At 39.2% G+C, this 121,896-nt stretch overlaps 3 protein-coding genes across 7 annotated transcripts; 2 read left to right on the forward strand and 1 right to left on the reverse strand.

Annotated features, from left to right (window-relative positions):
• The first annotated feature begins 67,840 nt into the window (after nucleotides 1–67,840).
• E2F8 (E2F transcription factor 8) lies at nucleotides 67,841–80,147 on the forward strand. The gene is made up of 13 exons (XM_067296251.1): nucleotides 67,841–68,006; nucleotides 68,645–68,920; nucleotides 69,212–69,368; nucleotides 70,612–70,917; nucleotides 71,606–71,767; nucleotides 73,281–73,418; nucleotides 73,752–73,961; nucleotides 74,859–74,943; nucleotides 75,234–75,744; nucleotides 77,092–77,310; nucleotides 78,182–78,314; nucleotides 78,459–78,775; nucleotides 79,506–80,147. The coding sequence occupies exons 1-13, from the start codon at nucleotides 67,938–67,940 to the stop codon at nucleotides 79,677–79,679; spliced, it is 2,757 nt and encodes a 918-aa protein (XP_067152352.1). The 5' UTR covers nucleotides 67,841–67,937; the 3' UTR covers nucleotides 79,680–80,147.
• A 72-nt stretch (nucleotides 80,148–80,219) lies between these two features.
• Nucleotides 80,220–119,386, reverse strand: ZDHHC13 (zinc finger DHHC-type palmitoyltransferase 13). Of its 5 annotated transcripts, none has more exons than XR_010884119.1 (18): nucleotides 119,325–119,386; nucleotides 118,197–118,339; nucleotides 117,656–117,778; nucleotides 117,078–117,155; nucleotides 115,730–115,874; nucleotides 114,832–114,896; nucleotides 114,095–114,257; nucleotides 112,933–113,058; nucleotides 112,502–112,635; nucleotides 111,594–111,694; nucleotides 108,768–108,895; nucleotides 107,618–107,680; nucleotides 107,050–107,143; nucleotides 105,558–105,641; nucleotides 104,058–104,215; nucleotides 102,516–102,613; nucleotides 101,594–101,784; nucleotides 80,220–80,337 (listed from the first exon to the last, which is right to left on the reverse strand). XR_010884119.1 is itself a non-coding variant. In XM_067296252.1 (17 exons), exons 1-17 carry the CDS (start codon nucleotides 119,349–119,351, stop codon nucleotides 101,649–101,651), a joined length of 1,866 nt encoding a protein of 621 aa, XP_067152353.1. In that variant the 5' UTR covers nucleotides 119,352–119,386; the 3' UTR covers nucleotides 101,148–101,648. The 5 variants fall into 5 exon arrangements, 2 of the variants coding, with proteins under 2 accessions (XP_067152353.1, XP_067152354.1); XR_010884118.1 differs by lacking the exon at nucleotides 80,220–80,337 and adding an exon at nucleotides 97,543–97,718; XR_010884117.1 differs by lacking the exon at nucleotides 80,220–80,337 and adding an exon at nucleotides 100,211–101,146.
• CSRP3 (cysteine and glycine rich protein 3) lies at nucleotides 84,563–100,111 on the forward strand. The gene is made up of 6 exons (XM_013959393.2): nucleotides 84,563–84,657; nucleotides 91,048–91,179; nucleotides 96,033–96,201; nucleotides 97,612–97,747; nucleotides 98,756–98,849; nucleotides 99,950–100,111. Exons 2-6 carry the CDS (start codon nucleotides 91,068–91,070, stop codon nucleotides 100,027–100,029), a joined length of 591 nt encoding a protein of 196 aa, XP_013814847.1. The 5' UTR covers nucleotides 84,563–84,657; nucleotides 91,048–91,067; the 3' UTR covers nucleotides 100,030–100,111.
• Nucleotides 119,387–121,896: the final 2,510 nt, after the last annotated feature.

A 121,896-nucleotide genomic window follows, 5' to 3' on the forward strand; every position in this document is an offset into this window, starting at 1 on the left:
CGTGCTTTAACCTGGGAAGTGTTTAGTCCTACAAATCACTATTAAAAGGAATTCTTTTCCATGGCCAAAGCTAAGTGGCTTAGAGACTGGCGGGGAGGTTCACAGGGAAGTTTTTTTTTGGAGTTGTGTTGTTTTTAATAGCACCCAAAACAGCAAGAACACCTGCAGGTGCAAACCAAGTCCCACTGAAAGGAACAGGAAATTTGCTGCCTGCCTTATTGGGAGCCACATGATGTTACCAGCATTTACTTCCCTCTAGCTTCTAGCCTCCAGTGAAGTTGGGCATCTTAGCAAATATTATGCCTTTGAAAGCCTTCCCTTATTTCTCCTTAGAGCACATTAAGGTAGGTTTATTTTATCTGAGGTGCTAGATTTTATCTAGATGCAGCTTTTTTTTCTTATGCAGAGAAGGCTGTATATTGTACATGGATTTAAATCAAGAGGATGTATTTTCCCAAAACGATCTTTTGAAGGCAAAACAAAAAAAACCCTGAGTGTTAGAATACATGGATTTAAAATAAGAACTTTCTTCTGAAGAATAGCCATTATCCTGTAGATAAAGGACTACTGCAAAGTAATTGGGGAAGAAAAAAATCCACACTGCTTTGCTCAGTACAGTCTATATGCCTTTTTTTTTTTTTTTTTTTTTTGCCAAATAGCAGATTCTCTTTAGTAGTAACCAGGAATCAATTAGCTGTGGATCAGGTATCTCACACTTTTACCAACATGGAAAACAGGAATAAGTGATTTCCCTACAAAAAGGAGCTTGAAAAGTCAATAACAACAGTAGACTAGAATTGGAGGAAAAAGAAAACTATGAAAAAAATACACTAGAAATACTTTTATCTGAAAAAATCTCATCTACAGTTGCTCACTTTACCTCCCTGAAAAGCAAGGGGAGCCCCCCCCTTTAAAAAATAAAAAAATTAAAAAAGACCATGAAATTCAGGGAAAGGAAGCTAAGCTCACAAAATTATAGAAAAATGAAATGGGCAAATTAATTTGCCTGCTCCAAATTACTGACATCTGGTTTATCTAGAAGATTTTATGCAATATACTGTTTATTATCCTAGAGCATTATATATCTTGATAAAAATAGTATCCAAGAAATACTGACACAAGATGCTCTAAATTCATAATCACTCCTTATCACAACAAAAGCAAGAGAAAGCTGTATATTATTATCGTAAAATAAGCATAACATGAGCAATGTCTGTGTGCAAGTGTGCGTTTATTTCCAAACTGGTTATTTTGCCTAATTCCATTACAATAGAAACCAGGTTACAAAGTGCTTTGATCTGTCCCTCCAAGTTGAGAATCATTTATCACAGCACAATATATACTCCAAACACATTTAGAAGGTGATTGATGATATGAATGTCAAAACCTTACATCCAAGAAGCAGGTAACATGTTTACTCTCTAAAAAGACTACAGGCCTAAAGATTGTCTTCATAAAGGAGTGCTTGCTTTTTTATTTCTTTTCATTGCCCAGCTTACAGCTGCCTCAGGTTCTACTGAGGACTATCAACACAAAACTACTTACAGCTGTTGTATCTGTAAACACAAAAGAAAATAACTCAATTTTTGCTTCAAAATTACCTTTCAGAACAACTGTTTGCTTATGTCCTGGTCACAGCTGATTAACATCAATGATCATGCTTGCTGTGTCTGACAATGACTCAATATCTCCTTTCACTCATGTCTTACCATTAAAAGCCAAGTTATCTAATGCAAGACAACAACCACAAAGCCCCAGGAAAAATATAATTTATAAGATTAAAAATAAACAACTAGGCTTCATACTCGGAAGTTTTTGCCAGCTTCAAGGCTGAATAAACATTGCCAGTTGACACCAAACACATTCAATAAAATTTTAGGCATACAATCTACATCTTAACCGCAGCTGCTTAACACAGAAGAATGCTGTATTTAATGCTCTCCCATGATATACAATCATTTGTGTAAGTCCCTAGAAGGCATTTTGGCTTCAACTCCTAGCGCTTATCTTTTTCAGGGTCCTGCCTAGTAAGATAATCTTCACCCCACTCTAGATAAATGGCAGCCCTGGAGTTCCAGCACTGCATTGGCATAGCTTTCCACTCAGAAAGCTTAAACAGGACTGGCTGTCTCAGACAAGGCAAGCCCATGAGTTCCAAGTCATCTGTTTCAATATAGTTCAGGTCTAAAGTCAACAAGAGATATTACTATTCCCGTAACTGTTTGGTGGTCTTTGTTCCTGCGCTGAACTTCATTCCTCTCACTGAAAGTCACCATCATAAAAAGCAAGAGAATCAGCTAACAGTCACACTGCCTCAGTGGAGAGCAGAGTCTGGTAGTAGAGACTGAACAAGACACTTGCCTCTGTGAAAGACTCTCGCAGAGGATGAAAGAAGCTTGGGCTGCCACTAGATACACTGATCTGCTAAAGAACCCCAACTGTGCTCCTTAGAGGAGACCTGTCAGTCTTGCAATCTTAATGAAGATCACATTTAGCAGAAAAACCAGACAAAACAATTTGAGATACTAGCCCATATAAAAATGTGAAAAATGTCATCTTGAGAAATTACTTCATAATAGTCAAAAAGTAATCCCAATTGCATTTAACGCATTCAGAATTTAGAAAGATGGAATCATGCCTAGTATTGAGAAAGATCAAAATTTTTTTCTTAATAACTGCTAATAAGATGTTACCTAGACTTTCATATTGTTGACACCACTCTTTGCGACTGCCAAAAGTCATTCTTGATCTTTATGGGAAGGACAAATATTAAGCAAGAAATTGAGTCTATTTACAAAAGCACAGAGGATGAGGCTTATCATGAAACAAAAAAATTCACAAGTCAATCTCAAAGTGTCCCCTCTTTTGAGATCTCTAACCAGAAAAATAGTCTATTCAGGAAGTTAAGTTCACACTTAACTTTAAGCAGGTGGTATATTTCATTAAAGTGACATACATAAGAAATGCAATTTTGATTCAACACTGCAAATAATCAACAACTAGTCTGGAGATTTTCTTTACACTGTCTTTGGTGACTGCTGTAGCTTGCTTTAACAGTAGATCTAAAAGTAGTAATGAGTTAGAAAGACTGAACACATCACAATCACATTACCAAGATCCACTGTCTGCCTGCTTTACTTTTTCATTAAATATAGATTTTCCGCATAGTCAGATAATGTTAATTTTGAAAGACCACGAACTACTGCACAAAGCACTGAAGCCAGGGACTTAAAGACAATTATACAAATTGCCTTATATGCGAATTTTCAAACTTTTTAGAAGTTAGGATTGCATTTATGTTGAGTTACAATAAAAAAAAAAATCTTTGTCCAGGTGGACAGGTTTGGTCTTTGACTCAATTTTGGTTTTATTGTACTGTTCAGGCATCCTGATGGACAGGTTTTTTCCAGGCTTATGTAAAGTTGAATTATTTCGCTTGCTATTGCTTCTTCTCTTTTGACTACCCTATAGAAAACATATAGTGAACATATAATATACAGGTAAGCATTATGGTTCCTAGGAGAAGGAAACCTCCCCTCCCAAAAAGCCAGATAAACTACTACAACATGTTGTAGGACTGGATTTCAGCTTCAGCAGTGCCAAGGGTTAAAAGTGACAGGTCTGTTGTTGCAACCTTTACAACTCAAAACAAGAGGTTTTTGTGTCCTCCTGAGGAGCATATGGAATTAACCAAGCTGGCAGTATAATACAAGGAGTAGAAAGTCAGTTGCTCTAACACCACTGCAGGGCTGCTCACATGGGGTTTTTCCTTCAGAGGGAGTGCAGGGTTAAGAGGAGAGATTGCATGTAACACAAGGAAAGGTCAGGTACAGAAAGTTTTGTCTCTACTAAGATAAGTAGGCTTTAGACCCTCTTTCTTTAGAGAGAAATAAGTCAGAAAGAACTATTTGAGAGAAAGACACAGGTGTGGGTTTTAATTTTTAAAAGCATGTTAACTTGCTTGTTACAAGTTAAGCTTGTTAGCTATAAATGAGAATAAAACAAATACATAAACAGAGATTTAATTAAGCACTCAAAGCCCGCAAACCAGAGACAAATTCATCCCTAGTCTAACCTCTATTCCAATGTAACCTCTGATAGAATTAGTACCTCTTCAACCCATTGGACTTAGACAGCTCTTTATTCATTCCTTCTTCAAAAGGACAAGATGCTGGTTTGCACTACTGTACACCAGGGAAGCCCAAGATATCTGAAGTCTTAAGTGAAATGCTGAAGGTGCAAGTTTGAAGTGCCCAAGAGCACAAAGCTTTATTTTTAATAAGATAAGTAAGAAAAAAGTAGGAAGTACTTGTTTAAAAGATTTATTCAGAAGACCCACACACTTTCCAACAGGTCAGTGAGCATCTACAGAGAAATAAGATAAATGGAGAAGGAAATCATTTCTTGTACAGAGTCAGAATTAGCTGTTTTGCTTGACCCACAGGAAGTAGGTAGTGGAGAAAGTACTTAGGAAGCCTATAAGAGGAAATTTTTCTTTGAAGCCAGGTAATCTTTCTATTTCCATTTCTATTAATATAATAGACATAAATTTGAGACATTTAGTGAATCACTCTAAACATGAGGAAGGAGGCAGTCCACTGCTACAAGCAGCAGTGCTTCCCCAGAGCTTGTGCCAAGCTGTTAGGGAGCAGCCAATTTAAGTGCTTTATAAACATTTCCGCGGGACTGTAAATACCCAGTTCTGTAGGGAGTGTCTGCATCTGGAATACAGAAGCTAACACAGCAGTAAGTAGGAGGAGAAAAACTACCCATGTCTGTGTCTCAAATTCTAGCAAATGTCCAAAATACATCCACTTTGGACAATTAGCCTAGATACTACTAGGCAGTAGCACCAACTTAACTCAAAGAGAGAATCCCTAATGCCAAGTTCTGCTTCTGGTCCTATATGCCCATTAACAGTTAGTTTTTGTTTTATGTTGGGATGTTTTAGGATTCTTTCTTTGTAAACTGTCAGTCAAGAAATAGGGGGTCAAGAGAGGGAGGACTGCAGTAAAGGCCAAGGAAGAGTACAGACATTTGGAGAACCTACACATACATTTATTTGCATCACCACTAACAAGACAGAACTAGAAAGCATAAAATGGCTTGGGGAAAAAAAAAAAGCCTCCCAAACCCATGTTTATTTACACTGACTAAAAAGCATGTGCTTTAAGGTTGTATGCAGAGGGAATAGGGGTAAGGTTGAGGAAAAAGGAAAGATTAGAAAAAAGATAGGAAAAAGCTGTCCCGGGGGAAGAGGTCTCTCCATTCAGATTTTTGAACTTTTGAGGCCACACCCCCTTGCACTTTTTCCCCTAGCAATGGCTACCTACACCCTAGCATTAGCAGCAGCAGCCATGCCTGTGCCTCTCTATCTTAAGGTGAACATGCAGAGGCATTTGGCTATTTAGGCAACATTCACAGTTCCACAACATGCTGTCTTTTCCCTAAGGAATTACACCTTCCACAGCCTGCCAACTGAATCATATTGATCCAAGGCTACAGTGTGATCCATCATACCCCTCCCCCTTCCCCCCTCTTTGTACCCACAGGCAGGATCTTCTAATGGTGGTGGAACAGCTGTAGCTTGATGTAAAGCATACTGACCACTTCATGGTGGAAGGCATCATAGAACTTCCCTCTTAAAAAGTATGTAACAACTCCCCAGGTGAATAACGAGTCAGACATGGAGACCACATCTTAAAGCTGTGTGATAGGTTCAAACTCCATGGAAAGGACATCAAGAACAATAATTTCATGAAACGTTTGTTAAACATGGAAACTGCGACTCCCAGTGTCCTACCACATACAAAAGCAAAGAACAAGGCAGGAAATAGTCCCATAAATACAGTAACAGAATGCAGCAGGACTCCATGCTTCCTGCAGTATTGTTGGCTCCCTTGTTTCCATTTTCTTTTTATCTTAATCTTTAGCCCTGAATACTCTGATTAGTTACGGCCCTTGACTATTACAGCATTCTGGTACAGTATTTACAGTATTCTTTTACTCCTAAGCTATTGCTGACATCTTCAACTTTATCTCCTGCTTAATCAGCCATTCCAGATTTCAGATGCAACTTACTACATGGAAAAAAGCTCTAGTAAGTGATAAAAAAAATTATTTGTGTTTACACAAAAGATTATTCATTACACAGTAAGGATATAACATACAGATAAGTGTTACTGCACAGGCATAACTGGGAAAGTTAGCTAAAGACCTCAGGGTGCCAAACCAATTATACTGCTCTTGTTCATAGTTTTTCCACCAGCAAAGCTATTTTAAAATAGCTATTTCTCTTCCCAGGAGTTAACTTGACAGTTGAAGTAACTACTGTTACAGAGTTTAAGAGCAGATATAGAGGTTTCTTGAATTTATAAATTTGATCTTCAAGTCCACAGTTATGCCAAACAGAAGCACAATTTATCATAAATAAGCATAAAAAGACAAAAGTAGGGCACTCACCCTACTTTACATCACTGTTGTGCAAACATGTGGATATTGCAAGCATTTCAGATTCATAATTCAGCCCATATTAGAAAAGGAAGAAAAAAAGCGCACCAAAAAAACGCCAGTCCAGTTCTGACTTAAAAGTTCTTCTCACAGAAGGAATATAGTAGATAAAACTCGGATCCTTCCTTCTCCTCAAGGCCAGTCCAGGTTCCACAATTAGATTGATAGGGTTAGTCAGAGTGAGTTTCGTCTAAAGGAAGGAAGGAAGGAAGGAAGGAATCCAGGAAGGAATACACAAAGGGAAGCATTATTTCCTTAAGAACAGGCAATTTCATAGAAAGGGCAAAAAAAAGTCTTGCTCCTTGCAGAGGGATGAAGTAAATATAAACTATTACAGGTTGTTATGACATAAATCAAAAAAGAACTACAGGTCAATAAAGTCGCATCACCGAAAACATCCAATACAGAAGTATGAATTGCTGTTATTTCTACTTGAGCTGACAGGATGGATGCACATTCAGTTATGCTTGACATGACTCCTTATACACAATAAAAATATCTGACAATAATTAATAAATAGGACAAAACAACATACTGTAGTTGAAGATACGTTTTCCCTGACAATTATGTCTACGCCCCTTTGCTGAGCCTGTTACAGTGTAAAGTACCATAGGGCTTTAGTTTCTAGCGAACCTTCTAAAAAACACTATCTCAATACATTATTCTGTACACAAATATATAATACTGCACACCTACACTGCACAAGGAAAGCCTGCCCAGCTTGCAGATACATGCTAGCTCTGCAACCAGAGATATCACAGTTGGATCAGAATGACTCAGGCCTTACGGAACAGACTCTTGAGACACAGGCCATATTAGCTCAAGACATTATCAGTCTGCACCCACAGCTTTTGCAATAGCCCTATGTTTTCTAGGCACAGCTGCAATGAGCCAGAAAGACGCACCAGTACTACCTCACCTCTGTGTGTCGCTATTAAGCATGGAAGGTCTGGGCACATCTAGCTAATTCTCTCTCCTTGGTTAAAAAAAAAAAAGGAATTATGGGACAAGATGTGCATTTAGTGTGTGGTGTCATATGATGACATGATGGTATGGGTATCATGATAAAAGGGAGAGCTGCAAGAACGAACAGCTTGGAAGAGCTTAGTCTGAGAAGGGCTCCTCCTGAGAAGGAGTCAGAAGTTCTCTGACTCCATTCAGACATAGCTGTTCATCTACAGTACTACACTGCAAATACACGCAACTGAAAAGCAGGCATCATAGGACCCAAATGAATGACTTGTGCACACTAGCAAAAATCCAAACACTCTCTGGACCTCCTTGCAATGTCTTCAGACACACCCATGTCTTAGGTCACGTATAAACAGTTAAAAAGGCACAAGGGACTCCACAAGAAAGCCAAGAAAATGCACGTGTGTAGCAGGGGGGAAAATCACCCACATCGGTTTACTTTCTAGACTGTTAACTACTGATTGTTGACATTATCTTTCAGTTCTCCCATAGCTTCAAATGCACATCTACATATTTTTCTAATCACAGGAAAACATATACATCCCATTAGTGAAACTATGTCAAACTCAGTAACATCATAGGTAAGATGCTTGCAAACGCACATTATGTGAAATTTGTTCCTGAAAACAGCTACGACTAACTATACAATTGTGACACATTACATGAGCATCAGGAATAAAGGAGAAATAGTTGTTGGCACTATTTGTTTCTGCAGCTATAATTTTGTGGGCAAGAGTTCACAGGCTAACATTGAAAACAGGAGACCAGCAATCCAGCCAGCTTTACACTTGTGTTAATTGAAGCAAAGACAATACTAGGGAAAAGAACAACCCAGCAAACTGAATAATATCAATAAAAGACAGTATCAGCAGAAACAGAGAGACCTAATTGCTTGAAAATAAGATGACAGACCTACCCTACAGAAACTTCTCCAAGTTAGAGTGCAAGCACGTTTACATGACTAAACATCAAAATTTGATCATATATCTAGGACCACTTTAATAATCAGACTTTATTTTAACTTTTTAAACTTTGGTTTACTCTTGATCACTGAGAACATGACTGAGCTTAATCAGAACCTTACAAAAGTGAACATTAACACAGTTCTAAGCTTCCAATTAAGCTCAGTTACATTCCCAGTGAACACTAACAGCTGATGCTAATATTTAAAATAAAGGGTTAATTTAGTATGAAAGGAAGTGTCAAGAAGCCGCAAACTTTCAGGAAACTATGACCAAAACACCCCCACCATAGTCTAAGTTACAAATACAAACCAGGGAGAGATCATATCACACCATCACTGCGTTCCAGCACAAAAGTGAGCTCTCCTGCACTCATTCTTTTAGGATTGATCCTTATATCTCAAATGAAATTAATAGAAACATACACACAGCCTCAAGAAATGGACTGGAGAACACAAACTTATGAAAACTATCCTAAGGATACTAGAGTTTCTGATTGGGGGGGGGGGGGGAATGGAGGGGTGAAGGGAGGCATTTGAGCTTTTTTGCCTTTTTTTCCTAGTTTTAAGAAATATTTCTCTCTGAAGTATATACAGGGTTTCCATGACTGGAGAAAACAGTCTTTCCTCAAGAGAGAGATGATGGATTTTGAAGAACAAACTTAAATGATGTAAATGCTTCATTTTCACTGCAATTATAACCTTTAAAGTAAGAAGGCAGCTAATTACAGGGTAACTGTCTAAATCTTCCAAATCTTGAGTGAGGAAGTAGCAAGATATGTTTGGGTTTTTTGTGGGGGTTTTTTGTTTGTTTTTGGGGGGGTTGTTTTGTTTTTAATATTTAAGGTTCACTATTTCTTCCTGTATTGGGAACAGCTGGTAAAAGCAATTATTTAGCAAGGTCTGCCAAGGTCTAAAAATGTATTTGCTATGGTAGATTACATAATTTAATCCAAAATGATAGGATGAAACATACAAATATTTATTTTTAAAAGTAGGGCATTTCTTACTTCCAAATTGTGCACACATACACACATGCATCCTTGTTTAATATGCCATAAATAATGAAGTATGAAATTAAGAGGATATGTTTAACTTTTTTCCACAGATCCACCTTCCTGAATCATGCATGTTTCTGCCATGGCGTACAGAAATAGATGCATTTCAGTGAACAGATTGCCAGTCACGCCTGCAAGTAACTGCGCCTATCACACAATACTACATTCATTCTGAACTCGGAATTCCCACTCAGCATATCAGGAAGCCAAATTTAGAGGAGTATTGCCAAAACAGTAACGAGACACACTGAATATCCATATTAGTTGCTTGTTATTTTTCCATGCCAGCAAACCACACATTTTTCAATCTAGAAGACAAAGTAACATATTGATCTTACACATTTGCATGAGAAAGCCCTCATGTATACATCACATACATCACCTGTTTAGATGAAGTTATGCTCATGTATCTATGTAAATATGGATAGCCTTCAAGAGTTTTTATTTGAAATGCTTTACAGATGCATATAAAGCAAGTGAAAATTCAGAATTTTTCTTCTGGAAAGCCAGAATTTTAGTGGTGCCTCAGAAAACAATTTATGTAGACCAAACGACTTACGGTGCATAGGTCTATTATATTGCTGTATAATAAGAGGAAAGAGATCGCAGAAATTTTTTTTACCAGTAGTCATTAACCATTTTGGAAGAAACAGTTTAAGCCACATACAGAAGAAATTGCTGCAAGCCCAGGAAGCGCTCATCATTCCACTGCACTAGCAGACACAAACGAAATGGGATGTCGGGATGCTCGGAGGCAGGCATCATTCATATTGTGACACAGCAATTCGCACTCCTTAGTTTTCCTCAGCTTCCTCATGCTTTCACTGAGCAATAGAGAACCTTGCAGAACCCAACCTAAAAAGCACATCCAATAAGCATAACAGCAAGACCCCCTGAGCATTCAGGCAGGAAGAAACTCCATCACTTGGGCACCATGCCATTTTGCCTCAGGCCATAGCCATGACAGTCATTCTCTCAGGTTCTGAATCGCACCTGGCAGCACAACACACTGAAAGGGGCCTGGGAAACTTGAAGCCTTAAGTTACTGGCAGAATTGTTTTAGCACAGCCTTTTCAATCACTTTCCACCAGGATGGAAAAGGAACCAAATCACTGAGAATAAGAGGTTCCAGCTCAAAGAAAATTTTCTGTTTGGACATCTGTTAATAAGTACTCTAAAAATGAGTACAATTAAAACCCTAATACCATAATGCATCAGAATTAACTCAAGCCTCCCTTCATCTTATTCTTCAGATGAGACTAAATGGCACATCATTAAAACTGAGCTCTCTAGAACTCATGTTCTACCAGCTACATGCTACTACTGTTTGGGATTGAACAACCTTGCCATGAAAGACCTGAAATCTGAGATCTTGAAGCCTGGATCACACGTATGCTAATTTAGCTCTGGATTCACACCATTAAAAAGGTATGATTGTACAATGAGCTCTTATTCAGTTCAGGAAGTTCATTCAGCCCCAGTTCTACTATGACATTTATATTTAGGGATTTCTTTTTTCCTGAGCTATTGCCGATTTATCCAACCTGTCAAAAAAACATTTTTAGGCTTCTACTTGTACTTAAATGAATACCATTAGACAAATTTTGAGTCAACTCATCCTTCAATGGAAGGTTACAAAGGACAAAATAGAAGTTTTCCTGGTCTTAAAAGTCCATGAAAAAATTTTCTTTGGCAATATTCTCTCCATGAGTACATACTTGTCACACTAGTCAAAGAAAACACAAATTTCTAATGATGCTAACCTAGTTTTGTCTCATCAGTTCAGTTGAGTATTATGAAGTTTGACTGATTTGGATGCACTAATAAACCAATTTTTCAGCCTGTTTCTTATAAAACTAAGACTTCTTAGTAAGCATGTACTCTGCCTAGCTTGTCATCCTCCCTTCCCCTTTGCAAGTTCCCAGTCCTTCGGTTCAACTGCAATTGGGAAGCAGAATACAGGTCTCAAAGGTAAGAGGCTCAAATTTCATTACAAAAAAAACAAAACAAGAAAAACCCTGCAATGGAATGCCTAGCTTTCTGTGCTGCTTGGCCAATTAGCCCAAAGATTGTCCGAAACAGAGTACGTGTATTAGGAACCTAGAAAAGAGCTAGGGAACTGTAGGATAGAGAGGCAATAAAAAGCACACAGCCTCTCTAAGTCCTGCTGCTCACAGGACAGGAGGATTTGTTGTTGTTTTTTTTTTTAAACAAAAGCTTAGCACTGGTGTTTCTGATGAAACTGGGCAGGCTGACAGTTTAAAGTACATTCCCATCGGCCGAAAAGCGAACTGTTGCAATTTTTCCCAGTTCCATTCTGTTTTCAACTCCAGACACTGCAAAGCAGTTCTTCAGAAAAAATTAGAGAAGTTCTTGACTGCTCCTGCAGAATTAAACATGGCCTTTGGGATCCTGAAAAGGAGCCACAGCATAAAAATCACACAAGGCAAAATAATACTCATGTAACTCAGGAGCATGGAAAGGGAATCAAAGTATAAATGAAGGAACTGCTATTCCTTGAGAACTATCACATTACAGATTCTTGCCTGTGCCTGACAGATATACTAGTTACAGCTATGTCATAGCCTCAGCTAGGGAGAGTTGGTTTTTGAGCAAAGTTGCAGTAGCTTGTTGTTAGCCCTGTAGGTCCAGGCTTAGCCCTCAGCGAGAGAGCCAGGTAGCTCTAATAACGTGGCACTTGTTGTTGTGCATCATGTCGAGGCTAAAACAGACCCCTCTGCACAGATCAGGTGCAGAGCCGTAGCTGTTACATATACTTGCCACTTGTTGCAGTCAAACAAGAGAATTCCTTAAAATTGACTTCCAAAGAAAACTATTGGAGAGAGAGAATTAGAGTCCCAGAGAACCCACATAATTTTGTTCGTTTGTTCAGGCAAAAACTGCAGCATGATGGAACATTATGGCCTTCCAGTATAATATACAAAAATAATAATGAACCCACATGTAATTTGCACATTCCAAACTAGTCAATGAACAGTTCTAATATATAGAAGATGCAAGGGAACAGTAAGCTCAGTCACATGCAAAACAGAAATGTTAGACAAGAATAATTACTAGATGGGAAAAAGTAAACTGAATTGGAAAGCAGTTGCAGTGACTTCTGCTACAACAGAAAAAAAGGAGTATGTGTTAAAAACAAAGCATTAGTTTAAAACAGTACAGTCTTTGCGTTAACAAAACAAGGTTATTTCCCCCTTGATTTTCCTTCACGTTACTTTCCAGCTTCTCAAAGAAGATGGGACATAGGTTTGCCACAGGTATATTCATATTTCTGATTATAACCGAGTGAATAATCGGAGGGGGGTTTTTTTAATCCCATGCAGAACATCACTGTAAATTGTGACTAGGATTCAACGAGCCACAGAAATGTTTAAAACATGGCAGTATTCAATATTAAAAGAGGAACAAGTTTTTCATGGAAGTTGCGTCCCATTTTTCAACCAGCTTTATGAATAACAAGCCAAAGAACAGAACAAAGCAAAGCTCCTTATCCAAGGCCTCAAATGAGAGATCCATTTTTCTTTATATTATATTAACATAATCACAAAGGCTTACTTTTGTTAGAGAGAAAATTCTTCTATAGATCACATACTGAAAATCACTGCAGAAAAGGAGTTGGGCATATGAATTCAAAGTGTTCAGAGAACTAACACAGGCCTTTATAGCACTGCTGAGGACTGACAAGCTCTAGAAAAATGCAGACTAAGTAGTCAAAGAGACTACAGATCCCTTCCCTCCACCAAGAACCAGCTAAACAGCTTTTCCCCATTTCTTCCACTAGTTACTGTGCTTCATCTCCCAGTCTTGAATGGAGTATTGTGGTAATGCAATATAACACAGCTAATCTACCTCAGCCAAAAATATGGAAGAGTACCCAGAAAGAGAAGAAATCATCCAGAAGCTGTTCCATGCTGAGTTTCCTGCTTCTCCATTTCCATAGCCTCAAGGGGGGCAGGGAGGGGAAGGATCTCATTAGGACAATTACAGTCACAAAAATGTTAGTGCATCTTTATGGTCAGAAAGACCCATGCAAAAAAAAAAAAAAAAAAGGCTATTATGTATGGTATGAATTTGCTACATACCTTTTCACAAAGAAACAATGGAGTCCCTCTCACAGAGGGTCTACAATCTGTTTAGACAAATGTAGGGATGAAGGTTGTGGGATATAACAAAATGGAAAGAGACAAGTTGTTAGGCTGACTAGGTTTTACGGCTCAACAATTTAAATACAGGTTTTCATTCTCCTTGTGTGTATACATTTGAAATACGGATCAGAGCCCAATCGTCAGTGGAAGATTAAACAATTTATTTCATTTTTAATGAGATCCCTATATTGTTTCCTCTATTACTGTACACATGTGAAATACATTTGTTCTGACTGCATTTTATATCTGTGTAACACAATATTTGTTATTTAACAACTTTTTTTTTTTCTAAGGCTGCAGTAAGAGAAGGGAGCAGATTTGTATCATTCTTCTTCCCATTTGCATTTCTCTCCAAAGATATTTATCATGGTGGGAATTTTGTTTGAATGTGTTTCCAAAAAAAGTTTCCTCTTATGTTTAACTTATTCCTGTAGCTCTGCTTGAGCATATATCCTAGCACACAGCAGCTCTAGAGCAAACTTTTAGAATACATCAACTTCAGTACAATTTTCATAATAGGCTCAAAACACTCAAGACGAAGGAGCAAAGAAAGGTCACAGCTGCCTTTTACTCAACCACAATCCTGCTTCATTGCACTTACATGCCTCCCATCTCCATTCCACAATGTTTAGTTTTACTGAAAAGATTCCTGCATTTTCTCAGCTGGTCCCTGCTTTTATCCAAAGGTTTTCTAGATAAAACACTCTACTGTTCCAAAGTGAACATGTAGCCTCCCCTATCTAACCAGTTAGGTCACTGAAGCAATCATCTCCTTGATTGCCCTAAGATATAGATACATACACACACATCTCTTTTCTACCATTTAATCTTGCCTGCCTGAAATACCAGATGATGTCCACTCAAACAGCTTTTCTACACGGATATCTTATCTGTATTCTTTTGGGAGTCTGGAATGACTGATTTTTCTTCTGTAAGATAATAGTACACTGAAATTACCCATTGCAGATCAATTTTCACAGTACAATTTAATGTCACCTTTTGTTGCAAATTAAAATTAGTGATCTAGAATGCTTTTTACATTATTATTGTGATTAAATTCTATCATCATATACACTCTTACTAAAATGGAATGTGGGTTTCAACTTGGGGTAGCTTGTGGCATCTAAATAATGAAAACAATGAATTTTGATTTTTATTTAATGATTGGATGAAGCCTGATTTATCTTTTTTGCTTGTAATATTGCAGATAACATAAAATAACCTAGTGACTGCATTTAATAGGTTAGTTTCATCCTTATCAGTTGAGAGGAAAACATATCTGTGTACTTTAGAAAGTTGTTCAAAATTAAGTCTTAGAATGTCTACCTTAAGTACTGTGTTTCTACAGTCTAAGCACGTGGCCAATTGTGCTCCATTGCAATGTATGCTATGGTAACTGAGAACGTCTTACAATTATGAACCCTTTTGAAATCAAGGCTTTCATGTGGCAGACCTAGGCAGTATGTCAGATGTTTGGGCATTGAACTTTGGAAGCCAAAAACTATTCATAACCATTGATGATAACTTAATATTCATGTTTATTTTCTTGCTGGCCACCTGCCCAGATTCTGAAATGATGAGTAGTTATCTTTGCAACCTTTCACTTTATTGGCTGTGATTAATAATGTGTTGTGCACATTTCCAGTTGCATCGAATACCTTTTTTGGTAATGAGAAAAAATATCTAATTAAAGAACTAGTGTAATTAGTTTCACACATGATAATTTGGGTATTACTTGTGGAATAAGCAATGATATGAGTAGTAGTATACAGTATGATTTTTATGTAGTTATTATATATATTATATAATATATTGCTTATATTAATGTAATATTATTACATTAATATACCATATACCACATACCCACATAGTATTAGGTTTTTTGTTTCATTGATATCTGCTTCAGTGTATAGTGATTGAAACATGATCACATGAATATAGAAGCGTATTTTAAACAATTTTTTGCTTTGAGGTAGAAAATATCTTCTTGATGCCTTATACATCCTTTTTAATGTTAAATCATGAAGTGATAAAGATAGCAAATGCTTGTAAAAATAGGAGATGGCTATAGTTCAGAAATCTTGCTCTCATAAGCAAAACTGCTCAAAATTGCTGGTGTGTGCCATGATAAGCAGACAATGCTAGATGCTTATCTTCTAGGCATCATGCAGAAAATATGAAACTGATACTGGAAGTTAAGAGCTGTGTGCCACTCGTATTTGGGTACCTTTCATGTTATTACACCTTCTGTAGTGTAATTCTGTAGTGTAAAGCTATACCCTTTTTTGTTTTTTTGTTTTTTTATGGCATTGATCAAAGTCTGCCCTTAACTTGAAGCTTAATCACCATCCCCCTCCCTCCCAAGGCATTGAAGAAGATTGCTTATCTTGAGGAAATAGCCTGAGGCACAGTACCTAGGATGCGGAAGAAATGAGCTGTGAGTTAGGCCACCTATGACTTTGATACCAGCTTTTTCCTGAAATTAGGTTAATGTTAGCTTTTCTGCTGTTTTTGTAATTGTCTCTTAAACCTCTTTACCTTTTAGGATACAAAGGGTCTTTAGTGGTGTTGCATCTGCACCATTTACTAATGCAGAACCTGTTGTCATTTTGTGGTTTAGATCTATGAGTACATTTTAATTTCTATTCATATGTCTAATGCCTGACACTTAACTGGTATTCTTTCTGGTTTATGTCATGGCTACTTCATTAAATCATATTGAATTATACTATAAATGTTTACAGGAGCCTGGTCCTCATAGTCCTTCTCTGTAGGGAATTAGCATTGAAATTGAGAGGGGGCATCCGTCACATTTGCTAGAAACACATGCAAGCTTTTTAAGGAAACATAACTGCATCCTGTTGCGGCCTCCAAGGACCACACTAACCATCTTTGTACTACCTCTCTTCAAGAGGCACCTCCTCAACTGGCCAGCTAGAGCAGCAGTTACAATACACTCTGGAGCACTTTACAAAGCATGAGGTCATTAGTAGTACATATTGAGGTTCATCAGAAAAGAGGGGAGGGGTTGTCTTCCTGAATTAGGCATGCACATTGGCATGGAAAAAGGGACTGTATTTTCTTTACCCTTTGAGGAAATCGTCAAATCTCGACAGATTCCCCAGAACTTTCCTAGAAGCAGATGCAAGACTTATAAACTACTATGTAAATGAAGTAAAATAACCAGTGTTAACTGTACAGCACACACTACTTGCAAGGGCTAAGAAAGAAATGACTGTCTCCTCCTTTAACCTTTCAGCTAGCTCAGACTCTCCCATCTGGACAAAGCTTAGCTGCCATAAAGAAAATTCTCTCTACTTTGAATATTTGAAAAAACACCTTCCAAAAAGGGCTTACTATAGAAATTTGAATTCACTGCTACTGTAATTTATAGATGCAGAATGCACAAAATCATTATACTGTTTTTCCCCATCCAGAGTAATGAAGTCTACAAAATAAATCAGGTGTTTACATTGAAGGCATCTATTGAAACTAGCATTTTTAATTGGTTTATACATGCATCTCTTCAGAAACCTTCAAAACACCTAGAACTGAAGCCTAGATTATAAAGAAGTCATTTTGCACTGTACAGTCACCACTTTACTACAGAGCAAACATTAACAGCCAGGATACATCACCTTAAGGCAGAAGAAATGAAAGGGTTGAGGAAGAGTGGGAGAGAGAGCAGTTAGCGTTTCATCATCTTTGACAACATGTACAACTGATGCAGATTAGAGAAGCTATCAGGCTGCCCGTACACCCCCTCGCAAGAGCATCAAGGCACAAAGCAACCTTAGAGTGAGGGCAGCACAGAAGCCAGCTCAGCTTCATTTCTGCACACGTCTGATTCAATGAGACATTTCCCTAAACACATCCGTCTTCCAGGCACTATTTTCAGAACACCACATCAAAACTTTGTACAGAGAAGAAATGGAAATAAATGCAGAAATAGGAATTGTCTGTACTTTAATCCACAAGCAAGAAGTCACCTACGGAATAGTCAGTCATTTACAGAGTATATACAGAGTATTTTTGTTAGTTTGTTTAGAAATAAGGACAAGCAAACACTTTTTAATTTAAGCTGACCATCTCCTCACGTGGGATGAATGCTTGGGTTATTCTTGCCTTGGTGTTGCTTATCTTGTGTTCTAGTCTTGACAGGCAGAATGAGCTGCCAGGTATTTCTAATCATTCATGAAGACCACCCACTCCAACTCTGTTTTACCTGCAAGAACGGGGGGAGGGCTTGGAAAAAAAGAGGAAAAGCAAGAACCAGCCACTCGTTCACCACCACATTCTCATTCTCTCCGATTCTGAAACAAAACAAAGGAACTTGGAGCCACACCACCTAAAAGGCGCAAGGGGCTAGGCTACCAGCCAGGATCATTTGAAAATATCCTCTTCCTCTGAAGAAAAAAAAAAATCTCAATCCCAGGGGAAAACAATACTTGCAAACTATGCCCTGGGTATTCTTACCTTGGGGATTCTTGCCTTGGGGACAAGACCGAAGCAGTCATTCAAAGCACGTGTTAGTCCTTGAAATATTAAGCTGTAGCAGAGAGGCAGCAGCAGAACTAGCAGTCCAACCCATGTTACACACACTGATTTGTAAAGATTTTAATATTTTAGTAATGCTCCAGAGATTGGAACATGGTTTGGCCAGCTACCACAACCTGACTGCAGCACTTGCAACTCAGATTCTGCAATAATATTGTGGTGAGTGAGAGAGCGAGGTTTTGCTTTTTAAAGTCTCAGCACTTTTCATACTGCTCCTGAACCAAAGAAGTACATCTTCCCTTCTATTATTTCCGATTGCCAAAAGAACTAATATTCTACACTAAGAGACATGCTCATATGCACAGAAAATCTAATACCTAAAACTATGAGTTGAAAATATATTAATCTTCAGCTTCTGGGTGGACAGAGAGAGGATAGTTGCAGAAGACTATCAACAAGTGGTGGTGTTTATGCCATGGCTGATTAAGACACATGTAAAGAAACTTAAATCTTTTACTAACATCACTCAACCCTCTCATTTGCTTCATCAAGCAAAGCCCCCAAATGCTCCATGAAGTAAATATCACATGTTATAGACAGCAAAAACCAACAGGCAGAAGTAAATCTTTTTTTTTGTTTACCTTACACTCTTTCCCACGAAACCATGTTGTGGGCTAGGAGAGCCAGGAGGACTATGCAGAGTTGTATTGGATACCTTATGCATCAGCAATATTGCCTCCCTAATCACATGATCAAGAGTTCTGACACTACCATTATGCAGTATCCATATTCTGGCTCAGTTTGATACTGTCAAAGCATCAAACAGCTTCACTTCAGATTCAACCACTGTAAATACAATGAATGATATTTGGCCACCCACCATCTAGATTTAAAGTTCTAAAGGCTCTTATCAAAGCAATCATATGTATATCTACATAGACTGAAAAATATAGAGACAAGGATCCATTCTAGCACTTCAGCATGCTGTACTGCACCCACAGTTCATATCTAGTCTATTTAACATGAAAAATATATTTGTCTCCTATACCTAATTTCCCCCCTCCACCAGCTGATGTATTATGTCATATCACTTGACTTTAAAAAGGATGCATCTACGCATTTATTTTTCCCAGCTGATAAATATTTATGAAGATTCTATTCCAGTCCTAGCACACACATATTGAAACTAATCCTCCTTTTATTTACTCAAGCAGGTTAAAGGAAAAGGAGCTTGAATACAGGCTACTCCTACTGCTGAGCTGGAGCTCCAGAAGTCAGCATATTAAGTGAAATGATGCTTAGCAGGTTTAAAAGGCAAATTCCAAAAAAATACAAATTTTAATCCCACAAACCAGAAACTTCAGGATCCAAGTGCCTAGGCCATGCCAGAGTATTATGGCAGCCAGACAGCACACACAAGATAAGCGAGAGTTTTGCAACAAGGGAGCATAATAACATTTAAAACCCACAAAAATGAAATATTTTTCCAGCATACCATTAGAGGTTGTTCTAAAAATAAATAATCTCTTCTGATGTTCAGTTCCGTTTTTTCCATTCACTGGCATGTGAGCTGGCAGCCAAAATAACATTAAAGCACCATTTTATGCAATTAACATAATTCATGAAACTTTCACTCATTTTTAATATTTTTAATTGATTTTGATGGAATCTTCAACACTGGCTGACATTAGAAAAAACAGTGCTAGTCTAGTTCGCAAAAGAAGCTTCTTTCCAACATTCATGTTGTGGACCAATGAAAGAAAAGTGGAATTGAAGTCCTGTTCGTGCCAGTCTCACAGCAAATCTAACAGCTTTTCTTATTCAAAGGCTGGCAGTTCTGTGACATCTCCAGTTGCTGAACTCTGATTTATACTCAGATTTGTTTAGAAATTATGATTATCATAGTACTAAATGAGATTTGAAAAAAAAAAATGCAATACCTTGTTTGACAGGATACACCAAAACCAATGAAGAAACAAGAGACATTTGAATTGGGGGGGAGGAGGGGGTGGTAAGATACACCCAAATAACAGAGGCGATTCCATCTGCCTAGTTATATTTTTGGAGCAGTCGTATCAGACGCATGTTGTTTATCCAAAACAAATCATCCTAGTTACTGAAGATCTGATAGCCACTGCTGTCATCACAACGAAGAACTGAAAGACTGCAGAAGATAAACAAATACAGTGCGAGCTGAATGCTTGCAGCATGTAGATTTCTAGTTTTCCACTGATAAGTGAATTTTTTCATAAGAATTTTATCTTGTCTCTATTGATTTCTCAGTTGACTGTATCGTCAAGTCTTGGAAGCAACTCCCCTGCCCCTCAGCTCCCTTGAATGCAACTCCTTTCTTTAGTGGAAAGCAATAGGGAAAAAATAGCTACTCAGATCTGAGCACATATTTATTACCACCAATGTGTGATAACCTCAAGAGACACCCATGCACCATATTCTCTTAGCAAGAAAAGGAATCACAAACTTTAGTACCATGCTATTTTTTCCTAATGCTATAAGGATAGGCTAATTTGTAAGCCAGTACATACCCTTCCAAAGAAAGGATGACAGTCTTCTCCAAAGGAAAGAAAATGGACTATTCTCTCATCTAGTTATACGGCAATAGGAGCATTTTGAGTGCCTCATCCCATCATAGTCAATAGGCTCCCAAAGATAGGTCTGGTTGCTATCAGAAGCTCAGGTAAGCTCCTGAGGAAAGGAAGAAAGGCCTACATCTACACTGGCTCAACCTTTTATACAATACTATACATATGCCCTTTTCACCAAAGACTGTGGTTCTCTAACCCTTTGGGTTACTTGGGGGGGGGGGGGGGGCCAGAAAAAAGCAGAGGTATAGAATGAACTGTTAGAGGGGAAAACAGACAGCTGGAAGTAGCCTCACAATCCCAGGCCCTGGTTCTCATGGGGGACTTCAACCACCCCGATATCTGCTGGAAAGACAACACAGCTAGGCACAAACAGTCCTGGAGATTCCTGCAGAGCATTGGTGACAACTTCTTGACCCAGGTGGTGGAGGAGCCAACAAGGAGAGGTGTGCTGCTGGACCTCGTACTAACAAACAAAGAAGGACTGGTGGAAGATGTGAAGGTTGGGGGCTGCCTTGGCTGCAGCGACCATGAGATGGTGGAGTTCAGGATCCTGCGAGGAGGCAGCAGGGCACCAAGTAGGATCGCAACCCTGGACTTCAGGAGAGCAAACTTTGTCCTCTTCAGGGACCTACTTGGAGGAATCCCATGGGTGAGGGCCCTGGAAGGAAGGAGTGTTCAAGAGAGTTGGTTAATATTCAAACATCACTTCCTCCAGGCTCAAGAGCGGTGCATCCCTATGAGTAGGAAGTCAAACAAAGGAGGCAGGAGACCTGCATGGATGAGCAAGGAGCTCCTGGCAAAACTCAACCAGAAGAAGGAAGTCTACAGAAAGTGGAAAGGGGGACAGGCCACTTGGGAGGAATATAGGAATGTTGTCAGAGTATGCAGGGATGCGACGAGGAAGGCTAAGGCCCGTTTGGAATTAAATCTGGCTAGAGATGTCAAGGACAACAAGAAGGGCTTCTTCAAATACATCAGCAGCAAGAGGAAGACTAGGGAAAACGTGGGCCCTTTGCTGAATGGGGTGGGTGCCCTGGTGACGAAGGATGCAGAGAAGGCAGAGTTACTGAATGCCTTCTTTGCTTCAGTCTTTACTGCTCAGGCCAGCCCTCAGGAGCCCCAGACCCTGGAGGCAAGAGAGAAAGTCTGGAGAGAGGAAGACTTTCCCTTGGTGGAGGAGGAGTGGGTTAGAGATCATTTAAGCAAACTTGACACCCACAAATCCATGGGCCCTGATGGGATGCACCCACGAGTGCTGAGGGAGCTGGCGGACATTATTGCTAAGCCACTCTCCATCATCTTTGAAAGGTCATGGAGAACAGGAGAGGTGCCCGAGGACTGGAAGAAAGCCAATGTCACCCCAGTCTTCAAAAAGGGCAAGAAGGAGGACCCAGGGAACTACAGGCCAGTCAGCCTCACCTCCATCCCTGGAAAGGTGATGGAGCAGCTCATCCTGGAAGCCATCTCCACGCATGTGGAGGAAAAGAAGGTGATCAGGAGTAGTCAGCATGGCTTCACCAAGGGGAAATCATGCCTAACCAATCTGATAGCCTTCTATGATGGAATGACTGGCTGGGTAGATGAGGGGAGAGCAGTGGATGTTGTCTACCTAGACTTCAGCAAGGCTTTTGACACTGTCTCCCATAGCATCCTCATAGACAAGCTCAGGAAGTGTGGGTTAGATGAGTGGACAGTGAGGTGGATTGAGAACTGGCTGAATGGCAGAGCTCAGAGAGTTGTGATCAGTGGTACAGAGTCTAGTTGGAGGCCTGTAGCTAGCGGTGTCCCCCAGGGGTCAGTACTGGGTCCAGTCTTGTTCAACTTCTTCATCAATGACCTGGATGAAGGCACAGAGTGCACACTCAGCAAGTTTGCTGATGATACAAAACTGGGAGGAGTGGCCGATACGCCAGAGGGCTGTGCTGCCATTCAAAGAGACTTGGACAGGCTGGAGAGGTGGGCAGAGAGGAACCTCATGAAATTCAACAAAGGAAGTGCAGGGTCCTGCACCTGGGGAGGAATAACCCCATGCAGCAGTACAGGTTGGGGGTTGACCTGCTGGAAAGCAGCTCTGCTGAGAAGGACCTGGGAGTGCTGGTGGACACCAAGTTAAGTATGAGGCAGCAATGTGCCCTTGTGGCCAAGAAGGCCAATGGTATCCTGGGCTGCATCAGAAAGAGTGTTGCCAGCAGGTCGAGGGAGGTGATTCTCCCCCTCTACTCAGCCCTGGTGAGGCCCCATCTGGAGTACTGCGTCCAGTTCTGGGCTCCCCAGTACAAGAGGGATGTGGCACTACTGGAGCAAGTCCAGCGAAGGGCCACAAAGATGATTAGGGGACTGGAGCATCTCTCTTATGAGGAAAGGCTGAGAGAGCTTGGCCTGTTTAGCTTGGAGAAGAGAAGGCTGAGAGGAGATCTTATCAATGTGTATAAGTATCTGAAGGGAGGGTGTCGAGAGGATGGGGCCAGACTCTTTTCAGTGGTGCCGAGCGACAGGACGCGAGGCAATGGGCACAAACTGAAACACAGACACTTCCATCTTAACATGAGGAAAAACTTTTTCACTGTGAGGGTGACAGAGCACTGGAACAGGTTGCCCCGAGAGGTGGTGGAGTCTCCTTCTCTGGAGATATTCAAAACGCGCCTGGATGCAATCCTGTGCAATGTGCTCTAGGTGACCCTGCTTGAGCAGGGGGGTTGGACTAGATGATCTCCAGAGGTCCCTTCCAACCTCAGTGATTCTGTGATTCTGTGATTCTGTGAAAAGTGCTTCAGAGAAAAGAAAAAGGCATCTGTGCACTATCCCTTCTGAATAAGTTCTGCTGAGAAAAGGTAAAGGATGATCAGATCTAGAAAACATGGAGAGTAATAAGAAACATAACACTCTGCAAGTGGATTTCAGGTTGGAAGAATAAGTTAGAATTACTTAGTTTAACATCCCCTCCCAGTTACTTCAGACTAATATAACCTTGAACACTGGAAAAGAAAAAGAAGTATCAGCATTTGTAAAACAGCTATTTTACTACTAGATTCTGTTGCATTCTAAATATTCCTTTTAGCAATATTTTGAAGGAATATATGAATTTAAGTTCATACACAGACATATGGGGCTTTTCAAAGAGAATCACACTTACTAAAAGCTCCTTCATCTACACTGAAACCCATTATAGTACCACAAACTATATCAGTAAGTATGTTCAAAGTTATCTATAGTACTGGATCTCTCAACATAGAATTCTAATTTCTTTATTAGATTTAAGAATGCTTTACTGCTACTGGAAGTTGTTGTTGATCTTTGTTCCATAAAGTTGTTATAAACTACTGTAATATGCAACCAAGTAAATCTATACCACGTTTGTCAAACTAGACTATAAAACACCAGAAATAGAGCCTAATTAGTCAGTTTCTAAAAATAAACAAGTACCAACAAATGTATACATCTCTGTGATGCCGCCCTTTCTGAAAGGCCTCCGAGGTAAGCTCAGCTTTGCAATGTGCCCTAAAATTATTAAATAAGTCAGTATTATCAGAGAGACTTTCCTTTACACTCCTTCCACTTTCTTCCCATTCCTTTCACTCTTTCCCCACTCACTCCCTTCGCCAGGAATTCCAAAATAGATAGTGGACCTCAGAGATATCAATTCTGCTTCCAGGCACAGACATCATGACAGGCAATATCTGACTGTTGAATATGAATTTCTCAGTCATGTAAATTTTGAAGAATTTAATATCGCTACCCACATGTTATTGCATATGACAATTACTTCAAAGCCAGAGGCTATCCATTTGCATAATTATGAACATTTTTCAAAGAGGTGGGCAGGAAACTAACATGCTAATGACTTCTAGTGTATTATCTGAAAGTCGCACTTGCTGGATAAAAAAAATCTTAATTAAAAACAACCTCTAATGTTTACCTTCTTGCACCCTTTAAGTAACAGGCTATAAAGGTCACCTATTAAATGAACAATAATATAGGACACATTTTTGCAATACTGACTCACTTGAGGAGAGCTGGTAGTTTATGTTGGACTGTTCACATGTCTAAGAATTGCAGGAGCAGGCTGGTTTCTTAAGCTGTGCAGCATGGGAAATGCATTCTACCCACAGAACACATTGTTTTGCTACATCTCAAATGTAGCGAGAACATGGCAAACATAGCTATTTCTAATAAATCTCAACAGCAGCTTCATCAGCACTGTAAGAGAAGAGGAATGGAGGCATTTTTCACTTCTGGAAAAACATTTCCAAGAACAACCTGGGATCTGACAAGTCAGAAGCAGATTTTGACAATCTTTACCTAAAAAGCATGAAGAAAGTTTATTAGGCACACAGTTCTACAGACCATCCTATAACCCATTTGATATAAATGTAGCAGTCTTTTCCATTTCATTATTAGATAAAATAAATAAATAGTGTTCTTTAGACTGCCGTTCCCATCTGTATTTACTACCTTAGCCTTTTGTTTTCATTATCTTGGAAAGCAGATTGATGAAGCTGTTATGACCTCAGCCAGCAAATCCTCATTTATACCACAGGATGTGCAAAACCAGGGTAACAGGGTCACTCATGCTTAGCACCTCAGAGAGAAGCAAACTAGGATGTCACTCCAAAGGACCGTGAAGCAAGAGCTGTGTAGCAGGTTTGAGCACCCAATTACAGAGGAATTGAAGTACTGTGTGTGCATGATGAGGACACCATCTGCAGTCAGAGAGGCCACAAAGCGACTGAACAAGATAAGCAGTGTCAGGCTTGGTTAGGCAAAACCTAGCTCTTTGCAGAAAGCAGAATCAAGATTCAAAGCTTTAAACATATATAACTACATTAAAAAAAAAAAAAAAGTCTTTCGAGAAACAGGCACTGTCCTGAAATGCTTTCTTTAGCTTCATTGTAATGCAATGTCTGAGAGAATTCTAATTAAAAGAGAATTAAAACAAAACAAACAAAAAAATCAAAAACCTGGGGAGAGCTGCACCGAGAGACAGCTGCATCACCGATTCCAACCTCAGAGCTCTCACTTGTCAACTGACACTCACTTTTACCAGGCCCCAAAAAGGACTCTGAAGACAGAGAGGACAGCATTCAACACAGAATATTACCTATCCATACAATTCACTGCTGACTGGAGATTTTCCACAGAATCAAGTTGCTTGGCTGAATTTTAAAACATCCTTGAGAATTTATGACCATTGATAGTTGTAGCCATGCAACATAAAAAGGATAATTGTATTTAATCCCTCAGGATTAAGCCCATTCTCAGCTGCAGCTTGCAAAAGGACTGGAATTCCCCCCCACACACAAGGCATCCAGCTGATGCATCATATTGTTTGGTTTCTCTCCACCTCTGAAGCATCAGATATTGATCAGTGCCACAGGCAGTATAACACACACACCAGACACTATTGTGGGATTTGTCCTAGTAGATCACACCAGTGTATTCTTAATCTATCAAGAGATAAGAGAGGCCAGTTTAAAACCAGATGCTACATAAACACATACACATGTAAACAGGAAAGTTCTTAGGCAAAAGAAGCATTAGAGGTGTCTTATACAAAGTGCTCATCAGCATTAACTCTCGCTCCTTTGGGGAAGGGAACGATCAACACTTTCCATACTGTTCAGCACTGAGCTTCACCAAACAAAAATCATTTCTGCTTCATTTTATACTGTTCCATTTAAAATGGCATTTGCATTTATCTACTGTGTAAGCACTCTTCCATACAAACACGTTTTCAGAGTCATGCTCACCAGGATTCTGGAACGAGACCACAAGGATGATTTTTTTTATTTTGTTGGGGGAGAGGGAGAGAAAGGGAAAATCAGACTCCTCTGTAAACATACTGTAGTTTATTCCCCAAGCTCTACTTTGGTTAACATAAAGATCCAGAATTGGTCATTTTGCTAAAACTGTGCTGACGGTGGGTTTGTAAGAGGTGTTACACATGCTTTAACATAAACTTTGAGTGCTATCCTTCATAGGGTAGTTTCACACTTAAGTATTCCATTAATACTTAGCCACAACAGGTACCAGTTTAAGAATCCTCAACTCTTACTTTTTTGTATCTCCTCAACAACTTTATTCTCTCCCTCTAACAGAGGCATACAGTTGCTATTAATATGGAAAGCTAATATTATCCTTTATCACTTAACTCATCCATAGGATGTTCAAAATGCACCCAAATGATTTAGGCATGTATGCTACATTGTCTTGCAATGCAACTGTGCTTACACATGAATATTTTTCATTTTTCACATAGTTAGAATTTCAGATAAACTCTTCAGTCAAGGCAAAGTTATCTTAAGATAACAAATCTCATTTGAGGTGAGGATCAGAAACAGGGTCTCAGTGACTATAGGTGTTTTTTTTTTTCTCCTCTCTCTCGTTATTTTATTCTTATTCAATGAGCAAAAGTGTAGTTCTGGATCAACCAAAGTGATTTACAGAGTTAAATTAAGCATTCTGCATCAAGAGGGGAGAAGCACGCCAATACTCCTAACTCTGGAATATTCCAAATTAAGAATGTTCAGCTTCATCTTTTTTTTTTAAAAGCTAGGTTTACTCTGATATACATGACATCCAACAAATTGTAAACCTAACAATATGAACAAAAAGACAGACATGAGATAATCAAGTTCAAATCCTGACTTTGCCTGATTTGGAGTGGCTATCTACACTGAGGTCTTCCTGTCACATGATGTCATATAATTAACATCTTAATGAGTATCCTGGGATGGACCTCTTCAGAGGTAATTGTTTGGAAGGAGGTTCCAAAATGTTAACAACCAAAAATTATACCCAACAGAAAAGACTGAAAACATTCTAACATGGTCAGAAGAACAGCCTCCCTCATTGAGAAAAACTAACTTGATAGCAAGTATTTACAGACAGAAAAAAAATATAATTTAAAAGAGTGAAAGAGGTTCACAAGTAGAAACTACAGTAAAATACATTTTCAAGTACATATAGATCAATCTGGATACTCTTCTGTGAGATGGGAGAATGCAGATCAAAGCATTATTTAAATCAAGGTTGTAGCTCACATATCCCATACATATGCCTACATCGGTAGGCTACAAATGGAAATCACTCATGTCCGCTCCAGTTTTGTGGTGCTGTTGCAAACTTAGCTCTTCATTTCCAGACTTTGTATATGCCATCACTTACAATTACTGAACATGAACACATTCCTTTCAGTTCAACTTGAAACAATGTTGTACTTTGATTTTTCACTTGAGTCACTGTGAGAAGCGTTCAGCTTCTCTAAAGCCTTAATATTAAAGCTGACCACCAACAGGAACACACATAAATAACCCAGCACAGCCCCCTCACAATATCCATCTATACATATTCTGTCTGTTTGTTTTGGGAGCCATATACCCGGATAACAAGTTATAGCATATGTAAATATGTTGTATGGCTTGCTCACTGTCATGCAACAAAAACAGAGGTAAATAGCCAATATATTGCCCAAGCATGAATGAGAGCTGGAGAAACCAAACACACAAGCTCTTTTTATTTTACAGCAACTGAGACAAATGGGGAAAAAACAGGGCAGGGAGAGGACAGGGTAAAAGAAAAGTAAAAACTGACAGCATTCCATTTTAACTCAGTTCTAGATACAACTGTACCTTGGACATCTCACATGCATGAAGTTCATCACACACAGCCTAGTCTGACTGGTATACATCAGCACAGACCATTTGTATCACATATCCTAATACAAGTTTACAGAAGTTGAAAAAGTAATCCCCTAATTTTAAAAAGCTAGCAAAAGCACAATTCCTTTAACAGGTCAGATACTACAAACAAACAACATCGGCTCAACAGGCAAGAAAGACTCGGTGTTTACCTGATATTCATAGTTCTGACAACTGCAACTAGCACTGTTTCCTCACCCAAGAAATCTCCGTAAGGGGCTAGCCTGATCGGGAAGGGGGTGGAAATAATGAAAGCACATTTTCTTGTGCAACTTTTCTCATTAAGATTATTAGAATAAGGTCTTTTCACAGAAAATAAAAGAAAAATAACAAGAGAATATCTTGTAATAATCAATAGGGTTCAATCTTACTGATTGAACAGGACTGAAATTGAACAGGACAACCTGTTTCTTTGAGCCAGTCTGTTAACAAAGAGCGGTTTATAACAATCACAGACAGCACACCCGCTAAAACTTGTTTTAGGAGCATCTTAAAAGCAGAAAACATATGATCTGAAAGCAGAAGCTGAGCATCAGACATATCACCAAGACCCATTCATGTAAATCAAGTCTGCCAAATCTAATTCTGTGAATATTAAGTTTAAGTAGAGTTATTAACAGTCTTAATTACAAGAAAAAACAACTCCTCTCCCCCCTCACCCCCCCCCCCCAAGTAACCAGGAAGTAAAAATCTCAGAGACACTCTTTAATTCATAGGTTTTAAATATTTGTAAAATGAAGGCATAGCTACGATGTGCGTTTTTTTCAATTCTCTTGCACAGTGCATTTTTATCGCATTTCTTCAGTAAAAGCCCAATTAGTTACATTACCAAAACACCATGTAGCAGCTTGTTGTCATTTCTTGACATAAGTCTTGTTGCAGGCTTGAAGTAGTTATTCTGGAATACTTTCACTCTGGCACAACAGCACAGCACCCATCAACTGATTAAGGTCTCAGCACAAAAATTCACTAATAAATATGGTACCCAGCCCACGTTACCACACCTTAAACAATACAAGTTCTCCACAGGAGAAGATTAATACAAGTGAGACCACTTATGCTCTTTAAACTAACTTCAATAAAAAGGTAGTGGTAAACTATCCCCAGGAGAATCTAAGGTATATGAGAATAATGTAGGGAAAGCATAACAAACAAAAGAGAAAACCATAGCATGTGGCTTCAGTTATGCCTATCATGAAAAGGGCTACTAATCTGAATGAGAAATCAAGGAAAGTGGGAAGGAAGGAATGAGAGAAATCAATTTACAAAATACTCCCCTTCCCTCCTCAATAGAAAACACACTTAACCAGAACAGAGAGGAGAAGTAAGTCTTTCCTGACACAAGACTACTAAACTAAACTTTACTTGCCTAGATTATTTCAGTAGGAGTTTTCACCCACTTTACAGTGATTGCCCCAAGTTTCCTCTCCAAACAAGAAAAAAAAAACCCTATGAATTTACCAGCCATGAGTGATCATTCACATACAGTATCAAAACCATAATCTGTACCCAAACTCAAGTCTATAGCATTGCCTTTATCATTTCCTGTGTTTAAAGACTTTGTTGCCAAGGTCATTTATTGGAATAAAGACTGCTTACTTTATTCACTTTAATATCCACATTAGTAATCCTGCTATCTTCAGTTGGGCCATTTACACAGTTATTAAAGCAGGTGAGGTTTTTTACTCTTATATTACATGTCCTATGAAATTAAGCTATGCAGTTCTCACTACAGACAACATAAGTTGTGCAATTAAATCCCATGCAACTCTGAACACAGCCCTTTTAAGTTCTGAGAAGCTAATATAATATTAAGTGTGGGGGGGGGGAGCCTATTTCTACTGACTTCAGCAAGGTTGGGCACAACCCAATTTCTAATTCTTGAAGATCAGCCAAAACACAAAAACCAGATCCTCATACCACTAAACAATATACACAAATACTGTATCTTGTCTTTCTTTAATCAATATAGGTATTAAATAGATATCCCAAAATATGCTTACAAAAGTCAAATTAAGCATTTTATTTCTATAATACAAATGCAACCTAGCTTTCTGTTACTTTACTTGTGCAAGATATGCCAGGTGCACCATTGATTAATAAATGTACAACTGATTTCTTATTGCTTCTAAAATACTAAATGAAGGGGAACTCTAGGTCCACAAAATAAATTTTTACAAAATAAAGGAGACTACATTTGTCTGGTTTAAAACAAGATCAGTCTTTTTTCTTCCAGTTCAAGTCTCATTTTTTCCAATAAAATATCTACCAACTGTTAATTCTAATGGCCCTTGATCACATACCTACTTTTCCCAACCAGGAATCTAAGAATTCTGAACTTCAGAAAGAACATCAGAGTTTGCGCTATTTCTCAACTCCACAACAACAAATACATTGTATCAACATTTTTAAAACTGATTTTTCCTCAGTGAACTTAAACCTAAGTAAAGTTCTCATCAGCAACCTTTCCCTGGAAAATTCAATAGGAAATGAAATGTAATACTCTATTAAGACTTGTTTTGCAAACAGAAGTGAGAGAGATCACCCAAGCATGAAGACTCATTAAAATGGATCTTACATATATCATCATAAATTTAATAAGCTCCATGACAGCTAGAGTTCAAGTTAAAATGAGTGTCAGCAAAGCATGACCAATTGATGTTATCCCAGCTGCCACTGAGCCTCACTTGGGGTTACATTACACTTTCAGAGGCCCCATACTACATGTGCACCAAATACCCAGAGCCAGGAGCAGATGGGAGATGTAGGTTTCTATACCTATCAGCAAGGAAAGACAGACATAATTGCATATTAATTTTGGTGCATCAGAACAATTAGAGTATATTTTGGTGTCACACTTCCCAAATGTTTTCCCTATCATACCCTGTATACAGTACACTGTTTTATACTTATGGAAAAAAAAAAAAGTACTAACAGACTCTAGAGATGAAGTCAATAGAAGGATTTTATTTCAACCCTTATTGATTTAGTTCAGCCCCAAAATGCCTCCTTGAAAAAGTAGAAGGAAGCACTTATCATTTTATCAGTTAATATACCAAGCTGAGTGCAATTAAAATCCATTTAGGGCTCTTACTTGTTTCCCTAAATAAATGTTCCCTAGATGTCATTTCTCTAAGAAAACAGCTGCATTTTATCTAATTTCTGAAAGTTTTCCAGGCTAGTTTGATTTCTAGTGGGGTGACAAAGAAACCACTTTTATTCTTTGGTAGACTTGATGAAAATTGTGATACAAATCTCCTTCTCTCCAAAATTAGCTAGCATTGTTGAATGCTAGTTGATCATCAATTTTTAATTCTCATATTTCAACTGAAATTTAAAAAAAAAAATCACATAATCATAAAAAAGCAGCAGTGAAAGGAAACTCTCCACACAAAGCAAAATATACATTATTTTCCATGCAGATTTGATCAGTGATAGAAAACAATACAAGTTATTTATACAGTAGAGGCATGTCCAGTCTTACAGTTTGCTTGACTGTTACCAAGAAAACAACTTTAAAGCCCTGACTGTTCACAAGCTACAGTTTGTCAGAGAAAGCAACTTCAGTTAGGTCAACTTAATAATAATTGATTGGCTAAGTATGTTAAATAATACAATACTACCTTGACACACAAAGCTTTCACAAAACACTCATGCAAAAAAGTCTGTCAGCTGACATTAAGTATGTTCTGCTGCACATTTGGTTTTGTTTCAAGTCAGAAGGATGTCTGGAAGCTACAGTAAGTGCCAAGGTTCTCCTGAGGACGGTTACAAAACTGACAAGTGCACGCCAAACACTTGCACTGAATTCACTGGCCAAGTCCCAAGAAAACTTTTTTTTTTTAGCCTATCTAATGATATCAGTAGAAGTTCAAATAAATCAGTAATCTAGCCTCACTTAATAAGTCAGCATCTTATTTACACCATAAACCTCTTTGTCAGCAACTATCCAATACTTTGTGGATTTTGCCCCTTGTTTCATTCATATTCCAGTCTTCCCTCGTTCATTACATCCTTTTCTCTTAACAACTTGCTCCCTATATTGCCACAAGTCTGAAGAGACAGAGAAAGATTTTTTTTCAACATATAATCAGGAGAAGAGATCTACAGTTGGCTAAATAGAGAGTAGCAATTATAATTGATAAAAGAAATGCAAGTAGCACAAAAGCTCCCTATATATCATTTAGCAGTTTAGGCAGAAAGTGCTTATGCCTTTTGTCACTTACCCTTTTTTGATCTTCCAGTCCATGTGTCACAGGCTTTCTCTTCTGATGTTGGCTGGATTCAGAGCCAGGTTCCATTTCCCAGCTACAAATATTCCTTGTCTCTTAAGCTTGCCCTAAAAATCCATAGTATGAACAACAACAGAACTAAAAAATAAAAATTTTAAAAAAAGCAAGAGAATTCCTTCACACTTTGCCCACGTTTTTTATCATCCTTCTAAATTCTTGTTTGCCATCACTGCTTATTATTTTAACAAGCAGCCATTCTGTGAGCCTTTATATCCTATTTTAGCTCAGATGTAGAATTCCATTTACGTGCCTTACAGAAGGAAGACAGAGCTGAATCCATACCCAGTAGTTTGTGCCACATTATTGTTCCATCAGCAGCCTTTTCAGTGCATTCCTGGCATGGATAATTTATATGTCAATAAAGGTGTAAACGTGCATTTAATCCACTGCGTTGGTATTATCAGCATCCCTCTCTTGGGCCACCTTCCTCCCATAAATCAATGTAAACACTTCACAGCGATAATTGCCTTTTGCAAATCTAGCAGGTGTTAATTACGTAAAATCATCCATGCACACTTGTCATCATCTTCTTCTATGTATTCAAACAAATACCTAAAAGGGGTGGAGGGAAACAAAGAAAAAAGGCATTTTACCAGCTTGAAAAAAACCACATAGCTACAGCTATACTTTGCCCACCACCAGGAGCCGCAAGTCAGAACAGATACAATGATTATGCATTTTGTACTATTATGCTCTTCATTCAAGCCTCTCAAAGTGCTTTGATGCCTATTTAATGTCTTACACTGTCTTTGGGGCTTCTTGTATAAAGACACCTTAGATTCCACTTTGATAGGGAATTCTGCCATTCTAAGTGCTGACTGAAGCCTGGAAGAATTAACTCGGAGCTCAGTCTTGCCGCCTTTTAGTTCTGGACCTAAGGCCAAATTCATATTGTTATGCGGTCTCTTACACAGGGCTCCTTCTCCACAGCTGGAAAGCCAACTGCGTACTCTCTCCCAAAACCCTCAGTGCGAGAAAACGTGAATGAACACGTTATTTGAGAAATGATGTACTTGATATCTGAAATCACAGTTTATCACCTCAATCACCTTAAAATACTTTTCTTTCTGTACTGAGAAACATGAGTTTATTACAACCCAGATAAATAATTTCCCAAGTTAATTTGTAAGATCAGCAAGCTTCCATATGCAGGCACCAGGAAAAAGCACATTTATTAAACTGGGCTCCCTATCTAAAAAATGCTAAGCATTACATCAATTTTTAAGTGGCTTTAGCTGAGCTTAGCATATGACCACATACTTAGCTGCATATTGCTGATATAAGTGCTGGTCTTCGGGCAAGCGCCAAAAAATCCAAACCCAAATTCCCCATGTTAACAGAAAACAATAAAATAATAATAATAATAATAATAAAACACCCTAACAATCAGACATTCTCCCGTCACTGAAGGATAAGCAACACAGAAAATAAGTTTTCCTTAAACACAGTAGAAGCTGGACATTTGTATCTCCCATCTTCCTGCAAAGCTTCAGCACCAATTGACCTGAATCATAAATAGCTGAATTTAGATAAAAGTTGGATTTTTGGTCAAGTGTTCTCTCCAGCTCAGATTAGTACCTATAAAACATGAACAAGTTTGTTCTAGGTGGCAAGGTCCCCTGTTTTTCCAAAGAAAAAAAATCACAACACTACAGGTAGAAGTACTGCCTTCACACATCACTTTTATGTTCCTTTACTGCTCACCATGAAGCGGGAGGTCATTAATCCAGCTCTTTTTCTTCTGCTGGGTGCAGGAATGAATATGACTTGATTGCTGTGATGCTATTATGTTTTGCCATTTGAAAATAATCAAACACACCCCTGATCTATTTCACTGAGAAACAAGAGGTTTCAGCTTTCACTCTGAACCACAGTCTCCTTCTGATCAGTGGTTTCACATCTACTGGTATCAGTGGAAATCATACAGGTAGCTTGAGGGCAGTACATGGCCTTTAATCCTAGCAACAAATCTCACACATAAAAATACTTTTATAAATATCCCCAAGTCCCACCGAAGAAAACGTTTTCCCCTCCAGTGATTTTGCTGTGACGTGACACATGAGACTGCAGCAGTCACATCGTGTAACGCCATGCTGCAACAGTATGACATAACAGTGCAAATAAGGACAACGTCTCTCTGCAGGAAAGGTCCCCTGAACTGTGCCGGGGGCGGGAGGGTACAATCTCTCTAAAAGTTCCTTTGTATTAAATTTTAAAAGTTTTAACCATCCTGGAACGAGACAGACTCTGTGGGGCCACATGCAAGTCTCTATTTGTACTTTCTCAGAGTACTGACTCAGTACGTGCCTGCAACCTTAGAGCACATATCACTGGATGTTTAGTATCACTGGATAAGGTAGTTGCATTAATCTTCATATCAACAACAATAAAAAAAGAGATATTACTGATGTAAGAGAGGGGTCTTGATGCTCGAAGAATCATTTAATTAAAATCTGCCACTAAACAAAGCATCTTAAGTATCTAGTTTGGCTTCATTCTTTCTCCCCTCCAACAAAAAGTTTCACTTTTTATCCTTACACATACCTAGTTGTAGAGATGGACCTGTTAACAGTAAGTTTGCATCAAAAACAAATCAGAAAGTATTATAAGACAAATTAGGGTTTTCTGGAGAATCACCATAGAGTCAGAGTTGCTAAAACCAAGAGAATGTCAAGTGACCAAAAGTCTCTATCATCTCATCTTTGTATCACTACACCTGCCAGAGGCCCCAGGCAGGTTCTAGGCACCATTGTGTTACATACTGCAAAATCAGTATGAAAAAGACCCAGCTACTTAGCCTTCAAGAGCTCAGAGACTAAACCTGACCATGGTTTAAGCATATAAATAATCTCAGTGAAACTCAATCAAATTAAAAATCTTAAGTCTAAGGCTGAAGCGCTGTAACTGCACGTGTCCTACCAGGGCCCGTCCTCACACAGCCCCATTAATTCCAGAAGGATCCACACCTACACAGAGTGTCATTCACAGACACCTTGCTACACAGCCAGAGCCCAACAACGCCTGCTGGCAATTCTTTCATTTAAAGCAAAGCATGCAAACACAGCGCTGGGTAACCTCGCGGGGTCCAAAATTTCTCATTCTTGCAATCGACTAGGCTTCAAACAATAATTATTAGCTAAACAAAATATACGCGCAGGTCTTTCTTCGGAAGTTGCTTACAAGGAAAATAAAGAGAGTGGCAGCTCTGCCCCGTCACCGATACACAAGGAGGGCGAAGGCAAAACGCTGCGGGGCCCCGGGGCAGCCCCTCCGGCCGGCGGGCTCCCGAGGAGCAAGCACCGCTCTGCGGCGGCGCGCACTCAGGAAAGAAACAAAACCCCCAAGAAAGGAAAAAAAAAAAAAAAGGCAAAACGCAGCACTACCGGCAGCCGCTCACTGTTCTCGGGCAAAGGGAGGCCCCCACCCCTCGCTAGGGGCTCAGGCTGCCCAAAGCGGCCCGGGGGGGGGGGAGGGGGTAGCTCCGCACGCGCCCCCGCGACCGTTAAACGGCCGCGGCGCGCGGGGCAGCGCCCGGCACCCGCGCCCGCCCCCCGCAGAAGTTGCGGCCCCGCCGCGCCGCCAACGGCCGCGCCCGCTGCCCGCGGCCGGGAGGCAGCGCCGGGCAGCCGCTCCCCGCCCCGGCACCGCGGGCAGCCAGCGAGCGCCGGCCCCGCCGAGCCGGGACGCCGGCCCCGCCGCCGCCGCCCGCGCCGGGACCCGGGGCAGCGCGGCGGCTTCCCCCGGCGGGGCACGGCCGGCCTCCGCCGCCGCGGGGCAGCCCCTCTCCGGCGGAGCGGAGCGGCGCGGGACCCCCCGCGCGGCCGCCGCGGCTGCCCCGGTGCCGCCGCCGCCGGAGCAGTCCGCCGGGAGAAACTTTAGCATCCCTCCGCCGAGCCAGCGCGGCGGCAGCGGCGCAAGTCCCCGCCAGTACCTGGTGCTCCGCAGGGGCGGCGGGCTCGGCGCGCTGCTGCTCGCGGAGGCAGCGGGTCCATGCGCCCGGGTCAGGGCGACGGGCCGCCCTGCGCGCCCGGCTCCGCAGCTCCTCGCTGCCGCCGCGGCTGCTACTCACTCGCGCGTTGCCCAGGCAACCGCCTCCCGCCCCCTCAGCTTTCCTCCCTCCGCCGCCGCGCCGCCCGCCAACCAGAGCGGCCCCTGCGGCGCCCACGTGGGCCGCGGCGGCCAATGGGAGGCGGCGGCGGCCGCCACCCAAGTCAATGGGAAGCCACTTCGGAGCCGGGACCGGTGTGTGAGGGGCGGGCGGCGGCGCAGGGGCGGGGTGCGGCCGTCCCGGGGCGCCCCGGTGCCCACGGTTTCGTCGCGGGGATCGGCCCTTCCCCGGGGAGCGGGCCGGACCGGTTCGGGGCGGGGCAGCTCCCCGCGCAGCGCGGGGCTCCTCGGGGCCGCTGCCCGCGCCGCCCCCCGCGCCGGCCCCGCCGCCTCACGGCGCCGCGGTGCCGCCCGGCGCGGCGGCAAATGGCGCTGGGGGCCGGGGCCGCGCGGCTGCGCCGCCGGCTTTTGCCCCTGGTTTATTCTCGCCGTTTAAACCCTCGCCCCGTTCCCGTTCCCGTGGCGGCCGCGACGCTCGCAGCCCCCCGGCGCCGCCGCGGAGTGGTGCGGAGCGACACGCTGCGGCGCTCAGAAACGAGAGGGAAACGGGAAGCGTGCGAGGGGAGGCGTCCCGCTCGCGGGGCTCCCCTCGCCTTCGTGCGCTCGCCCCTGCGCGCCGCCAGAGGGATGGAGCGGACGTGCCTCCCCGCCTGGGAAGCCCAGGCCCCGCCAAGGCCGGGCCCGACAAAAGCCAAACTTTTGGGTGGAGCGTGCTTGGGGGACTTCTGCCTGTCCACTACGTTCATTTTCCTCCAGCAATACCCCCTCCCCAAATTTCACAAGTCTCAGCTAATCCTACCTAAGCGGCAGCCTTGCTGTGCTGTGGCTGAGGACTAACTGCAGAACAGGACGGGGAGCACAGCCTGGCACACCTCTACCCCTTTTCCTTCGTTGCTGCTAGGTCTGTAAAAACATCGTGCCAGCTCTAGGACCAGTGAAAGCAAATGGGCAGGAAAACCCAGGAAGGCTACTGCCGCATAGCTCCGGGCTCTAGCACTCAGGAAACTACACAAGACAGTGTTGCTAATATAACAATATCATTGCAGTATCGTTGCCACCTAACACATTTTGGTATCGTATATGTTTAGAAAAACAAATGTAAATATGATATCAGTCTCTCATTGGTGCAGACGTTGAGTAACTTGGAGCAGAGCCACTCCACTCTGCAGTCTCACCAGCTTTAACACGGCAGAGCTAATAAGCCATACTGGGTGCAAGTTTGCTCCGTGCAGCACTACTTAAGCATCTCAACACCAGTTCTGAGATTTAAGTGTAGATACACTCGAGATGGCTTGAGAGATGCCAGCTCAGCTCCAACGTGACTTACTGGCCTGTGCGCCATACTACCATGCTTCTGGATCCAGGGCACCCCTAAACAGTCATGTATTTCCTTGGTTACACCACATCTGAGCTAGTATGCCCTGCCTGACTCACACTAGCTCTGTGGAGAAAGAAAAAGAAAGCTCTATCAGATATCACCACAGCAGTCAATGGATGCAAAATATGTGTTTTACATTGAATGATTTTGTCTCAAACTAAAATATACTTCTTAGAATGAGAGAGAATACCCTAACACACAGCTTTTAGAGAAGAACGTTATAGTCAGTCGAGGCTGGCTCAAGGCATGGACAAAGCAGGCAGTGCCAGGGACTGTGGATTTCTGAAGGTTACTGCCTGCTTTCTCCACAGCCCAAGAAACCCAGGATGGCTACTGCCACTCTGAGAGAGGCCAATACGAAGAGTAATGGTCTCCATTGCTTGGGAGGATGTACCTTCTCCAGGCAGCATCAGTCCACTGCCTTTACCCTTCCTATTCCAAAAACAGCCCCAGATTTCAAGGCTCTTTCCTCATCTTCTGTCTGAGCTTTAATGAGTCCTGTAGCTCTGTGGCACCTTACGCCTGGGGAAAGAAAATTCAGTTTTGCCTCCCTCCCGTTATTTATGACTACACTCTAACCTTGTTTTCAGCTTTATCTTCAAGACTCTTGGTTAAGTAGAGTTATGGTTTCCAGCCCAATTTTCAAGTCGTCTACTAACACGGAACACCAGTAAATAAAATTTACATCTAATTTAGACCATTTCTATCATTTAAATATTAGAGTATCTAGCCTCTATCAAAAGAAGTCTATGAACAATATATAGGCTGCAGGGTGCTTGAGGTTTTGTTTAAACTTACCTGGAAAAAAAAATGCCAGAAAAACCTGTGCTCCTATGACTCTTGGAACCTCTAAGAAATATATGGCTTTCAGAAGGCTTTTCAACAACATGCAGTCCAATATCTGCTGTGAAGCTGTATTTGATGACCTTAGCAAGCATTCACTGGGCTTGCTGAATGCTGAATCCCATGGGAAATGATATTTCTGTCACTTTATAACTCAGATACAATTTTTAATATCTGGTCAATGTTCAAGAAAGACGATAGGAATGAGAATTTAAGCTGAAGTGGTTCCTGTTGAATTCAGGTACGTTTTAGTGCAGAAAGAGATGCTTTGTAATACATACAATACTTAATTATTTAAATACAATAATTAAGAAATAACTTCCCTGCAAGATTTTCATTTTCAGAAAATCTTCTTTTAAAATACATGGATAGGGAAAGAATGCAGATTATAACAGTCTGAACATGATAAAGAAAAAATTCAATTCAACAGGACTGTTCTAAAGACCCTTATTTATTTTTCTTAGCAGTTGCGTTTTGCCTTTCACTTGCTTGCCTGGAGCTTTGGTTGCTGTGGAGGTTTTCTTCTGTAAATTCTTCAAAGTGATGGGTTTTCGCTTTGAAAGAATGCTTGACTGTAGAGAACTACAGAAGTGTAACCTTTTTATTTTCCTGTGCATATGGGTGATGGTTTGAGCTTTGAAAAGACAGATGTACTGCCACCTCTTTTGTTAATTTGCATGCCAGGAGCCTGCAAATTTGCATTACTGGATTCATACTCCTCATTTGAAAGGAATGCTACGGTGATCTTTTACTCTTTCCAGTTAAAGGTCATCCACAAATATATGTTCCTCTCTAGCTCAGATAAGTGACACATTCAGCATTTTATGAATCAAAGAGGCATAAGGCTTTTTTTTTTTTTGAATAAATGTTACAGCTATACCAAGAAGCACTAACAGGTGCTGCATGTATGTACCCTTACAAAGCTTACAATCTAGATAGATAAAAGACAAGGGAAAAAAGCATTTTAATCTCTCTTTTGTGAACAGGAAGGCATGGCACAGAGCTGATGAGAAGCATTTGCCAAAATAGGTCTCCAAACTAACATCAGCGTCTTAACCACAGGATATTCCCCTTCTTGTTGGTTCTTCTTTTGATGTGTCCCAGCCTGCTGGATAGGTAAAAGTAATCAGGTATTAAGTTAAAGGCTTGGATTCTAAAAAGATAATGATCAAAGGCCAGGTTATCATCTTGGTGATGAGAACTGAAACCTAGAGCAATCTGATGACTTCATTGGACATTAACACAGTAATTTCCTTGTTTAAAGAATTGTTACAGAATAACAAGTAACATCCATTGTCCTATAAAAATCAGGAACAAAACATTTTATATGCACACCCTTAGTCTAGGGCATAATGTCATTCAAATCCCAATGCAATTTGTGTTAAAAAGCCATTTGGAATGTTCTCAGAAACAAAAGGAGGACACTGGGGTAGGAGCACCCACCCGGGACTCAGGACAATTGATTCTGCTCCTGCATTTGTCAGATTTCTGTGATCTAAGCCCACACCAGTTACCGTGAAAGCACGCTGGGTCTTCACAGGATAAAAGCCAAATGCCTGTCATGTGTATTTGGATCACAAATGCTTAGAATCAGAAATGATCTTTTATCACAAATTCTGTATAAATTCTAGCAAAATGGGCCCCTGCTCTTAGCTAGAACGTCTAGGTACCAAATCCACAATAATCAAGCACACACTAATACTGAACACATTTTGGAGTTATGGTGTCAGCAAGGACAGCAGGATCTGGCCCGATGCATTTTAGTTACCACTGCAGTACAACCCTGTTTAAACACCATGAAAACTGCGATGCTGAAATTGCACTGATCACCATAAGCATTTGAAAATATTGGGCTTCTTTGCAAATGTCCTATTTTCTGATACTACAAAATCTCACAGAACGTTCAGTTATAAAACAGAGAGAGACACCCCTGAAAAAAATCTGAATCTACTCATTATTAATAAAGTGCTAGCATTTTAAAGTGAAAAATAAGTTTCATAATTAGAAAACAATTTCATAAACAGCTCCCTGCAATCCATCATCTGAAGAACATTAAATCATTTAACTTTAGATAGCTCAGCTTTGATCGTTAGACTGTAAGAGTCAGCATTTCCGGAGGTATTTCAGACTTTACAGGACAATCTTGAGTTCATTTGTCTGCGTGTCTCCTTCAGGGTCTGGTAAAACATTCTGTTATGAAACTGAGGGCTGCAATGGTAGGGATGTTAAACTAAAGTACCAAGGCTTTAATTTTTCAGGTTCTGCTACATACCTTTCAGCTTTTGGCTATAACCAGTCGAGTGTTCATATAAGGTCTTACTTAAGGCCATGAATTCTTATAAGTGTCTTATTTATTCATTTTAATATATTGTTGTGTAACAGGTACACAATGCAAAGTTGTCTTCTGGGATAGAATGCGTCTTCAGAATCTCTTTATCTCTTTGAAATCAAATAATATTAGGATCAGTCTTTGCAAGATTAACTTGATAGGTTAACTCAGTAGCTGTCATTCTTTGTCATATTCTTTGTGGGTGGGTGGGGGTGTTTTGTTTTTTAATAAAGATTTCTTTAATTAACATTTAGCCCTGGAAAATGAGATGAACTGCTCATTTAAAGAATGGAACAAGGCAAGTATCTAAAGTCTTAGAAGCAGCTTCCCCAATTTATGTCTCCTGTAACCTGAAAACCGTTAGACTAAAGAGAAAGTTCAAATGCTAAATTTAAATAGCAGTTTTAAAAAAGATGAGACAGCTCTTCTCTAAGAGTTTGGGTCACCCAGCATTCATTAAAAGGTGGCAACCCCTATCTCTTTGGTGAAAAATACTTACATAGAGTCCTCACTCAAGCTCCTCAGGACAGTTGCTTGTCTCTGTAGCAGTTTACCTGAGCTGAGAATTTGCTTCACAGGGCCTTATGCTTACAGTATAAATACTTTAAGGCAACTTTCTTGATCAACTACTGTTATTGCTGGCTAGCATTTTTTTTCTTCCTCAGAGTTGTCACTCTAAATTTCCATAGCTAGAATGCAGGTCTCCTCAAAGTAGCTACCTTCATCCATGGCCTGTATCCATGGATAGCCAGTATTTTTCATGGACACTCATTATTACAATTAAAAAAAAAAAAAAAACTTGTGAGAGTTTACTGGGATTATAGTGAACCTTTGCCTCAAGACTTTACCAAGATGCCCATGCTGCTGAGGTAAGCTGCTCTCTCCTTTAAGCAGTATATACGTTCTCTCAGGATATCAGAATTTCTTAATAAGTAGCCTCTTGCTAGACTACAATTCCATCAAAATCAATGGCATTATTCTCACAACAAGAGTGTGCTTCATGTGCATAATGGCATCAAAATCTTGCTATTAGCCTGTGTGCTTTAAGATAAATAGGAGTGGGAAGAAGCGGTTTGATCACACTTGCTTGATCCTTGCTCTGGTAGGTGAGGTTAAAAACAGACATCAGTCGTTTGTCTGCATTCTCAAGGACTTCGCTGAACACCTGCCAGGTGCGGTAGCATCCTGAAATTTCTCTCTGCTGTTAGTATCTCATTGACCTCTGAAGGTGGCTTAGCCACCGAATTGAGAACAGACTCTTTCACAGACTGTCAGAGGAAGGGGGATATACCAGCGCCTCAGCCAGAGCCTGGCTGGTAACCAGGGGATTTGCACTTGGCAGTCAGGGCACCGTTGCCCATGGATGACTTCCCACTGCAAAATGATTGTTATTGGGTATTCTGTGGAAAGATAAATCTGTCTGAGAGAAGCCAGCCTGACCTATTATGCACCTCATGATTTTCATGATTCTGAAACCTTCATTTTGCTGAACAGGACACCCTGAGAGTGTCTAGAGACACCTACATTCAAACAAGTTCTCCAAAATACATTTTACATGTCTCCTTTTATCCAAACTAAATCTCTCTTGCAAGCTGGTCATTCAGCCTGTAACATTGTAAAAGGTTACAGACTGCATACAAACATGTTTAATGAAGCTGAAAATACTGCAAGCATAAGCAGCAAAGATATTTTGTTTATGGAACCTTTATACACAGTCAAGTAAAAGCTTGCTAAGTTTGCTTGGTTGCCTAAGCTTGTTTTCCAAAGGGACGTAGAAGGCTGAAAAAATTAAATAAATCAACATATGCAATTATGCTTAACACCACAATCATTCATATTAACATTCTAGTTAAGTCAGTGATTAATTCTCCTTTGAGAAAGAAGTGGTGTTAAAATAACTTTAGATTAATATCTAGTAGCAATATTACAATCAACTCAAAATTCCAGATGATATCAACACATGCATATTTAATCTTGAAGAAACTTTCACAGCCTAAACTTTAATGAGAAATCTGAACAAACATATGCTTATTTGAGTATTTAAATACAGATTCAAACTAGCTACTTTCCACAATTGGCTTGTAGATAGCTGCTCTGTCTGCATAATGAAGAGGTCACTAAAGTTTTCTATAGACTTTCAATGGATGATCTGGAAGAGCAGGATAATGGCACAACAGCAGCAGCAAAGACTAATTCTAAAATAATTTGGCTGTAGGTTCATGTAAACCTCCAGTAGGATGAAAAGAGACACTGCAATGATATCTTTTTAAAAACACAACCAGCTGGTCTGTCTCGGACGATCAGGAGCCTGGCCATCATTAATGCTTTACCTGAGCTTTGAATACATTTTTTCCCCACAGAGAGAGTTCTCCATCCTACCTGTCAGTAAAAACTGCTATAACACAAAGCATTACCCAAACAGCAGCTGTAAGAGGAGCACTGGATTTGCTCTTTCTGCAGAGGGTCAGTCTCCACGCTGGCTCAGAAGACGTGAAATTGCTCTTTTCCTTCTGTGGACAGTAAAAGCCAGTATGGGAATGCCCAGTGGGGGACAAGCGGGAGATCGGGAGTGCCCAAGAAGGGCAACTCTCTACAGATCTTAATTATCAGGTACAGCAGAGAGGGAAGTTCTTACCTGGAGGAGGAGAGGACTTTCAGTACCCAAAACAAGCAGCCCTTAATTTCCCTAACTTTAACTCTGTCCTTACATATGCAATACTCCAATGGCTTGAAAAAGGTTGTTGGCTTATTTCCTGCAGGGTCCTTAACAGTTCTTACCCTCTCTCTGATTTTCTTTACAGGGAGAAAAAAAGGTATTGGGAAGGTCCAAGGATGATCTTGTGAATACAGAGAGAAATTGATATTTAAGAAAAAAAAAAAATCCTTCTGTCTTAACACTAACATCTGCATCAGCAGTACAGGATATTGTGGGGTATTGAATACAGTGAGCTATTAATTTCACTAATATTTCTAGAGGCTTCTATAGGTTTTAGATTTTAATGGAAACAGAAGCAATTGAGTTCATGGGTGATCTAGGGGCTCCAGATAAAAATTAGTAGTATAAGAATATCTCTGACTGGATAAAGCCCCAGGAAACCTGTTCTGATCTCATAGCCAACCTTGCTTTGAGCAGAAGGCTGGATGAGCTCTCCTGAGGTCCCTTGCAACCTGAACTATCCTATGATTCTATGAAAATGGAGAATAGGCTTTATAAAAGCTAATGGAGATGTTAGTATTAGGATACAAAGGATGTTTTCCATCCAGAAAACACATGATATTTTGAAAAGACTGTTATGCCAGACTGTTATTTTACAGCCTGAAACGACATAAAACTAATTGGAGGAACTGCTTTTTTCCTTATATAAGCCTGTGAAGAGAGTAGTACGAATCTTTCAACACTGATGCAGTCCTAGAAGTCTCAGATGGATTTAACCAGGGCCACATTTTAATTGGGGAACCAGAGAGACTCTGAAAAGAAGATTAAAAACAGCACTAAGAAGTTTTTACATTAACTATGTTAATATGAAAAAGACTCTTTAAAAACAGGCAATTGCAACCTCTGTTATCTGTACATCAAAGGAAAAAGTATTTGCCTTGATTCTAAGATGAGTTTATATCATTACAAAGATCTTTGTGGAACAGGTGAGTTAAGAGAGAGAAGGAGAGAGGTTGTGGGTTAACATTTTTGCTTTAATATTAATATTTTGCAATTCTATAATCCCTTTCATCTAAGGATTTCAAAGCACTCTATGGACATTAATGAATTAAGTCTCACAGCAGTCCTGAGTGAAAAGGTAATGATTTAGAGATTGAAATTCAGAGAGATGAATGGATAAAAGTGGGAAATAGCATTCCTAAAATTTCATATAACACTTGGAACATATGGAAAATCTGCTATTCTCTTCATTTATATCCTACGTGCCTTCAGTGCAACATACAGTATTGGAAAAATGTACAGACAGGGTCTGTCTGGATACAATGGCAACGATAGCAGAAATACACAGAGAATAGATCAGACTGCAGAAAAACAGGGGTTGTTTTGAACGTGGTTAAGCTTAATTTCAGCTCATAGAGGTATGAGATTTTACAGAGTGCTTTGTATTGAAAAGAATTTGCTTTACAAACTACAAATTTAGAACCGTACCTTCATCTGAAATTGTTACCTATTTTGAAGTTATTAATACACATTTTGATTTGCAAACTGGAATGCTTGACATCCTCCCCAAGCTAGCAATGAATTCAAACAAGTGAATGAAAAATGAAATGGCTCCTGACTTAAGAAGTTTCCCACTATGTATTACAATACCATAATAATATGGCAAAAATCACTGTGTGTTCAAGTCCTCTTCACAGTGGCTGAAAGCTATCAACTACTTTGGCCCAACAAGCTAATAAGAGGTAGGTGAGCCTGATAAGACCGTCCTTTGAAGAGAGTCCGCAGTAACTGAGATCAATGGAGCTAGAGAAATGCTCACCTGCTCAGAATCAAAACCACAGGCTCTGAACACAAAGGCCACAGCAAAAGGAAGGAGCCTTGGCACTCACCAGTATGCAGCTGGATAACAGCAGCAGACAAGGAAAACCCATAGTACATAATATATTAAAATGCACTTACATCTTGAATGACTGGCCGAATGCCTGTGACTTCGCTAACCTGACAGATTTCATATATAAATAATTCTATTAATAACAAACAGAATTTGCCCCAAAGGATGCAAAATCATGTGCAATGATAAAAACAGTATCTTTCAGAAAGCCTGCAAAGCCTTTGATGCATGGAGACATGGAATTTCAGGAGGTGAGAGGCTATTCTATGAAGTCTTGCAACTTTTCTTCTCCTTTTATGTTTCCATTGGTCACAGATGCACTTTCCTCTCAAGTAAATTTGCAGTTCTCCAAGCTGTAAAAATTCATAAGCAGGATCCACAGAGAAAGTGCCTTGTATCTTCCAAGAAGAATATGCACTGTAATCGTGTAATGAGAGATCTCTTGATGTACAGCTTTCATTCAATGGAAGAGTCAACAGTCGTGTTAAGGGCATGCAATTTCCTGGCTCAGAAGTTCTTGCTGTCCTGGGGCATTAGGAAATGAACCTCTTTGCAATTTGATTTTTTTTCCAAGTTTTTGTAATTGATTATTCATACTCTGAACAGAGCTATAAACTCAGAAGTATCTGCTTACAGATAAAATAGGTTCACATCAATCACAAAAACCTGCACTTACAAGTGAAAGCTCATTTCACACTCTCTATAAAGAGCAAACAAAAACTGAATTACAATACATGCATTTTACTCCTTATTTACAATTACGATAATCAAGCTTCAAGATAAACATCTAGAGCATTTTTTTTCCTGTGGGAAGGCACTGTTCCAAGCATTCAACTATAAGAGCTTCTCAGCTGGTTTGAGCAACAACCGTCCAGTTCAAATGAAGGTATTTATTTAAAGGCCCTCTTCTCCTTTGCTTATGCTGCTACTTATCTCCCCCTCTTCAGGGTATGGCAAGCTGAGAAAATATCCAACTCCCGAATCAATATCTTCTCTAGCCCAAATTCATATACTCTGTATGAATGACTGTTTGTTACTGTGCCAGTCATGTGCACTTGATCACTCTCCGTAGCTTGATGCTTAAGACATTCCCTCAATATATGGATAATACAATTATACAGTATGTTTAACTATTGCTGTCTTATATGAGCAAGCTCTCATACAAGTCAACAGCAGAAGCGCCATTAACTTTAAAATGAGGACTGTCCCAGAAAAGTAGGGTTTTTTTGTTTTTTTAACTTTTGAGTCACATGTGCTTATGCACTAACAGATTATCATCAACAGAATCTGAACTTTTCATCTCCAAAGTAAAAGTAAAAACTTGAGCTAACTCACTTTTAATGAGCAGTAAAAAAATAAGATCGAAACAACCCCTCCGGTGCAGTACTACATAGATTATAAGAATGTATTTCACCAAGGGGTCATGCATCCCTTAGAGAAGGAAACACATCTGAAGCATTTGAGAGGTCTAAAAAATTCAAGCTCCCAGTCTGGGCAACACCTTGAAAATCTTAACACACATCATTAACAAACACGGAGCTTAAACCTTCGGTTTCTCAGCACCGGCCTCCTTCATTTGAGTCGAAGAATGTATCTATTATGAGTAGCAACAGCCCCATCTTCTGTATGGCCTACCTATTAAGATGTAGCATTTAAGCTCCTATTAATGCATTTGGCTGAACAGTGAAAATTTTACTTCCTAATCCAGAACTCAATAATGATGTGTATCATCAAGATATATGCATTTCTTCCATTTTGAAAAGCAGAGGCAATAGATTTTCAGACTCCTGTAGAAGTGAAATTGTCACGACTCTCTCAATGGTATTTTGTACAGCCTACATACAGCACTGCTTTTTACCTTTCAGTACCCAGAGTTTCTGGTCAAAACACTGCTTATCCCAAGGTAACAGATAGAGCTAAGACGACTCTGTGAATCAGCTCAGAGAGGCTCTTTAATCCAGAGTTGAAAAACATGAAAGGTAGAAGATTTTGTATCTCAACTTGCTTGCTCTGAAATGTGGAAATGGCTTTGGAGCGTTTAGGTGCCAAGTTCAAGCTATGCACTTAGCTGGCTTTTTGACTTTTAAAATCTCTCCATTGGAGCACTAAAGCAAGAGTATCTAAACTATGAAATCAAACTGAATAATCTCTATTCAAAAATAAGTGTGTAAGGAAGCCTAATATTTGCTGGTTCTGTCTTTCTTGACAGAAGCTACTTATGCCCAAGAAATCAGTGTTTCCTTTGATAGAGAATGACATGTTCTTGTTCTTATTGTATTATTTGTTGTTTATTAGAAAAGAGTTTAAACCAAATTCCTAAATCCAAACATTCAGACACCGGGAAGATCAGATTTTAACCCTGCCTCTAGACTAAAATCAGCAACTAACACCTTTCCTTGTTTTGTGCCACACATTCAAAATAAAATAAAATAAAGCTGTAATTCCGGTTTATTCTTCTGTTCATTTACTGCTACGTTTAGCTTAGCTGTTATTCTACGCTTTTAGGGAAACAGTGAACATGAATTGGCTTTGCTGGTGTTACTCCCTCACAGAACTAATGTTCTATCATAATTTAATTTTTTCCATAACACAGACACTACCAAGTACTAATTCAAATACTAGTTCTAAAATGTTCCTAAATTTGATTTCTAAAAGACCAGCTTTTCAATGAACAAATACCACCGACAGTCTGCATTGAAAGTTCCTCGTGTGTCACGGGTCCCCAAAACCAGCCAGGCAAACTCAGCAAAATATGAATAAGACTGAGATTGGGATTCAGTTTTCAGTCCAAACCTACGCAGTCAGAGTCCCAGAGAGGCCTGCAGCTCAGCAGTAACATGCACAGATAACAACAATGTTAGATGCACGGGGAAGAGGTGTTTGATCAGATTTACAAATATGCCCTGAGAAATAAAGGAAAAGTGTTTATTCTCAAGACAGGTTTACACAATACTGAGTTGTCTTTTTGTTCACTTCTGCCTTTGACAAATCAACCTCTATAGTTCTCTCCCCATTTGGAAAACTGCAAAACTACTAACGACAGTTAGATACCATATATTGTCCTATCTAAACACCACACAAATATATTCTCACTGCAGTTAGTAGGAACTGCCTTTACCTTTGCTTGCTAACATCTGCACGCTAACATCTGCACACATGCTGACCTAATCAGATCAAGCAGGTCCAGTAAATTGAAACTCATCCTAATATTACCCCACACTTACTGGAACGCAAACCAAACCTGATAAATTTCTTTCATATTGACATTTCTAATCTGACACCTTTCAATACAGAAAATATCCTCAGCCAGCAGAAGGACCATTGCTGATGAAGCGCAGGCGTCAAGCCTGCACCTGCCGACTTTAAGAGACCCATCACTGGGCCCACGAGCGCCGAGCGCAGCGGGCAGGAGCTAGCCCAGGCAGCCCCGGCCCGCAGCGCTGGCCTCCCCTCTCGCGTGAGCCGGGAGAGGCACCAGCTCGGGGAAACACGCACCTCAACCGCCCATCTTTCTGCCTTTTGGCAAACGGTTAAAGTAAAGCTAACGGAGTGTAGAAACTAGATCTAAAGCTTAAAGAGCAGCTAACCCAGTTAGCCACCACTGGGTCTTGTTTATTTTAACTACTTTCTTCTTTACATTTAATACTTCCTAGACTTCTTGAAGCAAGTAATTTTTTTGAAGACTGCAGTAAAATCAATATCAATTTAAAAAACTATATTTTTTCTGTAATTTCATCTGACACCTAGCTACTACTGCTCATGTCTTGTGAAAGGAACTTCTGTACAGGAACAGAACAGAAAAAAGGTTAATTACCAAAAATAGTCTGGATCAATCATCTAAACAAAAACAAAAAACAAAAAAACACATTTCCCTCTCTCACTTACCCCCCCCCCTTTTTTTTTTGTCTGGGTGGAGGAAAGAGAGAATTGAGTAAAGAATGTAATGACTATTGACCTGAGACAGTCTCCTGGAAATAATCTAACAGCAGGGAACAGCAAGTCCTTTTCAAAACCAATGAAGCAAGAAAATGCTGTTGACCAAACTATTATGAGAGATTTGAGAGAGGGGAAAGGACAAGAAAAGAGAGAGAAGGAAGAGAAAGGATGAAACTATGCTTTAAACTCACACCTAATATTTCCTCTAAAAGGAAAAACATATTTTTGAGGGCATCACTTTTACACCATCTCTGCATCTCTTGTTCCAAAGCCAACATTTGTTTTCAGTGGCAGTCGGTGTTGTTAGGCTTATGACTACAGCTTAGGCTCACTGTGCACAGTGCGACACAGCCTTGGATTTTCCCTGATCTGTGTCCTTATAATGCCCTGTGGTAGCTTAGGAAAACAAAACAGTAATTTCTGTGAACTTAGTATCAGTGTATGTCCTCCACCTTCTCAGTAAAAGGCCGGTGTCTGAGTTGGAGAAATTCTGAGTTGGGGGACACTTTAAAATCTTCACTTGTTCTTTAAATAAATAAACCTAGAAGAAAAATACATTCCCAGCCCTGATGCGATCATCGTGAGCCATCATTTCCAGGACCACTTTCACTGTGAAACGATGGCCTCATACAGACCCTGAGGGTGAGGAGGACCTTCCTTGGGTACATGTTTTGCATGCATCAAAACGCTACTACCAGTACCATTCTGGTCAAGGACTGTGGCAAAGTTAGCCCTAAGAACACAGATAATGCACATATAAACTAATTGCTTTATACAGATGCTTTTTTTCTCTACAAAAGACTTTTTGTTTCAGAGTTACAATGGACAGTACTGGTACGTTGCTGGATCTGTACCCAATGGTGCTTAACAACGTAATAAAGTCCCTCTGCGATCTCTCAAATGAGTGATGCTCAGTCATTCAAGTAACTTAAGAACGAGCACAGATCAGTCATGGTGGTGTCAGAGAAACTTCCCACTCGAGGTTTGGGTTTTGTTTGTTTCTAATGATCTTTGAGTTCTTTTTGCTGATTGCACATGCACACAGAGTAGTTTCTCTGTAAAATACAAACCCCTCAGTGTTAATATAGCTTTTGAGTTAATCCATTTACACTGAAAGCCAAGAGACCGAAATTATTATTATTATTGCAGAACGAGTTACATGCTGCATCTGGAAGCTATAGCAGTGGATGCGAATTTCCCAGTTCCTCATCATTTTCCCACATCAAGTCTGCTAATCTAAACTGTACGTAAACAAAGGGGATTTTATTGTATACGTGTAGTAGGAAAGCCAAAACTGAAGCTGTGTGTGAACTCTGGCTTTTAATTATGGTAGCTGTAGGAGAAATGGATGCTTTTTTCACCCCATATCATAATGCAGAGTGGAGTCAATTGACACATGTTCTAAAGCATCAAAAATCGTCCGTTTTTTACTACTCAGATATGTGTGGCCACTATTCACACTGGGTAATTTCATGAATAAATTAGGAGATATTTGCATTTTTAACCATGATGTCACAGTATGGGATTCTTTTTTTAAGTGTGGTTGTTTTTTTGATTATTTCAAAAAGTAAAAACCAAAACAGAGCAAGCAAGTTTTAAGGACTTTGAATGGTTATCTACAAAAGAAGTTTTCTCTAGCATATCCAAGCCACATGTTCTGCAGAAGCACCAATACCAAAGTACAGAAAACAAAATCTAAACTGTTGGTGAAATAACAATGATACTTTTCCACATATTCAAGTATCAAAGAAATAGCCAAGAAAAACGTAATGAAAGAATAAACAAAAAGCCTAAACAAAAAAAGCCACAAACAGCCTTTGGGTTGAAAGCGAGCATGCCTAATGGGAGCCTAAATGGTAATATATTCAGAAAGCTGAAAGTGCCCAAAAATGAAGGCTTTGAGTGAAAGTGCCCCTTCAGCCATAACTCTAGTGTCACTAATGTAAAGCTATAATCTTTTTCCAGTGTTCTGACTATTATGCAAGCACTAAGTGCCAGTAAAGGTGTAAGAGAGCAGGAATTTTCAGTGGGCTGGAAATCTGCTTTTGTCACCGGTTTTCTTAAACATAGGCATGTTAAGAACAAAATTACAACTTTGTCCTTGGTTTTAACTAATCCTCAGTTTACTGCTGCTGCGACAACCTTTTAAGGAGATGCATTGTGAAATGAAATGATACCTCAGCACTCTAATACACCAAAAGTGTCCTTTTGCTCCTAGAAATAGCAGTTTCAATGTTAACACAAGAAAGGTTAAAGCCCGATCTATGATAAAAGTGGGAAAGGAGCAGATTAGTGAGCAAGCAGGAAGGAATAGCAGCTCAATTTCTGGTACTTTTTTTGTATTTTAAGGGCTCGTAGATAAAAACGTAACTGCCTGGACCAAAGAGTTCCTTTGCTTTACAAGTTTTATTACCAGAATTATAATACTTTTTATCTAACTATTTTACACAGGAGAAAATTAAAGTGTTGCAAAAGGAAATGATTTATGCAAAAAGTCCTCCTCATCCAAAATTTGGCATTCTTTCATTACATAGGCCCTGTAAGAATATTCGCACTGTTGTTTTCGGCACTGTTTAAAGGATAAGATACTAATCAGAGCAAGCAAGAGAGCAGACTGTATCCGTATGTTAGCAGTCAGGCTAAAACTACAGGTTGCATTACTTCATAACCAGATACTTACAAGGCTTCAGCCATGAGGTGCAGTATAGATTTGAGTGGAATACCTGAATTTTGAACTAACTCATTCTCCAGAGAAGGCGCATGAAGAAAGTTGGATTTGCTGCAGTCTAGACAGTGAATTCCTCAGTTCAATTCCTCTTAAAGTTAAAATATTCTTTTGTTACAATTCCTACTATAGGTACAACATCTTGTTCTCTTAAAACAGTAATTGATATAAGTGATGAATATATATTTGGTGGTACTTATATTTAAATAACATTTGTTCACTGCTTCTGTGAGACATAAATGTAGCTGACCTGGCAGGATAAAAAATAAAATATATATTATATATATATATAAGAATACAAAATCAGGTTTACACGAAGATTTGTGGATCAAAATATACTATAGCCTACTTGTTCAAATAGGTAAGCTATATATTAAGTTGTGTTTTGGGGAAACTTCTTACCAAGTTGCTATATGTGGGGTCCTCTACAGCCTGGGATAACTGGAATATCATGTGCAACTCAGCTCTGCTACACCTCGTACACCTTGTCTTCATTGCCTCCCTCTTCTGACGTGTTAACACATGAACTGCCGACCTGGTTTTCCTGGTCAGAAAGGACACTGCACATTCAGTCATTTTCAGAAAACAGTTTTTATTCTTCAAGCTATAGTATAAGCACATTAATAATTCAAAACAATCTATTACCTTTTACCCCATTACTCAAATTTCTATCCAGTGTTCAAGAGCTTGGTGCACAAGAAGCGATAGTTCATTTACAGAAAGTCTCTTTATTGAGCTAATTTATTTACTGCTGTTTCACATGGCTTTCAAAGGGACAAGTCACCCCACTCTCTCTTCTCCGTCCCTCTCGCTATAACTGTAGAGATGATTAATACAGGAGACAACTTTATTATGAAGTACTGTGTCAAAAAAGGAGTTCCTCTGTGTGGAAAGAACTGTTCAGTCACTGTTTAGTGTGAGCTGGAAAACAAAACAGCCCAGTCCTCATTTAGCTACAATCATTTTCTTAGGGAACAGTCCAGATCACTGTATTTAACTTTTTGATCTGCATACACCACTTGGGTAAGAAAAGTTACACTATGTATCTTCCAGAGAAAGTCATCTACAAACATCATCAGTATGTTTCAACTATACTAAAGATAAGACCTGACTGCTGCTTAGACCATTAATCAGTCTTACATGGGGCTTTGGGGTTTTTTGCTCACAGTAAAACAAAGAAGTAAAGCTTAGCACCCAAACCGTTCTTAACCCAAAATATTTCTGTATTCTCTACTCTGAGAGTGAACTAGACAATAAAATGCTTCAGTCACCCAGAAGGAAAGCACTCAAATGGCAGTCATGCGTCCATGCATTCGGGTAGCGTCTTCTGGTTCCTCAATTTCACACTTTGCTAGAAGCACACAGTAGCTGCAGGTTTCAATTACTCACCTCAAAATTACTTACCAATATTGATGAGCCTGGATCCCAGTTTCTGGTATAGAGACAATATCCTTCTGAATTTTCTACTGCTGTGTGATTTTGCCTTGCCAACCACCTAAGCATCACCAAAATACACAGACAACATTATCACGGTTTCGAACATAGCTTTCTACATCCTAAAGAGACATATTAAAGCCGGAATATGGCAACTGACACATTATTTCTTACAAATCATGTAAGTGTGGTAGCATTTCCCAACAAATAAAAAAAATGCTCTTCCTTTAAACTTAGAAGCAATGAAGTGCATGCCCTGCTGCTATGAATAACGACATAAAGCAACCTTTTAAAATACTAAGGGGGAGCTGTATTTATTCACACCCCCTGAAATAAGACATTGGTACGAATGGATTCACACCTGCAGATCACAAGTAACGCTGTGAAGTTCAGTGCAGTACGTCACTCATTTTTTGGCTTGTGGGTTCTGTGAGCAGTACCCCCGTTCCCCGAGAAGGGGGAGGGAAGGAGCACCTGGGCAAGCATGGCTTGTGAGGTACCACTAGCACAACCCTTCCGCTGCGAGGGCAGCGGTGCTGCTGCGGCCGGCCTCAGCCCCAGAGCCACCGCTACGGGAAGACACGCAGATGCAGTCAGGGTTCAGCCGGCTCTCCTATTTCCCACAGAAATAGCTGGTGACCAAGAAGTCTAAGATCCAGGGCTGGCTTTTCTCCCATTTTACGTTCAATGAAAAGAATAATCATATTCGGTATGTAATGGTCATCTATTTTTCCATTTACCCTCTTAATCCAGGAAAACAAAGAAATGTTGAAACATGTCTGCCACTGGAGTTCACTCAACGTTTTCTATAATTATCCCTGCTGAGAAACTCATTTTAGAGAGGATTTTTTTTCCACAGAGAAGGGAAAACAGATTAATTCCTTGGCAACAAAATTCTAATTAATCAAAAATGTGGTTCTATTCATTCTTAGCTCTTCATTACAATAAAATATCAGATGTTTACTGCTGAAATTATAGTCTTGATTCAATGTAAAAATCAGGTGGCTCTTAAGATTTAATTATAAAAATAGGAATTAGATTCATTGACTCTGCACAAGTGTTTATCTTGATCTGTGATCACTGATTACAAAGATAAATGGTTTAAGTAGAGGCAGGACTTTCTGCAAACAATTGCAGAAACCTGCTTATCTCTAACCCGACAGACTGTCAATCACCCCCGCAAACAGTCCCCATTTCAACAGCAGAGAACTGGCTTTGTACCTCTGCAGCCTCACTGAAGCAATTATGCGAAGGAAAACAAAAATTTCAAGAACAACCTGACCTATATATAAAGGCCATTTGGGGCCCTGCTCTTGCTGCCACTGAGGTCACTGCAGAGGCCTCCTTTTCAGTAGGTACAAGCTTTCATCGAGCCTATTCCAGTATAAACAGGAGCTTTCTGTGCTAATACGCCAGCTACCACATGGCTCCATTTTCCCTGCGAGCTGCATCCCCCTCTATTAAAGCCAATGCCAATATCCCCAGGACTGGGAGCTTTTTGTCTTTTTAAAACCAAACGAACTTGACCTTGCGTTCCTAGACTATCCAAATCTCCCATTCAAATCAAAACATAACTCTGGTTTTGATTAATGTATTTCAATTACTTAAAACACATCTATCACGGTTAGTTGCTACATACTGCAATTCTTTAAGGAAAAATATTGAGTCTTACTTACCTGATAGTGTCTCTCTTTAATTACAGTTTGCATATAAAACCCATCTGTTAAGAAGTGAAATCAAAAGCAGCAGTACTGCTTGCTCTTTCACTTATTCACTAGATTTTTTGAATCTGGTGGATTGGAAATGAGAGATTTGTCTGAAACTTACCTTTTTTAAATCCAGAATAAAAACCACCCCAGATTTTGCCTATCCGTAAGGTAAAGATAGTAACTTGAATAAACTAAGAAAGCAATGGGTGTGCTGACTAACCACATAACAGGGGCATATTCTTGTACCTAAGAGCTCAAGAGACAGTGACAAGCTAAGCAATTAAGATATTATTTCGAGTCACTCATGCTCGTGCAACTTTTGGAGCAGTTTCTGTAAACACCTGTGGAGATGGGCTAGAGTTAAAGTGTTTGCTTCTAGCGCCTTGTGACATCAAGGAAGCCTGGATCTGGATCTAGATGTGATCTTTGCATGGGACCACCTTGTTCCTCTAAGAAAGCCTAAATCTTGCAACCAAAGGCTTAAAATCAATTCCTACCCTTAATTTTAGGATGCTTAGATCCAAATTCAGGTCTAAAACTCAAGTGATTTAAGATTATTTGGGTCAGTGCCCTGCTGACACGTCTAGTATTGAGGAACCACAACTTGAATCAACATTGCAGCAAGTCAAAGTGGCCTGATACTTCCACAACTCATCAGTACTAAGGATCAGGCCTAGACCAGACTTGGCTGACCCCAGTGCAAGAACTTTTCTTCAAAATAAAAGTACCATTTTCCATTGAGAAAAACATACAAAAACACTACCATGAAAGGAAAGGACAGCATAACTTAATATCCTTATACAGACAGCTGGAAGAGCAGCTTAAAACTGAATTTTTTTTTTTCCTAGTTCTTTCACTCTCTCGAGTATTACCATATGAAAAATGCATTTCAGTGACATGTATATTTTCAACAAAGACCAAAAAATTGTGGATATGATCATTTTGATTTACAGCATTATTAATCACAAAAAGAGAACCAAACTATTTACTTGCAATAGCATATATTGTTGTGCGAGTATTTTTCACTAGGTTAGCTGCTAATTGCAATTGGTATTCTTCCATTGAGTGATAGAAAACAAATGATTGTCTCTATTTATTAGCTTGTGGCACTTTACCAGAATACGTAAGCTCATTTTTAACCTTTTCACACTGTGAAAACTGTGCTGTGTTTTTTTTCCCCCCTCATTTTTTTTAAACATGCATTATATTTGCCAGTAGAAAAAACATACATTGTTATTCATGGATAATACTTTCATTAAATAAAATATTTAATGGCTATAAATTATTTCTAAACATGCAAGTTCAAGTTTCTACACCATTTAGTGAGGTATGCCTTGAGATTAAAAATAACAATATATATATGGTATAAAGAAAACCGTAATGTTTATAGCTTTTTTTTCCTGTGACTTGAACAGAAGCCGTTATATTTTCTGTCAACATAAAATCTAATATTCATGTCCTACTAGCAATCAACTGAAAGGAAGCCATTTCTGTACCAGCACTCTTCATTGTACTTTTGTACATTGTACAGCTGCACCATACTTTTAAAGGTAGATGTGCAGATTTAGGCTGTAATGAGGTTGGTTTAAGTTTGTTTTGGTACTCCTATCTCCTTATCTCAGAGATAAGCTTGATGAAAAGCAGTGAGGACATATACACTCAAACTTCTGTTATTGCTAGCCTCAGGGTGAGCACCAACAGCATAAAATGGCTCTATTTCCAAATCTGACATGCTACTTTATATAGGTACGGACACAGAAAAGTAAAGTAACCATTTCCCTTTCTTCTCTGCATCTACTTTTTCTATTTAAATTATAAGTTCATCAGGTCAGAAGCTATCTTTTTTTTTTTATCTAAGAACATATTTGGCCCACATTACCATTGTAGCTGAGCAACATGCAGCCTTTAACATGTTAATTCTCATGACACACCTATGAATTGCTCTTATTTTCATTTCACAGATGGGGAATAGGGACACAGACTTATTAACAGTTAAACTGACAATAGGAGCAAGGCATACCAAGGCAACACCCAACTTTTAATCATCTCATACCTACCAAAATCCCAGGTCGCAAGTTACGGGCCTCTTCAGTACAGGGTCAGCTGTGGGCAGCTGGTTCCACATCTAACATTGGTGAAGAAAAGGGGAAGTGGGCAGCTTAAGCCTCACCTCTCTCAGACCTCTGTAGTTTTAGGCTGATAAGCTGCACCTTCTTCTCATCAAGATTTTTCAGTCTAAGCCATTCTCTAGAATTTAGCTACACCTGCTCTTTCCCACAAAATTCAGCTGGAAATCCTTCCTAATAAGATGCTTGAAATTCTTCTCTACACAGAGGGATTGAATTCCTCTCTCTGGAGAGCAAGGTCTTAACCACTCGGAGAATATTCTCGGCTCTTTCTGTGGAAGCTCTTTCACTTGAACAGCATAACTGAATTTTCATTAGGTCAGAGAAAGAAAGACATTATAGTTGAAAAGCGATGGCACACACCTGCCATTCATGCCCTACACCAATTAATATATAAGTATTTTGTGTTAAATATTCACTGGAGTTAAATCAGAAACACCTTCTCACAGATGAAGGTGCTGGGATATAGTCTCGGTCTGTCTCTCTCTCTGGGAGGGATGTTCCTTATCCTTAATATTCAGCGTGTAGATTTAAAATAATCTCAGGCATAACCAGAAGCAGTTATCCGGGCATCTAGGGAAGCTGGGGCAGTGTTGGGAAGGGACTCAGTATCTAAAGTCCACAGTCAACTGTGAGCTGAGCTAAACGCAGCTTCCAAATAAGCACCCCAACTACTGGCCAGTCCTTCCAGAGGTATTTTGTGGTTGTGAACAGAGCATCAAAACAGAGTTTTTATTTCAGCTGATGCTTCTGGGTGTTACTGTAATTCAGAGGAGAAATAACAGAAGCAAACAGGTGTAAAAACAACAGGTTTCTATCCCTCCCTACTGACGAGCCCTTAGCCACGGTGGTTACGCCCAGGCTGGTGCTGGGACCCGTCAGGCGCGCGCTGGGCACCCGACAGCATTGCACATTACGCAGCAGCTCGCCAGGAAGGTTTTCCCCTTGGCAGCCGACAGCGACAAGGCGCCTCTTGCTTGGGAGGATGCGCAGCGAGCTGTCTTCGGGATAAATGGTCCTTGAAAAAGGTGCCTGCATGACTGCTGACAGTCTGTTACGCTTCATCTCAGGAGCGCGGCGCGCCGAGTGTCTTCCCAGGCCCTGTCGTCTTAACGGACAACTCTCCCTTGTGCCTAAATACTGTATCCGTCCTTTCGGGGCGAAAAGGGGCAAACGCTGCAGAATCACGGGTACCTGACTGACAGGCAGGGTCTGGACAACGGCCAGGAGGAAATTCACAGCAAAAACCTGAGTTAATCATAATCTTCGCAGGATGCAAAATTCTCCTGGGTCAGATTATTTGGAAGAAAAAAGGCTTTGTTAAAACACCACACATTTGCCTGCATTCTCCGGGGGCGGGAGGGGGGTGGGGGGGTGGGAAGGAACGACAAAACAAAATAGCTGAGAAATGTGAATATTCAAATGCCTTTAAGTTTCTTTTTTTCTCCTCTGTATCTTAGCAAGAAAACATCCTCAGAGAATTATCATTTCTGTGAAGAATTGATGAGGCTGCCAAAGAAAGCACATAGGATTTTATTTTTTATGAGCACGCAGCAATGGGTCTATTTATCATTCTCTGTGCCTTCTTGGAGCATGAGCATTACTGCATTGTACTGTCTACGCCAAGGACCTCATCTGCAATATTATAATGCACAGAGAGCACCCGAAATGTATTTTTCTAATTATTAGCCGTAATTGCTGGCCTTTTAGCAGGAATACAATGAAAAAGTAATAAACTATTTTTTTTTCAATAATAGAGGACTAAATCATTTTCTCATACATTTCGAGGTTTATTTCTATTTGACTAATTTTTTTCAGTGAAAATGTTCCAAAAAAGTGAAAAAGGGACTTAATCTTTTTGGGGAAAAAAATTGAAAACTTGACATTAGCAATATTTTTCATTTCTCTTGACTTCTGTGATATTTTAGTTAAAACCTTCATTGTAGGGCTTTGGTAAATGACATTCTACAATCTTTGCAGTAACAAATAAAATCGTGATTAATAGCAACATGAAATTAAACCTATTTTTAACAATAAAAATTTAAAAAGTTTGGAAAAACGTTGCTTCAAATATTGTCTGCAAAATAATATTCAGTTATTTCATAAACTGAAACATTCAGGGGTGAGGAACCCATTGCTAGAGGGTGGTATATCTTTGAAAAGACTGTAAGACTTGAGAAGATTTAGTCATTCCTCTTCCTTGCTCTCTTTTTTCTTCTTCCCTCACCTCCATCAACTGTGCTGTTTCAAAGTGCAGCTTGACTTTCATTAGGGTTCAAAAGCACTAAGTATTTTCTACTAATAACTCAAAACTCTGCAGAAAATCTCAGTCCTTTCATAGGTTAGAATCACTTTCTAAGAGTAGCCTAACACGCTTCCAAACAGAACATGAGCTTAGCTGGGATTCAACTAGAACAGTGTGGACAAGAATTTATGAATAAACTCCCCCGACTACCTTCTGTTTGCAAGAGTGGACACATTTGTCTGCATTTGCTATGCCAGCAAATGATACCTTGATAGATTTATGCAGCAAGAGATTTAGTGAGAAAGTTAAAATGAACCTCTGAGCATATTTAAAGAAAACCAACTGTCAAAAATAAGGCAAAGATAATTACTGTTGACATGTTTAATCCCTTCGTGGCGGATGAAATAATTCAGCTTGCTTAAGATGCTATATACAGAATAAAGAAAAGTGTTGCAATAGAGATGGCATTTGGAACAGAAGATGGCAGGTGCAAGTGAAGTTTATCTCAGATCTTGTGGGCTTTGTGTGGATTTACTACACTCGAGCAGCATTCTCTTAGGGGAAAAAGAAAAAGGTTATCTGTGTAGCACTGAATAATTCCCTCCGCACACAAAAGACATAGGAAGACTAGCTAACGGAAAGAAAAATCTGGTTTCAACTCGTAGCAGAATTTTGCTTTTAATTGTACACTGAAAAAAAATCAAAATCCTTTATTCCCTTTATGCCATTAAAATACATGCCATTTCCAAGAAGTATGGAATTTTTATTACTCTTTTTACAATGTGGAATCCACATCATAGACAAACTAATAGCTAAAAGTCAAGCTTACTGTGAGAAAAATTTAATGCAGGGCAAATGGTGCTGAATACCTCTGGAAAAAACAGACTTCTCAAATTGCACAAGGTCATTCAGTAACTAATCTTTTAAACTAGAAAAATGGCAGAAGATGTCCAATACATTCATCAGTATATCACAAACTTAAAGGTAATTGTAATGCCTATATGTGTTGCAACCCAGGCACCTATCATACGCCTATCGCTGTGGTACCCAAGAGCCTGCAAGAATATGCCTCGCACGGATGGGATTATCTAAGAGCAGGTTTAACAGAGAAGCAGTGCAGAACAAATGAGTTGTCCAAAGTTAGAGCAAAAAATCCTTAAGATGAAGAGGCAGCTGTAGTTCAAAGGCAGAGCTGACCAGAATGTTTAAAGCAAGACATGCGAAGAACAAATTCAAAGGAGCAGCCTTCAAATATAGTATGATGGGACAGTTCATGGAAAGAAAAAGGAAGAATTTCATTGAAGTGGAGAAAAATTTCAAATAGAAAATACAATTAACATTCTTGAACCAAATTCATTCCTGATGTAAACCCCCTAAAACTAGTTAGTTTACAGTAGAGGGAAATATATTCTTTGGTGTGAATGCAACAAAGCAACATTCTTCCAACTAGATGAGTCAAGCCAAAGCATTCTACGCAAAAATATTCACTGTGACTATATTCAGTTGAACCAAAGAAGTAAGCATGTCTGTACAATTTTAGCACAGTCTGTTTTGTTAATCCTACAGTACAAAGTATTCTGCAGTGCCATTTAATGTTCAGTGTGTCATTCCTCAGCTAAAGCACTGAAGGGTCATGGAATTTATGAAATAGTTTGTTTTGAATGAACATTAACTTTTGGGTGTGCTTGTGCAGTAGGAATCTTTTTGAAGGAAGGCTTAGGTACTGCTTGTTGGCTTGCTGGTAAGACACTTATAAAATTAGAAGAAAAAGTGATTCATAGACTGCTTTGAGAATCCATGCTAGATTCCACTATAAATACATGACAGAAGACATACAAAAATGTGTAAATGGCTTCAGTAGCACAATCACAGAGGAAAATAAGATCTTCCAAAGATCTTATCGTGTAAATAATATAATAGAAGGAACAGCTTTTTATTACTCCAGCACATAAATCATTTTGTCAGGGAAATAACTCCTTTTATTGTATAGTCATTTCAAAATTTTGGGAGGTGGGAACAGTAATATCAGATACCATTTAATATCATCATGTGGGCTTGACCCATATGCAACAATAGCTCTGTAGTATCACAACAGAGCTTGTGATATTATCTGTAGCAACTCTGCCTGGTCACTCCAAGTAGCACTAAAAGACCACCTTTTTACAAGAAATCACCACCGAGAACTAACACCACAGCACACCTCATAACTTCTTGGTCAATACACAAGCAGTATTGACACTTCTTACCTCCTAGACATTTCTCCACCCCTCTTTTTTATTGCTCCTCACTGTCTTCCCCTCTCTCTGAGCCTTCCTCTTTTTCTGCCTTTCCAACATCAGCAGAAGGCGGTGCTGGGAGAATATACAATATGAAGCAGCTTGGGCTGATGGCCGCTGAAGCTTGCAGTATAGATGCCTGCATGACCAAGGTCCGCAATGCACAGCGAGTCTGCGGGATCTGCGGAAATGCCATGGTGTGGCCTGCGTCACAGCTAGAATAATCTCTTTTCAGGAAGAGCTGGTCCTTGAACTTCTGATTTTGGCTGGTTGGGCGTGAACTGCACAAAGTAGCTTTTCCCCCGAAGATAATACAAATCTGACCATAACCTTGAGCTCAAGGACATGAAGTAAATAGGCATTTGCTCCAAATTACACTTTAGATTCGGATCGAAAAAATAACACTTACAAGGAAAGACTTGTCTGTGTTTCTTTGGCAAGTAGAATCTCTCATTTCTCAGAAAAGCTTGTAATTTAAATGGCTGCAAGCCTCACCTCTTAGTAAAGAGATAGTTCATCTCTCAAATGCTCAGATAATTGCATTAAATACACAGAAGTAATTTAGATACTAGTCCCTGTAAAATATTTGGCTACAAAGAGTAAAGCGCACCTGAAGTAAAAACACACTCTATGCTCTGAGCTCTATACACTGAGCAACAGTGCTAAGAAAGTGCTCTGTTGAACCTCAAATGCATTTGATCCTGGATATACACATATATATCTGTGCCGTTATCTCCCTTTGCTGTTAATTCAACTTAACAGAAAGATATACCTGCAGAAGTGAAGCAGCTAAACACTACATCTCTATTTTAATTTGTGCCATGTTATTAATATTCTTCCAGTGTCGTTTCTGGTGCATGCATTAAGTTTTAATTAGTATTCCCTGAAAGAGGCATGGGATCTATTATTAACCATTGGAGGCATTTGTTTGTTTAGGAATCCAGGTTTACATAATGTTTTTCCTTTCCAGCCTTCACCTCAGATTTTGAGCAACTGACTTGATTAATTTCAGAAGATCACGTAACAACTGAAAGCAAATAAACTAAAGTAAAATTGAATCCGCTCTTTCAACAATACGACTTAATATGATTTAATTTTACCCAGACTAATGAATACAAGATTAGGTAAGGCTTGAGTAAAACATGTCGCAGCTCCTTGTGGGTCAGGCACTGCCACCTACTGACCCCCGGGTGCTGCAGCCCGCCCCGAGCTGCCCCGGCACCCTGCGGCTGCTGCACCGCCTCTCCCCGCCGCTCCCGCCCGCCCCGGCCCGGGACCCGCCGCTGGGTCGCCGCCGCCGCCGCCTCTCCCCGCCGCTCCCGCCCGGGACCCGCCGCTGGGTCGCCGCCGCCGCCGCCTCTCCCCGCCGCGACCACCTCCTGCGCGGCCGACCATCTTCCGCAGAGCCGGGGCGGGTCGGTAGACCACCCGCTCCTGCCTGCCGAGATACAGGATGGCTAAAAATATGCGACAGCACTTCTGGACACTGTGGTTTTCAGTCTGCCGTATATTGCATTTGGTTTGTCGTCATTCCTCTATTGCATATATTTCAGCTTAAAGTTTTTTAAAAAGATATTTTAAAAGCCACTTGGTGCTGTTATACAATATTCAAAAGTATGCATGTCATTTTGCTGGGTAAATAACATGACGTTGAATACAGCCAGTAAGCACATCTACATGACCTAATGGCAAGTCTTTTCTTGTAGATACAAAGCAGTAAAGAAAACTGACCTCTAATGAGCCCAAGTACTTAAACCATTTTTGAAAGAATCAGTCCTAAGTTATCTTCTTGTTCTGGACAACTTCATTTGTAGTTCTGAAATTCAGGCATTTTTTCATGGCCTCTTACAAGCAGTCTGCAGTCTCCCTTTGCCATGCCCAGAACCAAAGACCGAATCAGACTGAAAGTGGTGATCCCACGTAACGGCTAGAGCAGGGTAAGTTATATTTGCACCCCGAATCCAGCTCAGTTCCCGAGCAGACAGTCAAGTCAGTCACATCACACAGCATAACCCATTTCATTGATTCACCACACAGCTATTCCCTACAGGACACAAGCACATGAGCTCCCCAGCGACTAGCCCATCCCCCAGGATTCGCAGTATGTGAAGATCTGTCCCTGTAGCCATTCCCACAGCACAAACGAGGCACAAGCTTCCATGTATATATACGGGAGAGGAAAGATGCTATGAAACAAACTTATTTTTTCTCCTGCATCAGTTCAAACTCTTACCTTTTATTTTCCTTGAGGATTATATTGAAACTGTTGTTTTTAAAGAGAATGAAGAGATAGCGTGCATTAATTGACTGCTTCTTCATGCAGTGATGGGCTTGCAGGAAGTGATCTTATACATGTAATTACCTGATAAGAATGATCTTCGCACAAGTCTTTGTGCATTTGGTTTTATGTGAGCCATTGCTTACAATCAACTTTGACAGATGTACAGCAGCACATCCATAGAGCATGCAAGCACAAACTAAGTTTGGTGCCTTGTAACCACACTAAAACAAATCCTCTATTGACAACATATGTTCATACAAAAAGTACAGCTATAAGCTGAGCATGCAAAGCAAACCAGATTCATGCTTTCTTTAGTAAAGTACATAGCTAATGCTGTTACAGGAAGAGGAAAATATCTATGGACAAGATAAGGAGGCATGCTTAACTTCATTCAGTGCAGGTAGAAGAAGCATTTCAATTTACATATTCCTCACTTATTTACCGCATTTCATATGATGCTCATTTATCATTTATTGAATTTGGCTAAACCATTAAAATATATCATACATAATCCCTAATCCACATGACAGTGCTTCAAGTAACTTTAGTTTACTTAACATAGATAAAGTTACACATTGCTCTTCAACACTGATGCCCGATTTCTTGATTCGGCACATTATTTGGAACTAGCAAGTCTCTCACATGAGAATCATCATGCAAAAGTTTCAAACCTATACATCAAAAAACTATTCATAAATAGATACTGGTGCCTTCGGTTTCTGTGTTGAGGGCTATACATCCTTTACTTCCTACACACTTCCCTTTAAAAGGCATCTCGCAGAGAAAGTCAGCGCTGCTTCTTATGCCTAGGGCTACAGAGATCAAGTCAAGCAAGAGCAGAAGGAAACACAGTTTAAACTGACAACTGCAGCTGAGCAGACTGACAGGCTGCTCGCTTGCCTGCACCATATGCTATATCATCTCAAAAAGGCAAAGACAGTAGTTGAGTAAGGAATATGTAAGGAAATATGTAAGGAAAACCACAAAAGAGGCACACAAGTCACTGAAGCAGAATAATTATTTCAATAGCTGTTCTGTTAGGAATTTTTCTTTTAACCTTTACCTAAAAATACCTCATACAGTCCAAATGCACAGATCATAATGCCAGCTTTGAGACTACTGTATAGATCTCCTCTGAACAAAGGGCATGAGAGATACTACCATATGTTTGAAAAGAGATCATGGAGTCTTGATTAGGGGATAAGGATAATTTTCAAAGCTCAGCATAAATGAAAAGCAAAATCAAGCGACAGCTTTAGTGTCAACACCTGCTTTTTTTCCCTTTTTTTTTGATTTCTGAAACATGACAATGTGTTTATTATTCATTTAAGTAGCTCCAGTTCCAGCAAAGATGGCATTGCGTGTCCTCATTGTCGCAATAAGCTCACCATTTTTTAAATATTTATAATTGCACTTCTTGTGAAGCATACACCTATTTTGGGTTACCAAAACACATAATAAATTTACCTTCTAGTGCACCTTTAACAAAGGCAAACGAATATACCAAAAATGGATTTCTATATACAATGGCTAAAGTTAAATTATGCTAATTGTATCAAGGCATGAATGAGAAATAAAGAGCATCAGATGTCCCCCCAGCCGCAACTCATACTTTTTAAAGTGAGGAAGGTACGTATTGTAAAATTTTGGCTGTGACATGGCTGGCAATACCAAAGGTGGGCCATTACTTGGATAATTTTTCAAGTTGAATTTATGCAATTTCAAAACTTGAGAAAATTACACGGTTACATCAAAAAGCTTTTATCTTTATAGAATATTGACCATCCTAGCTCTAGTATAAAAAGGTACCCACGCAGAGCCTCTCATAAAGCTCAGATACCTACTTGCAAAATAAAAATGTTGCAATATCCACGTGATAAGTGGCATAACCCATCTTAATACCAGACAGCTGCAGAATCTTATCTGCGGGAGCATTAAGAACACCCTTTTCCTAGAAAGTAAATAGCCAGCGATCCCATCCCAGAATCTGTCATGCAATGAGTGAGCTATTAAGCGCCGCTTTTTTTTTTTTTTTTTTTGCGCCAAGTGCTTTTCCGCACGGTTAAGAAACCAGCCGCATACGAGTTATTTAAGCGTATTTTCAAAACCGGGCTCTGCGCAGGCTATTTGAAGGCGCCTGCCGGGCAGGGCAGCAGCTTCGCTGGGCGAGGGCCACCACAGGGTGACGGAGCCACCCGGAGGGGCTGCGGAAACCTGTGCCCACGGCGGCAGGAGGGCGGAGGAGGCGGCGGGCGGCTGGCTTTTAAGCGAGCGCCGTGCACGGGCGCCCCAAGCGCCGCCACGGCAGGAGCGGGGGGGGGGGGGGAAGCGGGGCGTGCCAGGGGGCTTCTCCTCTTTCCGGGGGGGGGGGGGTCGTCGCCGCCCCGTCCGTGAGGAATAGGCACGAGCGGCGGTACCCGGGCCGCCGCGGTGCCCGAGTGTCACTAACGCTCGTTAGCGGGGGGAGACAGGAGATAATCGGCTTCCCTAAACCAGTTATTAGCCTCTTCCCCGGCTTATCGCGCTAATCCTCTTCTGCGGCGTTTTAATCTTCATAACGCACGGCGACCCCCCGCCGCTCTCCCGCCGCGGGGGGGAGCACGGGGGCCACGAGCGCGGCGAGGCCCTTCCCGGCGGCGGCCGTTGGCGCAGGAAGGCGCGCGCGGCGCGGCGTTCCCTCCTCCCGCCCCCCGCGCGCGCCCCGGTTCCCGCGCCGCGAACCCGCCAAACCCCCGTCCGGCGGCCGCGGGAGGGAGCGGCGTGGGGGTGCCGCGCGCCGATTGGCCGGGCGGCGGCGGGCGCCGCGCGCCGATTGGCCGGGCGGCCCCGCCCTGCCGCGGCGGGGCAGCGGGTTAAATTCAAATCGGCGCCGAGAGCGGGCGGGCGGCGGCGCGCGCCGGCGGAGCCGCTCCCAGTCGGTGCCAGCCCCTCACGCGTACCGGTGGGGCGGCGGGCGGGCGGGCGGCGCTCCCGCGGCAGGGCGGCTGGCCAGGCGCTGCGCGGCGCTGGCGCCAAATGTTTAAACCGGATGCCGGAAGGGCCCCGCCCGGGGCCGGCGGCCAATGGGCGGCGCGGGGCGGGGCGGGGCCGTTGGGCGCGGGGCGCGCGGGCTGGGCCGGCCGGGCCGGGCCCAGAGGCGGGAGGCGCCGCCACGTCCTGGCGGCAGCGCGGGCGGCGGGAGGCGGCCGAGAGGGCGCCGCTAACGCGCCTCTCCGCGTCCCCGCGCAGGGCCGGCGCGACCTGCGATGCGGAGCGCCGCCCGGGCCCCCGCCGGCGGCGGGATGCAGCGGGCGGAGATGGGCGCCGGCGACAAGGTAGTTCTGCGTCTCGCCTCGCCTCGCCTCGTCTCGCGGGGGCCGGGCCGGGGCCTCCCGGGGCCGCGGTGACAGCGGGGCAGGGGCACGGGCGGCCCCCGCTGCGCCTCGCTGACCGCGGCCCGGGCAAAAGCGTTTGAAACGCCGCGTTTCGCTAATCCACCGCAGCTCACGGTCGCTTTATTTCGCACCCCCGACGAAAGTACCCAAAACTTTACCTGATGGCTTTTATCCAAAATTTCCGTAACGTGCGGTACTGCCTTTTCCCCCGATTTCCCCCCGCTTTTTTTTTTTTTTTAATAAAAACTGTTTAACTCACGCTTTGTAGCTTTTTGGTGCGGCTTAGCGTTCATTCTGACTTATTTTTTCCCTAGAGGGAAATAAAAGGAAAAGTACCTGCAAATACCATGGACTTCATGTAATAAGATAAAGGCGCAGTCTGCTAACTGGTTTACAGGGAAGGCTTCACCGTTTTAACAAAAGACTTAAATTCAGTAAAGGCTGTAACCTTTGGCTTTGAGCTATTCAAAACATTAAATTGATCTTTATTCTGCTTTGACTATTATCGACCGATGGATTATGTACAGTGTTACTGTTTTCGATTTTCAGCATCACAGTTTCCCTTTTTCTTGGTGCAGGAAAATCGTTCTTCTGAGCCATACAGAAGCATATTGAAAACCCCTCTGAAACAATCAGCTACCTCTCATTCAGCCTTGACAGAGATACAGCCTGACTGTCAGCCCCTAACAACACCCCCAAAACCCAAGGAAATCCCCCCTGCAGATCCTTGGACACCCACTTCTAACCTTAAAATGCTGATTAGTGCAGCTAGTCCTGAGATTAGGAGCAGAGAACAGAGACGGGGACTCTCAGACAACACAAGTGAGGACCTACAGGCCAAACACTGTTTGCAGGTATGTTGTAAAGGTATTGTCTTTCTTTACTTTTTACTTAGGGGAAGGCTGTGTATTCAGTATAAGTAGTTCACCTTAACGTACTGCAGCATTTTCTTTCGGCTATGATTTTGAAGTATTTACCATAAAAATAAGGATGTTGTCTTGTTACATAAAGCAGGCAATGATTTGCTGGTTTTATTCACAACTGTTGAGGACAAAGGCAGAGGGTTGGGCTGACAGTAAAGCTGTCAAATATATATAGTTATATATTTATTGTGTTAAAAAAATCTTTTTCTTGTTTCTGTATAGGAGCAGTTGTCTGGAGATGAATATGAAAAATCTCAACCAAGCCGCAAAGAGAAAAGTCTAGGATTACTGTGTCATAAATTCTTAGCTCGATATCCTAATTATCCCAGCACTGCTGAGAATAATTACATTTGCCTTGACGAAGTGGCAGAAGAGCTTAGTAAGTCTGTGTATATACTTCTATATACTTATTCATACGAATATGCCAGTAAGCCTGCTATTGGTGTTTAGGACATTTTTGCTCAGTAAAATTTTGAATGCTTACTGCATACTCCCAAACTTTCATTTAAACCTAGCTTTAAGCTGTCCATTCTTACAGCAATTGTTTTAAAAAGCTGAAGTTTCTTCAGTGAATGAGTTGAGAAGCTCTGGATTATGTTTAATATTAAACATTAAATTATTAGATATACCACAAATAACCCATTGCAGTTTTTTGGATCTAGGAGTGATGGCTAAGATTAGGGGTTGAATTTTGTGGCAGGAGCTAGCGTTTCTCAAGCTGAACCCACGACTTCCGGTTCAATCATGACATCAAAGCAAGAAAACACTTTCTGCTGTCTATGATAATTTAACCAACTTTCTCATTTTATATCACTGTTTAATTACACCAATGATCTAATGAGAGTCTAAGCTGCCAGCTTTAAGCTCAAGCTATGAAGTTACAGTAGTACACAGATTATGAAACTGTTAACAGTTATAAATTTTGCTATCAAATTTTTGCTGTCAGTATATCTTCAGATATGTCAAGGGACACAGAAGAGGGGTGAACTACAAACCAAAATGTCTATTACATTTCATTGTCCATACAAAATAACATACCTTGTTTAGAAAATGACTAGTCAAAAATGATAATTTAACAGAAAAAAAAGAAAAGCCCATTGTGTGTTTATAGAATAACATATTAAAAACAGATTTTTACAAAACAATTGTCTGCCTTGAGTTTCTAAAATATTCACTGAAGCAATCTAGAATTGATGCAATGAATAACTAAAATTAATATAAATAACAAAATAATTAAAAATACAGTTTTGTTTTGTTTTTCAAGTTGTATTGCCATTTGAAACCCTTCTATTGGCTCTACTGGCAGCAGTAAGTTTTCATTCTTAAGATGCACTGTAAACAAGTATATCTTTGGAAAAGCAAGTCCTTGCCATATCTAAAGCAAGGATCGTTTACTTTTTCGTGCTGGCAAGTTCTATAAGAGCAATTTTCAGGAAAATTTTGTAACGAGGAATTGGTTAAAATGACCTAGAAGTATATTAGTTGGGGAAATACAGAAAACTGATCCCTTTTATGTGAAACCATTATTTCAGCTAATGAAAGGTATAACAAAAGCTATTTTGTGTAGTAGAGATATCATGGTGATGTCATTTTTTTTCCTCTCTGTTTTTTTTCTTTTTCAGATGTTGAACGTAGACGCATATATGATATTGTGAACGTGCTAGAGAGCCTACACATGGTGAGCCGCCTCGCCAAAAACAGATATGCTTGGCATGGGCGACATAATCTCACCAAAACCCTGCAGACCTTGAAAAAAGTTGGAGAAGAGAACAAATATACCCAACAAATACAGATGATCAAGAACAGAGAGTATGAACATGAATTTGATACAGATGGTGAAAGAAATGAAGAAATGGCAAGATCTTTCAGCTCAAATGAGCATTCAGAAATGTGTTTTGTTGAGCTCCCAGGGATGGAATTTCGTGCTGGTAATATTTCTTTATAATGTCAGGAATAATATGTGCCTGTAGTTATAAGTATCTATGCACTTGGAAAGAACATTTATTGGACTTTTTTCTTAAATGCTACTGCCTGAAAAGCACTGCAACTATTGCTGGTGGGAGGGAGTTCCCTACTCTTTTTCATTTGTCTTAATCATTTAATTCTTACACAAGTTTTTTGTTTGTTTGTTTTGTTTTGTTTTTTAACAGTGCAAGAACAAGGGCGTTCAGGTGAAACTATCAAACAATAGCATTTTTTTATATAACATACAATCAAATTGTGGCATTTGTTACCATTGGATGTCAAAAGTAGAAACTACTCCATGAATTTTTAAAATTCAGGGTTGATTCATGGAAGAAATGTTCATTAAGGATTGTTAAATATATTGTACAGTCTGCAGTTAAGTCTTTAAGATTACAAGTTGTCAGATGATAGGAAAGGTTTACAAGGGGAAACACCACTCTCTCTTCTTCATTCTTCGATTTGGTATCTACCCAAGTATCTGATTCTAGAGACTTGATCCTGGAGTCCATGTTGGCCGTGACTAGCTGCTGCGTTGTTTGTTCTTATAATAATTGTTACTGTCAAATATTTATTTAATTTCTTCAGTGTTTTAAGTCTGTTTGTAGCTTGCACATCACCTAATGCTTTAATCCGTTCCACTGTCTGCTGCAGCATCAGTAAACAGCAGGAAAGACAAGTCTTTACGAGTGATGAGTCAGAAATTTGTGATGCTATTTCTTGTATCAACTCCTCAAATAGTAAGCCTTGAAGTTGCTGCTAAAATCTTGATTGGAGAAGACCAGTTAGAAGACTTGGATAAAAGCAAGTTTAAAAGTAAGTAAAATGCTGCTGTTGCTGTCTGCTTGTTGACGTTCTAAATAGAAATATCAGCTGTAAATTAAGTGAACTATTCTGATACACAATTACAGATTGTAAACTACAGTGATCCCTTTCCTCCCATAAATATTTGAGTCTCCAGAAACTCACTAAACTCCTGACATAGTTTTTAATCAGGACCGACTTGTGCATAGTCATTCATACATACCATATAAGAGAAAGGAAAAGTCCTTTAAATCCTTTCATCATGAAGTAATGTCATGAGGGTACTTATTGGTAACAATTTCTTTCTTTTTTTCCTCAAGTGATCTATCTGTCAAAGATTTCAGCATCATTTCAGCAAAGATGTCCCAGCATCATGCAAATCTGTGTTCTGGTCATATAACTTATTGTTTGGAAATCTAAAGACATTTTGTAGAAGTCCTGTTAATAGCTTACCCCTGAGAGGAAGTGAAACCTAATGTAACTGCCAATTATTTCTTCATTCTTTTACCCTGCTTTCAGTTCCCAGCACACTTCCTCCTCTCCATTCAAATGAAAAGGTATTTCTAGGTCTAGGCCTGCATACCCATAATAATTAAAAATGTGCCTGCTCTTGAAGGACTAAGAACAATTTTTGGGTTTCATTGCAGATTTCATCCTTCCTTGATTCTCAGACAGACTCTTTTTTTTTTTTTTTTGGTGAAACTATCTGTGGAATAAGAAAACTGATCCTCAGTGCTTTTGGTTCATAGTTTCCTTTCCACTGCATCATGACGACAGAGTGGGTGGGTGGCTAGTCACTGAGGTTTTTATATTCTTGTTCTTTCTTCTTCCCCTGTTAATGTCCATGTCTCACAATAAAAGCATTTTCAGGGCATTCCTTCCCTGTGTTTGTATTTCAGATATTATGTGTTTTTACCATGTTCTTGCTTAACAAGCATAGTCCCAAGTTCCCTGACTTGCTAGACATTAAATTTGCAGTAGCAGAAACATTGGGTTAAGCACATTCACTTTGCAGTCAAAGAATTCAGTTGCAATTTGACTGCTGCCTAAAACTTGCCCCTAATAGCTTCGCCTGAACAGTTAAGAACATGCAGGATGATTATCCTGTTGGGTGTTAGTGTGTTTCTTTCCCGCACCTCCATATTCACCCTTGCATGTGTATACCTGCTTCTTAAGCTACTTATTTTCACTATGGAACTTGTATAGGTTTGGTCATTGCACAGAGCCTAATTACCCAGAGACTTGTTTTGAAATGTTTTCTACATCTAGAGTAACACCTTATCTTTTCTTATTGGTATATTCTTTTTAGATGTTTTCTGTGCAATTCCATTTTAAATAGCAAATTTACATTGTGATATATTTTTTCATAGCATAAATATCTGTTCCCCAAAATTGTTTTCTTAAAGAAACTTTACAGGTTTTTGCACTGCTGCTAAAAGAATGTCATAATATTCTTAGTCTAATGGATGGTAACTTGTTAAAGAAACAGAAGTGCTATAGTTCACATTTGTTTCTTCTATTTCAGCCAAAATTAGGAGACTTTATGACATAGCAAATGTTCTCAGTAGCCTTGAGCTTATCAAGAAAGTTCATGTTACAGAGGAGAGAGGTAGAAAACCGGCATTCAAGTGGACAGGACCTGAGGTCTTGCCAAATGTTCGGGGTAGGTGTATGTTGCATTTTCTGTCTCGCTGATGATTTTCATTGTTTCTTTGTTTTCTCCTCTAGAAAACATTTTTTGAACAAGACAGGGTAAACTAAGCAGGTGGTCTTTGATAGTTACATTGCTGTACTTGGTCCTTGACAGCATAGCATTCTAGTATTTCATAGAACATATATATCTCCACGCAGTGCATATTCTCTTATTGAGACTTCCACATTTCCATTTTTGATGCTGCTACTACTCCAGTGTTTATAAACCAGGCTCAAATAGCTTCTTTTAATTACTGATGCTACACGTTATAAATATTTACTCTTTGTTTTGTTCTGCTTTTAGATACAAAACTTGAAGCCACTGCTACAACCTGGGTTCCACATATTTCAGACTCCATCACTTCCAAAGAGCAGTGTTCAAAAAATCTTTTTCCTTCAAGAGTCAAGCAAAGCTTTACTCGGCATCCATCTCTAATAAAGTTAGTTAAAAGTATAGAAAATGACAGAAGGAAGATCCAATCTGCTCCAACCAGTCCAGTTAAAATAAGCACAAGTATGTAGCAGAAAAGTACATTTCTGTATCTTTTTCTGAATATGTTCTTAACTCAGATGTAGGGTCTTGCATTAAATAGTCGAGCTCACCATCCTCTCACAGGAGATGTGGATGTGTGGGTATGCATGCTTACAACATAAGCATGTTTTAAGAACTGTCAAAAATAGACCAGATGGGGGAAACATAGTGCTGGTAAATCTGAGACCTGACAAGATTTATAGTGAAAACAAATCTGAAATGATCCACATTTACTGAATAAGCTGTGCAATTAGTAGAAACTCTTTTCAGTTTGATGGATCAAAACCAGCCACAGCTTGAACAGTTGCAGCAATGTAAATACATTCATTTAGATCTGGCACAAATTCAGCATACTGCAGGAAACTGTTGTCTCCTCTTTCACACTGAACAAAGTGGGGGTGGCATATTATATATTTGGAATTTAAGAAGAAAAATCCTTTTTTACGTATTACTATTTTGACTTTTTGAGATGTTGTATTATTGGCTACAGACTTTCTGTTTGTGTAGTATAGCTGATTCTCTATGAACTGATCTGACCCTGGTTTGTTGTGGAAACTCTGCTTTTTCAGGTTTTCCTATCTATCTAAGCTGTTCTGTAAAATTGACAGAAAACTTCCTATCAATGTTCATGTTCTTGTTGTGTATCCTTTTTAAAACCAACCAAACAAAAAAAAGCCCTTGAGCTGAGGCTTTACAACTTGTTTGATGTAAGCTACCATCTGATTGATCAAATCAAGTCTGGGCTGCAATTTGATAACACAGTCTTAATGCCTTCTCATTAAATGTGTATACTGCATTAAATAATGCAATCTGAAGTCTGAATTTAACTTCCAAGTCTGATGCATTACAGGTTTTGTTTTATTTTCCCTCTCCAACCAGGTAGTGATCAGAATTTATCAGCTGTTCCAAGTAAAATGGCTCAGCTTGCAGTGATCTCTAAACATCAGCTAGAAGGACAATCAAAGTAAGTTTACACAAGTGTTATGGTGAGAAGTTTTATTTTGTCCCTGGCCATTAAATTTAAGCTATGCTCAGCTTGAGTTGGGCAATTGGCTCAAAATCAGTAGCCCCTGGTACTACATGTTTTTTTTAATTTATTTTTTGTTTATTGGCTAGAGAAGTACAAATTCATGTTAAGTCTTGGTTTGGCAAAACAGAATTTGTCAGGGCATTTCTGCATGAAGATGTTAAAATGTGCGTTTGTGGAGGGGGTTGGTTTATTATTTATTTATTTATTTATTTATTTATATTTAGGAAAGCAAAAGAGATGAAAATGAAATTGGCTTTGGCATGTAATCAGTCCTCCCCCGAGGCGGTCCCCAAACCTGAACCTCGCACTGCACCACCCGCTCAGAAGTCAGTTCTCGCTCAACCACTGGGTGTCCTGCCTCCAAGCCACAGTTCAGTGTCACCAGTAATGCTACCTCACACTCATTCTGGTGTTTCATATGCAATATATTTGCATCCTTCCCAAGCCCACACTGTGACAACATACAGCCCAAGTTTCATGTTGCAGCCTCTACCATGTGCTAATGTGACTGGAATTAAAAGTATTAATTCAAAAGTACTGAATAAAATAACCACTGAAGAAGGAGACAATCACATAGCTAAAGATGATCCAAGAAACTCCTTGACAGCTAACGAAAGACAAACTGTACAGCCTGAATCTATGTCACACAAGTGCCTTAAAAGATCACAAGCATTACAAGAGAACAGTCTGATTAAAAAGTGTAGAAGTGATGACAAAAGCCTTGCTACTTCTCTGGTAAGTTAAATTATTTTTTTAAATCCCATTTTACAGCTTAATGATGGTGCCACCTACTCTTTTCAAAGTCATTTAGGATCCCATCAGATGATGTAAAATTTGTAAATTCATTGTAAATTCATCGTAAAGCCTGACTGGGAAGTAATCTAAACCCTTAATCCTTTAATTGACTTTAAGAGCATTTGTGCTACAGACTTGCAGAAACTTTGCAACACAAAACAACATTTCATGTTGGCACTGGAGAACACCTGTTCCTGTACCTTGGAGGAAAAATTCTGGAGGGTATGAAAACAGATAAAAGACAAAACTGAACTGTCTGCTCTTGCTTGCTAATGCAAGTGTGTGTTGGTATTTTGAATAACATTGCACTTGAAGAGATGATTTGTTGTGCTTGCTGATGTTTGTTGTTTTTATTTGTTTTTTTTTTTAATAGGATAATCACATAATCTTTTCTGGTATTTGCAAAGCACCAGGCAGAATATACAGAATAATGCATATCTTTGAAAGGCTAACCTAGAATCAGGCTGTATTTTTCCTCTTCCCCTCTCTCCCACTCCAAATTTTTATTTCAGAGAAGGTGTCTCAATGTGTTCAGAAGTTAGTCAAAATGAAACAACCTCTCCCAAAAACATTATCGCAAGGCTTAGCTGGGTATCAGGATATTTATGCCATCATTCTGGAGTAGTTCAAGTACACAAGGAGCTAGCATTCACTCTTGGCTTTAATGGTGTTAGGAAGGAAAGCAGACGTGTAAAAGTTGATGGACACAACGTCCCCAAAACCCTGGTACCTTCTAAATATTTTTATCCAGTGTTGTAGGCAGCCAGTGTTGGATTGTCATAGTCTTAATAATAAGGTGTATGAAGAGAATAAGACCTTAAGTTTGGAAAAACTGGGCCTGGTTTACTTTTCACCCCTCCCTCTCAGCACTGGGCTCAGTTGCTGACTGTGTTAGTGTCCCTGCAAATTATTAGGCTGCTTTAAATTGTGCTTGGCAAAACAACCATGAAATGTTATCAGTGTGTGCTGTGACAATGTCAATGGCATCAAACATCCACTAGCTGCAAAGGAGCGAGAGGGGATAACGTAGAAGCAGTTGTCTGTACTTGTAACTAGAAATCCTTATAGCACAAACTTGAGAATCAGGAGAAAGGAGAAAATTTGTTTTCTAGGTTGTGTCCACAGAGAATTGTCATAGAAATGCAGCTTTTCTGACAGCTAGAGGTATTTACTTTGTTATCCTAACTTTTTAAATGTATAAATATTATTGTAGACCTGTAATTGAGGCTGTAAAGTCTGTCTTTTACAATGTCTGCCTATGTTTTTATATGTACTTCTTTTTTAAAGGGAGAATCCATTAAAAATGAAAGACCACCTTCTAATGGTTTGCAGATGAATCATGAAATGGACAATTTCCAGAAAGAGAGACAAAACAAAGCTGAAAAATTAGATCAAAACGTGGCAAGTTGCTGTGACCAATGTAAGAGAGAAGGTATTCCAGAAGATGAGGACAGAACCAAAACTAAACAAGAAATACCTATGGCATTTGCCATTCCTGCTCACGAGGTAAACTTTCTGTCAGGCACCACAGCATATCGTACCATTGCCTGAAAAAATACCACTTCTAAGAGAACTCTCTGCCAAAGAAACAAAACTATAATAAATACATGTCTATAGATTAATTTTGGTTGAATTATTTTTCAGTGTGCTTTTAAAATCTCATTTACTGTAGGACTCTTCTATTTTGCATTAAGCACACAAATAAGAGGGAATGAAATGACTGGAATGAAGATGGTAACTAAAACTCACTAGATGGAGGCAGCGCTGAGATTCCACACCTTCCCAGTCCTTTGTTTGCCTATACTTAATTTCAAATACTTTAATTTACAACAGAACCACATAAAGCTTTTTATATTTTAGTAAAATTTAGTATTCTGCAATTAGACTTACTGCTATAAAGAACTTGATTAAGAACAATTTTGTCAACAAAAGCAGAACTTGTAAATGCAAATGGGTTTTCTTCCAGGATTTATCTTACAAAAACCCAATGCAAGAATGAGGTGACATGATGATTACTGGGTCCAGATGTTTCTTTTGTTAGAAAAAAGTATTCAGTATCAAGATTTCTCTTGTGTCTGGTCTAATTGTAACATGTTAATCTGGGACGGATTTCCAGCCCTTTACTGAGGATGTCAGCTGGGAATGGAGCCAGCTGACTTCTGCGGAGTATGGCAGTCTTATTTTAAGAAGTGTTGCTTTGAGTCAGCTGTGTCTAACTTCAAGCAGAAGGTAGTACAGGGCACAGAATATAGGATCCCAGGGATGTGGAGGAGAAAGAATTAAGGGCAAGACAATAGGAATGCAACTGTGGGGAAGAACTTCAAGAAGGTTGCTTATTACATCTTTGAGTACAAGTGATTGTCTCTTTCTTTTCCAGACTTTTTTTCCATCTGGCTATCTTATTCCTCTTCCTCAGTGTACCCACCATGGCAACCAGGCAGGTTTTTCTAACAAAGAGAAAGCTGGAATATGTTCATTACAGCACACTACCTACAGCTCGCCCATTGCTGGTGAGTATTAGATTAAATATACATATAGTTCTCTGTCTTGCAGGACTGTGGGCTAGACTTATCCTACTGAGGTCATGACATCACACTGCAGTGGTTTGAGCCTCAGTTTTTAATCCCCTCCCCTACTTGATTTTTCATCTTTAGGTGTGATTCCAGTGACAGCATCTGAACTGAAAGCAGTTAACATTCCTGCTTTTCATATAACACCCTTGAATATAATGGTATCACCAACTTCTATAGCTGCTGCACCTGTACTGAGCAACTCCTGTCTCAATTCAAGCAACACAAGTTCTGCCCAGACTCCAAGTTCTTCAGTTCTGAACTTCACACTGCAACATTTAGGACTAATACCTGCTGGTGTGCCAGTTCCTGCAAGTCCTGTTCTTCAGCGCATGACAGTCTCTTCAAAATCAGAAAATGTTAGCCATAGCTCAGAAAACATGAACTTGAAAGAAGAGAAGGTAAGTAAAAATATATTGCAACTTCCTGACCATGAGTTGAATGGGAAATACAGTGCAGTAACTCCTTTACAGCAGGTAAAATTCTTAATGTTTTTTCCATCTTACTTTATTTATAATACAGCACTGCCCAAAAAAGCTGGAGTAATAAGCAATGAAGGCTAGCATATTACAGGTTAGAAAGCAAAAGCAAGTATCATGTTTGTTGTGTGGAAGTGGAGCCAGCTTGGAGGAGTTGCAGGATGACAGGATGTGAAGAGACAACTGTCTTAAAGGCAAAATTTGTGATAGATTTGAGATGACATTTATTTACAAAATATCCATTTGTTACTTTATCTTTCCTTCTCACTAGTCTCCTAACTTACTCTCAAGGACTTGCTTTTTTTTTTTTTTTTTTTTTTTAAAAGAAGATAGGTTTGGTAGAGGATTAAAAAAAGAATTTCCACAGGAAGAAATCTGCATATTTATGTAATATTATATTGCCTAAGATATGTTTGTACTAAAAAAGGAGACAGGAAGGGGTTACAGAAACAGGTTTTCATTTTTTAACATATTTTATTTTTATATGTATATATATACACACACACACATATATAGGTATAAATAAAAATAGATATACTCTTCTCAGTAAAGAGCTGTTATATTTTTTTTTATTTAAAAAAATACGAAAACCTAAAGCCAGAATTCACTTTTTTTAAATTAAAGTAACTTTCTCTCTTTCTCATCTTTTTAGCCAAGTGTTCCAAAGGAACCCCAAGAGCTCCAAACAGTGAAAGAAAACTTTTTTCGCACACCAGGAGGGCCAAACACAGTATCTTCATTTTCTGCAAATTCAGATGGTACTGATGGAATTTCTCAAGGAACCTTGTATATTCCTCAAAGAAAACTTGAAGTGTCAGAAGACTAATTTCAGGATATCGAGTTGCTGAATGTATTAGCAGGCATAATTACTGATAACACACTGCGTGCATCTTGGATTTTATGATGGACAATGTTTATTTTGGACATGTATTGGCAAGACCTCAATACTGGAATAGCCTTAATTAATTAATGCTTTAGAATTAAAAGCAGCTCTTAATGAGAAAGTTAATGTCTAATAATTTTTTGAAAAGGCTTACCTAAACTATCATAGCAACCAAGTTATTTATCTAATGTTTTCTATGTTGCTTTTCTGCTATGCAAAGTAAGCTGAAATTGACTTTGTACAGAAAGGTACAGTCTATCAGTCAGTACATATTTTGCACAAAGAAAGTACTGTGAGCATGTAAATATTTTCTGCCTTAACAAAAAGGCCATAGTTACAATTTCTTTTGCTCCTATGTTCAATAATGCTCTTTTGTAAAGTTAGTAAAAACAACAAAAAATGAAATCTTAATCAAGTTTATGTAAGTTAAGAATTATTTATACTGTATTTTTAATCCATTTGTTCAGATTAAACCTGCATCAAACTGTCAAATTTTGACAGTTTTTTGTTTAATCAAATTAAGTTACCAGAGTTAAGTAACACATTGTACATCCACTGGAATCTCTTCACTTTTTTGGCCAGACAGGGATATCTCTGTATTCTGAAGAAAGAGAAAATAGTATTTCATCAGCAATAGATTTAATTTAAAGTAACTAGATTGGACTTTCTGAATTATCTCTAGAGATTACATCCACTAATAACACTGAGTAGAGGAAAAGCTTATTTATGAGGTTTGGAATTCCAAGTAACCTTGTCACGCTAGAGCCTTCTAGAAAATGCAGTCCACATGTCACAAAACCAAGATTTTATATAGTTTACAGAGTTACATAGAGCCTGAAACCAATTCTTACTGAAGTTGTCTGTTAAAGTTGAATACTAGTTGGGAATCCTGCTTCCCAGCGAACATGAATACCGAACACAAAGGCCCCCTACCTTGCCTCTGGTCTCCTATTAAACACGGGACTTTGGAGCCAGGTGCAAGCTCCAGCTGGGGTAGCTGCCAGATCACACAACTGCAAGTCTGGAGATTCTCTTGACACTGCTCAGGCTTCAAGCCTATGGTAAAGTTTTCATAGTCTTTGTCCCAAGGTTTTGTAACGCTATCTAAAACAGTTTGTGACAGAGGTCACAAATGCAGTTACTGAAACAGTGCCATTCGCTGTCCCAAACCACGTAAAGGCTGGATTCTAGACACAAGGAGGGCCACAGCTGTCTTGGGCATCCCCATGCCCCTCTTTAGGGCTTCACTGATGCCCTTATACAAGGGAAAGGTGCTGCAATAAACTGCAGCAGACACAAAACTTCATTCAAATTTGAATTTGAAATCTGAAAAGTCAGAGAGTGGCTACCAAGCCTTTTTATTCTATCCTTTTACAGAGGTGAGTTAGGTAATTTATCTGGAGTTCAATAATGTTCTAGTTTACTTAGCCTCAAAAGTAACGACAAACCAGTGAAGAGGAACTTCTAGCATTATGAATATTTATTTTACAGAAAAAACTTAATTGTTTCATAAAGAAATACATAATTCAAAGCCTTCTCCCTCCCTTCTTTACCCAAATTCTTCTATTCATTAATATGATTTTCTGCTGGGGAATTCCTGAGGCAAAACTTTAGTTAAGGCTGCACTTCTATTTTCAGTTCACTTTCAGTTTTAAATTCTATTACCTACCCTAATGGAGGGTCAAAGTGTAAAATTCATATTTATCTGTCATAAGAGCTTGCCACCACAGAAACTGTAAGGCTTCGGCTCCATGTAATATCCATGTAATATCCGTACTCTCGCATTTCAGCCACAGCCTACCTGGATCAGCCGTGAAGCAGGAGCTCATACCAGCTGCATGTGTGGTTTTGTATGTGCCGGGTGGGGTGCGTGGGGGGGTGTCTCCTTCACTGTACCTTACTGCTGGAATAGTGACCATTTTAACTTAAACCATCAATGAGGGAAGGAAGCGAGGAAGAGAAAGCCTCACAGAAACAAGGGTCTGGCTTCAGCCAAGAGGCTGTACCAGCAGTTTCTACTTTCTAGCTAAGATCAACGTTGGCTTCTGAGTGTTGTTTCTCCCCTGTTGCAATTTCACATTAAACAGGTTAAGTTAAACCAGCTGAATTTAAATTCATACAAGAGTCTCTCCTAAGCTGAGGGAGCAAAGATGAAGCCTCGTACAGCTCACATTCAACTTAGATGACAGGGAGTAACCAACAAATTAAAGAAAAATCCTGTGTATGCACTTTCCCATGCGAAACATGCCTGTCTAGGTCCAAATTAGGACTGGAGAAAGTCTTCATAGATGTCTAAAGCAAAGCCCAAGATTCAGACTTAGACTGAGTGTGAAACAGTTTTGTCTCACTGTTAGCTGTTTTAATTAGCTTGATTTTAGTAATAAAAAATTATTTGTATAATACAAAAAAAATCTGACAGAATAGGATAACTATTGAAATACTGCTACATGATGGGAAAAATAGAGTAAAAGCTGGGAAACAAATTCTCACTGCAGCAGTGAGTAGCCTTTTTTCCTTCTAAGTGATAATTAATCAGAGATTTACCTTCCTCACACCTTCTTTTATCAGTTTTACTCTAGTAAGAACAAAGGCAAAGATTTATAGAAACTTGTATTATGCAAAGGAAAAACTTCAAAACTTTCATTTTTGGACACTGCAGTAGGCAGAATAAGGAACCGTAATAATTAGGTTTTGAAAGAGGTTCTTGCCACAAATTCTGTGCTCTGTTGTGGAAGGCTGAATGTATATTCTGACTTGCTATCAAGTGTCCCTTGGCTCCTGTTGAAATACAGTTGCTTGCTTTTTCATGCAGGCTTTATAATACCCAGCCCTTTACTTTGTTCTTATTCATTCTGCAGGCTGAAACACTACCTTTTCTCTCCTCCAAGTATTGAATTCCCCAGAAGACCCAGGTTTCTCTCTGACTAGCTGAGCTCACTGCTCTTCCCACCTGTCTAACCTCTTCTTAAACGTGACCCGACTACTTGATTTACTCTGTTGCCAAGCTCTAGGCGGGTTCCTCTGATCTTCAGACTAGCTTCATTTTTGATATGCTGTGTTCCAGTTCTCCGAGCAGTGCTTTTAATCCCTACCTTTGATTAACAGAAAACATTACAGTCCTGCACCACCAGAAATATGAAAATTAATGCATCTGTGCACTCCAATTGCATATTTCAAGTCTGTTTCTCCAATTTCAAGTCCTGATAACCACAGTGGACTTGGGATTATATCAAATTCATAATAACCAATAAGCATTCAACCATTCCTTGCACCTATAAGGAACCTGTAAATAAGATTCCCTTCCTTATGGTGGGGGGGGGGGATATAGTATCTGACATAGCACAGTAGTACATAAACGAAGCCACAGCCAGTACCAGGAATCTAAAGGCTGTACCCTGCCTTTACCTCTTAACTTCAACAAATGGAAAAGAATTGCTGAAGTTTGGGGGGAAAAAAATCTTTCTCCACAGATTCCCCTGCATTTGGTTATGGTGCAAATCCACCCAACCACATGCTCTAACTAGCAAAGATCAATGAAGATTCAGCTCTTGAGAACGTCTGGGCTCCCAGCTGACCAGGGGCACAAACAGCAAGTGGTTATCAACCTGCTAGTGCTTTCCTGTAGTTCAGCGGCAAGCTCAGTCACGCCCCAGTCCTTCCTCTCAACCATCTTACAGGAGATGTTCATACCATACACATCTGCAGCTGCCACCGCACCATTTAGCCTTATTTAACTAAGAGAGTTCCATGAACTATCCTCAGCAGAATGAACGAGAAGAAATGGGGTCCAAGACTCTTCTGCTCAAGAAAAATTAGGCCCCTAACCTTACATCAAAAACCTTTGCTGGACTCTAAAGAAGTCAAGAGATGTTAAACTCCTAAAACTGAATTTTCAAATTAGCCTCAGTGAATGGGCCCCTAAAATCCTGAATTTTCACATAGATTTGGCATCTATTTTCCTTACACTCCCACAAAAGTCCCAGAGTTGAGACCTTCATTATCAGCCTTCGGTTTTTAACCCCTAAGTTCTAGGTGCTTGGCCTTTTCACTCATCACAAAATCCATGAAGAATGAAGTTTCTAAATTCAGAAGTCCTTTCAAAATGAGAATTACCCTCTAAATCTGTAAAGCACTTAAAGAAAAAAAAAAAAAAAAACTCTGCAAAGAAATGAACTTTAAGCGCTTTACTCTCCCCACCTCTAAAATGGCTGCAATATCACGCATTTCCAAGGGGCTCAGTGAGGTTTGGTAGTTAATTATAGATGCAATGATTAAACGTGCTAAACTCTACACATATTAGCTACCAGTCTTAACGCTTAAAAGAAGTACAAACTTAAAAATTAGAGTGACAAGCGTAAGTCCCCATACTCTAAAACTTTTAGCAGATATAAACCATTTATAGCTATCAAGTTATGAACTGCTCAACTAAATGAAATTCTATTTAGTTTAAGACTGTTGAGTCCCAGAAGTTCTTACAATCAGTTCTTGATTATTTTTATAATTATTTTGTTAGATTATTTTTGGCAATGTGATCATTTATGACTAAATCCTCATTTCAGGAACCGTTATTTTATGATTCACGCTTAAGCAATTTAATTGTAACTATAAAATTTCAATCTTTATTTATGACCTATTAGAGTGCATTTAAGAATGCCTTTAGGTGTAATCGGGGGGGTTGCATTGTTGTCCACCTACTCACGAGCGGACATAAGGGAACAAAATGCCAGGCTTTTGTCAGATGTTATTTTCAGCTCGATGATAGCAATGGCATTGCTCAGATCCCCAAAGCCCTCTCATTCCCCTCCCCTCCCAGCTTATAGGGCCAACAGCGGTGGCTGCTGCATTTAAAGAGTGCAGGAACCCTTCGAGTTAAACTCTGCCAGAGGCCAAAGAAAATAGGAAGAAACATCAACCTGCTCTGGTAAGTGTAGTATATGGGGTTCTGCAAGACTGTTTGATATAAGGATTTGGGTTTCTTTTTTTTTCCCCAAAAAAGCTATTAGAAACAGCTTATTGCTTGACTAAGAAAAATGTGTAGGTATAGCACAGAACTGGGAGTCCTGTAGAGCTGACAGCAGTATTTTAGGTTTGCAGTAGCCAACTGATAAGAGAGATTCTTCTCGGCTTCTCGACCTTCTGTAGCTATTAGTGTTACAAGAAAGGGGCTGTGGAGATTCTCATCAGCGAGACAGGCATTGGTACTACAGGCAGGACTGGATAACATAGAAATTGCAGAAGTTTTTAAAAGTTTGTGAAGAATCACATTTTCCACAGATATTCTATCTTAATATACAAGCTTTCTATAGTATACAAATTTACATGCTTTCAAAATTTCTCAGAAAGAGAGTAAAAGCATTATAAAACTAAAAAAGAAGTCACTCAAAATTTTTAATGTCAGCCATTAACTGGTTTTATATTAAACCAGAAGGACATTTCTATGTAAACTCCACAGAAAATCACTAAATAAAAATGCAGGGTGAAAGAATTCACATGCTCATCGCTCAAGCATCAAAAGACAGCATGATTGGCCAAGTCTTTAGGAAAAAAAAAAGTTAATTATTATCTACTTCAAAAATTGTTCTATCTAAAGATAAAACTATTTCAGAGAGTGAAGCCTTGCATGTACTTAAAATAATTCTTGGTCTAATCTCAATTATCCTGGCAATATCTCAAAGTCCATAAGAGCTTTGCTTGGGACTAGAGATCTTAGGACAAGGATAAAGGTGTAAAGAAGGATAATGTGGAAGGAAAAGTTAAAGCTGATAGCACAGGATAAGGTCTGGGGAAAGGAACTCATCATTTGTGCAGCAGGATGCAGTTTCCCACAGCCACGTGAATCAAACTGAACTCTGTGTCTAGGGGGTGGGGAGGGTGTTTTTCTAAGTCAAAACTAAGTATCTGGTTCTAGTGTCGGCATATCACATCTTTTGGAGATGTCATCTTAAATTTCTGCAAAGCTGTTCACCAAAGAAGTTTTAATAGAAATGCGTCATTACCATGCCAGAAAATAAGACACTATTGGGAAGGATACATAGGGATAAAAGCAAAAGACTCAGAGGCAGGACTTTGAGTTCTTCTATCAGCTTTGCCCCTCACTTGCTTCTTATCAAGTCACTTAAAACCATCTGTTTTGAAAGAACTAGTGTAACTTAGCGTGACCAGTGTCAGTTGAAATCAGTATTTATTTTCCTGTGTCATTGTGGAAAATCCCATCCCTTGATCTCTATGTGTTGGTTAAAAGTAGTACACTGACTAATTCCTAAACCCAGACTTTCGTCTATATCCATATTCCACTGAACACATCTGAATATAAGAAATATCACTGTAAATACATAACCATGTTGTATCTTTCATTAAATGAGCTCACTCTTCAAATGCAAGCATTTTCTCTATTGTATAACTATCCTGTTGAGAAATGATGCTTTCTGCAATGGATTAGATTTTGACCAAAGCACCTTCAGGCTTTTTGAGATGTAGTGACAGGAACTGTGTTTTGCACTGCAGAAACATCAAGATTAAATATGACATAGTGAGAAAGAGAAAGAAACTATAGTGGTATTTAATTGACACTTTTAAACAGAATTGCAGTGTGTTAAAATTATTTTTAAATCAAACACAGCTTTTGCCAATAAGAAATACCACACTTTTAATACTGCACTAAAACTGACAGGAAAAAAACATTAGATAACCTAGAAACATCTAAAAGCATTAATCTTCTTAAAAGGATACTACAGATGAGATTCAATTGTCCTTGGTGCCATTTTTGATGCCCCAGAGTATTCAAGACACTCACATGGCACTACCAAATATAACACAAGACCTATGGGAGATGCAGGCTCTCTGGAGTGACAGCTGGAGACTAGGCAGGATACCTGACAATACTGAATATCGTGCAAGATACCTATGTTTGCGCAGCTGGATGCCACTCTATTTCTTCTATTAAAGCTATTCAAAGGTCTCTATAAAGGAAGCTACGTGGTGTTATCCCCGGGTTGCTGGTGAAGGAGTAAGACTAAGGTCGAATGAGTCACTAATGGTCACATGACAGGTCAGCAGTAAAGCTGTGATTATCTAATCAGGAACAGAATCCCGACTGCATTGACATCTCCCATGGACTTCAACCAGAGCCAGAATTTCTGATCTAGTCCTGGAAATTCCCATTTCAATAGTGACAGTGGTTTAATTTGATATTATTAGTTATTACATGAGGAAACAATCTTTTTATATTTTTAACAGGCTCTAGACTGAACAGCTAGCTAGGACTAAAAGTAGAGATGCAAAGCGCATCTATCTGAGTCCTTTCGGTTCAGCATTTCTACCATCGCAGGATTCAGTGGCCATGAAGACCTATATTTCCCATTCTGTTTATCCACTTGAAAGCCACCCTATAGCACATTTGGCACTCTGAGATATCCCTCCCAGCCAAACAGCAAGTGATTTCTGCCTTTTCTATATATATGACTTGAGCTCTAGACCATCAAATGCATAAGCATTTAGCATGGAAAACCTAGTGTTTCAGAAGAAAACACCAGCATTTTTTTCAACATCTTTTTCACCTTCAGTGCACTATCTAGCACTAGGACTGCCTTTTAAAAAACTACTCCTCTATGAAACCACATAAAGCCAGTCCTGCATTCAGTTCCCATTTAGACCAATGGATATAAACATATTTTTGGACTATATTCTTATAATAGTACTCTAATTAGAGTGACACAGAAACTCTATGACAGTTATGTGAATATAACAGCTTTATATCCCGATTTGTATGGTATGACTAATAGCCCAGTAGAACACATTTTTTCATGCCTGTGCAGAGCACAGAAACATTTCAAAGGCTTCTGTACTCTGAGGTTAGGCTATATAGCAATGTTATGACCTCTAAATAAAGTGAAGCATGTATCCCTGGCTGCACATCTGATGTGTATAAATTCTACTCCACGTAATAGCTGCATTTTGAAATGAAGCAATATGAGCTGCTGAATACCTTTGCAGCAAGACCAAGAACGTTCCTCCAGCTTAGCAGTACCATAAATGCATGCCAACATCTGGCATTACTAATATTCAAAAGTTTCTCTGTCACATGTGTAGTACACATAGAATGCTCTCACTCTGCTTCCCACTAGATCACCAAAATATTTGGAGAGGTGAGCAAAGCAAGAACACAGAGACCATGGACTTGCCCTCGTACTCAGCCAGCCGCTAAGGCAGCCAGTGTGGACATCACGGTATACATGGCCATTCCTAGGCCAGTATCCTTATGGGAACATTTTTACTGTGACTTCTTTCTCCTACAGCTTCCCATCAGGTGATGGCAAAAAACATGGAAAATGTGTATGCATGCCCAGTCATGTTACTATAATTAGCCTCAGTAGCAATAGCTCTTTTAAGAGCTCTAACCACAGCCTGTAACAGCACAAGGTTCACTATCAAACATTATCAGACTTTTTCTGAGCTAGTATTTTTTTCCTTCAGCTAATGATGTAATCAGAGTTAGTTTCAAACAAGTACCCTGTCACCACACTTAGAAAAACTTTGTGCACCCTTGAGGGGACCTAAAACTACAGGAGTGCTGCACCCACCACAGCTTGAGGCCAGCCGCTTCCCTGGCAGCGAGCTACAGGTGCTACTCCAGCTGGTGCATGACCCAATTTTGTTTCTGTTGAGGTTGGTCAAACTTTCTCTCAATTTCAAGGGGAACATAGTGAGTGCTAACATCCCATTTAAATCTTCAGGAAAGCATCACAAAACCAACTTTTATCTCCCATTGTTCTTTCTTCTTTTAAAAGATTTGATGCATTGCTTTAATTATTTTTAGAAAAGGAAAAAATGGCACTGATACCAAAATACTTCAAAAAAGTACAGAGGAGAAAATATAAAATGGCAGAATAAGACATAAACATTTTGCCTAAGTGAAAGATTTCTTCCTGCTCCTTTATCTCTCCTCCAAAAAAAATTTAAAAAGAATTTTAACAGCGCTATTCAGTAAAGTGTTTACTGAGTAAGAGGGACCAACTTTATAGTTTGTTTCTTGCATGCAATCATTTTTGTATCTACTTATTTCAACCACATCAGATTTTTGCTTTTCAGTCATTACATTGCAGATAAACAGAGTTAGAGGCAAGCTGAGTTTTCTTCCATCTCTGCATCATTACAGTTTTCTAAGTGTCAGAGCAGCTTCTCCTCAACAGCCTCCCAAGAGAACTGTCAGGGTCTGAAAGAGATTAATGATGTAGTTGCTTTATGACAGCAGAGGACAAGACTGAGTGAGCTAGGGAGCTTGTTCAGCTAAGCATAAAGCATTTTTGCAAAGAGGAGGACAGACTATCTTGTATCAGGATGACAGGTATGCTGTCTAATGCAGGTAACAGTCACAAGAGTGACTACGTGATTAAATGGGCTTAAAGATAAACTCATCACCAGAGTACTAATGTGGCTATATTTGGATATGCTAATATCTGGATTGTTATCAAATGCTGATTGTTAAAACATGCCTGTGTTGCTGTAACTTCAGTGCTATTGCTTCAGTATGAGCACACACTCCTAAGCTGCAGCCCATCTTCCTTTTTCTGGACAGATATGCCTTTTATTTCAACTTTTAGCTTTAGTGACCAGAAAGGACTCCCTTCAATTTCATGTTAAGCTTGCAGAGCTGGCATGTAGAAAGTGTTCACTTTCAGTCTGAAAATCAGCAGATACGGTACAGAAGTCACTGAGATGATGACAAATAAGGGACATTAGTGTCTAATGTACAGATTCTGTAAACTTTAGCCTAAAATTTAACCCATTTAAAAGAAAAGCTATATTACATCACTAGTGTGATAAATTTCCCTCTCTCTCATCTGACATCAGGAGACAATTCTCATGTAGTAGGCTTCATTCAGTGTTCAAAATCCTTTCCTTAACTAAGAATATCTCACGGTGAATTTAACCAAATTCAAACAGAACAAGCTGGCTTCGAAAGAACTATAATAAGAAAGTGACTGACTTTCCAAGAAGAATAAGAAAGGCCTGAGCCAGGAGCTTGGAACAGCCCGATAACAGGATGAGCAGATGACAAGATGACATTCCAGGCTTTCCAGAAATGATGACTCAAACAACAAGAAAACAGAAGGGCAAGCTGCCGGCGTTGTGGTTGTTTCTGCTGCATGATAGCGTGGTCATCAGGAAGGGCACTGAGCCTGCAGTCAGGTGACCTGAGCTCAGCTCCTGGCTCTGTCACTACCCTCTTATGTGACCTTGGGCAAGTCACTTCAACTAATAGTAACTGAAATAGTAAGCACTATTCTTCACTTTTTCTCAGATGTTTATATTTTAAGAACAACTGACAAAGAAAAACATACCTTAAGCACCTTAGGAAATTATCTGTTATCACTTTGTAATGGTTGTGTAACACAGTGATCTTGCAGCTGTTTTATAAGAAATTCAGAAAAGCAACAACTTGCTTTTATTAAAGTGTCCTCTGAAATAATATGGTACATTTGTTTAACTTCAGGGTGAAAATCTTCAGGTGTGAATTGTATAATATGACATCATACATAGAAAATTGTCTTTATACATGTCACTGAGGATGAACTAGCACTTCCTTTAGAGACGTATAAATAGTACAACAGAGTGTCTCTTGACAGATAGTCTTAGAATATTGTTCTGTAGAAAAAAATGCCAATTTCTGCTCACAGTTTTGCTTTTAAAACTCCACTGAAGTTACAAAGCATTTGTAAGCCTCCATTAGAATTTGCCTCACAACACAAAACCACGAAATTCAAATGAAAGCAAAAATCGAGGGGAAAAGGCTGGGATACAAGAGAGGGCAGTAGTGAAAATAAATGGTTATCATTGGAAAATATATCCTAGAGCTGCTTCTCCAGAACAGATCAGAATGACCCTGTCACCTTTTTACTGAAACATCCCACAATCATTTAACATTTACCATCACATGACACCAAGTGCTAAGGAATATCTGTATTTACAAAGGAGGGTCACACAGGCCAGAGGATTGAAACTGGGGCCCTGTCAAACACTAGGCCAGTACCCTCACTGCTAGATTAGTCTGCTGAACCACACAGTCCCAACGGCAGGGAAGGCTCTAGCCCCTTTTCCTCAGTACTGCCAGTCACGTAGAGAAGAGGGCTTGGAGTTACCATTTCATCTCTCTGCTCCCGGATAACCCACCAGTATTGCAGTGCAATTCACACAAGCCGATCCTGGCTTGGGGCCACCCTGCAGTAGCAGCTGGCTAGAGGAAAATTAAGCTGTTCTGTTTAAAATAATTCACTTCTGCTATCGGATTAACTGCTGTAATTTGATTTTTTAGGTTACACTTCACATATAAGGATGCCAAACTGGGGAGGTGGAGCCAAATGCGGCGCCTGTGAGAAGACAGTGTACCATGCTGAGGAAATTCAGTGCAATGGAAGGAGTTTCCACAAGACATGCTTCCTCTGCAGTAAGTTGGACTACACTGTTTTAACTTCACAACATTTCCATAGCTCTGTACAAACCTTATTTTAAAGCTAGTAAGTTTATTTTCATGCTACTTTGCTTCCAAGCAGAAAAACAATAAAGAAGCTTAATAATTTCTTTAATTCAAAGTGTTTCCTCATGTGACATCTACAGTGGGTCTTAAATGCCATTGAGGATCTAAGCAACAAACAGGAAAGCAGAAACACCTAGTATCATGCTGAGTTTGACACAGGGACAGTTTCATGAGATATGGCTGTCATGAGATATTCACCTTACTTCCAGGAAAGCTCCAAGAGGAAAACAATCACATGTTAATCATCCTACTTAAGTATAGCACAGTAAGACTGACTGTGGTCCAGCAGTCTCTAGAAACCTTAAGAGTCATAGGAGGTCAAAGAAAAAACTCCTAACACGAGCAGCCATGTGTCACATATACAGCTTTCAACCTGAGGGGAGAAGAGGAGGGAGCAAGGGCTTAACAAGCTAGTTTGCTCAACTGCAATTTGTTTAAACTGAATCTCTTTAGAAAGTCAGTTTTGAGGGAATATCCTCATCTGGAAAGCTGATTAGTTACCTCCCAGAGACAACATCCACTAAAAATGAAGCCTGTTTCACAGTCTTTTAGAAACTGAAGGAATAAAAATGACCATACCTGTTTTCAGAAGTAGCAGCCAGTTTTCTGAAAGGCCAGTTTGCTACTCCATAGCAGCTCTTAATAATCAAGTCCAGTTTTCTAACCCTTTACCCCTGAGTAATGTGTCTCAGGCTCCTAGCTTCTCTCTTTTCAGACATACATTCAATGGGTTTTGTTAGGGACACCAGAATGCCACAGAACCACAACATCCAGGCTAATCTCCAGGAAACTCTACTGTCTGCCCCACAATGTAGCGCATGACAGCTTTAAAAAGTCTAGAACAACTGAATAAACAATGCTCATAAGAGGGAAGTATGTCCTAGTAAGATAATATGGGAGACGATTGATTTTTATGATGTACTCTAACATTGATTTCAAACAGGGAAGCTGAAAGACATTATCGCTGTATGTGTCATCAAAATCTCCCACCAATACCCTACGGGTACCTGAGTGTCCTTCTTCCCTGTATTGCATATATTCCTACTCACTTACTCTTCTACTCCATGTACCCATACAATGTTTGGCAGACAGCTTTCAGGAATTGTTGCTGTCTCGACAGATGAGCTAGCACTTGAGATATCAAAGAGAAAGATATAAATTTGGTTCTTTCTGCTCTTTGCAGAGAGAGTAAACAATGTGATAAGGACTGATGATGGTTAAATAGCTTATTTTGCATTGCAGACAATGCTTGAGATTCAGGAACTTTGCAGTAAGAATACCAGCATGACACCTTAGAAACCACTGAATCTAATTTTTCACCCTCTTTTCATGGATGGACAGAGAATTCTCTTTTGGAAGCACTTTGCACTGATTTTAGTTGTTTAGATGACAACACAAGACACTATGCAGAATCAGGACAAAAGATACACTTTACCTTCTTCCTAGTCCCATGCAAATGAGGCCTAAAAGACTGGGTAAGAAAGAATTCCCTCAAAAAGTTTTAACTTAATTGACAACCTTCACCCAATTCTTAGAGGAGAGTAAAAGTCTGTTTTGCAAAAATTGGAGACTTATTATTACTTCCATATGCTGCCGACAACATTTAATATCAGACACCAGAGAAACCATAGGGAGAAAGATATGAATGTGCTAATCATGAGAAAAGTTTTAACTAACACTCGTGCTCTCTCAGATGCCAGAAACTGACATGGAAGAAAGAGCAAAATAAGTAGATTCTCCAGTGTCTAATAAAAATATAAAAAGCTGCCCTGCTAGGGCATACTTAAGGATATTTCACTCTCATGTGGTTTCTCAGACACCTAATACTCAAACAAGTTCTTCATTCTTAGCATTAACTTTTTTTTTTAAATGAAATACAAAATACAACACGCATCCATTTGCTCTGTTAAGCATTTTTTTTTTAATTTGACCCTTGTACTCATAAGTCTGAATCAAATTATTTACACGTTAGATACCAAGTAGTACTGTATTTCAAATAGAAACATGTTTAGGGTAAAAAGTTAAAGATGCATCTCAGCATAGTTGGCATATGAAAGGTATGTTAATTGGCTTTACTTTTCCCATAACACACACACACACACACACACACACACACACACACACACACAGATCATAAGCTCCAGACTGGATGGTTCAGTTTCACATATCACATTCATGGGCTCTTCAATAAAGCTGTTGTAGGAATTTGTTTTTCAACACAAGAAAAGCAGTCCCTGCCCCCCCATACCCAATCTCAGTTACTAAAATAGTTAACTAATTTAGTTGATCTTTTATCATATTTGACCAGACACACAAAAAGTGCCGGTATTTTTGGACGAAAACATTTAATTTGGACAAAATTATAAGCAATTCAAACCAAACTCTTAACCCAGTAAGAATCTGCCTAAACTATAAATCATGGTATCAGAGTTTTTCCTAAAAACATGGTGAGAGAGAAGTCGTCTCCAACAAATCTTCCTTCCTGTGCAGATTACTGTTTGCCTAATTTGTTTCCCTGTCAGGTTTTGCTTAAATCACAGCTGTGATGGACATTTGGCAGGATCTCATGCCATAAGCCTGAAACTTCTTAGTGCTGGCTTGTGAACAGTATCTGTTCACAGATGACAGGTCTCAAAGTTATTTCAACAATAGCACTCAAGGGCTTTTGCTCCATCTGTTGTCTCAAATTGATACTCTATCCCTAAGGTGCCAGAAATAGAAACACTTTATCTACTGCTAGAATTTCCATCATCCCTTAACTCCCTTAGCAAATGTAGTTATCTCAAAGCAGAAGTGAATGTAGCACAAAGTGATCAGGTTAACACATTTACAGAAGCCCCTGATTTTATTTCTATTTCTATTAACTAAAAAAACCTCTTTGTAAATTATTTTCTCCCCCCTCCCCCCCCATAGTACAGTGAAAAAAATAAAGCTGTACTGGTTCCAATATAATCTTAAATTCTCTAACCTCAATTAATTTTTTTTTATCAAGACTCACAGCAGGACAGTTAAAATAAATGTGGAAAAAGGACTAATCGCACACTCAGCTAGCTTTTCTAGAGCTTGACCTTCTGAACAGTTTCGATGCTTGTGCATTTCACAGGTTTGTGTTGTTTACATGAGCTAAGTAACTTTACTTTCCAAGCCATCAACAGCCCATGCATGACTAGACAGCTCTGTGTGGTACACACATTTGTTCAAAGGAAATTGGAGAAAGGGATAGTTCTTCCCCTTCCCCTCCCCCCCACATCAGTCACCTTTGACACAGCGACCTATTTGTAAAAAGCATGAAAACTTAATTTAAGCATACTACAAAACCCTGATCTTCTTTGGGCACTCACACTCACTCACAGAATTCCAAGTTTCATCCTCTCTGGAGGGGGTCTCACACTGAGTTCCCAAAGCCATGCGGCAGGTTCAGTCACCCAGCCCATGAAGACCATAGCTACTGTTTGTTTTATTCCTTGTTTCAGTTTCCAAGCATAAGGAGCAAGGAGATACACTGGACTGGTAACACAACTCAGTCTTTGAAAGCTGATCAGCTTTCAGACTGGCGGGTAACAGAGACCACCCCATTTTTACCTCCGAGAAGTCAGATGAGGGTAATCTACCCTCCAGGCCCACTTGATCAGAATAACCAAGCATGAGTTTGGCCTTTGCAATGCCTATTAGCTCTAGGTGTGCCACGCGTTTCTGAAAACATGGATATTTGCTTACTGAGACCAGAAATAAGCAGCTGTTAGCACTCATTAACTTTTGGTTCTTTAAAGTTGAGGCTAGATTTAAACTAGTGACATAGAGGATATAACTTGTATTCCATTATGAATGTTTGGCATTCCTACAGTACCTTCTACCCCAAAATCTCCAGGACTTTCCCTAGTGAGCTAATTCATGTAATATTTCTTTGTAACAAACATGACTAGGAAGAGGTCTATTTGTGGCACTGCCATAATCATGTTCTTGTCATCCTGGAGGAAATCTAATAGGGTTGAGACTACCAAGTATCAGTCCCTTCACACTAATTCCACACACATTCCAAACAAATGTGACTAGACAAAAAAGTATGCCCTGCTTGATTTATATTTTATACACTTTTAGAGCATATGTTACTACAGAACATTTAACAGGCTTTCTGTCAGTACCATACGGATTAAAGCTTCAAGCAGTGATCTTTCGCTATCTTTGATATTTCAATAATTATGTTCACTATACACACTTGAAAATTTTGTTCATGGCCTAACAGAAAATCAATAATATAGTATTTTGGCATTAAGAATAAGAACAAAGTGTCATACTGTTGGTAGGATACTGTTACTATTTGAACTTAATAAAAAGATTGGAACAGCAGAAGCCTGAGCACATTAATAAATTGAAAGTGTATTACAAACCAGTGTGTTACATTTACATGCATTGGTCCTGTTTCAAGCAAATTCAGGATTTCTAATAGAAAAGGGATTTTTGCACAGAGAACAAGCATTACAAAAGCCATTAAGCTACAACTGGTATCCTATAAGAGGGCAAGTACAGAAGGTTATACTACCAATATCATATGTGTGTATGCACGCGCTCAAACACACACGTGCTATTGCTTTAGCAACAGACCAGAAAAATTGCATCTCATACGCTATACTGGCTACACACTAGCACCCCTCTTCACCTATTTTTTTAAAACAAAAATAAATACTAATTGTAATTATCGTGAGCTGTATCAACTCAAGTGTGAATACACAAATGCTCATATGTGCCTCTTTTCTTGTTTTTAGTGGGTTGCAGAAAAGCTCTGGACAGTACAACAGTAGCAGCTCATGAATCCGAAATCTACTGCAAAACTTGTTATGGGAGAAAATATGGTCCCAAAGGTATTGGCTTTGGACAAGGGGCAGGATGCCTCAGCACTGATACTGGTGACCATCTAGGCTTGAATCTGCAACAGTGAGTTAAACCCCACTAACAGCACCTTTTGTTTTTCTGGTACTACTTGTTACGCAGTGGGACATTTTAGATATTTCATTCAGTATCCATAACAACATCTAGCATAAGTAGCAGAGCTCACTTTCCTACAGCTTTTCTTCAACGGACACAGTAATTTTACCAGTTTTTAGTAACGTTCAGTCTCTTTAAACCTTCTTTATAAATTTCCTACTTCAGTGGGCAATTATTCTGCAGAAGGAGCCTTTATACGTTACCACAGACCTACATATTCACTGCAGTTGTAATTTGCTATTAGCAGCACAATGGTAAAAATCACATTCACTACAGAGCTACAGATAATCACTTCCCCCCCCCCCTTTAAACCTGTCAGAGGCTGAAATACACTTAGGTTTTACTGTTAGAGAAATAATCACAATACCACATACTCTCCCTTTTATAGGAAAATAATGTTTCTTAATCCTCCCTATGGCTTGAATACCATTTATAAAAACACAGAGAATATGACTGAACAAAGGAATCCTAATGGGATACCATCTTCAAAAGGCCTCAGCTGCACATAATTATCTCTGGCAGTACATTTTTACAGAATTTTTTTAAATGATTCTCAGCACATTCCCAAATCAACAATGCTTTCTTCTGGCATTACCATAATGAAACCAATTAACGAATATGCTATGCAGGAAATAAAAACTTGTAAAAGGTTACAGTTAAATATGTTTAAGATATGCATCCATTATGGATAGAGTTCTGTATCAGAAACCATCATCTCCTGTAGATTTAATGACCTGTTGCAGTCCAACAATCCAGTAATTCGAAAGTCATTCTGTGAATGACTAAAGGCTAACACAAAGACTTAGGCTGGTATTACAGAAGAAGCACAGTATTTTTCTGATGCTTTTGACCCCGGCACAGGACAGGCCTTTTGTAGGCCAACTAAGAACCACAGTCACCTGTCAAAACTTCAAAGTGACCAGAGAGAGAACAGCATGCAAAATCTATGTTTCTTTTCAAGATCTGCTCACTATTGAGTGCTAGCACCCAGCCAGTTACAAAGAACACAGATCTTCTGCTTGCCTTCTCCCTTTTGCCTTTTAATAAAACAAAGGGTTTTTTTTTTGTTACTTTTGTTTTTCATTAAATATAATCTTTTATGCATGTAGCCACTGTCAGCTCCATGTAGATCTACAGCCAGCTACTACTTAACCCAATTCAGGAAATACCAGTGGTTACAGTATCAGCTCTTCAACCATGCAACACGATTCCATAGAATGCTTTTTCTTTTTTCCCTTTGGATGTCTAAGACTCAGTACTTTAATTTTTTATTCCTTACAACAACAACAAAAAATTACATTTCTGGAATGAAGGTAATATTATAAGCAATATTTAACACACTGAAAACTTTTGTTTTAGGGGATCACCAAAGCCTGCTCGCCCTTCTACACCAACTAATCCTTCAAAGTTTGCCAAAAAGATTGCAGATGTGGATAAGTGTCCCCGTTGTGGCAAATCAGTATATGCTGCAGAGAAGATAATGGGAGGAGGAAAAGTAAGTAGTAGTTGTTACCATAGTTCTAGAAGGAAAAACTTTAAAAAAAACAGTCTTGATGTCTCAGAACAGTCACTGAGAATGTACAGAATCCTCACTTGGAGGGGGAATACTCAACACCCCCTTCCCATGTTGTTCCCCCCCCCCCAAACCCATTCACAAAAACAAACAAAAAACCTCCACATACTTCAATCTTCACTGCTGCATCCATCCCTGACCTTGCCGAAAAGGCTAGGTAACTACTGTCTCAAAGGATGCTTTATTGAACAGTAATAGCTTTTGGCCTCGACTAATTTGGAGCACAACCTTGCATCCAAAAGAACCTACATATCTCTACTGAAGTTACTTTAATCAGGAGGTTGAACCAAAGATATGTACATTCATTTAAATGGAGAAAACATTATGGATACCATAGTTCATAGCCTCTAGACATAAAACCAGCTCTATTTTAGGACAGTGGTTCTCATATTATTCAACAATGAGATGGGAAGAAGTGGCAAAGAAAAAATGAGGGAGGATTAGTAAATTGCTGGAGTTCAATATACTGACTTTCATGTTAAAAACCATGTGCTTTTGCACAAGCATTCTTCAACTTTTTGCATCTTAATGATATCTGAGGGACAACTCCCTCTTGTTGGCTACTGTACAGGCCACCACCTCTGCCACTGTCATTCTACAAACATCTCTGTGGATCTTTATATTTTCAACATTTACTTGTAGTGGTGAATGCAGTTATATTAAAGGGATTCTGTGACTAGAAAGAGTAGTATCTATAGCGCTCTGCCATTTACTAGATCTCCATCAGTAAGAAAGTCATTGGGTAAGATCTTAGGATGGTAATTCAAAAACACCAGCAGACTAATCTAGTATGACTAAAAATGGAAGCAGTTAAGACCAACAAGACAATTTTAAACTCTTTACACCATAAAAAGCAATAGTTCTTTATTTCTTGTATCCGTGAGCTGTGTATTTTCTGTAACATAAAATGAGCTGTCTCAATTTCCTCAGCCATGGCATAAGACATGCTTCCGCTGTGCTATTTGTGGAAAGAGTTTAGAATCTACAAACGTTACAGACAAAGATGGAGAGCTCTACTGTAAAGGTAAGAATTGTAATGAGCTGAGCTAATCTTTCTAAGATTATTCTTTTCAGAGCTAGTATAGCCATCATGATTTATCTTGTTGCATGCCTAACAACTTCATGAAATTTCATCTCACCTTTTTAAACAATTTTCTGAAAGCAAAGAGAAGAGCTATCGCAAAACTGCGGCTGCATCTTCTACTTTTAACATCTAAATTTTAAAGTTGTAACTCTTCTACAAATATGACTCCCCTGAAATTTGCCCTCTGACCTCCTAACAGGAACACTGGCCATACCTGCTGGGCAGATACTTGTACCTGTACAATCTCACTCACTCTAAAGAATTCCACAAGGATACAGACCTTTACAGGTCTTCAGTTTAAAGTCATGGTCCTAATTGGAATTCTTGCAAGTATGAGTTAAAGATGCTTCATATATACTAGTAGTAAAGAAAATAATGCTTTCATGCTAAATTATACATCCAGATATCCTTCTCAGATCAAGAAAATTGACAGATTTGATTTGACTCTTAGAAATGGCTTAAAGGGAAAATACGTAAAATTTTGCTGTCCTAGACTGAACTTTACAAAGAACTATAAAGAGAAGTTCTTAAGTTCCATGCCATTGGGTGCAATAAGACAACTGCAAATTATCTAATTCACCTATTTTAAGAAATAGCTGTTCATTACTACTTGCTAGGCAGAGTTGTGATAAATAACTAAGCATACACTTAGAAAGATAGAGTAATATGATTGCTTAAACTACCACCAATACTGCTGGACTACACTCTAGTTCTTTTAATCACCTTTGAGAATCTTACTGCTACTAGTCTATGCAAACAGGAAAGTAATTTTAATGAAACTGTAACTTAGATCTTAAACATACAAAGTTTCTGAAGTTTATTTTAAGACCACCAGATGTGATATTTTTATTTAATTCTAGTATGTGATTCTAGTTTCTCTGTTAAAATCTGTTGATATTCCCAAGGCACACACTATTTCAAATTTCTTTCTTGCTATTCATTAACTTAAATTTGGAAGCAGTAGTTTGCTAAAAAGCAAAAATAATTTACCACTATGTGAAAATATTCAGAACACTATTTCCCCCCTCCTTCTTTTGCAGTTTGCTATGCAAAAAATTTTGGTCCCAAAGGAATTGGTTTTGGTGGTCTCACTCAAGTGGAAAAGAAAGAGGATGAATGAGAAGAAATGGACGTAATGGACTTCAACTGCTGTTGATGCTACCAAATAATAGTTGTCAAGTAAAACGTTAAAACGTGACATAATGCTAAGAACCTAAGGCATTATTTTTCATGTTCTCCACCTTGCAGAAAATATTTGTAAGCTTTTATTGTAAGGAATTCTTAGAATAGCTTATAAAAGGTACAGCAAAAAAACTAGATTCATGCTTATTTTACAGTAAATAAAGACAAAAATGCTAATGAAACATTATTGCTTTTTAAACTAGTATTTATCACACTTCAGAACAGAACTTTAAAGACTCAGCATACTCTACCATTAAGACAGAGATAACCTTATGAGCACAAAGGTCAAGGTATGCAGACTTAGGCCATATTCCCCTTTGGTTGGAACATTATGCTATTTCTACCAATTTCCTAGGGACATTCTGAACATTTTGACATTATTTGTATTATGGCAAAGTAGCCGTCATGCAGTTTGAGACAGTTGATGTGGATTTGAAATTTTCTCTAAGAATGAGATATTTCTGAGAAAAGACATTTTCTTGGAATACAGTGTTGTGTTATTTTATGTTTTCAAGCTACAATAAAGTACTGAGACAGCTTCCATGTTAATTTGTTTTGCTCACGCTTTATGTTCTACAATGCCATAGATTAATGCATTTCACCAAGGTGAATGAAATCTCTTTCTTAGCTGCAGGAATTCTAGTTCATTACACTATTTTACCCTATGCTGTCAGTTCTCTATGATATTTAAATAGTCTTTTATTTTCTGATCTTGATCTGTTTCTCTTTATTACTTCCATCACTATCTTCTTCGACTTCTACTCAAACACACTGACCAGTAGGCCACTCTGGACTGATGCCCTGACATCTTGGAAACATGACTCACATCATATTAAGAAACAGCTATTATATCTATGTCCAAGCAACTGGAAATAATTCTTTTTTTATACACACTGATACTTTTTGATCATCAGCTTATCCACTTTGATAAACTAACCATGCAAAACATAGGGCAAAAAGTCAGACTTTTTCTGATGGTATTCTCCTTACCTGTTGTTACCTATTTCATGGGTCATATATCCCCTGAGTGTATTTCAAACAGTCTGTAAAATATACTTAAAAGCATAAAGGTTCTATTTTATTACATGTAACCCCCCCAAATACAAAAAAGATCTTAGAGATTTTCACAACATAAGGTAAGCAATAAAATTACAGTATATTTGTAATATTAGATTTTTTTAAAATAATTCAATGTTTCCCTTAATTGTCTTTGTTTAAACAATCTGCAAAACAAAGCAAAGGGTACCAATAAGGTTTTGAAATTCTGCCTTAAAAAACAACAACAAAAAAAACTTACGTTATAAAAAAAATACATTCTCAGTGTCATTTCAATCACATAAAATTTCTACATAGTATCAACTGAAACTATATATACAGACATACAGTGATTGTTTCATATCCAAATCTGCTGCAGCTTGTGCAGTGTAGGTTTACTATTTAAAACAATAATAAAATTTAAAACAAGCCACTTCCAAAATAATTTTTAAAGATTTAAAGAATACCTAGTTTTATTTAGCTTTCAGCTCAGCTGTTTTAGAAGTTCAGCAATACTTTTCTTCACACAGAATGAAGATTCTTCTCCTTTGCCAGATAAAAAAGATTGTACTGTTTGGTCCAATCAATTACATTGGGTTTGAACATACCAAGGCACCCGCACTGAAAAAAGTCTGCAAGATTCTGGAAGCATCCAAGACTGAAAATGAGAGAAATATCAATTAATAAACCTAACAAAATAAGACTGCAGGCAACAAAAAAATACACACGCACCACGATACAACATTTAAGATACAAGGCTGACAATGAAGACAGCTCTTGGAGAAGAAACATAAGAATAGTTCTCCTCTAGTCAGCATTATTCTTTTTGTGGATATTTCAACCTCCACTTCATTTAACAAAGAAAATAAAATTCAACTCAAACATTTAAAAATAGTATTTACTAAAAGTCTCATCTACTAACACAAAGATGAGGAAGTAAGTGTTTCTAACATAACAGAAAAACTCTGGTACCAATTTCTCTACTGAGTCAAGTTCTGCAAGAGAAGTCAGAAAGGGGTCAATTTATTTTATTCTCTTTCTGGACCCACAGAGCAGATGCAGTGCTCAATTAACAAATAAAAGGACAACACCCCCTTCCCCCCCAAAAAGCTATCTGCTAGTTAGAACTATGGACTGATTTTGGCATATCTTTTTCCTAAGCATACAGCCATGTAGGAAGAACCACACTAGCCACTATGATGAATGTTTTATTTCCTACAGTCAAAGACATCCTCAGCAAGGAAAATAAGGTTCATTCCTCCTCTTAGCATAATTGATAACAGGAATGATTAGTATGCCCATAGACTAACGTTTCTTTGTACTTATGAAGTAGTAGAACAAATTAGCACTGACGACTTATATCCTTAAATAGTCTCCATTAATGCTTACTTGTATGGAGTTCTCCTGAGTGAAACAGGGTGCTTAGATGACTTGTTCTGTATCAGGAGGTTCATTCTTTCATGTGAGGTCAATCCCAGAAATGTAATCTTAGGGAAAGAGAAACAAGTTATGGTTGAAAGAAACATGAACATCTCAGAAATTAAAACTGTGGTGACACCAAAAGACACTACTTAGATGGGAGGGAGGGGAAGCAGTTTGTTATATCTAACAAACAAGTAACTGCTGCCATACTTAGAAACTGAAAAGTTCGTTTTTAAATATGTCACTTAGACTGAAACAGAATCCAGCAAGCTGTAATATTAATGCTTCCACCGAAAGGGCAAGCTTAATTGGATGGTTGTACCTGGGTATCTATAGAAATATAAAGAACTATAGCAGTTAAGCACCTGTCTTCTCAGGTTTTGTCTATGTTCTACCACAGAAATTATTCCATACCCTGAGAAAGATTAAATAGCTTGGCAAAAAAAAAAAAAAAAAAAAAAAAAAAAAAATCAAGTAGATGTTAGAAATCCAACCATAACTTCGTGTTTTCTTGATTCCACGTCATCTTTCACGGAGTTTCACAATGAGATTTATGTTTTCTTTGAGCATTTTTGCTTAGTTATCTATTGCTTTTTCCACTTTTGTATTTTTTGATCAACATGATCTTACAAGCCTTTATAAATGGCTGCATGGTTGCTTCACTGAATGTTAGCTTGAGCCATAAACAGTACATTTACAAATTACTGTATGTACAAGACAGTAGGTAATTGTAGGTATTCTAACTAGACCCTTCCCGCTCCCCCAAGATGTTATCTCAATGTATTCGACATTAAAGAAATCTAGCAGTACATATTTAATATTCACATACAAATGGTGGATTTTTTTAAAAGAAATCCAAGACGTAAAACAACTCTTGAGCTTAATATGCTTAGCATATATCCAAGAGACATCTTTTCTGAAAGCTGCTAAACAAGCTTCTTCCCAGATGTTTTAAGACAGCTCTTTTCAATCTTTTTTGCCTAGCCAAGCTCTCCGAAAAAAACAACAACAAAAGAAATCAACTCATGGAAGTTTGACAATCCTTATCAGGATAAAAACAGGGTCATACACCTTTATCGTAGCAACGGCATTTAATACGATGCACTGCTGAGCTCTGCTATAGAATTTTCAGTTCAGAAATAATTATGCCATGGGCAGAGCTTTTGCAGCATTATTTAGGCAGTAATACCAGTTCTATTAGTCAGATAATTTTCTTGCCTTTAAATATATATATTTTAACAGGTTTGGGATTTTTGATGAGCAGTAAAACAAGAAATCAGTTATAGGAATGATTTGCAGATTGTGATCCAACTTTTACATAGGGATGGTGAGACACAAGTACCTGCAAAACTCGGAGGATTGCCCTAGGATTTAAGATATGCATCTAGCTGTGCCATTAATTTGATAAGGAAAGCAGGCACAAGATCCCTGAGGCAGCAATTCATCTAGGAAAATATTTTTATTTGATTGCTCCTTAAGAGGGGAACACAAACTAAAGCAAAACAGTACCTGATAAAGCTGAACAATTAGCAACAATGAAGCCCACACAGTATGGAAACAGGCTAGTGTGAAGATGTAGAAAACCCACGGAGAACAATATATTATCTCTGTGAAGTAAGACCATGCTCCACCTTGACGATAACTTGTTGCACAGTGGTTTGACCAATCTGATAATAAACACAAATAGCTAATTACATTTTTAATATAGACTACCTAAGAACAGAACAAAGAATATTTGCACAAGAGATTATATGGCAACATGCCCTAAAAATACCATGTTTAATATACCATGTTACCACTTAAGAACACCCACCTACCTATTTGACTGCTTGCTATTCTTCTGTACAATCTTTATATTATGTGTTTGTAATCCACTTAATGAGCATTTAATGCACTAGCTAGGTACTCATATAAAACTAATTAGTGACACTGAAGTCATCATCTTTCATTGTCAAGCTTCTGGAAATATGGCTTTGTGCTTATTTACGGTTTTAAGACAAGTACTTATAATTTATCTCAAACTTCATCAAGACCACATCGCAACAAAGCCAAGCAAGCAATAGTTCACCAGGATTAAGCAAATGTAATCTGGATTGTGCAAATTTTGTAAATTTCTTAGAGACATTTAAAGCCTACCATGTATATTTTTAACCTATAAAAACCTAACAGAGCAAAGTCTTTTGCCTCCAAGTCAGCAGAAAGATAAAGAACTTTTCCCCATGTTCATTCACACCCAGGAACTGGAGAAAAATACTTTTTTTTCCCCACACTTAAGACAACTACCGAAACACAGGAAAGCAACTTATGCTCACACCACATGTTCTCCCCTACCACAGCTGATTCACTTCACTCTACGCCAAGTATTGACTCATTTCAAAATAACGTGAATGAACATAAAATATAACAAGCTCCCTCTGTTTTTGATTTAAAATGTTGACAATATGTCAATTCATTCTCAGGAATTACATTGCAAGGGGGTCTCCTCTTTTCCAATAAACTTTTGAATTTCACAAGGTAACATTTTGGATTTACTAATGAGTGTATAGCTCTCATCTTTTCAAAGTTTTCACTATGCTAAAAAAAAATTTTTTTTGCAAGAGTTCAAAACAGATATCTCCAAACAATAAAATAAGGTCTTTCCAACAATATGTTTACAAACTGATTTTCTATTGCAGGAAAGAGTATTCAAACTGGAATTGGTATCCTGACTTCCAAATGGCTACCCTCTCTGATATTGCATTTACCAAAAACTGACATCCTTCTAGGGCAACAGCTTTAAAGAATGCATTTTTTAAGTTTCTACTCAATACAAAATTAATCAGATGTTTGATCAGACTCAGATACACTGATATATTTTAATTTAAAAGAGCTACAAGATAACATCACTGCTGAAATCTGGTATCAATTGTGAAGGTATAATTATGCTTGATGGAAATGAAATATTGAAAAATAAAGAGCATACATACAGCTCCTTGAAAGCAAAATTAGAATAAATTCATGAATACATACACAGAAGAGTTCCATAAAGCAGCCAGACACCAGTCATAGTTAGGAAAAACAGGAACAACACGTAATAATGATGGTTGCCAATGCCTGTATTGGTGCAAGGAAAAGAAAACGTTAACATTTTTTATTTTAAACAGTATTTGCATTTCTCCTAGAGTTAATAAGAATAGGAAGAATCAGAAACAGTTCTCATGATCACCTCTGCTACCCTCAAAAGGAGGGTGACAAAGCTGGTCTCCTTCTCAACTTTCTCCTGTTACCCATCCCAATTTACACAACAGAACTAGTCTTTATAAAGCCAAACAGAATTTGTCCCTTCTTCAGAACATACCTTTGATTGTTTTAGTTCGATAAGAACTGATTATGCTACCACAGCTCTCAAGCATATTACAGTTGCCTTGTACGACTTAAAAATCTGATCTATTCCGATTTAATTGTTTGACCTCTGTTTTCTTCAGAATTGCAAACATACATATAAAAAGACAGAGACTTCTGCCAGAAAAGCTGTTATATGAAGATGTATGGTTCTTTTTCTTTGAATTACAACCAGAATTGCTCAAAGTTTTGAAAAAAATACATAGGAATACGTATCACCAATTTGTAAAAAATAAATACTGCAAAGAAAGTTACTGAATATTTAATAGTGCAAAAATAATGACTTTACTGGCAAAAAAAAAAGTTAGAAATATGTTGCTATAATTTTAAAGCTCTAGCCTTTGAACCTCAAACATCACCAAGAATGAGACATACAGGAAGGAAGCAGGAGCTTCTCTAAGAGCACAAGAATGTTGTTTTTTTTTTTAAAACAAAAACCCTGCCCTACTAGCTCCCTGGTCCACCTGCTCCTGTATACTGTCCCTAACAGTGGCAAATAGGCGACATTAGGGAGCGCAAACAAGCCTGGTCACTTTCTACAACTCATTCTCTCAGCCATGGCTGCTGCAGAGCGGCAGAGCGTGCTTACGTGTCTAATTCTTTTAGTATTAGCTTTTGGACCTGTTGTCCAAAATTTTGCTTTATCCCTTCCTGAACCTTCTGATAGTGTCTGCTTCCACAAATCCTTACAGCAACAAGTTCCAAAATTTCACCACCTGCCATGTAAAGATATCTTTCTTTGCCACTTTTAAAACCAATTTCTAATCTGAGTCTCCCCTAGTTCTAGTATTACACGCATGGTGAATAACAGTTTTATGTTCACTTTAACTATCACTTTCAACAATTTTGAGAGTCTCAGTTATATCCCCTCTTCCTTCTTCACTCAAGAGTCCTAGGTTTTCTAGTCTCTACTTTTAAGGCAACCATTCCATCCCATTAATCATTTTAGCTGCCCTTCTCAGTGCCACCTGGCTAGTTACTCTCTATACTTGCCAGTGAAACCTTCGATATCAACTATGTATTCTTATATTAGGTTTGCCCTCTTTCAGGCGATAAATGCTAGTTCTGCAACTCTTTTAACACGTGGTATTTTCAAATTTGATAAAGAAAATATTCTGACCTATGCACTGTCCAATCCATAGAGAATGCTGATCATATCTGGCTACGCAGGAATCACAGGCAAGGCAATGCATAGATCTCAAAGGTTTCTTTACCTAGTAGACCAGGAACAAAAAGAATAGTCATAGCAAAAACATGTATTTTGCTCAAAGTTTTGAGCATCACCTAAAAAAAAAAAAAAAAAGGAGGGGAGGGGGCTGTTAGAGCAGTAGCCCTATAGCACAATAATGCACAAGCAATATATTTTGGACACCATATTTTGCAGGTTTCCATTATATAGTAATTGTTACAATGCAGAACATAGTTGATAACTGTACATATTTTTACAACAACAAAAAGCAGAGGGAAATAACAAAGCTGTTTTATTAAGATCAGAGGCCAAGGGTCTCAAGGCATTGTTTTTGTCACCTTCTGAGGAAAAAAAAAAAAAAGAAATCAACTAAAATACAACAAACTACACATGTAACACCTGCATGACAAGAAAGGAAGAAAAAGGGTTTTTTTAATTGTTGTATTGAGTAAAAGCCAGGTTAAAAAAAAAAAAATGTAAACATCAAAGCCTTACTTACAAGACATGATGGGCAAAATGTTCTAAAGTCCAAGCAACCTGCTTCTGCAAGAGCAACAATGTTCTGAAAGACAAAGTAGTTTGCACTGGCATTTAGAATACAGTTTCAGGGTGTCTATGAAGATTTCTTTTTAAAGTTAGGCCTTTTGCAGACGTTAAGCACTGCGAGTGCCAAGCACCAGTAAGAAAAGTACTTGCTATTTACAGAGAAAAGGTTCATGAAAAACACACCATGGCATAGACTAATACAATTTCATTCATGCAGTATTTTCAAAAAATAGCTCTATGTTGCCAAAATTAATAATGTTAATGAAATGTTCTTAAAAATGAGATGGTATTAAGATACAAGGTATCTCGCATACAGTCAGACGGACTTCAAAGAGATGAGGAGAGCTGCTATATTTAGCATTCCTTTATCAGTACTAGATAGCCAATAGTTACTAGTCCTGTGGCAACAATATTGAACAAGATAAAATTTCAGTTTACTCTCCCTGCCAATCTGAAGAAATGCAACCCCATGGAGAGCAAAAAAGAGAACACAAACAGAATGTTGTTCATAATACATGGGTTGGGAATGCCTACATTATACCAAATATTAAGCTGTCTACTGACTGCTTGGCCATGAATTCTTTTTGCCACTGTAGAAATACAACTACGAAATACCATGTTTTAAAAAAATCAAACCACAGTACACAACTTCAAAGAATCTGACAAAATTTAAAACATTTCTAGCACTTAGTATAGCTTATGACCATGAAGAACTGTAGAATTGTGAGTATCTCTAAGTTTAGATACCTGAAGTGGAAACCATTCAAAATAGTCATGTTTAAGTGAATTTCTACCTGATTTAATATCACAGACATCATCAGTGGTGTGGGTCTATATGATGTTTAGCTGAGGCTCACATTTCAATGAGAAGATGCAGGCAAGGAAACAACAGCAGGATGAAGAAGGTAAGGAAACAAGCACCAATAGGAGAAATTATTTACAATCTATGCTGTTTGATGACAGAGCTAAGAGCTCTTAAAAGAAAATAGTATTTTACTGCTTGCAGATTTAACAAAGATACACAAGAAGACAAACCAACCAACCAAAAACACACACATGTTGTAACAGGTTAGCCCTTCCATTTGTTATATGAAATTACCTACCTCTTTTTTTTCTTCTTCTGAAGTCTTAATGTATCCAGGATCAGTTCTCCAAGTCTTATAGAAATAATAAAGAAGACCCACTACGCTGAACACAACAGTTATTTGGAAAATTGTGTCGGCTACACGCAGTATTCAGATTAAGGAACACATGCTTATGTCAAATATCACCACCATTTGGCAGACAAATAATATATTTTTCAAGCAATACACAAAAAGGAGAAGAATGACTTTCTTATGGCAGTATTTTCTCTGTTCCTCAGAGACCATCTGTCAGAGAAGTTGAATATTCTGTCTAGTTCAGCTTTGGAGAGAGGCCTTTTACAACTGATATAAGCCTGCACTGCAATAAAGCTCGCTGTCATCCTCACTAGCCGGGTGCAGACTTTTACCTTTCAACACATAACAGCTATAAAATAAATACCATTTGTTTTTCCCTCTGAAGTTTTGCTATCTTATTTAAATAATACCAATGGGACATACACAGTTATTAAAATTCCAGAAGCTGTGAGATTTGACTGATGCACAGACACCAAAAAACTTAAAGCAGGTTCTGATATTCTGGCAGTTTTCTGAGTCTTATCCTCTATTAATTTTTTTCAACTAAAACAACTGAGTAAATTCCAATAGAAAAATGTGACTTCAGTTATCTTGGAAACTTTTTTCACTCAAAAAGCAAGCACACACTGCTAAACACTTCCGAAGTGAATGGGACAGGTACTGGGAATCTTTTTTACCTCACAAATATACCAAGACCTTGAACTGACAAATCATTGGTCTAAATGGACTTTTTTTTTTTTCTTGTACTTCCCCATTCCTTTTACCCAGTGACTTACTGTTTTAATTACAGAATATAGAGGGAATTCATATCATATAAACTTCAGAGAAGTAGATTTAAATTGAGCACTTTTAATATATAGTTATTTGATGCAACTTCTCTAGCCAACAAAATACTATTACATACAATGAGGATATACAGTCACCAGAAACAGAACTCTCAAACTATGAAATAAAGACACTTGTAAATCTGGTGAAAGGGGGAGGAAACCATGTCAAGATTAATGTTCTCCATACAGCAACAGAGGAATGTGGAGTGTGACAAACTGCATACTATTAACTTTAACCTTCTAACTTGAGAGCTCGTGCTCCTAAAAAACAGGCAATGAAGCCCCTAGGGAGCAGAGTGCCCAAGCATGGATTCCATCTCAGCTGGCTCTCCACTATTCATAGAGTCAGGATAGTGTGACTAACTCTTAAAATCAAGTACAAAACATCAAGGTTGTTTTGTCTTACAAACTAAAAATACAGCAAAGTAGTTCTAATTAAAAAAATCAAGAAGATAAACTATGAAATACTGGCAATGTACACTTTCAGTCTTACAGTTGCGTTTGGTTACAATGCAATTGCAGGGTGCACTTTTGTAAGCCAAGATGATGGTTCATTTCCTATGGATATTGCCGGTCTATTTGCACTTTTATTGTTTTTCAGATCTGAGAGTAGCCCTGAATTAGGATAGCTGGACTTTTTCAGTCAGTCTAGGGGAATAGTTTGACATACAAATATGGGCAAATAAAATATTTAACACTTTTTTGACATTCAGATCTGTGGGCAGTTCCATAGGGAAAATACACATATGAGAAAAAAGGTTAGACAGTGAGAAGGAAAACTCTCTGCTTGTCCATGTTATCCAGCTATAGTTAGACTTTCAAGAGCATCATTATGCTCACCATCTTCAGCAGAGTGTCTTATTCAAACCTGCTAGATTGGAGAGGTTTTTCCCCCCACCTTCTAACTCAGATGATACTGAGAAAAATCTTAAAGCTCCACAATGCAACACTGAATAATATGCTTTCTGTTCAGACAAGCATATGCATGTATCTCCAACCAGAATACTCTTTAATGAGTTCAGTGAAATTAATCCTGATAATTGTATTAAAGAGATCTAATTAGAAACAGTATGAAAGATAATGCCATTTAAAGAATGAAGTAATTAAAAGTGAAACGCTACTTAGTGTAAGAACATCTTATAGCTGGTTTAATACAACATTATTTTCAGTTTTAAGTATCTTCCTAAAGATCTTTTTAATGGAGCTTTTCACAGAACTAATCAATAAATAAATGGCCTGTGTGCGTCAAAAAAGCAGAGCACAGAAAAGTAAGAAAACTAAATGCAGACTATTGAATAAACATTGCTGTACTCATCAGTCCAAAGCCTCTTCAAAGAAAGTGCACTGTATACTGAGGATGCAGCATAACCTCTGAATATGACAGGAGCCTGGAAAATCTATTTGGGGGGGGGGGGCGGGAGAGAGGGGGACACAAAAGCTTGCTTTTTTAAAACCAAAAGCAGGAATACCATCACCTGTTGAATCCTTGTCATTTTAGAACTAGAGATGCTTTTAAAATTGCTATTAATGCATGCATGCTCCAAAAGTGAGCTTTACTATGTGCCAAAATACATTACTGGATCAGAGTCTCGATGAGGAAGATTATGGAGTCACATTGAGACTGTGGCATATAACACAGAATTTGATTTCTGGGCCTCAGATTTAAGCAAACTGTCAATACAAAATTCCAGTTACAGAAGAAATAGTTCACAGTAGTATACAAATGTATCCTAAAGATAAAAGAAAGCATATATATTTAGTCCTTTAACTTTAATAACTCAAAATTATTTAACCCCTGCCCAATAAAGTAAACCGATCTTACCAGATTTTAGTAGTCCTATGGAATTATCTGGGACTGTTAATTACTATTTGTATGACTGGGCTTAGGTTTATTAGGAGCTGTAAGTAGAGTCCTATTGTGTTCCCCAAGTATAAAGGATATCAGGCAGGAACCAGACAAACCAGGTCACAGACATCCAAAAAACTGAACTTAGCATAAATGCTGTAGGAAGATACCTTCGATTCCTGAGCCCCACAAATCGCCTGAAAGAATATTAAAAGAAAAAAAAAGAAAAGTAGATTTTATTTAAAACAACTCCATAGAAAACAAATTTGTCAGTTTTGTTATTTTAAAAACTTTACTCAGGATACCTTTAAGCAATTAAAAACTGCTGCTCAAATGGATTCTTTAGCCAAATGGGTACAGGGATAACAAAGCAAAAATAAACTGAAGAGTGCTCTGTTCCAGTCTAACATTAAATATCAGAATTTATGTAGTAGTGTGTGAAAAACACAATCTCTCTTTATTTGCACACAGATAGTATTGTCATTTCAATAGATACCGTTATGGTAACTGTTGAAGAAAGCAGGAAACCTGAAAAATAGCTTGGGATAATGCTGGGAGGTCTGGGAGGTCTGGGGAACAGAGGGAGAGGGAATGGTTCATTAAAAACTCATCCTGTGTCACAAATCAAGAGGAAAAAGTTGAGATAAAGCACACTTCTAAACACTGTGAATAGATATCTCAGTGTGCACCAGGTGCAGACCTTCAGTAACAATCTCTTTAACCTAAAAATTAGTTAACAGTCTGCTTAAAAAGACTTGTTTTCCTCAAATTTTCAGCAGTGATAAACTATTGTTTCACACACCTGAAAGCATTTGGCTTCTGTCATCATTCTGAAAAAAAAAATATATATATATATATATTTTTTTTTTTAATCCTTCACAGAAGTAGCAACTATTTTTCAAGAATTATTTTACAGACTAAGTGAAATTGAAAAGAATACTTCAGATACCATATATGGCATCCATGACAAATAAATGCACATATAGAGAGAAAAATTCACAAACCTCACAAACAGAGTCATTCCAAACAGTATCAAGAGAAGCAGACTTCCTTTCAAAAGCCAAGAATCAGAACTTAAGTCCATTACATATCCTATGGCCCACATCAATGTCAAGGAAGATGCCAACAGCAGGAAAAGCTATTAAAATGAATATTGTTAAAAATGACAAAATATTCAAGCAAGATTTACTTCAAAAATATTCAGGTAATATAACAATGAATGCTACTGAGAGACCCAAGCTAGAAAACACAAGTAACATAACAAACCATTACACAGACACACAGATGCCCCACACCTAAGTGCTTACAGATTATTTGATTTTTACGTGCCCAATTTTGAAAACCTTAGAGGGCCTTGCTGTTACACAAGTTATATATTATTCTAAACACACAATGCTGTAGCTTTATTTCTATTATTTTTTTCTCACAAAATTACCTCATATTTCTCTACTATTCTCAGTAATCTGCAATTTTTTCTGCTTCTCATTCTTTCTTCCTCAGTTAGCATATAAACAATTAAGCGATTTTGAGTTTCACGAGCAAGGTCAAGCGGTGTCTCTCCCTTGAACAACAAAAACAAATGCTTATTTCTTTATGTATTTAACACACAAATATTTACCTTTGTAACAGCAGCAAGAAATAAATATAGTTAAAACAAGAATAACTTGGTGGTTGCCTTCCCCCCCATACCCTCCCTCCCCCCCGCCTTTTTTTTAAGCCAAGTGTAGGCTAAATTCAGAGTTTTAATACACTTCACTCGCTGCTTTGCAATGCCAAAGAACAGATACACACAATCAGATCACATTTCTCCAAATTATCTATTGGATTGTCTCCAAATACCTGAAACACTAACCTGGCTGCTAGAACATTACATACCCATTGAAAGGAAAGGTTTCTTGTTTATGTTAACTTTTTAAAAATAAATACCAATATTCTAAGTCACACATGAGTAAGCAGCAGATGGAGAAGGTGCACAGCTTAATCCAGAAATCCTGAATAAACTATATTTTACTTGCATATCTACACAGTATTATCAATCAACAGGGTTTCAATATTTATACTTTTCACTACCACTTTTAACAAATATTAGGACTAAGACTTATATATGCTACTAGCACTTCTGAATGTATAAACAGCCACTGTCAAACACTTTGAAAAGAGGTGGATGTTTTCCTCTAATAATCAAAATCTTTAATAGTCCCACTGGACACCCGGACACTGTTATTCTTGAAAATTCTGGCCTAAGTAATTACTCCTCACAACAATCTTTTAAGATAAGTAAAAGCTGACTTAAAAAAGAAGAATCTGAGAAGGAAACACTGATTATGTCCACAGTGATTAAAAGGCTCGACTGTTCATTAAGTAAATGTTGCAGACAGTGTCTGTATTCATCTTTTGTACTACACACAAGAAAAGTTCTAACTCCTTTTGTTAAAAAGTAAGAATACCAGTTCTTAGTCACCCACCCTGTTCCAAAGGACATCAAGATGAGGAGGAAAACTAAGGAGAAACTAAGAAGAAGAAAGCTAAGGTTTTTCTTCAAATAAACTTTATAAATTCATGTCACATGTGACGAAATACCATGAAAGAAACTGTACCTTGACATTTTTTATGTCCATGCTAGCACCAGCTTCCAGTAACAGATCCACAGCACTTACATTTCCTGATGTAATTGCCCAATGCAATGCAGTATTCTTTAGAATGTTGTCTACAGCATTGAGAGAAGGGTTAAACTTTAAGAGAAACCTCGTGGGTTCTGGTCTAGATGAAAATGAAGTATAAAAGTTAATAGATGATAATATGTACTGGAGATGAAGTTTTTAAAAATGTTATAAGAAAAAGAGAATTGTTCCAATCTGAAATAACTGCAGATACAAAACTCCTTCTCTCAGAACAAGCTCATCAACAGTATATCCAAGTTCTGAAATCAGGACCTGCCTGAAGGTTTTTCTCTACACTATGCTATCTCATTATTTTAACAGATAAGAGGTATTCACGCAGTTTGTAACTTTCTACAACACTGTGTGTAAACTTACAGCTCTCCTTTATTATAATGCACTTTACTGTGACCACCTCCATTTATTTTCACTTCTGGAAAAGCGGAATTATGCTGCAGGTGTTCCAGCTGTAAACCTAAACTTTTATTTAACATTTTTTGTCTTTCTTTGCTTTATCCAATTAGCTGCTTCACATTTCCTAATCTCTAAAATTCTGCATATTTTAGTATGACTAAAGGGAAAGAAATGTCAGTTTAACAAAAAGTCTTCAGAGAAAAAAAAAAAATTAATCTCTGGGTACAATAAGACAGATTCTTTTTAAGTTATCCACTACTTACCCAATCACTTTTTGTGCTGATATCATTAGAGGCGTTTGTCCACTGAAGTCTGTTTTATCTACATTCTAGATGTGCGTGTGTGTGTGTATATATATATATAAAAATAAAAACAAACAAGTGATTAATAGTGATTTCAGGAAACAAAGACACATGGTCAGACTCTCAACAACATAACTGGTTTAGCTTCACTGAAGTAGGGAAAGAAACTGTGTTAAGCCATCCAAGAAACCAGCACTCAAAAATTTTTTGCCTTCCCTGGGTCTTGCATGCCATTCCCTTCAGAAGATACTCAGAGGTTCCACTAAGGATATTTAAGGGAACCATGTTAACCAGATTTCTTTTCCTTTTCTGCTCAAAAGTGCTACCAGTAGAAGGCACTTTAGAAAGCATTTTTTAGCAAATGTTATACTTATTAGTTCTTACTTCAGATGCAACCTAAGCAAATATTAACTACAGTGGATGTAACATAAAATAAGCAAAACCAGAAATTTCCCATAAAAAAAAAATACTCAGATCTAGTCTGATCATCTATTCTGCAAGCTTCAGCTAGTGGACAATTGCATGGATTTCTAGTTATGAATTTGTAATCAAACAGTAAATAATCCATGGTGTCTATATTTCATATACTGCTATTTGTTATCAGGTTTAAAAGCCAGTTATTTATACTGCACAACAAATCTGCACAGCATTAGCAGTTGTGCTCAGACATTGTGAATTGTACAGGGATGACAAAAAGACTGGAAAGAATAAAGAAGATTAAGGATCTCTGAACTTATGATATAGGGAAATACTTGCCAAATATCTTTTGTCATCTAGAAAAGAAAACAAACTCTGTATCTGCAATACATAAGCAACTGCTCTTAAGTAGAAAACTATGCTTGGGACATCAGCAACGTACCTGGCCTTTTGATATGAGGTAAGCTATAATAGGCATGTGTTGAAACAGCACTGCTAAATGAATGCTACTGAATCCTTCCCCATCAATAAGACTGGGATCTGCTCCACATTTCAACAATAATATGACCGTAGGCAGGTGTCCTTGCCTGTAAAGATATAAGAAATGAAACCATAAAGATGACAAAAAAAGCTGGAAATCTCAATGAAAGCATTGCCATAACAATTCTCTTAGATACACTTAAAAAAAATTTTTTTTCCCTTCAGAATCTTGTATTTTTATCCAGAAAATTACTTTTTTAAAACTAAAGGTTTACCCTAGGGCACACATACATCCGTAATTCAATCTGAGGCAATATAGTAATTTAGAATACAGTGGTCAGTGGCAGTAATTTCTCCTGTGAGTATTCTTTCTTAGGAGAAGTATCTAACTTTGTTCTGCTGTAGACTAAGGTAGCCCAGAGAAACCACTGTTCTTCCAACATGAGAATTTGCACTCAAAAAATTATTGGAGAATCATTATTTCCAGCTAATATTTCCCAGACAAACATTATTTTGTTCTTCTGATCATTTTACTCAAGTCATGTCCTAGAAACCAAAACTATATATAGGGTTTAAAATTATATCATGCTGGACAGATAGTCTACACACACACATGTAGAAGGGCAGGTCAAAAGAGACATTAAATATACCCAAGCTCCAGTAGCTACTATTACTCAGAAAGAGATACTGCATATTTATGGCGGCTGCTATACATAGTCCAAGAAGAAAAGCCAACATCACCAGGGCAGAAGGCCAAAAATATCTATGTGCTACTGAGCAACAAAATATCTTACACTTGTTCTGCTACCACATGCTAGCACTTTAAGGTTCAGGATTGTCAGTGCCGAGTCTTATAACAGCACACCAACTCAATCTATTAGAGAAGCATAAGAATATGAAAGCATATTAGTTAGACATCCTGAAGTCTGAGAGGAACCTTGACCATGATATTTTCACATCTAAACTATGCCCTAATAAGCATCAAAAGTACCAAATAAGTATCAAAAGTGAACTAACACACCTGAGTTCTTTTTTGCCCAGTAAGGCAGGACTTAAGAGACAAATGCTGAATAGTATTGCTTAAAATGTGAGTCAAAGTGACCAAAATACATAGATTAGCTGTATAACACAACTTCGTGGCCTGCAAAGTTTCCAGGTATCAAAGAACAGATTTCAGCATTATTATGGGCATGAAAACTAAGCAACACAAAACTGAATTTGATTTAAGATGACAACTACTGGGCTACACAAAACGATACTGTAACAGATCATACTAACAAATTTACAACTGACAATTGTAAGCAGCATACCTAATGGCCCAGTGAAGTGGAGTTGAATTCAAATCTCCACCTAGCTGATCCACTATTGCACCTTTGGAAATATAAAACCTGTAACAGCAACAAAACAAGATTAATAAGAGTCATAATAAAACATTATACTAAGGATAACACAGCTCTAGAAGTAAATAAATTGTAATCAAGAAACTTTCACTAAAGAAGCAAATCTACAAGAATATTTTGCAGTAAAAGATGGTGTTCTGAGAAAATGTTTAACTAAGAAAACAAAAAGTAGTAACTAGCAAGGCACCTATAACATCAGCTTGAATCTTTATTAAACAAAACAAAAAAAAACAAAGAAGAAAACCTAATTATTTTATCCACTGCACAACTTCACACACACAGAAAATGAATAGTGGTAACTTCACATTTCAGTGACATCTTCACAAAGGTAATCAGGCTACAATTTGAATTTTATCTTTTTCTTCTGAAGCAGCATATCCCATTTGTTCTAAAACGCAATTAAAATAGTGACCATAATTAAGAGTAGCAGAATACTTGTGCTGTTTTTTCTAACTATGCAATTGTTTTCACAAGGACTCAGCACTTGCCTAACCAGCTCCTGCCTGTTGTTTATCGCTGCCCAGTGAAGAAGAGTCACATTTTCTTTGTCTGGTTGCCGAACATCATATCCTGCTTCTACCAGTTCTTTGCATCGCTCTAGTAATCCATACCTTAAATAAGAAAAAAATAAATTGATTTACTTATAATTCAGTTGTTAAAAAAATCCTCCAACAGAGGGTATCACATACTTAAGGAAACCTCAGTAAGCCTCATCCAGCAGTTCCTACTTGAGCAAAATTCCACATCACATTCAATGGAAGTCTTGCAAAAAGATCTGAGCTGAGCCCTGATATATAGAATTTTTTACCTCACACAACAAACTGGATTGAGATATACCTGACTGCATGTTGTTTATGATTAAAAATATTTCCAGTAGTATCTTACAGTGATTTTCAACTTTCACTAAAGAGAGAACACGGAGCAGTAAAATTTTTCTTCACAAAAATATCAAAAATGGCTTACACTGTTTGAAACACCCATGTATTTCAACATTTTGCACACAGAGAACATATACCAACATATACTTACTGCGTAGCCTTGACAATATCACAGGTACAAGGGTCCTCAACAAATGGATATGGTCCTGATAGAGCTGATAGATCTTTATCACTGTGGATAGGGTGACAGCTGCACGTAAGCGGTCGATGAGGCCCGTGGCAATGGTTTTCACACTGTTGGTTATGAACAAACTTTATTCATCTACTAGACAACATATCTTTCTCTTTATGAGGAACACGCACTATACTTGTAAAGCTGCATTAATACAAATAAGGAACTGAATTTAAAACACAGTTAAAAACCTAGAACCACCTGACAAGAGACGCCTTTGCTTAGCAGAAGGTTGCAGGAGCACACAAAGATGGTTAAATGTGACTAGACCACATTACAAAGGCACTGCACACACTGTAAAATTAGCTTCAAACAGAACACCTTTACTGTAAACAAATTGCTTATCCATAACAACGTTTCTACAGGAAAAAAAAAGACAACCTATATCCCTAAATATGTTTTCTTAATAGAACAGAACTGGAAAGTCGCGTGGACAAAGGCACACGTCTAAAAACCAGCTGCAAGGTACCAGGAAACGAGCGTGCCGCAGAGGACGTGACACCGCCTGGCTGTCAGATACCGCTGCTGGGAGTCGCCGCGTACCCGGGGCGCCCGACCGAGCCCCGCGGCCCGGCCCGGCGGGCAACGCGAAACACGTGATCGTCAGAAAAAGGACACTCAGACCACCCCCATAACCGCCACGTTTTACCACGCGCTAAGCTAAAACGGCGACGTTAAGCGAGCTTTCACGAGGCGAACACCCCAAACCCGCCCCGGTGAAGCCAGCTACAAGCGAGGGGAGGCAAACGCCTCCCCGCAGGCAGCGTGCGCGGCCTCGGCCCGAGCGGCAGGTCTTTCTCCGCCCCTCACCCTCGCTCCCACCGCCCTCGGCATCGCCCCGAGGCGCAGCAAAACCCTCCTGCCGCAGCCGGCCGCCCTCCGCGGGGGCGAGCGGAGGCGAGCGGAGGCGAGGCGGCCGCGGCGCGCGACCCCAACGCGGCCAACGGCCGGCGGCGGCCGTTAACGGGCGCCACGGGGGCCGTTAACGCCCCCCCCCGCTGCCTCCCCAGCCCCTTCCTGCCCCCGGCAGCCCCCGCCCGCCCTCACCGCGGCGGCGCCGCCGCCGGCAGCCATCCTCGCCGCCCGCCGCTCCCGGCCCTGCCGCTTCCTGCCTCCCGGCAGCGGGCGGCGGCGGCGCCCCGCGGAGGGCGGGTCCCCCCCGCGCCACGGCCGAGCAGAGGAGCGGGGGCGGGGGCTGCCGGGGGAGGCTCCGCCGCAGCAACCCGCGGCGGGAAAATAAGCGCCCCGAGGGCGCGGGTGGCCCGCGTGGCCCTGGCGGGCGCTGTGCCGCCCTTTGTAAGAGTTAAGTTACAGCCCTGCGGGGCCCGGCGGAGAGGAGCGCAGGGCCGCGCGAGCCCCGGGCCCTTCGCCCGCCGCCGCCGCCGCCGCCGCCGCCGCTCTCGGGCCCGCCAGGCCGGGACGGCTCCCTGCCTTCCCGCGGCTCTGCGGCTCCTGCCTCCCGCCCTCTCCCGCTCGCGTACGCGGCAGATGCTCAGCTTCTGGCTGGAACTCCTTTTTTCACAGGCAGTAGCCTGGAAGCACGTCATGGGATATGTGCTGTGCATTTTACATAAGATCCGACCGCCGTCAGCAGCTGGGACGTACTCCCGTCTGCATAACCCTCCGGGGCCTGGAGGCTCAGCTGATGGGAAACAGGTTCAATGAAAAACGATCTTAGACCTGTATGTAGCAAGCCCCACACCTTGCTTAAGAGGTATTTACCAAGGTTATAATCCACTCCGCCCACTTTGCATTTTACAACAGCAGGAGCTAAGAAAACACTTGGAACCAGTGCAGAGTTCAAATGCTGACAAGTCTATTTTAAAATGCCAACAGGAACTTCCAGTCAATTCTAAAGCTTCCCAACATTTTGACACTAGATAGTATTACAAGCAAGCATTACCATATGAAAAGCTACCAAAGAATTAAGTGAATGATGAACGCATTCAAAAAAAAATCAATGCCTCATTTATAACTGTCCATGCACTGGTTAAAGTAAAATCTATGGGTAGGGGAGGAAGAGTGAACATTTTAGTGAAGCCTCTGCCATAATGCACATACAGAAGGGGCAGAAGAAGAGTTATTCAAGCATCCATAAATGCAGCCTCTTATTCACAAGAGTTTGATGTTGTAACCTTAACAACATTCCTTTGGCGTGTTTTTGCATGTAGCTTCCCGCATCTATTTTTAAGAAAAAAACAAAATGTAGTTCCTGTCCTATATAGTCATGGCACTCCCTTCACTATCTATCATTAGAACAGTAGCTACCATTTCAGTTTAGAAACTCAATACACAGCAAATGACCCAAAAGAAGCTGTTATCAGCCATCCTGAAAGACTCAAAATGCCTGTCATGCATGCACCCCTGCATTGACCAAAGAGTCTGCCTCAGCGACCATGGAAAGGTGTAAGCTGAGTCACTTTGTTGTGAAGTGTTCTCTCAAGTCTTGCTCTTATTCATGCTCTGTATTTAATGCTGGATACCCTGAATTGCATAGTTTAGGTCCCTTAAAAGTTGGCTGAATGAACAAAGGTAAGCATTTTCTTCATTATCAGAGAAAAATTGGTCAGATAATTTTTCAGTCTTTTTGATTTTTAAATTCCTGTTAATTTTTGCATGCTAAAAAAAAGGATTTCAAAAATTATCTACCATATAACATGTTCAAATCACCAAAGAAAGAAACACTGTTGTTTAAATTAGCTGTAGCTGCAAATGTGGTTATGAATTTTTCAGTTAAAGCTAGTACCTTGAGGAAGCAATTGTGAATACTGCCAGCGTCTGCTGTCCTCCATGGTTACAGAAAAATAGATAAACATCTAGAAACCTGATGCAAACAAATAGAGAAGATTTCCTTCACTGCAATATTTGGAACTGGTCCAGAACAAATTTTTTCTGAGTATGGCTATTGAAGGCTGCTTGCAGTACATTATGAAAGATTGCTTTATTCCAAATATACTACTGCTTGCTTTCCCAGCATTATTTTGAAAGGACAAATGTGGTTTCTGCTGGTCTGCAAGTCTGGCTAATGATCAAGATGCTACAGAATGAATGCAAGGTCAAATTCCAGTTGTCAGGTTAATACAGATTTTCCTTCCATATGCAGAACTGCTATATAAATAGATATCAAAGCAATTCTACTTGATAAAATATTGAGAGCTTTAATTTGGTTCAGTAGCACAAAATGTTTTATATAATTTGAATACAGAAATCTTGCTGGGGAAGCTTAGGGAACAAGTTTTAGTAGGCATTATATTACTTTGGTATGTAATAGATCCCAAAATGCAGAAGCACAAAAATAAAACTGAAGAAGAAAAAGAGTTTGTGTTTTTCAGTTTGAGAGTTTGTCATGCTAGAGGTTAGGATTTGTTGAAACAGAAGTTAGTTTGGTAGAAGTTAAGATTTTTGCATTATCTGAAACTATTCATAAACCTTAAAACCCTTGATTGTATTGTATTATAAGACAGTATGACAGCTGGCAGCAGTAATTACAGTAGTACGCTGGCAATTTTCAATTTGATATGTTTTAATCTTTGTTACCTGTGAGCCTCATCTCTAGCATTTTTTTAATTAAAAAACTTCCAGAAGTAGGAAAAATTAGTATTTTCCTTGTACTACATCT

Source organism: Apteryx mantelli, chromosome 4 (genome assembly GCF_036417845.1).
Source record: "Apteryx mantelli isolate bAptMan1 chromosome 4, bAptMan1.hap1, whole genome shotgun sequence".
Classification (NCBI taxonomy): domain Eukaryota; kingdom Metazoa; phylum Chordata; class Aves; order Apterygiformes; family Apterygidae; genus Apteryx; species Apteryx mantelli.

Bases quoted from the DNA above. Each gene is read 5' to 3' on its own strand.
- E2F8 (XM_067296251.1), top strand. From the start codon at position 67,938: ATGCGGAGCGCCGCCCGGGCCCCCGCCGGCGGCGGGATGCAGCGGGCG. The intron at 68,921-69,211 runs GTATGTTGTAAA...GTTTCTGTATAG, and splicing joins AGGCCAAACACTGTTTGCAG to GAGCAGTTGTCTGGAGATGA. The intron at 77,311-78,181 runs GTAAACTTTCTG...TTTCTTTTCCAG, and splicing joins TTGCCATTCCTGCTCACGAG to ACTTTTTTTCCATCTGGCTA.
- CSRP3 (XM_013959393.2), top strand. From the start codon at position 91,068: ATGCCAAACTGGGGAGGTGGAGCCAAATGCGGCGCCTGTGAGAAGACA. The intron at 91,180-96,032 runs GTAAGTTGGACT...TCTTGTTTTTAG, and splicing joins CAAGACATGCTTCCTCTGCA to TGGGTTGCAGAAAAGCTCTG. The intron at 97,748-98,755 runs GTAAGTAGTAGT...CAATTTCCTCAG, and splicing joins AGATAATGGGAGGAGGAAAA to CCATGGCATAAGACATGCTT.
- ZDHHC13 (XM_067296252.1), bottom strand. From the start codon at position 119,351: ATGGCTGCCGGCGGCGGCGCCGCCGCG. The intron at 115,875-117,077 runs GTATGCTGCTTA...ATATCTTTACAG, and splicing joins CCACTTCACTGGGCCATTAG to GCAAGGACACCTGCCTACGG. The intron at 112,636-112,932 runs GTAATTTTGTGA...TCATTTTAATAG, and splicing joins GAATAGTAGAGAAATATGAG to CTTTTCCTGCTGTTGGCATC.